Source organism: Pipistrellus hanaki (assembly GCF_964339955.1).
Source record: "Pipistrellus hanaki genome assembly, chromosome: 11".
Classification (NCBI taxonomy): Eukaryota; Metazoa; Chordata; class Mammalia; order Chiroptera; family Vespertilionidae; genus Pipistrellus; species Pipistrellus hanaki.
This window is the reverse complement of record NC_140513.1, coordinates 37,665,729-37,809,907: the sequence shown is the minus strand read 5'-3', so window position 1 is coordinate 37,809,907 and position 144,179 is coordinate 37,665,729. Positions and strand designations below refer to the sequence as shown.

Sequence of the window (144,179 nt, the reverse complement as noted above, 5' to 3'; positions counted from 1 at the left end):
TCATTAAAAAAAAACTAATTTTTTTAATAAAGTGTTGTATCTTACACACTTTACAACAACATTTTAAAGAGAATTTTTCTTTAAGCACAATCCTTTTCCTCCTTACTTATGCAATAAATGGAACTATGCAACAGGGGCTACTGGTTTAAAAATACATGGCAACATAAATGGGCTTTGGTTCTTCCTTGCTTTGAGGAAATTCAATATCGTGTTTTAGCAAAGTTGGCAGGGGTGCCAATGGAGAAAAAAGGAGGCCCTCCTTGCCCCAGTTTCAAGTGTTTGAAACTGAACTTGCATTATTCTAGGCCATCTTCTATGTGTGGCAGTTGGGCCCTTGCCTTGGAATATTTTGCATGGATATAGAGTGCCTTTTCAAAAAGTAGTCCTTTAATTTATTTTTAAAAGGAGTGTTTCATAATAGGTAGGGGAAGTCAAAACAAAATAGAAGCAACTCATACCACAGTGTGATGTTGGGTGGCTTTGCCAAATTCTTCATGTCCTCAGACACAGTGGTCCCCAGCAGTGGGCTGTCAGGTGATCATCCCAGACCTGTCCTTGGCAATGGCACCATGGAAGGAAAATACAAAGTTAGTATCGTCATTTTGCTGCATTCTCTATTAATAAATGTCATGCCAACTGCCTCTCCAAAGCTAGTTCACTGTCAAATAACTCATCATGGGTGACTTTATGCTAATACATGTCTATACAGCACAAAAGAGCTAGGAAGTCATGATGATTCAAAACAGCAAATAGTTTAACTTTTTTTGTATAGATAATTTTTATTATAAACAGTAAAATGTATGTTATGTCTCAGTTACAAACCTTTCGTGTTGAAAGGGCATCTAACATGAATTGTTTTAATATGAATGATGAAGCTTTAATAATAATTATTTAATATTAATTATTAAGACCCTCACCATGGAAACAATCCAACACCTACAAATTCTTGTGATCAAAAACACCCTCTTTTAAAAAAAATGTTTATTGATTGATTTTTAGAGAGAGAAAGGCAGAGGAGAGAGAGAGAGAGAGATCAATGTACCATGACTGGGGATTGAACTCTCAATCTTGGTGTACCAGATCAGCACTCTAACCAACTGAGCTACCAAGCCAGGGAGATACTCTCTCTCTTTTGTTTAAATCTTCACCTGAGGATATGTTTTTACTGGCTTTAGGGAGAGAGAGAAACATTGATGTGACAGAGAAACTTTGAGCAGTGCCTCCCACATGTGTCCCAAGACCTAGGTATGTGTCCTGAATGGGAATTGAACCCACAACCTTTTGGTGTATTAACAACACTCCAACCCACACGCCACCAGCCAGGGCTTCTGTTTATTACTGTAAATGGCAATAAATGAAATAAATACTATTCAGTATGGACAACAAATAGGACAACATTTCTACAAAAAGGAAGGGTGGGGGGGGGGCTTGAAGAGTATGACGCTGTACATGCTTGTATGACCAGTTTCACTGAGCATCCTCAGGGGTAAAATTTTAGCACCAACTGCTTTGCTCTACTTAATCTTTAGAAATTAAACACAACGTTTAACATAGAACACTTGAACAATAAAGATTATAGCCCTATGTATCAATACTGCTACTATATAAATTGAAGGTGGGTAGTTTAGTCCTGAGTTGACCGCCCTGACATCAATCCATGGCACCTAAAAGTAATTGTCGTCACATCTGTAACGAGACAGTTATTATTCTCAGCAGCAAGCAATGATGAAAGATCCCGTTATCTGCAATAACTTTTTGCAAGAACTCGGCAAGGGAAAGGTGGCAGGAAGTGAGCATGCAGACAGCCCAGCTGGGCTTCCTGATGTCGGCTCATTTCCCCCGCACCGTCCATGTCCTCGCGAACAGAGGCTGATACCAAGAAAACCTGCCCACCTTTATTCATCTCTTCCAGGAAACGGGACAGCAATGCCTGTAGTCGTCAAAGAAATGACACATGCTGTGTCCCCAATTCCCCAATCCCACCCCAAATTTCCAGCAGGAGAGAACTCATTCTGGAAAGCCACACCATCCCCACATAAACTTTAAAAAATAAACCAAAACATTGCGTCCACCAGGTTGACCTCCAACCCACTTCAGAAGTTCTCTCAGCCTGTTATTGAAAATCAGTGTATTCACCTTAGCGTCTTTTCTCCCAACTTTCCACTCTTCCTGTGAATGCTTTCAGTAGAGCCTCTGTGACAGTGTTTCCAAATCATCTTCCAAGCCCTCAACTTCTGTGAACTTTGCCATCAAATGAGTGAAGAATGGGCAAGAGGAAGAGAAACTCGCTGACAGCTCTTTAGAGTCAGCAACAACGGGAAAGGGAAATACACCACATGAAAACCTGAATGACCCACAATCAAATGAACTATTTGGAACCCTGACCCAAATGGGGTGAAGATTTCCAACATATTAGGCAAGATAACAACTCACCAGGTTTAATTACACAGATTTGTTCTTTAAAAAAAAAAAAAAAAAAAAAAAGTTTTATATTGATTTTTTAGACAAACACACACACACACACACACACACCCCGATCTTTTCCTCCCTAAAGATAGCATCTAGGCTTCAATTGTATTTCAGCTCCAGGCCAAGAAAATCAGAAAAATCAGACAAGTGACACTGTGGCTGTCTCAGGACACGCTGCTTTGACTAATGACCTCCTGCCCTGGCCCCAATCAGCGGGGACTAGGACCCTGAAAGAGCACACCTGGAAAGCTGATGCATATTCTATTGAGACCCTCCTGGTGACTTCCCTAAAATTTCCACCTATAAGAGAGAAATAAATACATTCAGCATTAAGGACCCAGCAGCCACTCCCTCAGGGATGCTCACCAGCACCATTTCCTTTCTTCTTCTTCCCTCTCAGGGACCCTGGGAGACTTGTAACCAGAGGAGCAATGGGCAGCAGCAGCTCGTCCCAGGCTAACGCCCTGAACCTTTCCTTTGACTTCTCAGTGAGCCAAAGCAGCCCAGCCTGTGACGTCTTCTATGCCCTTCCTTATTTCACTGCCCTGAGCGTGTGTTTGCTACAGCCAACAAATTCTTGTTTGCTTTGCTGCACTTTGTCTCTTGATTGAAATCTTTCCTTCAAGACAAGAACCGAGGTCTCGTCATCTCACCGGTAACATTAACAGCATATCACAAGAATGGAGGATTTCTTTTAAATATGTGAAGACATGTAACATGGAGGAATATGTAGGCTTTCCCAGAAATTGTCCTGAAAGCTACCATTTTTATGTGTGGAATTACCTTTTTAAGCATATTGATATAGATTCTAAGAATGCACATATCTACAGTGGGAATGCTGCAGGTTTACAAACAGGATGTGATGCGTTTGAAAAGAAAAAAGCTGGAGCAATAGATCGGTTTGTGGAAGGCCATGGTCCCCAGAAGAGGCACACACAAGGTATGCACCTGGTCCAAAGCAGTAGAGGGAGGAGCCACCCACTGCGCGCTGTTTCACCTTCCCAGCAGCAGCCGGAACTATTTTTGTGCACAATGAAGATGTTACTGGTACTGTAGGAGTAAGAGTTCAAACTGTGAGCTACTTCAAGATTTAATGCATTCACACCATAAGCTTGTGGATCCACTGCACAGGATGACGGGGAGAAATGGAAGGAGACTGGAGCAAAATTCTGCTTGAGTGAACAGAAACTTTTCATAAGAAATAGATGAATTTTAGCCACCCAGTATGATGAGACACGGGGAATTTTTAAAAGTGCCATTTTTTTAAAAAGGTCCAATATCTATAGGTGAAACATTTCTTATTTAGAATCTGTCTATTTTACTCTAGGGTTTAGTAGTCATTAGCTCTCACAAATGATCACCTGGTTATTATAAGTAAGCATCTTCTGTATAAATAGACTTCTATCCATAGCCAGCCTATAAAACAGCACAGACATGAGGGGGAGTAGGTGGAGATGGGCAAAGGAGGGGGGAGAAAGAGGGCCCTTGCAATAATGTCAACATTAAAAAATATTTAATAAAAAATAAATAATAAAATAAAGCTAACTCTAACTTAACAAAAACAACAAGCAGCACAGAAATGAAATCTGCCTGTGTAGAAATTTGTAAGAGTCGTTAAGGGTGGAGATTCTGCACATCAAGTACCACTCAAGACCTGACTCCAGTGGCATGATACTCGGAGCCTTCCGGTTATCAATCAGGTGTGTGTTGCAGAATATTTAGTTGAATTTCCAAAACCATCAGAAATCATTCCCCAGCCCTTTCTGGCAATGCTCCACTCTGCCAGTAGAGGGCGCCATGTGCATACTGGGCAGAGAGAGCCAAGGGTTTATTACTAAGTAGCCTGCCTCTTGCTCTAGGTTTCCTTCTCAGCCAGTATGAGTGAGTGGAGAGCAGAGCTGGAGGTTAGATGCCACAGTACTTCTGTGGAACAGCAGGCTTTTCTGTGATGCCTCTTATTTCAGCCCCAGAAGAGCCTGAGTTCAGCCTCAAGTCCTGTTGGGAACACAGAGTGTGCTGTGATTGAAGGATTGTTTTTAGAGGCAAATTGGACAGAGTGAAAGGTGAAGAGAGTCTTTTGTGTTGGAGGCAGTCGATGTAACAAAAGTCAGACCAAGCCTGGAGGTCAGGAGACAATAGCGAAAGCCAAAGAAGTATTAATAACTTTCCTTCCACCTTCTGAGCTCTTTTAGGCTCTGCTAATCGTCAAATCAGCAGAGAAATCAAAGTTATAATACATGCACATGGGGAATTCTCACAGGCATGAAAATCCCAAAGACAGTGAAGCAACCTTGGGTATATAAGACTTTTTTGGACAAAGGAGTCAGGGGGAGAGGGGCTGGGGGCTTCAGAAGTGCGAATGGGAGATTAACAAATAGTTGAGCGAGAGGGGAATGTATGAGGCAGAAAATTCTTGCCAGGCAACTCAGAAACAGTGGGACAGGGGCTATCTAGCTAACAGGCTTGGAATCTTGCTTGAAGGCCTCCGTTTGCCATACTTAATTTAAATTTGGCTAAGGGCAACATCCTAAAATCTTTCAGAAGCTGGGTTCTCTCTCTGAATCTGTTGGGCAGGAAAGGCAGGAGGGTCAAAGGTCCTTTCCGAGTCCTTTGTTTTTTTTATAATCAGCTTAATATCAATATGCTAAAGCGCAGCTGCAGGGTGGCAAGACTTGGTTCCCTTCACCGGGTTCCATTCTCAGTTATTCCAATTCCTGAGTGACTTCCCGCAAACCAAGAGGGGGAGCCAAGTTCCATATATACGTTTCCAAGCTTTGCTTTGGCTTTTGTTACGCATGTTCCATTTAAGAAGGATTTGTATTTCTTTCATTTCACTGTATAATTATGAAAAATTGCACTTTATCCTTTAAATATTCATTAAGTATTTGGTTGGAAGAATACATTCAATACATTTTTATTTAATTATTTTAATATATTTTTTAAAATTAATTTCAGAGAGGAAAGGCGAGAGCTAGAAACATCAATGATGACAGAAAGTCACTGATTGGCTGCCTCCTGCATGCCCCCCACTAAGGATTTAGGTCGCACCCTGGACATGTGTCCTTGACTAAAATCAAATCCAGAACCCTTCAGTCCACAGGCTGACACTCTATCCACTGAGCCAAACCGATTAGGGCACATTCATACTTTTAAAATATATATATATATATATTTTTATTAATTTCAGAAAGGAAGGGAGAAGGAGAGAGAGAGAAACATCAATGATGAGAATCATTGACCGGCTGCCTCCTGAATGCCCCTCACTGGGGATCAAGCCCAAAACCCAGGCATGTGCCCTGACCAAGAATTGAACCATTTGAACCACTTTGAAGGGAGAGAGATAGAGTTAGAAACATCGATGAGAGAGGATCATTGATCAGCTGCCTCTTGCACACACCCCACCGGGGATGTGCCTGCAACCAAGGTACATGCCCTTGACTGGAATCGAACCCGGGACCCTTCGTCCGCAGGTCGACGCTCTATCCACTGGGCCAAACCGGTTTCGGCAAACCATTAACTTCTTGTTCATAGGTCAACCTTCAACCACTGAGCCACACAGCCGAGCTACATTTATACTTTTTACACATAGTATGTGTAGAGATTTAAGTCCATTAGTATTTAACAATGCAATGTTAACATAATTCAGATGTATCCATTTTTAATCTAGCAAATTACAACAATGGCTAAGCTTACTGTAGAAATTTGCAAAGTTTTGCACATTTGATTTAATATTTTTTTCAGGTTTTTTTTTTGTTTGTTTTGTTTTAAAGCAGGCCTGTATTGTCTCAAGTTAAAAATGCCAACCTTACCAGAGGCAGAATTTTATTTGGGGGGTGGAGAGAAATCTACTGAACAATTGCTGAATTATTCAAAATGCCAGGGAAAACATATGTGAATGGGCAGATACATACTAAATGATCGCTTTTTAATAACATTATCTTATAAACGATGGCTGCCGTTGAAGTAGCTCTCTCTAGCTCCTTAAGCTGAAAACAAGAGGGCCATCTCATGTCCACGTTCATTACATTGTCATGTCTCTAAGGAAGACAAACCCTGCTCCAAAAAGCAGGAAAGAGTTACAAGGATCTTAACTCAGAATCTACGGAGGCGGCGGCAAAGAGGACTTGCACTGTAAACACAGCGACACAGTAAACCTTCCTAAGCATCTTCCTTTCCTTTCCTTTTCTCCGAGGCCAGCTGCTCTGCTCTAGGCGTTTCCTTAAAGTAGGGGTATCGAACTCAATCAGAGAAGGGGCCAAAATCTAAAATCCAGCCTAAATCGCGGGCCGAATGGTTTACTGAACAGTCATAAATTGTCAATGTCATAAACTGACAGCGGAGTGCAGTGATGACAGCGAGGTGCGGGCCACATTGCAAGGCCTGGCGGGCTGGATTTGGCCCGCGGGCCTTGTGTTTGACACATGTGCCTTAAAGCATTCATCATTCTGGCCTCCTTCTCACTTCTCCTGCTCCTCACATATTCTTACCTCGGGTAGCTCCTAAGGACACTGAAATGTGCTAATACATCATTAGTGGGTGTTAGGTGGAGGCAGGGGGGAAGGCCAGAGCCGATGCAAGCATCTGCAAGGTGGATGGTGACAAAGATAGCTGGCTAGCTGGCGTCTTCCTAGGGCCTTCCTAGACCCCTGGCCCGAGGCAGAAATTCCACACCTCTCACACCCTCCGCCCTCCCCTCACTAAACAGCTGTATAAAAGAAGCACCTATGCTGCTTTTTGGCGCAAACTTCCCTGGCCCACCCTCGGACCAGCGAGCTTCGTCCGGGAGCGCAGATTTTTTTAATTACCTGAACTCCATGTCTTTTTTTTTTTTTTTTTTAATATATTTTATTGATTTTTCTTACGGAGAGGAAGGGAGAGAGATAGAGAGCTAGAAACGTTGATGAGAGAGAAACATCGACCAGCTGCCTCTTGCACACCCCCTACCGAGGATGTACCCACAACGAATGTACATGCCCTTGACCGGAATCGAACCTGGGACCTTTCAGTCCTCAGACTGATGCTCTACCGCTGAGCCAAACCGGTTTCGGCTGGACTCTGTGTCTTGCTTCTGCATCTGCAAACCTCTCAGCTGGGACCTTACAGTGGGAATGTAAATTGGCCTCAACTTGCTGGAAGGCAATTTTGCAGTGGATATCATCGAAGGCTCAAAACTAGAGACTAGTCATGACTTGGACGCAACAATTTGCTTTGAAGAACCTGATTGTGAAAACAATCAGTTAGGCAAAAAGGAGGTTTCTCATCCCATTACTTAAAAAAAAAAAAAATGCTGAAGATCACTTAAATATTCAACAAGAGGGCTATAAACACAAGTATGGTGTAAGCATAGAATGGAATACTATGCAGCTGCTTAAGATAAGGTTAAGTAAGATTTAACAATATATAAAAATGTTTATGATGTATTTTAAGAAAAAATGCAGAAGTCATATACCTATGTTTTAAAAGCTGTATAAAGAGCCCAGCCGGTATGGATCAGTGGTTAGACCGTCCACCCAAGCACTAAGAGGTCACCGGTTGGTTCAGTTCCCAGTAAGAACACATGCTTAGGTTGCAGACTCGATCTCTGGTAAGCGGCATGCAGGAGACAACCAATCGATGTTCTCATCAATCTCTCTCTCTCTCTCTCTCTCTCTCTCTCTCTCTTCCTTTTGCTTCTCTCTCTTTTAAAAAAGAAAAATCTGTAAAGACTATATAAAAAAAACTTCTTGATGATTTCCCCAGAATGGTATTCTAATCGATGGCATTTATTTTCTTCTCTGTTTCTAAATTATCTACAATAAACATGTAGTACTTTTGTTAATTAAAAAAAAAAAATTCTTTCTTTCTTTCTTTTTTTTTTTTTTTTGAAGCCAGACATTTCTCAAGTCACTATCCAAATGTGATGACAAGTATTTAGGAGAAAGTTTGATGCATAATGAAATCTTTTTAGGAGAAAAATTGCAACAATATTGCACTTGTGTTCAGATCACACTTGCTGCTGCAGATGTGAGCGAGCTATTTGTCATCCTTGGCTTTGGGGCTCAGCCGGGTCTCCTTTCCTTCAGCAGCTTGCAATCCAAGGAGGAGCTCCTCAGCAGCTGGCCCCGAGCCACCCCGCTGTCTAAAACCCTGTTAGAGGAGCAGAAAGGGCAATTCCTCACTAGCAGGCAGATGGTGAAACATCCTCTTGGCTCTTGTAAATCAAACCATATTGGTGCAGACACAACTGAAAAAAGGCAAGCGAGTTCTGCAAAGTCAGGCAAAAAACGAGTCCTCTTACACGAGAGTGCTGTGCCCTGCCAGCTGGCATTTCCTGAATGCCCTCCGCCGGTCTCAAGAGAGCCGAGGCCGTAAACTGGAGACCCGGAGGTGGGCTTTGAGCCCTGTGCATACGGTGTCAGGAAGCAAAGCATTCCCTGTGACAGCAAAGCGGAAAGAGATCTGGCTTGTGAATTAGCAGCCCTGGGTGCTACTTATGTCTCTCCCATCTTTGAATTTCAGTTCCTTCTCTGTAAAATAGTGGGGTGGGAGGTAGATAGATTCAATGAGCTATAAAGTTGCTTCTAGCGTCCAAAACCTTTACAATAATGTATGATGACGTCATACAATATACATTTCATTAAAAAAAAATTATTCAGCCGAAACCGGTTTGGCTCAATGGATAGAGCGTCAGCTTGGGGACTGAAAGGTCCCAGGTTCGATTCTGGTCAAGAGCATTTACCTTGGTTGCGGGCATATCCCCAGTAGGGGATGTGCAAGAGGCAACTGATCGATGACTTTCTCTCATCGATGTTTCTAACTCTCTATCTCTCTCCCTTCTTCTCTGTAAAAAATCAATAAGATATATTTAAAAAAACAAACAAACAAACAAACAAAACACCACTTGCCCACCCTTAGGATTCACAGTCCAAAGCATTAGCAGATTTCCTAGTTCTGATGTATATAATAGTTACTAGAGGCCTGGTGCATGACATTCACCAGGGGGTGGGTGGGTTCAGCCCAGCCTGTGCCCTCTCGCAGCTGAGAACCCCTCGGGGGATGTCCACCTGCCGGAGAGTGGGCCTCAGCTCACTAACATACCTTCCTCCAGCGATCGGAATGTTAAATGCAGGTTTTGACAAAGCTGTATAAATGGCATACCTATATTATCGAGCCTTCCCTTTCCCTCTTTCCTGTTAAATAATAACCAGGTTATTACAATGCCATCACAGTCACATGTTTGGAGAAAAGCAATCCATGATGCGACTCACTGAAAGTGTGTTGGATGTCTAGAAGTTGCTATCAAGGTATTGCATTTCAATCGCAGAGACTCATCCCACATACTGCAGCCCATCCTAACAAGATTTCCCTGTTGTGTGTATTATGATTCTTGCATCATAAGAGATAGAAAATTAATGGATTAAGACAAAGAACGTTCATATTTTGATGATTTAGAGAGTACATCTTCAGGCCTCTCTCGCCCACTGCCCCAACATACATTTTATTATTTATATATATATATAATATATATATATAAAAAAAAAAAACTTTTACCTAAACTCAATCTCCTTTTAATGGATCGAATCATTTTTGTGGCCTTTTTGAGGGTTCTTGTTCTTCACCTCCCTCCTCTGGCTGTTTTTCAAAGCGTTTTTCCAGTCCACTTACAGTGTATCACAGATGTAGCTGCTGGCTGGCTCCCAGAATCTTGTTGCTAAATCATGACTCCTCCACTCCCCCTGGACGGAGTGATGCCAAAGAAGAAAATGACTTCAACCCACAGCAGAGTCTGTGCTGCTGCCAGCCCGAGTTAAGCCCAAGGGAATCAAGTCTATTTGCCAAGCAGGTAGAGCACACCGCATTCTCACGATTTATAGCGTACCTCTGAAGGCCTCTCTCCCGCCTACTGCCCAAACACTGTTATTTGTCAATTCCCCTGCCTGGAAGAGCAGAAGAAAGAGCAAAGTCTTCAGAAAATCTGAAGCAAGCAGACCAACAGGAACTCGACGAGAAAATAAAGTGGTTCTTTAAGAAAATAACTGCAAGTCATGTAAAATGTGAATAAGTCAGAGTATATGACCCGGAAGATTAAGACAATGTAACTCGGGGTTACTCACTGTTCTAATGTCAGCTGAATCATTTTCCCATCACCAATAAGTCCAGGAAACTGTACTGTGTTGATGAAGAGCAGATGGTCAAGGGAAGGGCTGTCAGTAAGTCAGTCCTTGATGACGGCATAACTATTCCAGAAAACATAGGTTCAAAAACCTGTATCCTGCAACAAACAGCAGGAACTCAAACATTGCTACCACCTTCAATTCCAGAAACATCTGGAGAAAATCCACCAGGGCAAGGCCTCGGCAAGGTGCAGCTGACATCACTACAGACCACGCAGAGGCACCAAGTACTAGTCTGATGGCAAGTCCGGGCCTCAAAGAGCTTGTCTCTTTGGGGTCCTCTTTCCCACTTCCTTCAATATATTTAGACACCAGCTTGCCCCTCAAAAGGGCTTGTGGACCTCATTCATTTAATTATTCACGAACTTCTACTAGGAACAGGCACTGGAATCCATACTGAATAAGAAAGACAAGACCCCTGTGTTCATTCCAGAGTGTCCCCAACAGGCATAATTTTAACCATGTGATCTACTGTATTTTCCGGCATATAAGACGACTTTTGAAACGAAAAAAAGCCTGCTCAGATTGGCCAGAGGCAGAGAGGCGGTCTATTATAAAAAGAACTGGTGTTGCCTCGGAAAGGGGGGGGGGGGGGGGAGGGGTAGTCTTATACAGTGAATATAGGCCTAAACCTATGTTTTAACTGTAAAATTAGGGGGTCGACTTATACACCGGAAAATACGGTATTTCATCAGTGAAGAAAATACTCAGCCCTCACAAATGGTATTTCAAAGCAATTGTATATTACTGCCAACGCCAAGATTTTTCTCTTCCGAGGGGCCCCTCCCTTTTTTTTTTTAGCCACAAAATGTACTGTTTTGAATGGTAGTAAAAACAAGCCATGAGCCCTGGCTGGTTTGGCTCAGTGGATAGAGCTTCGCCCTCCAGACTGAAGGATCTCAGGTTCAATTCCGGTCAAGGGCACATGCTTGGTGGCAGGCTCAATCCCAGTAGAGGGAGCAGCTAAATCAATGATTCTCTCTCATCATTGATTTCTCTCTCTCCTTCTCCCTTCCTCTCTGAAATCAATAAAAACATTTTTTTGTTAAAAAGGCAATGAAAACTTGGAACTTTTAGAAGGATCATTTATTGCTCTCAAATGTGCTGAGCTTGCCCTACCCTAAAAATCCACATAGAATGAAAACATAACTCAAAGGGGACACACATTCACTAGGGGGCACGTTGGTCTTTTGCTTACATACATCTCAAAAAATAACTTGTTTGTTTCTATTAACATCTGATAAATTTTGACAAATAAACGTGAAGAATTAAATGAAACGAACAGTCTTAACAGGAAACCCAAGCAAATGGAACAGAAAATACAATGTACCTCAAGAGGAACAGAATTTGCCCTCCCAAAACAGACCTCTGTGGCATACGGACTACCTTGGTCTGATTCAGTTTCAGAAGCTGCAGACACAGGAGAAGTCTGAGAACAGAGTAAAGGCTCCTTTTTAAGGGAGTTTACAAGAGAAATCTCCACATACAAAGGTGTCTCCCTCTCTCCAGCAGCTTTTCCTCCAGAAGCCATCACTTTGGAGAAGGTTGGACTAAATCTGCATCACAACCTTACCTTCTTTACCTGCTTTTCCTGACAACCTCCCATAGCTGCACCCACCCCAATGTGTCTCCCTCCCTTCCTCCTTCCTCCTTCCTTCCTTCCTTCCTTCCTTCCTTCCTTCCTTCCTTCCTTTTCTTCCTTTTTCCCTTCCTTCTTTCCTTCCTTCCTTCCTTCCTTCCTTCCTTCCTTCCTTCCTTCCTTCCTTCCTTCTCTCTCTCTGTCATTAGCTAAAGACAGTATTTAAAGGGGTAGCTGGGCCATTTCAGGGAGTTCTCGCTTTTCCTGTGTGTCTACACCATGTATATAGGAGGTATACATGCTATTCAATTTCTGAGTTGTTGTTTTTTTGTGTTAATCTGTTTGTTTGTTTTTTATTACAGGTGGGTGTGAGGAAAGAAAGTAATTTTACTTTTTACATTCTAGATTCTTAGCTGAAACCCCCACCTTAAACACCATCTTTAAGCTAATGATAAAAAAAAAAAAAAAAAGTTGGGGGTGTGGGCAGTTATGGAAGGCTACCAGGAAAAGCATGGCAAACAAGCATGGTGGCCTTTCCGATTTAAACCAGACCTTCTCCAATGATAGAGTTTCAGGAGATTTAGTCTCTTCCTGCTAGAGAAACGCCCTTAAAACTGGAAATTTCTGGTACAGCTATACAATGGAATACTATGCTGCTGTAAAAAAGAAGGAAGTCTTACCATTTGCAACAGCATGGATGGAAATAGAGAGCATTATGCTAAGTGAAATAAGCCAGTCAGAGAAAGATAAATATCACATGATCTCACTCATTTGTGGAATTTAATGAAGAACATGAACTGATGAACAAAAATAGAACCAGAGTCATATAAGCATGGGACAGACTGTCCAACCTATGAGGAAAGGTATGGGTGAGGGGGTAAGAAATCAATCAAAGGACTTGTATGCATGCATATGAGCACAACTAATGGACACAGATGGGGTTGGGGGTGGGTATACAGGGGTGAATGGGAGAGGGTGCGGGCATGTGCTGGGAAAATAAGGGCAGCCAGGGAGAGGTCAATGGGGGTGGGGAAAGGAGCCTTATGTAATACTTTAAATAATAAAGAATTTAAACTTTTTTTAAAATGGAGATTTCCCTATAGATGTAAATGCCTCTTACAAAATAGTAACTTCTCTTTCCAGAGTTTCTCCTGTGTCTGCTGTTTCTTAAAAATAAGCAGCTCAAGATAATCCTTATTCCAAAGGCATATTTGGAGTGGCAAATTCTGCTTCAGGAGTCTCAGGCAAAAGCATAGAAGAGCAGAGGGAAAATTGTTTTTCTTCCTCTACTTCACTGACTTACAAGGGATGCTGGACTGGAGTGGACCCTTTTTATAGGGGAGGAAATGGAAACTTCCGAGAGGATAAGTGACTGGCTTTACAACACAGACTTGGCGTGAAGAAAGGAGGTCACCGGGTTGGAGGGAACTCTGTAAGTAACAATGATGATCACCAGACTTCAGTCCCTCCCCCCCTTCAGGAAAGGCTCACTTCCTCCTCGTGGGGAGATACTTTTTAAAAACAAATCAGGAAGAGTGGCCAGGAGCCAAGCTTCAGCTGGGAGCAACAGGAAGCAGCAGCACATAAAGAGTCATTGTGGCCACTTCAAATGGCAAAAGGTGACAAACCGGCATGACCTGGCAAATAAAGATGTCTATGGGCACAAGAGGACAGAAATCGGGACCTCAGGCCCCGGGATGCAATAATAAATAAGAAATGGGGAACTGTTCTCCAAGAACTCTGAGTTTATTACAGAAAACAGTCTAATTATACTACATGAGAAAAGGACACGGGAGTCAAAATGAGAAACACAATCAGCCCAGGGGAGTCTGGTGATTAAGTATGTCAAATAGCACAGGCATTGCACAGGAGGGATTATATCCTGGGTATCCTATATAATAAAAGCCTAATATGCAATGGTGAATGGTGGAATGACTAGTTGCTGTAATGCACACTGACTACCAGGGGGCAGATGCTCAGTTCAGGAGCTACCCCCAGCCTGCAGGCACTAGGCCAGCCAAGGTGGGTGCCAGCCAGGGGTTGGGGGAGGAGGGAGGGAGAAAGGGGCCTTCAACCACCCCACCAGTCACCTGCAGAGGGAGGTGATTGGGTGGTGATAGGGAGCAGGGCCAGCAAGCAAGTGGTGCCAGTGAATCTCCAAATCACCCCATAGATTGGCCCTGATTGCAAGCAAGGCCTAGGGACCCTTCCTGTACATGAATTTCACGCACCAGGCCTCTATTTGAAGTATAAATAGTTTTCCAGGTAGACAGTGGGTGGAGCAGCAAGTGCAATGATACTGAACTACAATCACATATCATGGCTGAAGCTTAAACACCAAGGGGGAAAACAGTAGGAGATGAGTCTGAAGAAGGAGGCAAGGGTGTTGGACATTACACTGAGGAAGTCAGTGAAGTGTTTTTGTAACTATGTCTTTACCAGGACTCCTTCTCCTTTCTGTCTGTCCACTTCCTTTTTTAATCCCTAAGCCCTTAGGACATCAGATTCTGGTCAGTACCAAACTGTCTTAAGAACGAAGCCTCAGCCCCTGCCAGGTGGTGCAGTTGGCTGGTTGGAATGTCGTCCTGTGCACCAAAGGGTCAAGGGTTCAATTCAATTCATGCTGGGGGCATATACCTACATTGCTGGTTCAATCAATATTCATCTTTTTCTCTCTAAAAGTCAATGTGGGCGGGTGAAGAGGGGCGGGGAAGGGAGTGAATGAAGTGGCTTTAGCCGGTTTGGCTCAGTGGATAGAGTGTCAGCCTGTGGACTGAAAGGTCTGGGTTTGATTCCAGTCAAGGGCATGTGCCCAGATTATAGGCTTAATCCCCAGTAGGGAGCGTGCAGGAGTCAGCAAATCAACAATTCTCCATCATTAATGTTTCTACCTCTCTCTCCCTCTTTCTCCTTCTGAAGAAAGAAAGAAAAAGAGAGAGAGAGAGAGAGAGAGAGAGAGAGAGAGAGAGAGAGAGAGAGAGAGAGAGAAGGGGGAAGGAAGGAAGGAAGGAAGGAAGGAAGGAAGGAAGGAAGGAAGGAAGGAAGGAAGGAAGAAAAAGTCAAAGGGTGTCCTCAGATGAGTATTTAAAAAAAAAAAAAAAAAAAAAAAAAAAGAGCAAAAGATATCATCTTATCTTAAGTTGTGTTTCTACCCCAGGCCCATGAACAACCTTCCCCTTCCGACCATGCCCTAAGGAAACCAGACAGAACAGCACCTTGTATATGACTCTCTTTCACGGCCCGCGTAGAAAGAGTTCCAATTCAGGGTTCAGGTTCTGGAGAAGGGCCGCACACAAATGAAAAGATACTTGAAGAAATTCAATTTGGCGATTTGGGGGGCCAGGCGGTAGTCCAACTCTAGTGGGAGAACTACCACTGCTCTGGCCCTGCCATCCCCTTTTATTGAGGCTTTGGGGAACACATCTTAAGCAACATAAACAGAAATTTACATGTAGCCCTTAGGCAGGAAATAACAGAAACTTGTAGATTCTGCTTCAGCTAACAAAATCTCAACTAAAGGTTAGAGCAATTAAGGTTTTTGACCAGCCTTCCTGGCTTCCTGTCAACATCTCTTTTTCAGTGAAACTGATTTGGTTTCCAGCACCTTGGCTGACATGGGACCTGATGCAGTGATCACCCGCTCCCTCGCCTGGTCCCAACCAGTCAGCAGAGCCCATGACCCAACTCTGTTAGCCACGACTGGTAATGATTCCCCCTGTTCAGCTCAGTCCCTGGAAGCAGCGGGGAGCCAAGTCTGTGAGCGTGAGTTTACCTGTGACTGAGCTTGGCACCATTTCCCCAAATAAGTAAACCTTTTCTTTCTTGGCTGCAAACGCCTGTTCAAGTTTGATCGGGCTTTAAAACACATGGGCAAAGGAGCCCTGTTAGTCCAGTAAATGTTCTGTTTGTTTAACTTCACTTCTTTCAGAAAAGTTGCAACAATGAAAAGAGTACAAAGAATCCCTTGCCTATCATTTACCCGAATTCACCCATTGTTGACATTTTGTCCCATTTACTTTACCATTTTATCTCTCTCTGAGGGACAAGGAAGCCAATGGAATCTGGGTTTGGGGACAGGGTCACTGAGAGGTAGAGGCCCTGCCAAGACAAAGTAATGATAACAGCACGAGTAATTTACGTATTTTATAAACTCATCATATGCTAGGCACTGTCCCAAATGCTAGATGCATTAACTTACTAAATCTTCACAACAACCCTATAAGATTAGTAGTCCTTATTAACTTCATTTCACAGATGAAGAAAATACCTTGAAAGAAAAGATGATGGAGTCCGTTTCTGGGTAGTAACATAATGCCAAGAGAGCAGTGTTTCTAGAAGTGTCCAAGGAAAAGGCAAGAGAAATGTCAAGGCCAGGGGCCAAGGGATTGTCTTAGAAACTTTGGAAAATTACATTCACTTCAGGAAATGGCTTGCCAATCTCCAAACCCCCAACCTTAACCTGAATGCCGAAAATCCCATTAATTTTCTGTGTGTGTAACGCCAGAAATGACATACATATTGCTACGGGAGGAAGTGGGGGGTGGGGTGGGATTCTTGTGATAGCCTGAGAAAAGGAGTTTTCTGAGACAGGGGAGGATGTGATATTGCGGCAAACTTTACTTCTGTGAAATTATACCCCTGAGTTTCCAAAGTTTAGTTTCCCTAGTCCCACCAAAGAAGTCCCATTTGGCCTTTAGCAGGGCTAAAATCAGAGCCGGTGTTCAGAATTTCCATTCCATATTTGCACACGCCAGTCCAGAGTCAGGCTCTCTTAGCTTGTGTTCCCAGCTTCAGTCCTTTTGTCCATTGCATGTGGGGTCTGTGTGGCTGTGGGCCACGTGGGCCGATGCAAGGAAGTAGGACTAAGAGAGCCCCACAAGCCAAGAGGAACCAAAAGTCATAAGAGAGAGAGTTACCTTGTTTAGGAGGTTATGGGGCCCCACATTGTTGTGCGCTTGCAGTGGCCACGCCCTCTCTGGTGTGGCTGACAGACAGGTACCTTCCCTGTGTCACCCCCCACGTCACTGGGCACGCCTCTGGATCCCCTTTGTTGGATCCCTTCTCCCAGGGTTCTATGGGGAATTGGTTGGCAGATCCCCCTGGGGAGTGCAAAGTCTCAGCTTCCAGGGAAGCTGCCCAAATGACATGCCTTCCCTTTGCTCTTTCCTATCCTATATAACAGAGTAATATGCAAATTGACTGTCACTCCAACACACAGATGGCCAGCAGGGGAGGGCAGTTGGGGAGGGAGTAGGCCTGCAAGAGAGGACGGTTGGGGAGGACCTAGGCCTGCAGGGGAGGGCAGTTGGCAGGAGACCAGGCCTGCAGGGGAGGGCAGTTAGGGACAAACATGCTGGCAGGGGAGTGGTTAGGGAGTAGTCAGGCTGGCAGGCAGAAGTGGCTAGGGGCAATCAGGAAGGCAGGCAGGTGAGCAGTTGGGAGCCAGCAGTCATACTGGGATCAGGCCTAAATGGGCAGTCGGATATCTCTCAAGAGTTCCCAGATTGGAGATGGTGCAGGCTGGGCTGAGGGACACACACCCCTGTGCATGAATTTCATGCACTGGGCCTCTAGTTATTAATAACTACTTAATTACAATGATGTCAATATCACATCAACATAGTTTTAGCTCACAGAAAAGAAAATTAAACCCAAAATATCAAAGAGTAAGAGGTGCTTCTAACCAGAAATTCACTTCAAGTTATATAAAGTAAAATTAAGTACAGAAACAGTAAGTCAATTTTATTTTTATGCTAATATTCAAAATGGGTTTATTTCACTGAGCTGGAAATCAGCATCTCCTAGGCGCCCCCTTGTGGCGCAGTTCATTGATCCCCAAATCTATCGGATGGACACATTTCACCTGGAGAGCTTTCCCAGGCTGCGTCTGCAAACCATTCGAACAGGGGAGGAGGAGGTTTTTAAAAAAGCTCTCCCAAATGATCCCGATGACAGCCATTGTAAATACCAGCAACGTGAATGTTCTTTCTGGTTGTTGTTCACCTGAAACGACTTCCAAGACCAAATTTGTAGAACCAGGAGGAAATTTAAAGACGATTTTGTCCCGTTGTTTCATTGAAAAACAAAGACCATGGAAAGGCCCAAACCAAAGATGTGAGACAGCTTACTCGAGGCCACAGCGAGTGTTAAGTGGCAAAACCCAGAGCCGAACCCAACGTCTCCCAGCTCTGAATTCGGCGTGATTAATGGGAATAATTCTGTCTAAGCCAATCCATCCCCACAGGTTTATCCCTCAACTCACAGAGTCCTACAGGGTCCCTAAGCTCCACGTCGCTTCTAAGGAGAGCACAGCCAGAGTTACCAACAGATACTCTTAGCAGAGAGAGAGAGAAACTCTCCTTTTTAACATTTGACACATCTTAAAGATCTGTTTCCAAAAAGCCCCAGGCATTAAGCAGGATGAAGTAGTCCCCACAGAATAAGCCACTTGAATGGGCAGGCTCTGCGCATCACCAGGGTTTGTCTCTGTCTGATACTAAGCAGGGACCCTCCCCACAAATTCCGCCTGTTAATCCACATTAACGTTTTCCTTCTTTGGGCCTTAAAATGTGAAGGTGAAGTTGAAAAATGCAGCTTCCCGGGAAGGGGAACAAGAAAACCCACCTTCCAGTCTGCCCCTAGGGAAGGACGAGCTAGTTAATCTGCAGAGGCAAAGCCCTGAATGAGGAAGGGAATTTGGGGGGAAGAGTGTGTGTGAGGGGGTGCTGACAAAGTTTGTTTGCCTCATCAAACTTTGATTCTGTTCATCCCCAACATAATGCCATTTCTGGGTCTGTTGGCTCTGATCTCTCTCAGGGCCCACAGCCACTCGGAAAGGTTCTGGGCTTATCTAAAACCTGGCTTTTTTTGAAAGCCAGACTCGCAGCCTGGACATCCCCTGGGAGCTAAAATGCAGAACCTTAGGTCACACCCAAATCTCCTGAAGCAGAAATGACATTTTAACTAAAACCCCAAGTGACTCATGTGCACATTAAGGTGTGAGAACTGTTGCTCTAAAAAATAAATTGCACCAAAGCTGGATTGGGAGCCCAGGGGGGGAGGAGGGATGTGGGGGAGGGAGGAGGTGCGGGGAGACAGGGGGTGGGTAGTGGAGTGGAGTGGAGAAAAGGCAGAACTGAGCACAGAGGCAGCAGAGGCAGCTGCTCTCATATACTACTACCCAGCGTCTTTCTCACACACCGCTGTTTTCCCCTATTGAGCATTGTCAGCAAAAAAAATCAAATAATAACAATAAAATAAATGGGGGAGACAAAAAAGAAAAAGAAAAAAAGATTGCAGGATCCTGTGGCTGTGAGAGAAACAAAAGGTTACTGAGGCCAGCTCAGACTTTTCTCCACTGCATTGCAAGCTAGGGTTTTATGGAAAGTTTCCATGGTTACAAGAAGCTTAATTATGTTTTGCTAACATTGTTGAATATATAAATGTTTTAAGCTTGAGGACTAACGCAGAACTCAGTTTCTTTCTCTCGCCTTTACATTGCATTCTTTAACTTCCCCTGTGGTTGGGGCACTTGTTTCTAAATGCGACCAAAGAGAACTATCTCAAGCATTGTCCTTCGAAGCAGAAAACATAAGCTGCCAACAGCCCTGTCTGTAATGAAATATGTGGGCTGCTGCAAATGACTGGGTTTTCTTTATCACCATATCAGTAACATGAAGACACTACTCCCAAGACCAGTAAAGAAGCAAAAGCTTGGCCAGTCTCTGGAAGCAGCGCTGCTGATTACCTAGTGAATCCAAACAAGTGTGGGAGCCACCCTAGACCTTTCTCACCGCAGTTTCCTTCCAGGCTTACCTCAGAACCTCCCCTTTCTTTTATCCTCGCTGCCACAATTCTGGACCAAACCGCCTGAACCAGTGACCCCGGCTCTCCTACCCTTCGGATCATCACATACCCTGAAACTAGAGGGCGTTCTGTTAAAAGGCACATTTTGAGCCCTGGTTCAGTTGATTGAGCCTTATCCCAGGTCTCAGGTTCAATTCCTGGTTTATGGGCTCGATCCCAAATTGGGGAGGGGGGGGGGGGGAGGGCGGCATTCCGGAGGCAGCTGATTGATGTTTCTCTCTCTCTTTTAAACCATAAAAACATTTTTTTTTTTTTAAAAAGGCACAATTTCAATCACAAAATTCCCCTACCTAGAACTCTTCAACGACTTTCAAGGGCCATTAGGGGAAAGTTTCAAATACTCACAGGACTCATTCTGCCTTCAGGTCTGGCCCTTGCCACCTTCTCTCTGACCTCTTTGAGGCAGGCTAGTAAGAAGCTGGGGAAATTCCTTGGCAAGTGGCACAGGGAAACTGAGACAGAGAACTGAACAAACTGGCCGAGCAATTTACAGCCAAAGACAGAAGGTCACCTCCCTAGAGATGACATCTAGGAGGCCTCTGTTGTGGCCAGGACTGCTGTATTGATTCATGAATCCTGCCCTGGCCCTGACCAATCAGGGGAGACCATGACCCTGAAAGGACCCTGCTGGGAAGCTGATGACTATTCTACTGAGACCCTCCCCTGAGACCTCCTCTGAGATTTCCACCCTTAAAAGGGCCCTGAGCTCTTCCCACCCTGGAAGCACACCCTCCCTTTCCCCCTCATCTTCCCTCTTGTCTTTCCCCGCAGGCATCCTAAACTCTAAGGGACCCCATGTGGCTTGCAAACCTGCAGCAATCGGCAGCAGCAGTCCATTCAGGCAAACCCCTTGTGTCTGTCCCCAAGGCTCCCCTTTCCTCTGACGTTTTGAGGAGCCAAAGCAGCCAGCCTTGGCTCGTTTCCCCAGCCCTTCCTCATTTCATTGTCCCCAGCTTTCATAAACATCCTCAAAAATGCACCTGGATGCCGAAGCCGGTTTGGCTCAGCGGTAGAGCGTCGGCCTGCGGACTGAAAGGTCCCAGGTTCGATTCAGGTCAAGGGCATGCACATCAGTTGCGGGCACATCCCCAGTGGGGGATGTGCAAGAGGCAGCTGATAGATGATTCTCTCTCACCAATGTTTCTAACTCTCTATCCCTCTCTCTTCCTCTCTGTAAAAAATCAATAAAATATATTTTTTAAAAATGCACCTGGACTCCTGTTGCAAAATTTTTCTTGCAAAAAGTCAAGAACCAACATTACCTGCCTCTGAGACTCCTTAGGGCCAGGTCCCCTTTCTGGTAACCCTCTCTGCCTGGGGCGGGGGGCAGGGGCAGGCTAGAAGGGGTCCATGGGGGGAAATGGGGGACATATGTAACACTTTCAACAATAAAGATTTTTTTGAACCTTTGAAAAGATTTTTTAAAAATAAATTTTAAAAATACAATAAAACTCAGTACTTATAGAACATCATCAGGAAACATCTGTCTCCTGATGATGTTCTATAAGTACTGAGTTTTATTGTATTTAACCTTTCATGTGACTGTCTCTGCTCTCATCCTTGGGTGAAAATGCCAACAGTTTTAATAACTTTTTGGTTGCCTGTCAGGTAATTGAAAATATTTTTTTTTAATATTTTTATTGATTTTGTACAGAGAGGAAGGGAGAGAGATAGAGAGCTAGAAACATCGATGAGAGAGAGAGTCATCGACCAGCTGCCTCTTGCACACCCCCTACTGGGGATATGCCCGCAACCAAGGTACATGCCCTTGACCGGAATCGAACCCGGGACCTTTCAGTCCCCAAGCCGACGCTCTATCCATTGAGCCAAACCAGTCTTGGCAAGGGTAATTGAAAATATTATGGTCGCTTTCAGTGCCCAGCACATTATCAGTTCAAATTTTCAAAACATCTAGTCTCATACCACAGCACACTTGATTTAAAATTAAATGCCCCTCCGCCTGCTAGAGCTCAATGTGTGCGGGACACTTATGGAGGAAGGGGATGGGATGTGGTCCCGTCTTGTCATTTTCTACCTCGCGGAAGCAGTGCAAACCGGGCCGAACTCTTTAGAAAGCGATTTGCATTCCTTTATCACGGGGAACACGTGCATCCCCTACCACTCAGCAACTCACTTCTAGGCAGCATTTACCTCAAGAAGCGTACAGACAGGATGGTCAATGGAAGACGATACGCTCTTACAGTGGGATCCTGTATAGCAGTGAGAATGAATGAACCATAGCTCTCTGCAACGAAATGGATAAATCTCACAATCTAAGCAAGTTGAATTGTAGAATACATATAAAGCTTGAAAACAAAATTAATAATATATTTTCCTTTGTATATTACATATACAAAGATGTAATAAAACCATAAAGAAAAGGAAGGATAATCAAAACTCAGGTTAATGGTTATTTGATATATGTGTTTTTATTGATTTGAGAGAGGGGGGAGAGGAGAGAGAAAGAGAAACAGCGATGTGCTGCCTCCTAAATGTTCCATACTAGGGATTGAGCCTGCAACCTGGGATTGAACCTTGACTGGGAATTAAACGAGGGACTTTTGGTTCATGGGTTGAAGCTCAACCACTGAGCTGCACTGGCCATGCTTAGTGGTTACTTCTGGGTCAAAGATACAGTGAAGGCCCTGCATGGTGTGGCTCAGTTGATTGGGCATTGTCTTATGAACCAAAAGGTTGCAAGTTCAATTCCTAGTCAGGGCACATGCCCAGATTGTGGGATGAATTCCCAGTAAGGAGTGGGCTGAATCCCCAGTAGGGGACAGTCTCCATCCCCGGTAAGGACATGCAGGAGGAAACCATTATTTTTCTCTCTCTTTCTCTCCCTTTCTCTCTCTCTCAAATCAATAAAAACTTTTTTTTTTTTAAGAAAAAGAGAGATACAATGAAGAAACAATACACATAGCTAGGTGATAAGCATATGTGTTTATTATATTCTTTAAATTTATCTAAATTCTGTCTATCTATCTATCTATCTATCTATCTATCTATCTATCTATCTATAAAAGCCTAAATGACCAGATAACTGGATGACCTGACAACCTGCTGATAGCTATGACATGCACTAACCACTAGGGGGCAGATGCTCAATGCAGGAGCTGTGCCCTGGTGGTCAGTGCACTTCCACAGCAGGAGTGCTGCTCAGCTGACAGACGAGCACCGGATGCAGGGCTCATGGCTGGCAGCTGCAAGCCTCTCCTGTGGACACTCCCCCTGTGCACCCCAGCAGTGGCAGTGGCAGAGGCAGGCGCAGCGGGGTTGGGATGAACAGGATCGAGGTGCATAGCAATCTAGAGCCAGACAAGCTGGCGGGTAAAGCCAGGCTGTGGCAGTGGCAGGAAGGCCCATTGATCCCTGCAGGCCAGGCCAAGGGACTCCACCGGTGCAGGAATCCATGCACCAGGCCTCTAGTATAGATATAAATGACATATCTATCAATGATTTTATACGTACAAAATATTGGATAAAACAAACAAAAAGTACAAGGTACTTATTTCTCCCTTTATTTGCCATAACCAGTTGTCTTTATTATTTCAAGGTAGATCCTAGATTTCTTGAACATCAACCTGTTTCAAGGCCACAGTCTCAGCTCAATTCCGAGGAGCCATTTTTCCTACAAACTAAATCAGACAGCAGGGAACACATAAGAATGAGAAGTATGTTCTTATTCTGGCCCCGCCATTTATCAGCTGTATAATTTTTGGAATTTCAGCCTCCGTTTTCTTGCCCACAAAATGGGACTGACCACTCCCTCATCGGATTAAATGAGACAAAGATGCACCAAGTACTAGGTGCAGAGTAAGTGTTCAGTTCCTTTCCCAGCATCAAAGAAATAGGTAAAGAGTGTGTGTGTTCAAAATGGTGTATGACTATCATTGCTGTGTACAAGCTAAGTTTAAGCCTGGGCATTACTGGAGTCAATTCATTATTTCACGCAACAGCCTTGTATTCAATGGTTGCTGTGCACCAGCCATTCTGATGATGGATCTGCAGTTTCAACCTTCCCAGTGAAAAATGGCATCCTTTCTAACCTCAGGGGTCGACCTAATGAAGAGATTTCTAACCCAAGCCTTGCATAACATAAGGATGGAGTTAAAGAGACTTCGGTTGCGGGCAAGTAGAATGTTTAATAAGTAATGAAAATATGACCCTTGGCGCCAGTGTGGTACTTAAGGCCATTCATACTCCCTGCCACCGGCTGAGTCACTGTGAAGCCGGGGAAACATGAGTTCCTGAAGCCACCTGAAAGGCTGGTTATGTCATCTCTGGTTGAAATGGATCCCGAAATGTATGTCATCTCCTGGGGGGTGGGGGTGGGGAGAGGTTTTAACTCCTGGAAGTGAGCTCTTATTTTGTTCCAGCTTGCAAAAAACAACAACAACACACACACAAAAAAAACAACCTATTAGACTCCATTCCCAGAAACTGTCTCCTGAATGACTTAAAGCAGGGATGAGGAAACAATGCGTATTTTTTAATTGATTCTGTCTTTCTCAGAGCAGAGCTTCAAGTAGCCAAATAAAATTTTAAGTTCCCAAAGAGATGGTTGCATTCAGAGTGACTCCAGAAGACATGTTCTCATTTGGGGTGTCGCTGCCATAAATCATCACAAACAACACTGCTGCCCGGGCTAACGGGGGGCCTGAGGAAAGGCTGTCCTCCCGTCCTTCTCCGCCTCCTCCTTCTTCCCTTTCCTGGGTATCAGTTCTCAAAATTAGGGATATGAATCTGATCTCTCCTTCTATTAATAATTCAGATGTCAGGTCAGAGAAGGCCCACAGGATTTCAGAGCCGGAAGCTGGAGCTCGGAGCTCCTGCATCCATTACCAAGGTCATGATCCTAGTGCGGGGCTTCTCAGACTGCAGTGTGTGATGGAGTCGCCGGGAAGGCTTGCTACATGACAGGTTGCTGGCCCCTATGCTCCGCGTGTCTGATTCAGAATGTGTGGGATGTGGCCTGAGGATACAAATCTCCGGCAAGTTGTTAGGTGTTACTGATGCTTCTGGCCCAGGGACCACAGTATGAAAAGCCCTGTCTTATTTGTACCCTGTTTCCCCAAAAATAAGACAGTGTCTTATATTAATTTTTTTCTCCCAAAGTTGCGCTACGTCTAATTTTCAGGGGATGTCTTATCTTTCCACGCACTAGGTCTTATTTTCGGAGGATGTCTTATTTTCAAGGAAACACGGGTAGTTCATTGAAGGACAAGGTAGAGAGATCCAACCTCAAGCAGTCTAAGGTGGCTCTTCAACAGGACACAGGTTTATGCTAAAGTTACGGAAGCCGCCGAGACCAGTTTGGCTCAATGGATAGAGTGTTGGCTTGGGGACTGAAGGGTCCTGGGTTCGATTCCGCTCAAGGGTATGTACCTTGGTTGCAGGCATATCCCCAGTAGGGGGTGTGCAAGAGGCAGCTGATAGATGACTCTCTCTCATCGATGTTTCTAACTCTCTATCTCTCTCCCTTCGTCTCTGTACAAAATCAATAAAAAAAAATATTAATAAATAAATAAATAAAGTAAGTAAGTAAGTTCCGGAAGCCACAGCTTCCTCCTGAAAGGGGAGAGTGCTTTGGAGGTAGAGCTAAACTTGTGAGCTTTGGAGTCAGACAGTTGAGCTTTGTGACGTTGAACAGTTCGTTAGCTTATTTGAATCCCAGCATCTTCATCTGTAAACTAGGAATCATTAGTTCTAACGATTTGAGGCTTCCAAAGAGAAGTTCAAGAACTGACAAGGTTTGAGGACTGTGAGCCATTAATAAGCATCTAGGTTAGCTTCTTCATTTTTTTGATACGGAAACACACACACTCGCAGGAAAAGTGTCTTATCTGAGATCGCACAGCACGTGGCAGAAAGAGGAACGGAATCCTGGCCTCTCAATGCGCTTTGTTTTGTTTAAAGCCTTCACACTGGATGAATACTTCCAAACCACACACTTTAAAAACACTTTTATAGCGGAAGACCATTCAAATGGCCAGATGTGGACTCAGGACAAGCACTTTAGTGAAACCATATTCGCCAAGTTCTGTGATTTAATCTACTTTTTAAAATACTGTTTTTTTGTACAACGTCCCACATTCCACTTATGCAGTGGAACTCAAAATATGGGAAGGTAGTAAAGAGTTTCATCTGCTCACCCTTAACTATTAAAAGAAAAGCATATAACAAGTGTCCCACATTGATTTTTATTTTTCCTTACCGGGGATTTTCAAAAAGAGATTTCTTTGTGGCCTAATAGTGTTTTGCAAAAAAGGGTTGTGACTATTTATAGATTTATTGTCTTTGCTGTTAAAAATGAGTACATTTGGAAAAGGAGAGTTCAGTAGCTAGGAAGTCAGTTTCCGAATAAAGGAGGTAAAGATTTTAAGTGCATTAAGAAAATTATAGTAAGCGTTTAAAAGGAAAAAAAAAAATGCAACTAAAAGGGCATTACTCACTCAAGCCGTGCTTGTTGACCAGTGTGCTGGAATTAGCTAACACTCATCCTCCAGGACACATTCCTGGGTGCAGTGGTGCTGAGATTTGCTGAACTGAATCAATGGCATTAGCGAAGCCAGTGCTTTGGCCCTGTGACCAGCTCATCATCATTTTTCACTTTTAAAAAAATATATATATATTTTATTGATTTTTTACAGAGAGGAAGGGAGAGGGATAGAGAGCTAGGAATATCGATGAGAGAAACATTGACCAGCTGCCTTCTGCACATCCCCCACTGGGGACGTGCCCGCAACCATTGTGCATGCCCTTGACCAGAATAGAACCTAGGACATTTCAGTCCCCAGACCGACACTCTACCACTGAGCCAAACCGGTTTTGGCAACATTTTCACTTTTAAAAATATTATTATTTTCCAAAACATTAGTTAACATTTTAATGAAGCCAAGAATAATGGGTCAGTGTTGTGAATTAAGAAGCCCTCATAGGCCCTAGCCGATTTAGCTCAGTGGAAAATCGACCTGTGGATGGAAGGGTTCTGGGTTTGATTCCAGTCAAGGGCACTTGCTTGAGTTGCAAGCTCGGTCCCCAAAAGGGGCATGTAGGAGGCAACCAATCAATGATTCTCTCTCATCATTGATGTTTTTATCTCTTTCTCCCTCTCCCTTCCTCCCTAAAATCAATAAAAATATTTTTTTTAAAAAGAAACCAGCATTGAATTCCCAACTTGTGTGACTTAGTGGTTGAGTATTGACCCATGAAATAAGAGGTCATTGATTCGATTCCCAGTTGGGGCACATTCCTATTGGGGGATGTAGGGAAGAGCTGATCAATGTTCTTCTCTCATCCATGTTTCTGTCTCTCTATCCCTCTCCCTCTCTCTCTCAATAATAATAATAATAATAATAATAAGAAGAAGAAGAAGAAGAAGAAATATATAAAAAATAAAACAAAACAAAACAAAACAAAACAAAAAACCAGCATAGGTTTTGGTTCTCCCTGTTATTTGTCTTGATGATCATCACTTGGTTTATCTAAAGCTAATGGTATATTTTATAACATTTACTTGATCCAATGAATTTATTTATTTTTTAAATGTGTGTGTGCAGTACCTAATTATTTTTTAAAATAAATATATTTTATTGATTTTTTTACAGAGAGGAAGGGAGAGAGATAGAGAGCTAGAAACATCAATGAGAGAGATACATCAATCAGCTGCCTCCTACACACTCCCCACTGGGGATGTGCCTGCAACCAAGGTACAATACATGCCCTTGACCAGAATCGAACCTGGGACCCTTGAGACTGCAGGCTGATGCTCTATCCATTGAGCCAAACTGGTTTCAGCCTAATCATTTTTTTTTTTAATTTGTTGATTGACCTGAGAAAGAGAGAGAGAGAGAGAGAGAGATCGAGATCTGCTGCTCCACCCACTCATACGCTCATTGGCTGATTCCTGTACGTGCCACTGCTGGAAATCAAACCTGAAACCTTGGCTTATGGGGATCATACTCCAACCAACTGTGCTACCCATCCAGGGCTGATCCATACAAGTTAAGACTCTTATTCTGAGAAGAGATATATTCACTAAGTGTGCACTATCTGGTTAAGCAGACAAGTATTAGTCCTCTTCTCCCAACTCTTTAGTTACCTGTTTCAACTTCAGGACCCAGATTTAATCAGCGAAGCAGCCATTCCAAGACAGCAGGGATTTTCAACGGCCACAAACAGGCATCCTGGTGTCACAGATAGATCTGTAGGGGAGAGAAGAGGGCTTTGTTCACAGCCGAGGGACAGGAAACCTATCTTATCTGCTCACCTGATAATACCCTAATGGAAAGGTGCAGTCCCAGGGAGATAATGAAAAATCCCCATAAAAAGCCAATTTGAGACCCCAGCCAAAATGTGCCACGTGTCCTCCCTTCGATGATTGGGAACTCATGGTAATAGGCCTGGGTCTCTGAAAAGAAATTATTTTGAAGTGATGACATAAATTATGTATGAGTATCAATCGAGTATTCAAGCATAATGGGTTTATGGAATATACAAGAGGACATTTCTTTTGAGAGGCTGCAATACTGCCATTGTTGGGTTCCGAGCCCAGCTGATGGCTCACAGGAAGCCTTTGTGCCAATGTGAGAGAGGCACTCCCTCTGGGCGATGCGGCCCTGTGGGGACATGGCTTGGCAGGCAGAGCCTGGCCTGCCGCTTAGCTCCCTTCTGTAACGCACACACGGCACCTCCTAAAGTGGTGGCCGCAGTTGCTATTGGAGATGTGTGCCAGCAGAAAGGGTTTTAAGGCCCGATGTGCCTGGCTTGGTTGTTAATGCGAGAGTATGAACTGTCACAGAAACATGACCGTTCCTTCTCTGACCTCAACTCGGAGGTTATCCTTAGAAGATAGTGAGTTAAGCTCTAACAGGCCCTGAAAGCAGATGGAGCCTGTGTGATAGAGAACAGAGGTCTTATCTGGCAGGTATGTTTCCTGAAGAAGCTAAGCTTGCCAAAGCAGAAGCAAATAGCCCAACACCTGGGACATTTGGATTTCTAGCACCAGAGCTGTCTTTTTTTTTTTTTTTTTTTTTAATATGTTTTATTGGTTTTTCACAGAGAGGAAGGGAGAGGGATAGAGAGCCAGAAACATCGATGAGAGAGGAACATCGACCAGCTGCCTCTTGGACACCCCCCACTGGGGATGTGCCCGCAACCAAGGTACATGCCCTTGACAGGAATCGAACCCAGAACCTTTTAGTCCGCAGACCGATGCTCTATCCACTGAGCCAAACCAGTTTCGGCCAGAGCTGTCTTTTTTGCCACCTGCTATAATGTCCCGGGAAGGGGGAAAGTGTGTTGTGATGGGTGTGAAGCTAAAACCCTTTTTTTGTTGTTGTAAATTTTAAAGAAATATATATATATATTTCAGAGAAGAAGGGAAAGGAAGAGAGAGATAGAGACATCAATGATGAGAGGGGATCATCAGTTGGCTGACTCCTGCACACTCCCTACTGGGGACCGAGTCTGCAACCTAGGCAAGTGCCCTTGATTGAAATCAAACCCAGGACGTTTTGAGTCCGCAGGCTGACGTTCTATCCACTGAGCCAAACTGGACAGGGTGGAGCTAAAACCCTTTATATCCACCAAGATGGACTGGAACTTGGGAGTGGTGGTGGGGTGGGGAAGAGAATCTTGAGGTTGGAACTCTTTTTTTAAATATATTTTATTGATTTTTTTTTTTTTTTTTTTTTTTTTTTACAGAGAGGAAGGGAGAGGGATAGAGAGCCAGAAACAACCAATGTACATGCCCTTGACCAGAATTGAACCTGGGACCCTTCAGTCCGCAGACCGAAGCTCTATCCACTGAGCCAAACCGGTTTCGGCTGAGATTGGAACTCTTATTCCCACCTGGCAGTAATGAGAGCACCCCATCCTTTGTCCCAGGTTGTCAGTAACGATCTTATTGGGAGTCAGCACTTCAGCCCCCTCTAGGTGGTAAAGAGGCACCCCTCCCAGCCCAGGGGGTATAAGAGGGGGCTGAGCGGGAGGCTGGGACTTTTACCACCTTCCAGCAGTAACTATGCTTTCCAGCTCCAACAGTGGGAGCCTAGAGGCCTAGAGTGGGGAGCCCTAACTCCCACCCCCACCCAGCAAGGACGAGATGTTCTTCTGCTTCCCAGGGCTCAATGGAGGCCCAGTGGGGATTCTGGGTTCCACATGTGACAGTAATATAACCAGACATCACGACCTTTCCTCCCCGGTTTGATGCTAAAAGAGGTTTAAATGTGATCCAGAATCACGTAACAGAATGGCAGAAATGTCCAAGATGCAACTGAAAATCATCATGATTTTCAGTTGCATCTTGGACATTTCTGCCGTTGGAATGGGAAAACCTCAACTTAAATGAGAAGGGACAATGAATAGATACTAATGCCAAGATTATGTAGATGCTGGAATTCTCTACCAAGGATTTTAAAGCAGCCATCATAAAAACCAAAATGCTTCAGCAAGGAATTCCAACCATACTTAAAACAAATAAAAAAATTAAAAACGTCATCAAAGAAATAGAAAATATAAAGAATCAAATAAGAATTTTAGAACTGAAAAATGCAATAAATAAGAAAAAAAAACCAAAAAAAAACACCAAAAACCACACAACTGGATTAATAGAATGGAGAGATCAGAGGAATGGATCAATGAACCTGAAGAGAGAACAACAGAAAGGACCCAATCTGAACAACAGAAAGAAAACAGAATGGAAAAAAAGAAAAAAAAAATGAGTAGAGCCTTAGGGACCTGTGGGACTATAACAAAAGATAACATATTTGTGTCTTCGGAGTCCCAGAGGACAGGAGAAAGTGCAGGGGTGAAAAAGTATTCAAAGAAATAAATTCGGCCAAAAAAAGAGACAAACTTATAGACTTAAGGAATTTGGCAATTCCCCAAAAGGAGAATCTAGTGCCAAGCCTTGTCTTTGGAAGGAGCCCTAAAACAGAAGTCAACTACACAGTTAGGAGGGTCACAATAGGAAGAAAAAAAGAGAAAGAGGAAGAGAAAGAGAGAGGGAGGAAAGGGAGAGAGGGAGGGAAGAAGGGAGGGAGGGAAGAAGGGAGGGAGGGAAGGGCATGCTTGGCCAGTGTGGCTCAGTTGGTTGAGCACCGTCCAGCGCACCAGGTCTCTGGTTTGAATCCAGATCAGGGCACATGCCAGGGTCATGGACTTGATCCCCAGTAGGAAGCATGCAGAAGACAGTTGATCCACATGTCTCTCTCATTTATGTTTTTCTCTCTCCCTCCCTGTCTCTAAAATCAAACATACAAAAAACTTAAAAATTAAAAAAACAGAAAGGTTGTGAACATTATAGCAATACTGTCATAGCATTAGGCACAGTACATCTCTATAATAATAAAATGGTAATGTGCTAATTCGACCATTAGACTGAACGTCCTTCCGGGCAGCATTCCAGATGTCCTTCCGGACGAAGCTGGGGCCCCAGTGAAGCCACCCAGGTCCCAGGTGTCTGGCAGCAGCAGCCGGAGGGAAGCAGCCTGGGTCCAGGGTGTCAGAGGGAAGCCAGTGCTGGCAGCCAGAGGAAGGAAGACCTAGTCTTGCATGAATTTTCGTGCATCAGGCCTCTAGTTAAAAATAAAAACTTGAGGATCAAGTGGCTTAGTTTAGAGAAGAGTGCATCTGCTAAGGAAACATACAGTAATGCAATTCATTCAACTTGGTGAACCACTGCAGCGGTTTGGGAATATTTGAGGCAAGACTGGTTTTCATAAGCCACTAGTATGACTCTGTTTACAACTTTCATATTTATTTATTTCCTATCTTCTTAGATTGAGAGTAAAATCAGGATGTGAGCATTTAAAAAGTAAATTGTTATTTATTCAATGTATTTAATATTAAGTATTGTCTAAATTTGACATTTGAGTGAAAATACCATTCAGAATGGTGTGCGTTTTGTTTGCTTGATTTTAACTAAACACAATAGCCACAAATATTATTCATTCCATCTGGAAGTAAGCCCATTCTTTTTGCCAGCTTTTATAATCAAATGACCCATAAGATCCCTCTGATAAATTGTTTGAATATTTATTTTTCAATGAATATTACAGCATATAGCTAATATTCTCATGCAAATGACCTGAAAAGTGCATGTATATATATATATATTGCCTTAATATGCAAATAGAATGAACAGCAGAACAACCAGTTGCTAGGCGAGGCACCGGTCACTATCATCGGGGTGAGCCTCCAGTGGTTATTGAAAATTCTTTGCTGCCATGCATCGTGGTCCTGCCTGGCACTCAAAACTGTTGAGGGAACCAGCCCCACTCCCACCCACTGCTGGCACCAGCCCCAATAGCTCCACACTGTCAGTAGGTGCGAGCGGGGCTGGCACTGCCAGCATGTGGAAGTAGGAACAGCTGGGCAGAGGCAGAAGGATGGTCTGAGATCCGGCCCTGTGCCCACATCAGCCTTGTGGCCCACAATTCCTTTCAAGGTACAAAAATTCGTGCACTGGGCCCCTTGTTGGTTAATAAAAGTCTTTATTCAAACATTATTTCCTTTAGTCCTTACAGCAAGCCAGCAGGAAGAACAAAGAGATTCAGAAGATTAAGGTTGGTGCTGGATCCCTCCCTTACTAGTGACTAGTGACGCAAATGACACGAATCTGATATCCTTTCCACTTCAATAAGAGGCCCAAAACCTGACTCTCTCATCTCTTGGGGAGTTCGGAGAGATTGTGTTCATCCACCCATAGTTTCACGAGCCTTGTGAGGATTAGAGGGCAACTAATGTTATATTGAGTATTTATAATACTATATGCCACGTATGTCCATTCTGTGGATTGCTAGAGCCAGCCTGTGCCAGCTCTTATGGGCTTGTGAGAGGCAACTGTTAAATTTTCAGGAATTTTGCCAGCCATTTTTTAAATTGTTGGGAGCTTGAAATTGACAGCAGAAGAAATAGGTATACCATGGAAATAATCAAATGCTACAAACCATGGCTCTTCTATCAGCTCCAAGAGCTGATTGTTTACCACTTACTAGCCCATCACTGCAATCACTTTTTTCCATTATGTTTTGTTATTCTCCAAACAACTCTGTAAGGTATTTGTTAGAAGGTGAAGCTTAAAGATGGAAAACAGACTCATGTTGCATAAGGAACATGTCCAGATTTTCCCAGAGCACAGAAACAAAAGACCAATTCTGTAACTCGGTGTTCTTTCTACTGATATTGCTACACCTTTGAGCCAGGAAATGTAAACAGACTTGGTGCCTTAACACTGACTGACTGTAACCTTGGATTAATAATAATTTGCCACTGTGAATCACCATTTTTTCATCTGTAAAATTGGGAGCTCTGAATGGCTTAATATCCAAGGTCTCTTTTGGGTATAACTGTCTCTGTTGTTCACTAATTTTACCTCTATCCTACTATGGCAGAAATGCTAATAACAAGCCCCTACTAAATGGCTGTTAGAACAATGGATTTGTACTACTATGGGCTTAAAAAATTATGTTTTTAGGAATATACTCTGAGATGTTGCTTTGGGGTAGAAAGTGAGATCCTGAGACCTGAGGAATTTGTGGACATGATTCAAGAATAAAAGAGAGGACTTGTATACATGCATATAAGTACAACCAATGGACACAAAACTCTGGGGAGGGAGGGCATGTATGGGAGGGGGTGGGCAATGATATATGTACAAAGATAATAATTTAATTAAAAAAATAAAAAAAATAAAAAAAGAACATGATAACAATAACAATGAAAAAAGAAAAAGAATAAAAGAGAGTGCTGTATGCCTGAGACTAATTACAAGATAGTATTGAATGCAAACTGTCATTGAAAAGTAAAATAAAAATTAAAAGAATAAAGGAGAGGCAGGCTGAACAACATGAAATGGCTAAGGGAATTCTTACAGATATAGGGGTTTCTAAGAGTTAAAATTACAAATCCCGCCGTAGCCGGTTTGTCTCAGTGGATAGAGCATCAGCCTGCGGACTGATGGGTCCCAGATTCTACTCTGGTCAAGGGCACATGCCGGGCTTTCAGGCTCCATCCCCAGTAGGGAGCATGCAGTAGGAAGCTGATCAATGATTCACTCTCATCATTGATATCTCTACCTCTCTTTCCTGCTCGCTTCCTCTCTCTGAAATCAATAAAAAGATATCCTTTAAAAAATTACAAATCCCCTCTGGCTTTCCAAACCTTCAGTAAAATCTGACATTTGTAAACACCTCAGGGGAGTGTGTGTGTGTGTGTGTGTGTGTGTGTGTGTGTGTGTGTGGTATGTGTGCTGGGTAAAGAGGAAATGTAAATCAGGGGAGAAAAGGCAAGTTCTATTTTGAGTCAATAAGATACAAAATAGGAACTTAGTACACAGAAAAGAAAGGAAATCCTTAGTTAATTCTGTAGAAATAGAGTTCAGGCCCAGGATTGTCACTAGAGAGCCTGATCTAGGAATTCACAGAAACCTTGGGGAGAGTATTGGAAACTCCACAGGTTTACAAGGGGAGCCTTGGATCGGTCTTACCAAGCTCTGCTGGGGTCCATAAAGATTGACAGCACCTGCGAGGCCTTCGCGCTTATAGCCACTGCCAACCCACAAGCAGTGTATGGAGATGTGAGATGGTGGTAAGAACAGAGAAGAGAAACCAGAATTTTTTTAAAAAATATATATTTTATTGATTTTTTACAGAGAGGAAGGGAGAGAGATAGAGAGCTAGAAACATTGATGAGAAAGAAACATCGACCAGCTGCCTCTTGCATACCCCCTACTGGGGATGTGCTCGCAACCAATGTACATGCCCTTAACCGGAATCGAACCTGGGACCCTTCAGTCTGCAGACCGACACTCTACCACTGAGCCAAACCGGTTTCGGCAGAAACCAGAAAATTTATTTCTTGCCAAGATTTCTCTACCTCACACTGGGCCCTCTGTCTAGTGTAATTTTGTTAATTTCTCTTTTCTCCTTCTGTATGCCTTTTCTACAGCATATCATGGTTTCTATGGTCTATTTCATAGAAACTCCTCTTCGGCCTGGGAAGAAATTGTATAATCTCTAAAGTTCTATTCACTTTTTTTTTTTCTGGCAAATTCTTTGTTTTCAATCTAATTGGCATATTAGCTCTGCTCCTATAACCAATCACCTGCCTCAGACATAGAGTGCTATCTTTCTTCACTGACTACAATTGCAACTAGTGTCTTGAAGCTTTTCTCCATTAATAATTACAACAATAATTTCTGTATGCCTTTTCTTCCTATAGAGCTACTTATCTATCTATCATCTATCTATCTATCTATCTATCTATCTATCTATCTATCTATCTCACGTGGATTATATTAGACTAGAGGCCCAGTGCACAAAATTCCTGCACTGGTGGTGGTGCTGGGGGGGGAGGTCCCTCAGCCCAGCCTATGCCCTCTCGCAGAGAGGCTTCTGTTACTGTCGCTGCGCTTGCCAGCTGTGAGCCCAGCATCTGGCTGAGAGGCACTCCCCATTTGGAAGCACACTGACCACCCAGGGGAAGCTCCTACATTGAGTGTCTGGCCCCTGGTGGTCAGTGCGCATTATAGCGACCAGTCATTCTGGCTGTTCCGCTGTAACGGCCACTTAGGCTTTTATTATATACACTAGGGGCCCAGTGCACCTTGAAAGGAACTGTGAGCCATGAGGCTGCGGTGGGCACAGGGGCAGGTCTTGGCCCATTCTCCATGCCCCTGCCAGGCCCCTCTCACCAAAGCCCCCAGACCCCTGTCTACAGACAACCCTACTCCTGCTGCCACCACTCCCACGTGATGATGGCGCTGGCCCTACTCGCACCTGCTGACAGTGCAGAGTGATTGGGGCAGGGGCGATCAGTGGGTGCAAGGGCAGCTGCTGCTCCAATCGCCTCTCATGAGCAGGGGGAGTTGGAGAAGTCCTGAAGTGCTATCAGGGCTGGCAGTAGGCACCGGCAGCAGATGTGAGCGGGGCCGGCATTGGCAACAGGTGCAAGTTCTGGGCAGGACTGCAACTCATGGGAGCAAAGAATTTTCAGTAGCCACTAGAGACAGCAACCCAATGACAGCAATCGGCACCCTGCCCTGGTCAGGCATCCCTGCCACCTGCTCCACCACCTTTCCATGGTCAATGCCTGTGCACACCCCATGGTGGTCAGTGCACATCATAGTGACCAGTTGACCAGCCGTTTGGTCTATTTGCATATTAGGGTTTTATATATGTAGATTTTTTTTTTTTAAAAGACCCAGTAAAGTAGGCTGAATAGGTGTCATGCTGCAACCACTTATAGATGAGGACACTGAGGTTTAGACAGGACTGCATAAGGTCACACAGCTAGTAAGACAATTGTTTGGTTTTTAGAATTTTAAGAATTGGGTCTGAGTGTACTCAAGTAGCAATAGTGAGGGAATATAAGTAAGGCAACAACAGCATCTTATTGGAATCATGAATAGAATATTTTATACAAAGTTATCATGCTCATTTTTTTGTATAATAATAACAATCATTAGAATTGAATATAGCATTGCAATTTTAAGTGCTCTTTCACATATACCATCTCATAGGATTATCATATATCCTTTGATGTCAGCAGCATTGTGCAGATGGAAAAGCCAACTATAACAAGTAACTTGGTCAATTATATTATGAGGCCAGGTGCACAAAATTTGTGCATGGGGATGTGTGTCCCCCAGCCCAGCATGCACCCTCTCCAATCTGGAATCCCTCTCACAATCCAGGACTGCTGGCTCCCAACTGCTTGCCTGCTTGCCTTTCTGATTGCCCCTAACCGCTTCTGCCTGCCAGTCTGATCACCCCCTAATCACTTTCCTGACAGCCTGATAGATGCCTAACAGCCTGGTCACCCCTAACTGCCCTCCCCTGCAGGCCTGATCACCCACATCTTGTGGCAGCCATCTTGTGTGTTGGAGTGATGGTCAATTTGCATATTACTCTTTTATTAGATAGGATCAAACACTTAAGGATGAACAAATTTTATCTCCTCCATGAAGGTTTCTCATACATTTAAATATACTTCTTTCCTTATATTGAGTTTATTATTCCAACTTCCAGTTTTTCTTATTTTGGGAATTAGCAGAGCTTTTATGATGGGGCAGGCATGGAAGTAGGAAAATTTAAGTGTGGGTGATGGAGAACATTTAGTCAGTCTGGAGTAGATGGAACCAAACTCTGGAAATACCCAAATGCTTGAGTTTAGGACTGATTGGAAGAAACTATGGGAGGGAAGGAATTAGCTGGATTGTTCAACCTATAAACGTTTTTCTCAGAACTGTAACAAACTAAGATAGAATTTTAGAACCTCATTAAACACAAACAGGTAAACCACTTGATGGGATTGGGAAATACAAACCATGTACAGATGAAGTTGAAATCAAATTAAATTTGTTAACTTATGCATTTTGTCACATTAGGGAGAAGAAATATTTTCTTCATGGAGTAGTTTCAATCAAAGTGTGCCTCCTTCCCCTTTCTCCAAGTTCTGGCAAAATGAGTTTGTTTAATTATTTATTTTTATTTATTTCAGAGAGAGGGGAGAGAAAAACACATCAATTCATTGTTTCACTTATTACTGTATTCATTGGTTCATTCTTGTCTGTTCCCTGACAGGGGATCGAAGTGACCACTGAGAAGTACTGTGAGAACTCCAGGACAGTTGGAAGAAGATTTTGTATTTATTAGCTTGTGTTTCAGGGTAGCTCAACGAATGGTAACTCAACCTGGACAATCTTTTTAATGGGATTGTCCCTCTGGGTTGAACTGCTGATTTAAAAAAATTCCTCCATCTTAATCCTTTGGTTCTTGGATAAAGCAAAGTAGTGACCCTGTGATCAACACATTATAATAAAAGACAGATTATAAGAATTTGGTCAAGGTATAATTTCTTATAGGTTGTATTTTTAAAATATGAAGAAAATAAAGTAAAATACATTATAATAAAAACTTGATCAAGATAGTTTATTGTGGATCATTTTTGTTTATTTCTTATAAAGGAAAATACATTAAGAAATAAAAGGGTTTAATTTTAAAGTCCTCCATAAGAGATGAAATCTTGTTAGTATTTGCTGGTAATTTATTAATATTTAAAAGTTAAACATAAAACCTCTAACAAATTAAATTTGAATAATTAATTCTTATAATAGTGGTGAAATGTAATTGAAAAAAATGTATTCAGAATTCCCCCTCTCCTCCCTGACCCCACCCGGGAAATATGCGCACTCAGTATTTGCGAATACCGATGAAATCTTTTGTGAAGCCATGGGAATTTCATGTCAGCTGTCCCCTCATCATTTGTCTTTCCTCCAGCATTTCTAGTTTCACTCTCAAAACTCAGAACACAAAGGCAGTATGTGTGGGGAATATAGTACATATTTGGGGCCAAACTGTCAGAACAGGATTGGACGGGACAAAAGGCACATTTGCTGTGGCACTTTCAGCTGTTGCCACTTTCCCGGGAAGGACCATCATGTTTAAGGCTTAGATTCTACCAGTCACACAAATACGGCTAAAGTAAGAAATGGGCCAGTTTTCATCATAGACTTAAGAATGTTCTCTGCAAATTTGTTAGTAAATTGGCACATTATCAAGAATAAAAAAACTCCCTCCAAATTATCTTCAATTCATGACCTGATCCTCTTAATTTCTAAACATAGGTCAATCTTTAGAACATAAACAACCCCTTAATTTTTATATTTTTTGAAAGCACTGAGAGAACTCCCATTTAGGATTATAATTTAATTTTCATAGTATACCTCCGAGGTCGACAAAACGGATATTATCAGTATCCTCTTTAATTGGTAATAATACTGTGGCTCCAAGAGATCAGTTAGTATGGCTAAACTTCCAAACACGACCTACCTTTCATCCCGCGTTGTACTGTAAATTTTGCTCTGTTCTTCTCTAACGTAATTTAAAAATACAAAAGGAAAATATAAAGTCACAGCTTCAAATTACAAAGCTATCCTATTGACTTAAAACTTTGAAATAACAAGAATGAAGTCTTACCTCTCTCGAACATTTTCTTCTCACACAGTACGAATTCAGTTGCAAAGAAGCTTTCAGTTGTTAAGGGAAAGGTACACACACAATCGACCCTCGAACAACAGAGATTTGAACTGCCTGGGTCCTCTTAAATCTGGTTGTGTTTTTAAAATAAATACAGTCAGCCCTCCCTATCCCGGATTTCCCACCTGCAGATTCAACCAATTGTGGATAGAAAACAGTATCTTCACATTCCCAACTGTAGATTCCAAACCCTGTTGTTTCTGTCTGTGGATTGTATAGTTGTTTTGGGGAGTTAAATATAGTTGGCAAAGGGCCAACCATAGTTAAATTTTGGGGAGTTAAGTTGGGTATAGCATTGGCCCATACATGGAAGGGTCTTGGGTTTAATCCCCAGTCAAGGGCAACTGCTTGGGTTGCAGGTTTGATGGCCCTGATTGGGGTGTGTGAGGTAGGAAACTAATTGATGTATCTTACATCCATGTTTCACTCTCTCTCCCGCTTCTTCCCTCCCTCCCTCTTTTCTACTCAGGGAAAAAAAAAGTGGGAACTTTTGACTGAGCAGGGGGTCAGATTTAAAAAAGCATTTTTATAAAAGAACTAGAGGCCCGATGCACAAAATTCGTGCAAGGGTCTCTGCCCTCATAGCCCCATGGCACCTGCCCCGTTTATTCTGGAAGGTTGTTCCGATGTCTGGTCTAATTAGCATATTAGCTCTTTATTATATAGGATATGTATGTACCTTATTGTTGGGCCTATACATATAGAAATGTAATATATGCGTAATATAATTGCCAATTAACAGCACAAATGAGATGAATGTGAGCAAAATTATATTAGCCTGAAGAAATTACTGCAGATGGTAAACAGTTGCAACAATGCATTGTTGGATTTGTAACATGAATAGTTGTAATATGTAGGCACTGCCTAGAAAATACTTTCATTACTTGTAGTACTATATGAGAGTAAGTTTAGATATTATATGGTACAATTCTTTCTACTCCTTGCCAAAACAAAAAACACTAAAAACAATCCTCAAAACTACCCAAATATAAGGAATTATGGTACTTCTTTTGGCTACTTTTATTTGCTGCTCTGATAGCCAGGATAAAAATATGTCCGCAAGCTACTTCTCCTTGGTTTATACTGGGGTCCTGATTTCAGAGGCCTAAAATTTTAGTTTTCCCCCCTTCTTTTAAAATCATAAAAAAAATAACATAGCAACTTAAAAGGTAATTTATGAAACTGGATCTCCCCCTCCCCGCCAGTTGGCCTATTATATACACATGAGGGAGAAGATAGCTATGTGCATCTGTGAGCTGCAAGTGTAACATGGAAAAGGGAGGGCAGGGTCTACAGTCTGGCCTTCAGAGCTCAAAGTCTGATAACAAGATGGCTAATCTATATGTTACAAACGATTCAGCCTGTTCCTGGGATCGGAGAATGGTCAGTGTTCCCGAGGCAAACTCCTGGAGGGTCCGGGCACAGCAACCAAATCAAAGCGTGTCCTGTCCTTGGTCTGTTCTCAATACATATACTTTTTTTCTGAGCAATGGACGAATCGAGGCATCTTATCTTTTAAAACTGTTTCATCCTTGTTTTCCAGGGTAAGAATAATTATCTATAGTTAGTAGGTGAATAATTATTAAACTGTGGCTCTATTCTTATTACATGCCCTTCCCCACTATCACTTTGACAAAAAACTTGATTGTATTTATTCCCTTCTGGTTTTATACCATAGGCATTCACATTTTATGGAGATATAACCACTTACCTATATTTTTGTATTTGGTATTACATTGGATATTAGCAAACTTCATTATCATTCTTGACAGCATTATATATATATTCAGGGATTTATAGTATTTTCTGTGTCCATCCCACGTGCACATTCTTTTTGTAGTGGTGGAAGTAGGAGACTTGGAGCCTAGACTTCCAGTCTCAAAGACAAACTGGAATATACCAGAAAAAAACACCATACACCAAAACCTTGAACTTTGGTGAATATAAATGGTCTGACTTGACCAAAGTTTTAAACTTGTATTTACATAATTTGAAATTAAGTATTTAAATACAAACATTTATAAGTATCACCTGAAAAGGTTTATAATGTAAAAGTCTAATTTAGGGGTGTTGAACTCAATCAGAGAAGGGGCCAAAATCTAAAATCCAGCCTAAATCGCGGGCCGAATGGTTTACTGAACAGTCATAAACTGACAATGTCATAAACTGACAGCGGAGTGCAGTGATGACAGCACGGTGCGGGCCACATTGCAAGGCCTGGCGGGCTGGATTTGGCCCGCGGGCCTTGTGTTTGACACATGTGGTCTAATTAGAAGTTTTGATTTAAAGTCTATAAATCCACCATGTTGTCAGGTACATTTAAAATTTTTCAACTACCAGCTATCCTTCTTACCTTTTTAATTAGCTGCCTTACACAGTAATTTTAGAAATAATAACTCTAGATTCATTTAGTACAATAGCTGAAATTTACATTTTATCACTAGATACAAAATATCAGATTTAAAACTGCTTTTCTTCCACTTTTCTAATGTACATGGCCTACAGGAGGAAATAGATGGTATAAAATAATTTTAAGTCTTACCTGGCTCTAATGAAAAAAAACAAAAAACACAAAAAACAGTTCAGTAGCTTTTAGCTCATTGACATTCAAAAATTATGCTTTACTTCCTTTTTTCAAATAGGATTGCTTTTCTTTTTTAATATATTTTATTGATTTTGTACAGAGAGGAAGGGAGAGAGATAGTAGAGAGTTAGAAACATCGATGAGAGAGAGTCATCGATCAGCTGCCTCTTGCACACCCCCTACTGGGGATATGCCTGCAACCAAGGTACATCCCCTTGACCGGAATGGAACCCGGGTCCCTTCAGTCCCCAAGCCGACGCTCTATCCATTGAGCCAAATTGGTTTTGGCTCTTTTCTTTTTTAAAAAAATATATTTTATTTCAGAGAGGAAGAGGGAGAAAGAGAAACATCAATGATGAGAATCATTAATTGGCTATCTCCTGCATGTCCCACATTGGGGATGTGCTCTGACCTGGAGTTGAACCATGATCTCTTAATTCACAGGTCGACTCTCAACCACTGAGCTATACTGGCCAGGCCCATAATTACTTTTTATACTTAGCTCTCATCTGCCATTTTCACTTTGTTCTACTCTGTCAAAAAGAATAAATCAGTTTCTGAAGTTGGCTTCCGTATTATTTCTAGTTAAGCTATAATCTCTAGGTTCTGTCTGCGAACTTTTGACAAATGTAGTTCATATTTCTATCAATGGCTATTGTTTCAAGGACAGTAATCAGGGTCCATGATACTATGTATATGATGGTGCCCCTAACTAGCTTGCCACCCTCATGCCATCCTTTCCATTTCACCTCTGGCCAATCTTAATTTCAAATGCATCATTCTTCTCCCAGGCTTCCACACACTATTCCCTTCAGCCAGTAATGTTTCACCTGGGCCACAGAGGTTTAGTCATTTTTTAAAGCTCAGTTGAAAAACTACTTCATGGGACTCTCCCTTGTCCTTTATACCCTCCCCTTCCAAGAGTACCTTTTACCTATTATAATACTCTACTAATCGTCTTCAGCCTTTATCCAAATAGTAGTACTTGTGTAATGAGGTATGTTGCCTCAGCTATACTGTGAAGTCTATGAGGACATGACCAATGTCTATCTTTAGCAGGCAAAAAAGTTTTGCAAGCTTTAAACAGGCAATAAATATTCACTGCATGAATACGGAATTAATCAAAGAAAACACTCAGCTAAACTTGGGTGTATGTTGTACAAAGAAGGAATTGTATAAGCTCCAAGACAATCTTGAGAAAGAAAAACCTCTCCCAAGGAAAGAATAAAATTTAGAAAACTATAGAACTATTAAGATGAACAGTAACTTTTCTTCACCCTTTATAGGAGGTAGAGAACATGGAAAAGGAAAACAAGCACAGCTGAGTGGTATATTTGTTGTTTTACTGTTAATTTGACACATCTGATCCAAAGCATTCACAATACTTGATATACTTTGAAAGAATCATATACTATAGCCTTAGACATAACCGTAGAACAAGCAGAACAATTAGAACTACATAAGGCCTTAAAAATATCCACAGTGTGTATTGTTTCAATATCATTCATTTACAAGTAGACTACATACCATTAATTTATTTTTTATTTTTCTTTCATTTTTTAAATTCAGGAATGATTCATTCAAGGAAAGGCAACTTAGTTTTTGTTTGTGAGTTTTATTTTTTACTACATTGGTTAATATAAAAGTTATGAATTAAATGTCTTCTGATATCCTACATCAGAAGTGAATCCATGAAATTCTTAGATAATAATCCAAACCAATAAATCCTATTGTTAAAAATAGCCAAAGTGAAAAGGGACCAAAGCCAGCCTGTGGTCTTGAAGAACATCCAATAGACTTTCAGGTTTTCTTATAATGAAGAATCTGCAAAATTTAAAACAACATTGCATACAAAAGTCATTCTTGAAGCTCTAAATGCCTTTTAAATAACTAAAATAAAAATTTTAAGTAGTTGCCTCACAGTACCAAACTTATAAATCAAAAACTAGTTAAAATTCAGTGCTATCATGATTTCTCATTTACAAGGTAACTAGTTGGTAAATTAACAGATGGCATAAAAATTAAGACTTAAATCATTATTATTTTTTTATTTTTTAGAGGAGAAAATGTATAATAACCAGGGAATACAGAAAATCCAATGTACTTTACAATAGCATAACTGTTTACACCTCTATTCTGGTACAACAGGGTTTAGGTAATCTCTAGTGAATTTGTGGTTTTTTTTTAGTACTTGAATTGTTTCAGATACACAGCTTTTCATTGAAAGAATATTACATTTGTATACCAGGATACGATTTGGTACATTGAGATGTTTTAAAAATATTTATAAATTTGTTTCTCATATGCAAAAGCATTTGGCAATACTTTTACAGCATTTGATTTCATAGAATTAAAATTTCATACAGTACTTATATCTTGATGTTAAAAAAAATTCACAGAAAAAAATATAAATTACACAGCCTGACTGCATGATACTTTTATTTCCAGTTATAGTTCTGGTAATTAAAACCTTCATTAAGTCTGTTAACAAATCATTACCTGTACATTTATGAAGGCAACTGACATGATTTGCAAACAAAACCTTCAGGTTTTATGTTCTTTACCAAAGAGTGCAGTTCAGCAAAAGAAAACCCGGTATGCAAATTTACAGAATATTTTACAAATTTACCAATTCCTGTGACACAAACTGTTTCAACCTTTCAAGGTACTGTCCATAAAGTTCCACATCATTGTGACCTGCCCCTTCAACCCACAGAGGCTCCACAGGTCTTTGGCAACGCTCAAACAATGCGAGGCCATGTGAAAAGTCAATGACTTCATCTTCAGTCCCATGAATTATTAATACTGGAGAGGTTATTTTAGAGATTTTGTCAATACTGTAGAGAAAAAGGAGGGAGGGAAGTCAATGAATTAATAATGAAAAGGAATGTAAAACAAACTTTCTTGTGCTATATCAGAGAGATAATTCAAAAACTAGAATCTATCCAGAAGAAATTTAAAATCTGATTCAAACCCTACAGCAGCTTTACATACAATACAATGTTAATGTCTTGCACAGAAAACCTAAGATTGCAAGGAAACTAAGGACCATTTCATTAAGTGTTAATTTCATACCTTTCTGCACTCATATATGGTAGGATTTTTGTTTTACGTTATTAACTCACAAACATAGAGCAAATATAATTAAATAAAAATTTTTGGAGTTGAATAGTAGATAGGAGAAAACAATTTTTAAGAGGATAGAAGGTAAAGTTAAGAACCAACCCAATTTATACCATGGAATACAGGAGAAAACTAGGAAATGACAGGGGGATGAAGGTGGGTAATTGAAATATTTACATTTGTTCAAAGAAATAATTTAGGTCCTTCTCTGTCAGCATCTTTCCCCTACTTTTTGCAGCAGGGTAACTGCACTCCACCCAAAACTGTGGGGTTTATAGACTAAGGGATTGCCAGACACAGTTTAGGGCAGAGGTATCAGAGGCCAAGCGAGCATATACATACTGACTGCTGTGAACCCTTTCTCCCTACTGGGCTTCCAGAACTGGCATCCAGGACTTCATCCACCAAGGGGGAGATTTAGAAAATCTTCTTTGGAGACTATACCCACTTTAAAAGGAAAAATATATAAATATTGGTATGGGGGTTCAGGTGGGGATCCCCAATTAATTGGCTTGACCACATCACTCTACAGTGAAACTCACAGTCAATAAGTCTTAATCACCCGATTCAGATCAGCACTTTAGTTCCTCTGCCTTACTATGAGCAGACAACCAAGAATTACCAAACATCAGAGGATTATACTAACATAAGACAGAGATCAAAATAATCAGAATTTAAAAGGCAATGCAAAGGAGACATAAATTACAGAGATTACACATTAAAAAAAAAAAAACCAACACAAAAAAAACCCTTAAAAAATCCAGAGAGAGAGAGGGAGAGGGAAGGAGACATGGGGGAATTGTAATCATAAAATGAGGATAGAATCATAAAAAGTAAAAACATTATCAATGAAATTATTCAAGGCAGCATTTGGTTAAGGAAAGAATGTTTGGGTATATTATTTGCTGTCAGATATTTAATCTTAAAGGTCCTTTTCTAACAGTTAACTATTAGTGCTGTCCTCTCTGTTGATGCAATAATGAAAGAGGGAGGTAGACAAGAGATATACGTTTTATGGCAACAGCATTACCTCAAATACCTTCCTATCATCACTATGATTCAGCTAAACAGAAGCAATGCAATGCACATACCTTCCAACCTACCAATATCTAAAACAAAAACAAACGGAAAATAAAAATCAAATTTCCCTCCAATAGTTTGTTCTGGTGATAAGATCACATGTACCATAAGCATCCCTTCAAAAGTGACTCCTGACTTGCTAATGATGAAAAAAAAAATTTATTTTTAAAGACCATTGATGTTCTTATAAAGAATCAAGTGATGCCCTAGCCCAGTGGTCGGCAAACTAAGGCTCGTGAGCCACATGCGGCTCTTTGGCCCTTTGAGTTTTCTAATGCCACTTCAAAATAGACTCACCCAGGCTGAAAACCGACTTCTGTGCATGGGCCACAAAGTTCCAATTGCACTGTACGTGCGTGCCCGCATGTGGTATTTTGTGGAAGAGCCACACTCAAGGGGCCAAAGAGCTGCATGTGGCTCGCGAGTTGTGGTTTGTCGACCACTGCCCTAGCCAGTTTGGCTCAGTGGAGAGAGTGTCGGCCTGCAGACTGAAGGGCCCCAGTTTCGATTCCAGTCAAGGGCAACATGCCCAGGTTGCAGGCTTGATCCCTAGTAGGGGCCATGAAGGAGAGGCAGCCTATCAATGATTCTTATCACTTGTGTATGCGTGTGTGTGTGTGTGTGTGTGTGTGTGTGTGTGTGTTTCCCTCTCTCTCTCCCTTCCCCTCTGAAATCAATAAAATAAATAAATAAAAATAAAAGAACTAATTTGCCAGCTTCTCACTTCTTGAGTTGGTGGGAACTACCATCTTGTCTCAAGAAGCAGTAGAAGTAACCCTTTCAGGTTTGTCAAACACCTTATGTTTGTAGACTTTGTGGAGGCAATACTTACCCTAATTCATTTAAGAGTCAACTTTTTTTGCAATTCGCTACTTTTGTGAATCATGTCATTTTTATGACATGTGCTTCATTTTCCCTCTACTTCTTCCTTTCCTCCAATATTGTGTCTCAATGAATGGTACCACCACCCAGAGAATTATGTTCAAGTTCTTTACTTAGTGCTGTCCTCTCCTATATCCTGCCTGACATTTAGTTCTATCAGTTTTGTTCTCAAAATCATTTTGTCTCTAATATTAATGCCATTGTCTTGTTAAAAGACCCTCAGTACTTTACGCCTGGATCACTACTGCTCAAACATTTCAGTTTCCTGACTGGTGTCTATTACTACCTGCTTAAGTTAATTTTTCACAATTTCTGTAAGATATGAAAAATAGTAGCTTATGGATGAGTGATTTGTATCATGAATATCTTAAGTGATGGAATAAAATTCCCCCTAAAAGTTTCTTTGAATTCAAGTATTTTGAATATTGATACTTACTTTGGGAATGCATCAAAACAGTAGGTTTTCTTGGTATCAGGAAAAGCAACTCGCATTCCTGAGGTCAAAGGAGAATGAAGAATAACAGCAGCACTCTCGTACCGAGCAGCAAGATCCACAGATGGTACTGTCCCTATACTTTGGCCATATATAATCACATTTTCAGGGCGAATGCCATATCTACAAAGTTCAGAAATTGGGAGGGGAAAAAAGTTGGACTGGTATGGAAATGTTCAATCATCCCTAACAACTTAACTTTGTAACCAAATGACTTAGACAATGCCAACAAATACATAGCTAAACTTTAAGTTTCTTAGTCATCACTATTATATTTAATGCTATAGTAAAATCTATTGTCTTAGCTTATTTCATTTTTCAATTTCATCTTTTGGAAAAATTGCTGAGGTCTTTTTAAATTTTAATCTTAAAATTTTATTTATTAAACCATTTATATAATTCAACATATTATTGACTAAATTTGAAACATATTATTACTAATATTTTAATGATTGATATTTAATAGATAGTATTTATTTTCCATTAAATGTAAGAAACATTATTTCTCTAGACATCAAAAATAGATCGTTTCCTTTTCTGAAGTTGATCGTATTGGTGAAAATGTGACATATAAGTTGAATGTACACATTATTTTAGCCAAGAGCAAATTACTATATTTGTTGAAATATGCCATTACTTACCATAGAAATGGATTAGTGATTGAAAAGATAAGACAAATGAAAATTCCAATGACATACAATTCAGTTAATTAAGAATAAACTTCATGCTAAAACCTTTAGATTATTGCTTTACTCCCTTTAAAAAGGGGTTGGATTTAAATACGTAAACTCACTGAACTCAGTAATATTGGGCACACACTATGTTCCAGGCACTATTACCTGTCTTCAGTATAACTGTCCCAACTATAAACTAATGCAACTGCAAGTGAGATGCTACAGGAGCTAATGAATGTGGGAGTAAGGGTTAAGTGACATCAAATATGCCTTTCCCCTTCAGTAATCACTTCTGCTGCTAAGGGCCATTTGATCAACAGCTTCTAATCTTTTGAAAAGATACTAGAGCTTTCCAGATTGTCTGAGCATTCACCAGGAAAGAACAAGACAAGCCCTGTATGCTCCCTATGGCCTTCCCAGGAGCACACACCTATTTGAACTATCCGGCTAATGACATCCCCTTCCATAGTTTCTTCCAATCAGTCCTACACTCAAGCATTTGGATATTTCCAGGGTTTGGGTTCCATCTACTCCAGATTGATTCTAAATGTAAGTAAACTCAGAAAAGTTTTCTTTACAATAGACCTGGCTGTGAATACTTTATAGGAATGAAAATTGGGAAAATGAACATTTTCAGCATCAGCATAACTCCTAAGGCTGCACAGCTGCTGTTAGCTGAGTAGCAGCATTGTTGGTGGCAACTATGGGTTTTAGGTTAAAGTTAGTGATGGGCAGGGTTCCAGAGCAGCAGAGGCAGCTGCCAATGTCACATCAGGACTCCAAGCAATAACAGAATTTCAGAATAAAAGTTAGAAAAGACTTTAGAGACTATCTACTCTGGTTCAGCTGCTTACTGAGCAGATGGTCAAAGTCAGAGTAAGTTAGTGACAGACCTATAATTTGAACACAGGAATCCTGACTCCCAGTCCAGTGTTTTTTCTATTACAAAACAAAGATAGTGATTTCAAAATTTGTAGCTGAAGGACCCATAGTGAATATTAGTCCCTTATTTTCTCTTGATAGATCAGAAGTTCAGTAACTTTTTATCAATTATCTTAAAAAGAAGACCAGACCATTCAAGTAATAACCACTTAAGTTCATTATTAACTTTTCCCTTTCTGATTACTTAAGAAGCACTAACAATAAAGGCTGTTTGCTCTAACTTAGCATCTTTAAGAAACATACTAATCCACTGGAGTTACCTTTTAAAATAGTGAATTATGGTATACAAATTATATCTCAATAAATCTGTTATTAAAGAATACATATTACTGCTCTGGCCAGTGTGGTTCAATTGGTTGGGCATCATCCTGTGCAGTAGAGGTTAGTTGTTCAATTAGGGCACTCAATCCCTAGTGGGGGACATACAGAGGCAGCTGATCGATGTTGCCCTCTCACATTAATGTTTCTCTCTTCTCCCTTACACTCTCTCTAAAAACCAATTTTGTCATTAAAGGTGGTTTTTAACATTCTGTTCTTCTAACCAACCCTGAACTCCTTTCTTGCTACTTATATTCCTTACCATTTATTTTTTTCTTATTCATCAAATACATTTTCATATCATTTCAACTGATTTAAGAATCCCCTTTATATAGAACTTTGCTATGAGAGTTGAGTTTTATTACATATCTTGGAGGGGTAAATGGTTCTAAAAACATTTTCCAAAAAAGGCTATGCCTACTAACAAAATTGAAGTGGTTCTTAACTAAGGGAAATCATTCATATTTAAACATTAAATTAGAAACATTAAGTTTTCTTTTTCTTTATATTCTTTCATATCTCTCTAGTTCTTTCTTTAAAATTTAATTTTGATTGTCAATACTATTACAGATGTCCCCATTAACCTCCTCCTCCCTACTGCCCTTGCCTACCTCTACCCAGTACCCACCAGCTCCTTCTCTCTGGCCATCATCAAACTGTTGATCTGTGTTCATGGGTTATGATATATGATCTTTTTCTTTTCTTTATGTCCGTAGCTTCTAACTGAAATACTGTGGAAGTCAGGCAGCTTATCAATGTCTAATAGGAAGAATAACTTATACTAAGATATCTACTTACTGTATGCTAAATGATGAGATAATACACCGATATTTTAAAAATTGTGTTATTTTGCTGGCACCGGTTTGGCTCAGTGGATAGAGCGTCGGCCTGCGGACTGAAAGGTCCCAGGTTCGATTCCGGTCAAGGGCATTTCCTTGGTTGCGGGCACATCCCCAGTAGGGGGTGTGCAAGAGGCAGCTGGTCGATGATTCTCTCTCATCGACGTTTCTAACTCTCTATCCCTCTCTCTTCCTTTCTGTGAAAAAATCAATAAAATATATTTTAAAAAAATAAATAAAATAAAAATTTGTGTTATTTTTTAAAAAGATTTGTAAGTATCCTGGTGACTAGATAAGACTAACACAATTTCTAGTTTCCAAAAAAATGTAGTTATAAACAAAAAATAACTGACAGAGTAACAGAAATTATGTAAATGACTTATCATAGCATTAACTTTTCTTCACTTGAGAGCCTCTCCAAATTTTGTGTCCAGAATGAAAGTAAAATCCGTTTTATAAAATGAAAACTTTAAAAATAGTTCCATTAAGAGATTTTTAAGCCACATCTTCTACGAAATAATTATATAAAATAATGCAAACCATGGCTAAGGATTTTGACAAAAAACAATGCATCCTCTTATACTGTTAATGACAGGTCAAGTCAATGAGTAATTAGCTAAATCACATTTTCTCTCAATCTCGTGAAATGCTGCAATTTTGAAAATACATTTTTTATATTACACTTTAATAAGTTAAACTACAATCTAATTTTAACTCTTCATAGGTATATAATGGTAAATATAGTTTCTATTTAGCACTTTAAAATGTGTTATAAAAAGTCTTTATTCTATTCTAATACAAGACAATTTTCCAAAGTATGGAAAATAATTCCCATTCACCATTTACCTTGTCCTAAGAGCAAGCCAAGCAGCTTCTATGTCTGCATAGAGGTTCTTCTCCGATGGTTTCCCAGAACTTGCACCATATCCAGAATAATCATATGAGAATATATTACAGTTAATCCGTGATCCCAATCCTATGTAAAAGCTGCTCATCTGACCAAGATCAACAGCATTTCCATGTGAGAAGAGTAAGGTGTATTTGGCAGTGGGTGAGCAACGCACAAACATGCAGGCAATTCTGTTGCCTTTACTGGTTCTAGTCATGAAACACTCCATAGCATCTTTTTCTCTAGAAGAGTACTGCCAGTCAGCTCGTTCTGATAGGTGTAAGGTCCAGTGGCTTCCACTTTCATCACACATTAGTGTGTAAGTTGGATCAGGTGGCAAAAATGCTAATTTTGAAGCAATTTTCCCTGGACAAGGTGGACAGCAGAAGAGGCAACATAGCTCACTAAATGAAAGGTTATTCATCTTCTGAAAAAGAAAAGAAGATAGCAAATGTTTTAATCGCTGAACTGTGCATTCTGCATTCTCATACAATAGAAGGTTAAAACAAAGACACCAGTAGTCAGTGTCTACTACTATTATTTCAAGTATCTTCAACCAAAACAGATTTTGGGGATCTTTCTAGAAATACTGTAATTCCTGGATGAGGCAAATGTTCCTTATCAGGAGAGAGACTATATGTTTCAAATAGTAATGATTATATTTTAAAGTATTTACCCAAAATATAAAAAATACAAGAGTAAAAGTAATGTTTATTTCCCTACAAATATCAACTCAGTGAGTATAAAATCAATATCTTTAGTATAGTTTGTAAGTTCTGCGAAAAATCTCAGAACCTCATGGAGAAGCTAGAGATTTAACATAATATAGTAAGTACATAATAGAGTTATGAAACATTTACTATTTGTTAGTATTGTGATAGGTGTTCTATGCATATTTCCATGTTGAATTCTCGAAACAACCTTGTATGTTGGTCTCTCACAACGTGAGGCAGTGGTGGAATCAGGATTTGACACCTGGTTCAATCACTGTTTATCACTGGGCTACACTGTCAAGGGCTCTTGACACTATTACACCAGAATCTTATCATTTTAGCCACAGTGCCAGAGGCCCAAATAACTTATAAAACTTTAAATGTATGCATGCACGTAATCACTGCCCATATTAAAAAGGCTGTGATATAAAGTCTATATGGAAAAAGGTAAAATCCTGTAAGAGTAAAATTTCTTAAATGGTTAGGTGGGAAAGAACAAAAATATTTGTACCCAGAGATGGGGGTGGAATCCCAACTCTATCACTCACTAGCTGTGTGTCTTTGGGCAAATTATTTACCTTTTTCACTCTCCTTGTTTTTATAAGTGAGGCCAATACTATACTGAACAGAGTGGTGTGAAGAACAAGTACAATAATATAGTTTAGGCGCACAATAGAATAATGGCCAGATAGTTGGCTCACTTAGGAATGCTCCACTTTCTTCTGTCTTTTTTATTAATATTTTTAAAATATTCACCTCATATTAATTCAGGAACAAAAATAAATGCTTGTTTGCCCTACCAGCATTTCCTTCTCTATGTTGTCTTTTCTCAAATTCCTATGTTATTTTTATCAATAAAAGACCTTTGCTTAGTTCCTGGTACCTAATTTTCACCAAAAAAAATCTAAATACAAGGATAGGAAAAAATGTACATTATATGAAAAATGAGAAATTACCTCAGAAGTGACTAAAGAGGTGAAAATATTTGGAAAGAAAAGGATGCCCTTTTCAAAACTGAATTAAAATCTAGTTTGTATTGCTCAATACAAGTGTGTTTATTTCCTACTTTGAGCTAATTAGGTAGAAAGAAGCAGAAACAACACAGATAGAAACAAGAGTTGGAGAGACATAAATGGCTTTAAAAGAAAGTGTCTCTTGGAGATTGGGAAACAATTTTACTTGTTATTTTTCCTTTATTCCTCTTCAGCCTTCAAAGTGAATATAGCCTGAATATGTTAATGTCTTAGTCTGATTGGAACAAGAGATAAAACAAAAATGACAACTGGGTATTGTCTCTAGTGGCAAACTCCCTGAAGTATTACGTGCTAAAAAGGATTCTGAGGGCATATCCAGGGCTTGGCAGGCAAAGAATGTGTGATAAATTAGTCATGTTTATGACAGAATCTGGTCAGGAAGATAAAAGACCTGGTGAAGAAAATGGAAGTAAAGGGAGGGAGTTCAAAGGGTCAGTTCCAGAGAAAGGGGTGACCTGGAAAAAAGTTGAGGTGGAAGGTACAATATAGCAATGCTGTGTTATTTCTTGCCCCCACTGTCTTACTAGTATATGCCATCAACTGCTGACCCACAATAGCTTATTAAAAGCTTGATTAATAAGTAAAATGTACATAGCTCGACTATGGTCCTATAATTTACCTCTTGAACATGAATACTTTTATATGAATTAAACATGGCTGGCTGAACATATACAATGCTTCAGAGATGCCTCTGGGGATGACCACCACATAGGAAAGCTGTGGAGCTCGGGCCTGGTTTAATGGAAAGCCAACCTGCCCTTCTTCAGGGTGGCAGAAGGAAGGATTCCCATCACCACTGCCTCAAATCCAGATAATTGATGTCCACTTAGTAACAAAAACTTGCAAATTAGCACCTTCCTAATAATAGTAAGCCTGGTATAGAGTAGCAACATGGATTTGCCTAAAAGTTATTTTCTCCTCTTCTGTGTGAAAAATTTCACAACAGAATTATAAATAAATCAAATAATCAAAGTTGAGTAGTTTCTGAGGAAAAACATTTTATTCTTAATAAAAAATTTTAAGAATCATTAAAATATCTTGTTAAATTTAGATGATTTTAAGTCTTGTTTGTTTCATATAAAACACATTTGAATAAAAATGCCATTTACTAGTCATTTCATGGCAACAAAAACTTGAAGAGATGTGGCAGTGAATAATCAGAGGGGGAAAGTATTAGACAACTCAGAGTACACAAAAGCTATAAAGGGGGGCAACTTCTCATGGTGGCAGCTGCTGGTGGGGTGTAGTGGGGCGGTGACTGGTGCCTGGCCTCCGCGCACTCCCGGGCTCTGCACCCCTGATGCTGCTCGGGTGCTGACCCTACCTGGCCACAGCCTGTTCCGGAGTTCCCAGGACCAAGTGTTTGCTGCCTTCTGGCAGCAGTACACGAATCGCTATAGCACACGCTATGACAAGCGACATAGTGCATCAGGAGGTGACCCCTAACCAAGACCAACAGGATGCCCCCTGGGCCGAGTGACTATTTCCTGCCGATGTTGCTCACTAGGTGTACATCCTGGAGATTTCTATTGTGGACCCACAGAACCAGACCATGACCATCTTCATTGGAACATCAACCATGTCTGGTTGATGGTGGTGGAGAAACGATGTGTTTACTGTTAACAGCGCTGGACCAAAATCCACCAGGAAGCTCGGGTCTCCTCCAGCTTATTTGGGATCTCCAGAGCTGTCCAGGAATTTGGTAGTTTCAAAAGCAATGTGACCAAGTCAGTGAAGGGTTTTGAATACACCTTGGCCAAGCTGCAAGGTGAGGCCTCTTCAAAAAAAACAAAACAAAACCCTTGTTGAGACAGCCAAGGAAGCCAAGAAGAAGGCAAAGGAGATGGCACTGGCAGCTACAGAGAAGCCAAGGACCTTGTCAGCCAGGCAGCCACCAAGAAGCAGCAGCAGTAGTTTGTGAAGCCAGCGCAGACCCTGGTGCAGCAGCACACCACCCCACCTGCTGCACTCCCTCTGCCCTCCACCTGTATTTTATTATTAAAAGTCAACTTCCAGCCTGAGCTACTCCCTGGGTAGTGGGTTGGAGGTGATATCTGTTTGGTACCTACAGTACATCAGACATGTTATCCATGTCCGGGCCAGGCCTGCTTCTTCCTGCATTGGATAGCTGAGGAGAAATTTGCCCAGGGTCAGGGCCAGCATTCAGCAAAGTGTCATAAACACTAGACTGTAAGCTCCATGAGGGCAGGGACCTTTGTTTTGTTCTCTGCTGTGTCTCAAGTATCTGGAATAATACCTAGTTCATAATAAATATTGGTTGAATTAAAAAAAAAAAAAGCCATAAAGAACAGAGAACAAATTGAATGACTTATAGAATTTGGGAGCCAGACAAACAAGGATTTAAAATAAGCTATAATAGCCGAAACCGGTTTGGCTCAATGGATAGAGCGTCGGCTTGGGGACTGAAGGGACTCGGGTTCGATTCTGGTCAAGGGCATGTACCTTGGTTGCGGGCATATCCCCAGCAGGGGTTGTGCAGGAGGCAGCTGATCGATGACTCTCTCTCATCGATGTTTCTATCTCTCTATCTCTCTCCCTTCCTCTCTGTACAAAATCAATAAAAAAATAAAAAATAAAAAAAATCAATAAAATAAGCTATAATAAAGTTGTGTGTGTGTGTGTGTGTGTGTGTGTGTGTGTGTGTGAGAGAGAGAGAGAGAGAGAGAGAGAGAGAGAGAGAGAGAGAGAGAGAACACTACTTAAGGATGAAGTAAAAAAGTGTGCCAGAAAAATCCATCCAGCTGGAATCCCTGATATAGCAAAACAAAAAAAATCAGTATCTGAAATTTAACAGATTGGTTGGGTATGAGAATTGATAACACTTGAACATATTAGTAGGTTGAAAGATCAGATTGAGGAATTCCCAAATATGCTATTTTTCAGGGGAAGAGAGATGAAAAGATAGAAAATATAAAAGAAAATTTAAGGAGGATAGAAATAGAAATAGCATTATTAATACTATAGAAGTTCTAGGAAAATAGGTGAAAATAGAGATAAGCTAAATTATTAGAATTAAAGTAAATTCAGATTGAAATAACTCAGTGCCAAACAGGTAGGAACAGATGACCTACAAAGGAATAAGAATCAGATGAACATCTGACTTTTCAATAGTATTGTAACATCAGAAACCAGAAGACAGTGGAGGGATAGTATTAAAGAAAAAAAAAAAAGTCAAACCTAGAATTTGACCATTTTAGTGAGGATAAAATAAAAATATCTGCAGACATGTAGAAGCTTAGAAGATACCAAGATACTCTTTAAAAACCAAGATACTCTTTAAAACCAAGATACTCTTTAAAAACTCCAGCAAGGAGGAAAATAAATCTAAGAGACTTTATTTATTGTATATAAATGCTAACATATATAAATACAGCACTATAATTCATAATAGCTAAAATAACCATAAAATGTCCATCAACCAATGAATATACAATGAGGTATTATTCAGCCATAAAAAGAGCAAGTATTGATGCATGCTCCAAATTGGATGAATCTTGAAAAATTATGCTAAGTTAAAGAAGCTAGTCACAAAAGATTGTTTATTATATTATTTTATTTGTATGCAATGTCTAGAATATGCAAATCTATACAGACAGAAATAGATTACTGGCTCTATGGCTATGCAGCTAGAAGAGTTGGGGGAATAATGGCCAAAGAGTATGAGGTTTCTTATGGAGATAAGAAAAATGTTCTAAAATTAATTTGGGTAGTGGTTGCACAACTCTATTAATAGTATATTAAAAACCAACCAACTATGTATTTTAAATGAACAGATTGTAGAGTATATGAATTATATCTTAATACAGCTGTTAGGAAAAAAAAAAAAAAAAAAGGAAAAGTGTTTGGAAAACTAAGTTAACTTGCAAAGAAAGAGCAAAAATACCCATGCATTTGTTGGGTGGCTGGGAATTTTTCTTTTATGTATTAAGACAGACTACACAAAAATAAATAAAGACAAATTGGTGCTGGCACAGAAACAAATAGACTTAATGACAGCATTGTAATTAACTAGTTATTACTGGAAAGGAGCAAAGGGAAGGCCAGATATTGTAGGCATGTCATTTGGGCAGCTTCACCTGGAGGCTACAACTTTACACTCCCAGGGGCCCAGAGCAAAGAGAAGATGGATACATTTCCAGTAAAGTTGTGGGGGGGTGGGGGGGGAAGGGGAAGGGATGCGCACGCACACACCTGGGGACAGGGACAGTTGGTGCAGAATGGGTGAGGCCGTTGCATGGTCATGAAGAAGATTTGGGATACAAAACAAAGTTCACTTTCTTGACAGATCTCTTGGGACTTGAGTGACTCTGGGCATGTGGGGCTCTTTTGCTCCAGCTTCCCTGCATTTGCCCACATGGCACATGGCCATGTGAAACCCATACACAATGGACTAATGGGCTGTAACTGACCCCGTTCCAACATGGAAAGGAAACTCTGGAGCTGGCTTTGCTTTTAGCTTTACTGAAACCCCAGTTATACTTCTTTTATCACTGGACTAAGGGAAATGGGACTTACAAACCCAGGGATGTAACTCCATGGAAATAAAGCTTTCTACCGATATCTCATCCTCCTGTGGGATTCTCCAGAAATGCTTCTTCCAGCAGCACCCCAAGAACCTCACTCCCATTAGCAAGGGGGAAGTCTAGGCATGGTTTTCTCTAATAACACCAGTAACCGAAGACATTGCCTATAAACAGAGCTGTGTATAAATGAGAATGTTCTATGACAGTGGTTCCCAAACTTTTGACATATGTATACCCCTTTTATAATTTTCGTAACGCTGAGTACCCCTCGTACTCATGAGAACGTAGAATTAGGCGCAGCTAAGCATGGTGCAGTGCATATCCCCACCAAACTCTTCCCGTACCCCTGGGGGTACGCGTACCACACTTTGGGAAACACTGTTCTATGACACAGCTGGTTTCTCAAAGCTAAAGGAAAGGATGGATCCTTGAGAAGTTGGTTCAGGAAAAATTTACCAGATAGGCAAAAGTAGTTGGATCCCTACCTCTCAGTTATGTAGAACATAAACCAAAGAGAGATTACAGGCCTAAAAGGAAAAACTAATATAACTTAAAAAAATCTATAAACAATAAAACATTGGTTGATTCAGATCCATTTAAATAAAGGATTTTCATGCAGTGAAAAATGCTTTGGAAAAGATGATTTCTTCATCCCAAACTGTCAGAGGGTTAATATTAAAATATAAGGAATTTCTGCAAAAACTAGGGAAAAAAACCACAAGTAACTCAAGAGAACAAATGGACAAAATATATGAATGGCGAATTTACAGAGGGATAAACATGGCTAACAAGTGTATGAAGAAAGGTCACTCTCACCCAACTGTCAAAGATATGTAAGAAATTTTGACACTATAAGAAAGATAAAAATTGCTGAAACTGGTTTGGCTCAGTGGATAGAGCGTCAGCCTGTGGACTGAAAGGTCCCAGGTTCGATTCCTGGTCAAGGGCACGTACCTTGGTTGCAGACACATCCCAAGTAGGGGGCGTGCAGGAAACAGCTGATTGATGTTTCTCACTCTCTATCTCTCTCCCTTCCTCTCTGGAAAAAAAAAAAAAAAAAAAAAAAAAAAAAAAAAAAAAAAGAGAGAGAAAGAAAGAAAGAAAGATGAAATTTAAAAAACTAAGTAATATCAAGTATTGGTGAGAATAGGAAAGAAGAGGAACCTTTGTGAACTTCTTGGTAAGCCATTTTGTTTGCCTATGACCCAGTAACCCAAAGAATTACTCCAAAGAAATACTTGCACAGGCCTTAATTACGGTAACATGTACAAAGGCGCTCACTGCAGCATTACTTGTATTAGGTGTAGGAAGCAACACAGATTCCATTATGGGGCAAATGAATATAAAAATGTTGGATACAGACTATGGAATATTTTGCAGAATAAGAAATATAGTACTTTGTTTTGATGGGTAAAAATTAAAAATATAGTACTAGGTGAAAAAAAGGAATGAACAGATCTATGCGATCATTAATGTAAATTAAAAATACTTAAATGTTATATATCTTCAAGGACAAATTATCTAAAGACATGCATACTTAAGTAAATATTTATGGAGGAAGAAAGAGATTGAAGGGGAAAAAATAAAAATTAAGTAAAACAAGAGCAGGACCCATGTTCATTGATGATGAAAATGTGCCACACAGGGGACAAAATCATATCTGCTTGTGTACCACTGTACACCTAGTGCCAAACAGAGTACTGACAAATAGGGTCCCTAAAATTTTTTGAGCAAATGAGTTAGTAAATGAGTAAGATTAATTTAACACTCGGCATCTAAGAAGCCCCCACAAAAGGAAAAAGTTACCAAATCACACTAACAAAGAAAGCAAATATGTTTTGTGATAACTACTTATGTTTCTTGTACGGGGATAAAATAGAAGCAGTCAAATAAAAACTATGAACATAAATCTGGAGGGTGGATGTCTGTGGTGAAAAACTGGTAGGCACTAAAATCATTAAGTGGGTTATGAAGCTCAGAATAGGAGTCTTCCCCCAGAGAAGGAAATGTTGCCTCTCTCAAAATCAATTCACAAAACGAAAGGTCAACTCAATGTTAAACAGATGGCCCATTGTGAAAATTAAAGTTTTTCTTTTGGCAGGGGACTCGGAGTTACTTCACTTACAGCAGGAAGAATTTCCTAAAATTGTGAATTAATTTAACCCCTGTTAATTTTTTCAGCTCAATGACACACAAACACACACACAAAGACAAACATCTGAATTCTTTCTCAGCAAAACAGGAAGACTAGCACTAAAAAAAAAAAAAAAAAATCCCCAAATAGAATGACCTACTATATCTCCTTCCTCTCTTCTGATAGAAAAAATTACTGAAATGACTTCTATCAATTCCTAAAGAAAGAACAATTTACTGGAAAAAAGAAAAAAAAAAATCTCCTATCAATATCCTTTTTAACAGTTTCTTGGTAATGTAGGTAGACTCAAATTACTACATCTACAAAGGACAAGTGATTTTTTTAAGGTTCAGGATGTTGTTGTATTGACCGAGCACTGAAGAGGTTTCAGAGAAAACATTTTAAAATGCTTATATCTTTTCTTCAGTTTGGTGATATTTTGACAACTAATATGTGTCAAACACAAGGCCCGCGGGCCAAATCCAGCCCGCCAGGCCTTGCAATGTGGCCCGCACCGCGCTGTCATCACTGCACTCCGCTGTCAGTTTATGACACTGTCAGTTTATGACTGTTCAGTAAACCATTCGGCCCGCGATTTAGGCTGGATTTTAGATTTTGGCCCCTTCTCTGATTGAGTTCGACACCCCTACATCCAATCTAAGGTGTAGATAGTATGTGATAAGCCATTTAAATTGTGATATACTAAATTTCATGTTATGAACGACATTTTAAAGTCCCATGGGATTATTCTGAATTTGACTTCATTCATGAATAAATCTGGAAAAATAATTTTAAATATTCTATTCTGTAGATACACATGTGTCAAACACAAGGCCCGCGGGCCAAATCCAGCCCGCCAGGCCTTGCAATGTGGCCCGCACCGCACTGTCATCACTGCACTCCGCTGTCAGTTTATGACATTGTCAGTTTATGACTGTTCAGTAAACCATTCGGCCCGCTATTTAGGCTGGATTTTAGATTTTGGCCCCTTCTCTGATTGAGTTCGACAACCCTACTGTAGAATATCAGAGTTTATCATGTCACCTAGAGAATCTGCATCTACTTCCAGTTAGTTATAGGCCCATTTATTTAGAAATCAGACTTCTAGAGGTCCCAAATGATTCAACATTTCCCGCACATTATCTTCTAAAGTTATAAAGAAACAAGTCTCTGAGCATTTATACACAAAAAATAATTTAAAATGGAAAAGTTGAATAAAAATGTAAAGACTGGTCCATTTGCTACCATGTTTCTCTCTCACATCGATCTTTCTCTCCTTCCTATTTCTCTAGAAGCAATGAAAATATGTCCTCGGGTGAGGATTAAAAATAAATAAATAGATAGATAGATAGATAGTTACATAGACAGACAGACAGATAGGTAGATAGATAGATAGATATAAATTTATAAAAGAGCCTCACACCAGAAATAGGAAAATGAGGTGGATGTTTGAATATTAACAGCAAGAGATAGCAAAGATCAGAAGGGACTAAAGTCAGAAGTGACAGTAAAGATACATATTCAATTTGAAAAAGAAACAGATTTTAGGTGAGTTCTGCACAAGGGGGCCAGGAGCCCAACACATCCAATAGACTGACCCAAAGAAATCACCATAATATATTATATAAAGGTAGTCAATTATGTAACAGCCCAGTAGCTTAAAGTACCAAAATGAATAAAAATTAAACTAACTTCAGTATTTTTTGAGAGGTCCAAGCAAGTTAGACACTGCCGCCCTAAGATTCACTATATAATCTGTAGCAACATTTACCAAAGTACAGTGATTAAGTAGAAATGATAAATGTTATAATCTTTAGAGATCCTTATACATTAGAGTTTAGAGTATACAGAGAAGTTGAATATTCACCTCATAATAAGTTTAATAATATGCTTTTTAAGTCAAGATGGAGCATCCAAAAGATTTAAAATGATCAAGTGTAATTTAGAAACTAGGTGTTTAGTACAATGTGTTTTTGTGTGTGTGTTTTGTTTTTTTTTATACACATTTTCTATCTTATTTGTGTATGCATTATATAGAAATACTAGAGGCCTAATGCATGAAATCCAGCTTTGTCCGGAAGGTCATCCAGAAGGTCTTTCGGCTGTTAGGTCTAATTAGCACATTATACTTTTATTATTATAGATAGCTTGTAAAACACTTAGGTCTCTTTGAGGTAGGCTGTATTTCTTTCCTTTCCTAGAACATTATAGGAATCAGCAGCAGAGGCACTCTGCTGTTTGAGAGATCACAGGTCATAACTGAGTGACTACTAGAATTAAAATTCTAATGACACAGACCACATTATCTGTGCTACATGGGAATACCAACTTAAAAACTTAAGTTTTACATAAGTCAATGTAGCCATTTTTATACTCCTGTTTTCCCTCAGTTTCTTTTTAAAAAATATGCTCTTATTGAGTTTTTAGAGATAGAGAAAGTGAGAGGGAGAGAAACATTGGTGAGAAACATTGATCATCTGCCTCCTGCATGCCCCTTACTGGTGATAGTCCAAAACCTGGGCATGTGCTCTGACTGGGAATCGAATTGGCAAACCTCTTGGTGCATGGGATTACACTCAACCAACTGAACCACACTAGCTGGGCACCCTCAGTTTCTTTCTTTCTTTTTTTATTTTATTAATCCTCACCAGAGGATATTTGTTCCATCGATTTTTTTTTAGAGTGGACGGGAGTGGGAGAGACAGAGAGAGAAACATTGATGTGAGAGACACATCATTCTGCAGGAGCCCCAACCTGACCTGGGGATGGAGCCTACAACTGAGGTATGTGCCCTTGATGCGAACTGAACCCGTGCCCTTTCAGTCCATGGCCGATAGTCTAACCACAGAGCCAAACTAGCTAGGGTCTACCTCAGTTTCTTTATTCTCACTGCACTGTCCAATACAGGAGCCACTAACTACACATTGACATTTAAATTTAATGAATATTACATATTTAGTTCCTCAGTCACCTAGCCATGTGGGTATGTCTAGTGGATACTAAATTGCTAAGTGCAGAATGAACACGCCATCATTGCAGAAAGTCCTATTAGGCAGTATTGAACTAGATCATTAAAACAGAGGCAACCCAGGACCAGAGCTTACATGTTTCAAATCCATACTACCTTGAAATGTTGGAGCCTTACTGATCTTCCCATCAAAATTCATGTATGCAATTTTTATAGATCCTATTGAACACTGTAAACCACATAAAATGAAATGAGATACCCATACTATACTGTTTTAGAAGAATGTTACCTTGACAATAATATTACAACAGTTAACCCAATTCTAACGTAAAAGCCATTTTTTTAAAATGAGGAATTCAAATCAATTAGGCTATCTATACATTTTAATGCATAGTCATAGGATTCACATTCTTGAATGGTCCCCTGTAAGCTAGAGTTATAAGTAAACCATAGAAAATATAACATTTGAGACTATTAGGCAACTAATTTCTTTTTTTTTTTTTTTTTTTTTTTATATTTTATTGATTTTGTAGAGAGGAAGGGAGAGAGATAGAGAGTTAGAAACATCGATGAGAGCGAGTCATCGATCAGCTGCCTCTTGCACACCCCCTACTGGGGATATGCCCGCAACCAAGGTACATGCCCTTGACCGGAATCGAACCCAGGACCCTTCAGTCCCCAAGCCGACGCTCTATCCTTTGAGCCAAACCGGTCTCGGCTAGGCAACTAATTTCTGAACATAGCCCATACAGTATTCTAAACACTTAACAATCCTGATTATCCACGTAACCAATGCTCTAAAAAGTGAATCAAGTATTCTATATTAAGCGGGACAAGTCGTCAACTTGCATTTGCTAATACCACAGATTCCTGTCAAGCTTTTGGTGCCTGGAAAGTGCAATTAGCTCATCATTCAAAGTCACACCTCTATATATGCCAAGCATAGCTAAACCATGGACTCATATCTCACCCTGTTTCATTAGTTTTTGGCACCTCTATGGAAAGGTTTTCCTACACAGGCTTATCCTCAAAGTTCACAGAAGAGCTATCACAGTACATTCGTAAAGACATTCCACAAACACACATTATTCTCTCCTCATCTATACTATATATATAAAAGGTTACGTGACCGTCCAACCATCAGGGAGGTATGATGCGCACTGACCACCAGGGGGCAGACACTCAACGCAGAAGTTGCAGAGCTGGCACGCTTTGGCAGGGGCAGTTCTTGGGTGATGCACCCCAGAACCAGAGAGGAGGGAGCTCTCACACTCCGGGATCCCTCGGGATGTTGGAGAGCTAGTTTCAGCTTGATCCCCGCAAACCAGGCTGAGGGCCCCAATCTGTCAGAGAGACCCCACACACTCTGCAGACACTCTTTGAGCCACAGTGCCACCCCAGGTGCAGCTGGCCAGAAAGGGACCGCAGGAGGTTGGCTCCAGGGTGTGACCAGCCTGTCTCGCCCAGTCCTGCTCCTCTGGCCACCTTTTAATTAATTTCCTTTCAAAGTGCATGAATCCATGTACTGGGTCACTAGTTTATAAGTAAATCTGTTTCTGGGAAGCTTTTCAGGTGAATACTTATTCAATATATTCCACAATACATATAGTAACTCTTCATACCTGAGGGGGGATTGGTTCCAGGACCCCCAAGGATACCAAAATCTGCCCACACTCAAGTCTCTTATATAAAACTAGAGGCCCAGAGCACGAAATTTGTGCACTAGGGGAGGGAGGGGCTGTTACTCAACCCAGCCTACACTCTCTCCAATCCGGATCATCCCTCTCACAATCTGGGATTACTGGCTCCCAACCACTCGCCTGCATGCCTGCCTGATTGCCCCTAACCACATCTGCCTGCCAGCCTGATCACCCCTTCCTTAACCACTCCCCTGTCATCCTGATTGATACCTAACTGCTCCCTACTGGCCTGAATGCCCCCAATTGCCCTCCCCTGTTGACCTGATCGCCCACAACTGCTCTCCCCTGCCGGCTATCTTGTGACCACACGGGGGCAGCCATCTTGTGTGAGGGTGTGATGGTCAATTTGCATATTACTTCTTTATTATATAGGATAGCACAATATTTGCATATAACATGCATATCCTTTTGTATATTTTAAGTTATCTCTACTTACTATATAGTACCTAATACAATATGAATGCCATCTAAATAGTTGTTATATTGTATTGTTAAGGAAATAATGACAGGGAAAACAAACTCTGTTCATGTTCAGTGCAGATGCAACTATTGTAGGCATAACCATATAGTGTACCTAACAACAATGTAACATTTCTGTGAATATTTTCAATTCCTGGTTGGTTGACTCCATGAATGCAGAACCAGTCTCTAGCACAATATAATTCAGTGATTTTAACTGATGTGCAGTGGCAATGGTGTGCCACAGGAATTTTAAAAACATGCAATACATATCTGTAGCCAACACAACAATAGTCTGGAGTGAATGAATCAAAATGATACCTTTTTTTCCCTATATTGGCAAAAAAATTTTTTTGGTGTGCTGCAAAATTTTAGTAATTATTTTATGTGTTCCATGAAATGAAAAAGCTGGGGGGGAAAAAAATCACTGATATAATCTAATCAAAGTAGCCATAACTTTTTAAAGATTTAAGGATTCTTATAAGCTAGAGGCCCCACAAATTTCGTGCACAGGTAATGGTCCCTAGGCATGGGCTGTGTTCAGGGCCATCTTCCCCAGCTGCCCACAGCTGGCCCCACTCCCCGTCACCACCAACCCCCAGTTCCCCATTTGCCATCAGGTGATCCGGGCCTGATGGACAAGGGCAGGGACCGAGAGGTCGGCTGTTCTACCCACTCACTGGTCCCACCCCTGCCCATACAATATGAATGCCATCTAAATAGTTGTTATATTGTATTGTTAAGGAAATAATGACAGGGAAAACAAACTCTGTTCATGTTCAGTGCAGATGCAACTATTGTAGGCATAACCATATAGTGTACCTAACAACAATGTAACATTTCTGTGAATATTTTCAATTCCCATCAGGCTATCGGAGCCTGCCAGCTGGGGAAAAGGACCAAGAGGTGGTCAGTGCACCTCATAGTGACTGGTCCAGCGGTCATTCTGCTATTAGGGTCAATTTGCATATACCCTTTTATTATATAGGATGATGATTTTTAAAAATAGGGCTCATATTTCTGGTATCCTGGTTTGACTTTCTATGAGTTATAAACAAGATTATAAAACCATGTACAGTCAACACTGATATGAACAATTTTCCAATCAGCCATTCTTTAACAAGTAGTAAATAAAATAATCTGTTCCAATAAAATAAAAACTATCAAACAAAAGCTGCTTTTTTTTCAGGCAATAAAAATTGCTGTAAGATAAACTGGAGCCAGTCAAAAGACAAATGTAAATGGTGATAACACTACTACATTCAAATAATTATTAAACAAGCTGCATTTTTAAGATTTTATATATATTAACTATTTAACAAGCTGCATTTTTAAGATTTTATATATATTAACTAGTGGCCCAATTCATGCACATTGAAAGGCAATTAATTAGAAGAAATATTTTAATATCGCTATTCGCCCTTTCTCTATATAGAAGTGTCAGAGATGAAAGAAAATTATTAAAATGTATATGAAAATAATATATAAATTGAATAATAAACAACATGATTCAACAACAAAGACATGATATAAAACAAAAAACATTATATAAAAACAGCATTGATAAAAACAATGACTGATAAATTGATTAAACTTATTCTACTATCTCCCTGTATACCACATTAAGAGTAAAAGAACTTTCAGAGTGCTTCACTAATTTATTTTGTGATGCGGTATTTACAACTTTAATGTCACATGCTCTTCAAACTCGAGAGAAAGCAACATATAACTGACCATGTCCGTAAATGGGTTCAGGTAGGAATATTCCTACTCTGTCTAGTCTGTCCTTGTGATTTATTAATGGTCATTGCAAATACTAGCTTCACGGCCAGCACCGGTTTGGCTCAGTGGATAGAGCGTCGGCTTGTAGACTGAAAGGTCCGGGGTTCGATTCCGGTCAAGGGCATGTACCTTGGTTGCGGGCACATCCCCAGTAGGGGGTGTGCAAGAGGCAGCTGGTCGATGACTCTCTCTCATCTAACTCTCTATCCCTCTCTCTTCCTCTCTATGAAAAATCAATAAAATATATTTAAAAAAAAAAATACTAGCATCACGGAAAACTGTCTTCGAATTAATTTAAATGGAAGCTTTAACTTTTGATACTGAAGAATCTATATTTGCAAGTTGGAAATTTTCCTTGGTTATAAAAACCAGGGTAATGTTTATTTATCAAAATATACTTTTTATATAGCTAGGTATTATTGTAAAAACTCCATAAATATTAACCTTTTAAAATCCTCATTACAACCCTATTATATACCATATGCCCCCCACCCCATTTACAGGTAAGAAAACAGAACTTAAATTCCCTAAGAATACAATGAAGCCAGGCTTCAGAGCCCATGCTTTGCTACAGTTTGAACAATAGAGAATGTAATGAGTCCAGTGGAGAAAGAAAAATGAAGATAAAAGAACTTCCCATTCCACACTAAAACAAATGCAACATGTATATATGTGTGTGTGTGTGTGTGTGTGTGTGTGTGTGTGTGTGTGTGTGTATATATATATATATATATATATATATATATATATATATATAAAAAACAGAAAGGTGAGGTAGTTGTTCAGAATGTGAAAATATCTATCTGGGGAAAGAGGAAGGAAATGGTCTTGGCCACCAGATGGCAAAAGAAAAAAAAAGTAAACCTGGAATGGTATCTATACTAATAAATTCACAACTTTGTTGTTTTCTTCTGAGATTCTGAAGTTACTTTTAAAAAAGGCAAATTTTACTAGTTAAATATTAGAAAGTGATATATTTTAGTGTCTTTCAATATTGTAAAAATTCTATTTCATAAAAGGTATCTTTGAGAGCAGGCAGCATCAGTTGGCAGTAACACCTACAAAACCACCCCAGGTGGATTTGTCATTTGAATTAACTGACATCTTAATACTTTTAAGTGACACTCTGTTAGGATGCTAATGAGTAGCACTGAATCTAGAAATCAATTTGGGAAGAACTAAAATCTTTTGAGTGTTAGTAGTATTCCTGACAACGTATCTCTATTTTTTACATCTTTTAAAATATCTCATTTTCTAATTGTTTGCTGATGTATAGAAATGCAATACATTTTTGTGCGCTGATTTAATATACAATAAGTTTACAAATTGTTATTCTCTCATTTCTGCTTTTTGCTTTACTGCACTGGCTGGGATTCCAGTACACTATCGAGAAAACGCCTGGTCTTCAATGGTGACAATGATGGTAGAATAACATTTCCTATAGAATTTTTATAGCTATCCTTCAGGGATTAAGAAAGTTTCCTTGGCTTGGCAGATGTGGCTTAGTGTCGACTTATGAACCAGAAGGTCATGGTCTGATTCCCAGACATGGTACATGTGTGTGTTGCAGGCTTGATCCCTAGTAGGGGGCATGCAGGAGGCAGCCAGCCAATCAATGATTCTCTCTCATCATTGATGTTTCTCTCTCTCTTTCCTTTTCCCTTCCTCTCTGAAATTAATTTTTAAAAACATCTTTTTAAGTTTCCTTTTTTAAAAAGTTTTAATGGGATAAATTCCACAAAAAACACTTGGCATTCTTGGAATAATCCTAGTTTGATGGTAATGTATACTTTCTGTACATTGGTAGATTCACTTTGCTAATATTTTGCACAGAATATTTTATGTTCGCCAGTGAGAATGGTCTTTAATTGTCCCCTTTCGTATGTCTCAGCTCGCGACCTGGGCATGTGCCCTTCACTGGAATTGAACCTGGGATCCCTCAGTCCACAGGTAGATGCTCTATCCATTGAGCCAAACCAGCAAGGGCAATATAATGAATATTAACTGAACAATGCCTGATATTCAGTGACTTTTAGAGTTTATAAATTTAACATTCGGTGTCAACTACTGGAAGACAAATGAAGAGGCCTGTCCTTGCAAAAAAGTATAAATGGACTACTACCCTTCTCTCAGAGCAGCTTTGAAAAATTAGTGAAATAAGAAGACCTAACACAAACCTAAAATTCAAACTGAGTTTGTTTGTTGCAAAAATGAGTAAGAGGTGCTATTATTAGTAACAGATTCTACCTTCAAGCTTTAAATCTGGCTTTGAATTAGTTTCTGTGAAAACTTGGCAGGCTCCCTGTTAGCATGAACAAGGGGATGGCAGTGGTGCTGGTGGTACAGAAACCACTTGGAATATGAGCAGCTTAGAGCCCTTGAACAGCCCCTTCCCCACCTGGGGGCATAAAGGAACTTACAGCCAATGTGGCTGCATCTCAGGAATTTAAATTTCACCCTTCTTTTTGAACGCTCTTATTGAAGCCTGATTTTTCTGTGTCTTGCTCTATTACCTTCTATCTGATTTTTTTTTAGTTTCTGTCTATCTACCTGATATATAGGTTCTCTCTTCAATCTTGAGGGCTTTGGTTAAGTTTTATTTCACTTTCAAATCACCCTCAGCCCAGTGCTTAGAAGCACATAAATCAGCCACCTGATCTCCTATAGTAAAGCTTCTACTTGGATAGAGAAAAAAGAGTGATACAACGAGGGCACTGAATAGAGCTAGGCAAACTGGTTATTGTGTACTTTGTTAGAGGGGAGATTAGTTACTAGTCTGAGAGCCCCTGGGTCCACTGGGGACCCTAGGTGGCCTATAATTGAAAAATAAAAATAACTGAAATCAAATAAATATATGCTTATTGGGCTTACTGAAGTAAGAAAAATCATAATTCTGCTTCAGGGAGACAGGCCATTTAAACAAGGACAGGCCATCTAAAAAACCTCTATTCTGTAAGAAACATGCCTCTGATCTACATAGAAAAGAAACAGCATGTGGCCAGACAGTTGCTGAATTTCCCCAGAGAAACAGGATGTGGGGAGAAGGTTATGAGAGCTGTGCAAGTGGCTGACACAGCATATTTTCCAGAAAGATTCCCCTAAACAAAGGGGAGGTGGAGATAGCTCGGAAGGTCTCAGCCCAATATCTTAAACTAGATATTGTGTGTCCCTCAGCCCAGTCTGCACCCTCTCCAATCTGGACATCCCTCTTACAATCCAGGACTGCTGGCTCCCAACTGCTCACTGGCCTATCTGCCTGATTGCTAACAGCTTCTTCCTGCCAGCCTGATCACTCCCTAACCACACGCCTGCCAGCCTGATCGATGCCTAACTGCTCCCCTGCCGGCCCAATTGCCACTAACTGCCCTCCCCTGCTGGCCTGGTCAAATCTAACTGCCCTCCCCTGCAGGCCTAGTTTTTCCCAACTGCCCTCCCCTGATGGCCATCTTGTGTCCACATGGGGTCAGCCATCTTTGACTACATGGGGGCAACCATCTTGTGTGTTGGAGTGATGGTCAATTTGCCTATTACTCTTTTATTATTATATATAGGATGGCCCAATGGGAGATAGCAAGACCTAGGCAATGTATTAGAAAACAGGTGGCCAAATAGTACTTAGCCCATGAGGAACTGGAGGAGGGACTTAATAAATAGGCTATGTTCCCTGCCCCAGGTGTGTGCTGTACAATGGACACCAGCTCTGGAGAATGTTATTAAGAGTCTCATTTTTGCCATGTTCCTGTTTCCTAGTCCATTATTTGATATTTGGACAGGTGAGCCATTTCACACAATTCTAACCAGGAAATAAGCCAGGATGGCTGGCTCCAAGTCCATCCCTCTTTTTCTGTTTCATTCTAGGCTTTTCACATTCCTAAGAAGTTTCCCTCTGAATTGTCAGGAGGCATGGACAAAATAAATTCCTGAGCACTGGGAAGCTCTGTATAGCTTATAATGCAGTGGTTCTCAACCTTTCTAATGCCGAGATGCTTAATACAGTTCCTCATGTTGTGGTGACCCCCCAACTATAAAATTATTTTTGTCACAACCCACAGGTTGAGAACTGCTAGCAGGTTGTAATGGAAACTAAACCTTACCGCTATCCAAAAAGCTACTATTACGGATGGGTAGTCAGAAGATAAGTGCATAAGGTTGTTACAAAGACTATCTGCCCTAGAGGTCTGAGAGGTACTTTGAGCAGCATTATATATTTATGCTAATTCTTTACTATTTTTCAGTGCTGGGGCTCAGTAGAAATAATCAATCCCATTGATTGGAATTTCTATCCTCCATCTCCCCACCATGTCAACAGTATATTCTTATTTATGAGTTTTAGGGGTTTCCATCAATGAGATGTTCTTAGATCTGGAAGCCAAGAAGTACTAACCCCACAAGAATTGACTAGACCAAATACTGTCTAAGGCCTATATCCTGGCCAAATGGGTATATATACTTATCTCTCAGAATCAAATGACCCTATATAATAAAAGGATAATATGCAAATTGACCCTAAAGGCAGAATGACTGGGAATGACTGGTTGCTATGATGCACACTGACCACCAGGGGCCAAACGCTCAATGCAGGAGCTGACCCTTAGTGGCCAGTGTGCTTCCAAAGGGGAAGCGCTGTCGGCAGGAGCTTCTCCCGCCTCCGCGGCAGCGTTAAGGATGTTGACTAATGGCTTAGGCCTGCTCCCCACAGAGCTCCTGGGCTGCCAGAGGGATGTCTGACTGCCATCTTAGGACCGATTCTCTGGGGAGCAGGCCTAAGCCAGCAGGTGGACATCCCCAAGGGCTCCTAGACTGCAAGAGGGTACAGACCAGGCTGAGGTACCCCCTGATACACAAATTTTTGTGCACCGAGTCTCTAGTGTTTTTATATCATTCTCTCAAGATTCTTCTTACTTTTGTAGCATACGAGTGTGGAGAATCTGAGCTCTGCCAACCATAATCTGTGATAAATTAGGAATTATGCTTGCTGCTGCTCCTTCTGCCCTCTTATATTAAATTTGACTAAACCTAAGGAACGGTGAAGGTCATAAAGCAATAAAGATCTGTGAGGTAGAGAGGTCTAAGCAATTTGAAGAATGTATCACGCCCTTCTCAGCCTTATGAGTTGTTTCTTACTAACATCCTTAATGCTTAATGAGTTGTTTCTTACTAATATCCTTTACCACCAAAAATAATGTATCAGAATAACAATGCAGTATTATTGCTCTCAGACTTGACAGAATGGTTCTGAGATAGAAACTATTTAATAAATTCCATGTAAAATCAGTTAATGTGATACCAGCTTGGGGTCAAACCTGGAAATTACCTTATTTAGATAGCAACAGCACTACTAAGGGAATATGTGGTTCTATGATCCCTGAAACCAAATGCAAAGGACCTAAAACAGCCAATATTAATGACCTGAAAACTCTTTTATATATATATATATATATATATATATATATATATATATATATATATATAGTTATGATTTAAGATTTGTTACATAGTCTTTTATGTTTCTCAAATGTTACTACATACACAATCTAGAATAGCAGCAGTATCTTAATTTCTTCAGAGGTATTTGGAAAGAAAAAAGAATGCTTCCATTTTGCACTTCATTTGTGGTTAAGATGAATGTCTCCAATGTTGCACTGAAGCATTTCTATCACAAAAGGAATGAATCTGAATCTTAACCCCTACCTATACCTGATTCTCTAATTCTCGTTCTGTTCCTAACTTCTATATAATTAATATTCTAGACTCTAGACAGGAATTTCCACTTTGTTCTCCAAATTTCAATTTATTTTTTTTCCTTTGGGCACAATCCAGATTACAATTCTGGTAGCAGATTTATTACTGGCCTGGGGATATGCCTGGACTGCACATTAAGGATTATTTCTAGCTTTGTTACCTACCCAGTGGAGGTTTCAGAGAACTCAGTCAAGACACATCATAAATTTTAAAAAGCACCTTAAATCTTTATTGAAGAAAGACTTGCAGATACTGGGGAATTTTCATCTGTGAATATAATGAGATACTGGATTTTTGGTAAGTCTGTCAGCTTTTCCTAGTAGATGACCTATAAAAAAGGTACTTATCTAGCTATCCTAATATATAAAAACCCAGGGTCCAGAACAACTGATTGAAGGTTCAACTGAACACTGGAAGTCAGTCCTGCAGTCAGTGCTGGGTTGCCGTGGTGACCCAGTACTGATTGCTGCCAGTGCGGAAGAAGAGACCCAGTACTGTGGGTCAGGCCTGGAGAGAGAGGCAGGGTCTGATCCACAGCCTCCTTGGCAGCTGTTGATTAGCTGTTATCTCTCTTTTTCTCCATGCATTGCCAGCTGCCACGCCTCTGTTTCTCTCCAGGCCTCCTTAGGACTGCTGATCAGCCCTGCCTCTGTGATCAGGCCTGGAGATGCTGACTGGCATAGAAACTGACCAATCAGAACCAAAGCTGGGTGAACTGTGAGGAGCCAATGGATGCCTAGGAGATGGAGCTTTTGATGCTGACTGGCATAGAAATCGACCAATCAGAACCAAATTGGCTGGCAGTTGGGGGCCGAGATCAGGCTGGCAGGCAGGTGAGTGGTTAGGAGCCAGCGGTCCCAGATTGCAAGATGGATATCTGACTGCTGATTTAGGCCCAATCCTACTGGCAGTCGGACATCCCCCAAGGAGTCCCTGATTGGAGAGGGTGCAGGCTGGGCTGAGGGAATGCCCCCTACGTGCACAAATTTTGTGCACCAGGCCACTAATATATATATAGTATATAAACAGCTTAAGGAACTGAAGAACTGGGATGACCAGAAAAACCAGGCAACTGGCCGATAGTTATGATGCGCACTGACCCAGACCTTGCTGCTGGGGCCCTGACAGCCCCAAATCTGATTCACCTGCACTCTGGACCCAAACAGGAGGGAGGTGAGAGGTTGATTCCTTGAGGAATCAGCCATTGGTTACCTTGCTGCTGGGCCAACCTCCTGTGGTCCCTCTCCCCAGCTGGCCAGGCCCCGATTGGCCCCAATTGCCGGACAGGCTGAGGGACACCACCTGTGCATGAATTAGTGCACCAGGCCTCTAGTCCTATATAATAAAAGCCTTATATGCAAATTATCTCATTGGGTAGTCGTTTGACCAGGAGTTTGACAGCTCACTATGACACGCGTTGACTGCAGGGGCAAGTCAGGCTCCCTGTGGGTCTGTGCAGGAGCCAGTCTGCAAGGTCAGCGGGAGCAAGCGCGCTGCCTGCCCAGCTTCTGTGCAGTGCTGCTGGGAGGCCCAGAGGCCCACGCTGAGCCCTGGCCTGTGGTAGCCGACGCTCCCTACATCTCAGCATGGGGATTCAAGTGCCATGACTTAGGCGGAGGGGGGTATGGGGTGCGGGGTCCTGGGGGCCTAGGTGCTGCCCAGGGCCTAGAGGGCAGCTCGAACCTGTCCTTCCATGCCAGATGTTTGCACTTTGATCACTGGCCAGGATTACAGAACACACCTGTGAATGAATTTCATGCACTGGGCCTCTAGTAAATTAATAATAGTTGGTTTAGAGGGGCTTCAACCACTCTATTTTATTATCTTCTTGCAACACTGTTATACATGAGATATGAAGTCACCCAGCAAGGAATAAATTATTTCCTAAGCTATAAAACGAAGGCTGTAACAATATCAAGGGCTAGAGAAAACCAGGTGCCCCTTGTCACGAGTGAGGAAGAAATGTCAACTATCATTTATTTTAAAAATCAGAACTGCCGAAACCGGTTTGGCTCAGTAGATAGAACGTCGGCCTGCGGACTGAAGGGTCCCAGGTTCGATTCTGGTCAAGGGGATGTACCTTGGTTGCAGGCACATCCCCAGTGGCGGGTGTACAAGAGGCAGCTGATCGATGATTCTCTCTCATCAATGTTTCTAACTCTCTATCCCTCTCTCTTCCTCTATGTAAAAAATCAATAAAATATATTATTTAAAAAAAAATCAGAAGTACTGTCTAAATTTAACAATGTATAAGATTTGTTCCTCCCTACTAACCCCCCCTCCCCAATTTTTAATAATTACCCTGTGGTATAGTATGAAGAACCCCAGTCCATAAATCAGGAAGGCTGGATTTTAGTCCACACTCTAACACTAACTAGGTCTGAGGCATTAGGGAAATTACTTTCCTTCCTTCCTTCAACTTGTTTCTTTATTTCTTATATTAGGTTTGAGTTCAACAGCCTTAAATTACATTCTAGCATATAGGCTTCTTAATTTTGAATATTAGTATAAAGTAGTAAATAACCAAGAGTGAGTGTCTAAATAGAATGAAACAAAGTAATAATTTATTCCTTTTAAAATGTTCTTTGGATTCTTAGGCTTTCTTCTCTTGTTTATATATTTTTTATTTTTATTGATTTTTTACAGAGAGGAAGGGAGAGAGATAGAGAGCTAGAAATGTGGATGAGAGAGAAACATCGATCAGCTGCCTCTTGCACACCCCCCACCGGGGATGTGCCCGCAACCAATGTACATGCCCTTGACCGGAATCGAACCTGGAACTCCTCAGTCCGCAGACCGACACTCTACCACTGAGCCAAACTGGTTTCGGCGGCTTTCTTCTCTTGTTACCAGAAAGGGCAGTTGGCCTGGAAAGGGTCTGGAAGGGCTGGGGAAATAAATGAGCCTTGGGTTGCTGCTTTGGTCACTAAGAAGTCAGAGAAAAGGAGGCCTTGGAGACAGGTTCAGGGGGGTTGCCACAGGTGAACTGCAGCTGTCCTGGTTGCAAGCACTGTGGAGTCCCTTCATGTTTAGGAGATGCATGTCTGTGGGGAAAGAAGTGAAGGGAGAGGTTCAGGTGTACTCCTGGGAGGGACCCTCATTTTAGTAAGGATGCAGTTGTGACATTTATGTAACATCAGTATAACAAGGATCATTACCTTTCTTTACATAGATTGTACTTATGACTAGTTTATCTATCAACAGTGTAACTATCTACATAAACTGCCAGTTCTACCACTTCCTTTTCCTCTGCTTGCCAATTGCCTCCCTTTAGTTATTTATACTCATCTGCAAGTCAAGGTTTGAAGAAAAGCAGTACGTACTTTTAAAAAAATGTGTAACAAACACTAGTTACTCTAAGTTGTGCTTAATTCCTTTCCTGGACTCAACAAACCAATATTTGCCAAGGTTTCTTAGAATACTGAAATTTTCATGGTACATAACAATAGAAAAATTATTTCAAAGAAAGTCTAAATAACTAAGAAAATAAAAACAGCATATTTAACAGAGTTGAGTCAGTTTTAATTCTTTAAGACTTGGGGTAAATCACTTATTTAACTGCTGAGTCTCTGTTTCTTTAATTAAAAAACATAAGGTAACTGACCTAATGTTTGTTAAAGTCTTTTTTTTTAAGTTCTAAATTCATGAGCTCTTTGTAAATTGGTACTCAATATTTTAAATGTATTATAGTGAATGAATATATAATTTATTATTAATAAGTTAATGCTCTAAAAGGGTTTTTTTCAACTTATAAAAAATTGTTATGTAATGTGGAGTAAATTTTAAGCTTCAGATTATCCGACAAAAGTAGGTATCAATAATTAGGAAAGACTTTGGAAAGAATTTAGAACTTTAGAGTTAAATATAATTTTAAAAATCCTCACCCCTATTAACTTTACTGCCCTAAATCTTTATTAATAAAAGGGACACTGAGGTTTTTTAAAATAAAAAAGAAGAACAAAATGTAATCTGTTGTGTTTTAGATATAACTTGCCAAATCAAGTTACTGATCAGCATTCTTTTCCTGCTGATAATTGATGTGCAGAGAAGAATTTTTATATTTGGGGGTGGGAATGGTCAAGCTAGGGAGTAAAAAATTATCAGTACACTAAGCAGGATACTAATCAGAAACAAAATATCTAGGCCACAGGTCTATGGATGGCATTTCTGGGAAAAGTATTATAGGAATTATTTCAACTGATTTTAATTTTTAAAATGCATTTCAAAATCAATCTTCTAAATTCAGAAATCAAACAAGTTTACTGAATTTTATAAAATATATTTTTATTGATTTCAGAGAAGGGAGAGGGAGGAAGAGATAGAAACATCAATGATGAGAGAGAAACATTGATAAGCTGCCCCCTGACACCCCCCACTTGAATCGAGCTTGAAACCCTGGCAGGTGACCGGAATTGAATCTGTGACCCCTCAGTCCATAGGCAGATGCTCTATCCACTAAGCCAAACCTGCTAGGGCAAGTTTATTGAAATTGATAAACTGGTGATGTCTTCTACTTTTATTCTTGGAGACAATGGGACTGGAACGGAGAATTGCCTACACCAAGCTAATGAGGTTATTTCAACCCCTTTCTTATTCATCCTGACCTATATTAAGCATATATTTATTTTCTTAACCCTGTGTGACTACATCCTAAAAATAACTCTTAAATACTCCAAGATAGCCATAGTGAAAAGAATTTCTTTAGCACTACGTATTTTCAAGGGTAAAGACCTCTAACTATTGCCAATCCTAGTCACCTCCTGAGACAATGTGAGAAACTTAATGAGGGAAAACTGAAAAGAAAAGTCATAACTTAAACATTGTTTTCTGAAATGATTTTCCAAAGGCCATGATCTAACAATATAACATAAGCCACATAGTTTCGCTTTTATAATTTAGTCAAATTTAGCAATAGTGCAGAAAGAAAAAAAAAGGGGAACAAAGTGAAAATATAGCCAAATGTAATCAGATTTGATCCAAATTCTACTTGACTTTCTGTGTCACCTTTATGTTATTTTTTTAGCTTCAATTTCTTCAAGTGCAAGATGATACATATACACTGTCTCCATCACAAAAATGATGTGTGGTGATTAATGAGTTAATGCCTATAATAATATAATGTGGAGTTCTAGCATAAAGACTATAAATTAAAAACCTTTTCTCAACACATCTGCATGAGATGATTCTCAAATAAAAACAGATGTGAAGGTAGTTTATAAATTACTGTGTTAATGAAACATTACCACACTGACTGGCTCTTCTCATTAATATTTGTAAATGGGTGGGATAAAATTTACAACTAGACACAGATTATTATACAGGACGATAAATGCTATGAAAATATAGAGTGCTACATGAGAACTAGGTGGGGGTGGGAGGTAGATGCTTTCACTTATCATCTCCTTTATCTTAATAATACTTTCCTGAGCTTATCATCCTTTTACACATGAGGAAATCAAGGCTTCAGGTTGTTAAGTCAATTAATTTGTCTAAGTTCACACAACTTAAGTGGGAGAGCCAGGAACACAGGTTTAACTTAAAGACTACATTCTCTCCACTCTTTCAAGATTTTGCGGTCTTCTTCAAGTATAGCTAATGCCCTCAATGCACATCTCAGTTAATTCTCCCTTTCTCAATGAGACCTACCCTAATCATCCTATATAATAATTCCCTGTACCATTCTCTCCTTTTTCTTTATAAGTGTTTATAACTTTCTAATAAAAATATTTTAATTTAATATTATTTATTTATTTTTAAATATATTTTATTGATTTTTTACAGAGAGGAAGGGAGAGGGATAGAGTTAGAAACATCGATGAGAGAAACATCGATCAGCTGCTCCTATACACCCGCTACTGGGGACGTGCCCGCAACCAAGGTACATGCCCTTGACCAGAACCGAACCCGGGACCTTTCAGTCTGTAGGCTGATGCTCTATCCACTGAGCCAAACTGGTTTTGGCTATATTATTTTATTTACTGTGCATATTCCCTGTGGCCCTCTGCTAGGTAATAAGTTCTAGGAAGTTAGGAACTTTTGCTTCTTGTGTGTGTGTGTGTGTGTGTGTGTGTGTGTGTGTGTGTGTGTGTATATATATATATTTTTTTTTTTCTTTTTTTTTTTTTCCCCCAAACCTAGAATAGTGATCAATTCACAGTAGTCTGGCCCATTATTTCCTTTCCACTTTTCATCTTTACCTGTATGCAAGAACTTGTTAACCATCCTTGCTTTTAATTCTTGGGGTGGGGAGATCAGGGCCTATATCTGAGCCAAATTAACATTAAAATATTATTTACATTTACTCTGAAATTATGTTTTAAAAGTTGGGTCATAAGAATCATTTAAAAAAATTCTAGCCGGAATTAAAAAGTTATGAAAAGACATGTAAAATAAACTGTGGAATGTTGAGGATACAAATGATAGATCAGTACTTAAGAGTGCCTGCTCACTTTCTATGATGTTTTAGAGACTGACTGTGAGTCACAGATGAAACACAGGAATCAGAGTATTTTGAAGCAGTGGTTCTCAAACCTTACGGATTTCAAATACCAGTTAAATTAAAAAGAAAAGTTGGAATGACAGAGATAGAGACATCCGTGAGAGAGAAACATTATTAATTGGCTGCTTCCTGCACATCCCTAACCAGGAACCAAGCCCTAAACCAGGAATCTAATTATGACCTCCTGGTTCATAGGTCAATGCTCAACCACTGTATCACACCTGCTGGGCTAAAGGTTAGTCATTTTTATTAAGCAAATTTAGATTCATAAATACATCGTTTACATAAAAATAGTTCTATGTAAATTTAAGATCTAAATGTGAAAAAGTAAAACTTTTAAAACAAGTTATAAGAGAACCTATAACCACAGGATATAGAAAACCTTTAAAGAGAAAAAGCACAATCATAAAAGAATAAACTTGACATTAACATTAACAAAATATTCAAAATGAAAAGGCATGCTAAAAACTAGACAGATATTTGTAAAGCCTACCAAGTATTTTTACCAGAGTATATAAAAAGCATTTACAAATCATTTAAAATGAGCAATTCCATAAAAAAAAAAATAATAATGTATAGGAAAAGGAATGTGAATGGCTAATAAGAGTTCTCAATTGCAGGTCATCTAATTGGGGAGATGTAAATGAAAACTACAATGAAGTACTATTTCATACTCAAAATGAAGAAACTTGGGAAGTCTAAAGTACTTGGAAGGTGGGAAAATAGACTTTTGCCATTATGGAAACAAACACCTGGGAGAGAAAACTGGTAGTTTAAAGTTGAAGCAGTAGCATCTACCCTGTGTTCTAGAATCTAGACTTGTACCCAGGGCAATCTTGCTCAATATTGGCTTTTAGTTGTTATAATGAATGGTGGGCACTACTGAACAGATGTCCTGGTGCCAAGCATTCTTGGTGCGTGGAGATAATGCTGCACCACATCCCATATCTCTGGAACATTCTGCTGGACATTAAGGTCAGATATTTATAAACAGGACTTAACAAAAAATATAGATTTGTTTTAATATAATGTAGATTATAAAGAATGCAACCACTATTTAAAGAGATAAGACTGGCCGAAACCGGTTTGGCTCAATGGATAGAGCGTTGGCTTGGGGACTGAAAGGTCCCGGGTTCTATTCCGGTCAAGGGCATGTACCTTGGTTGCGGGCATATCCCCAGTGCGGGATGTGCAAGAGGCAGCTTATCAATGACTCTTTCTCATCGATGTTTTTAACTCTCTATCCCTCTCCTTTCCTCTCTGTACAAAATCAATAAAATATATTAAAAAAAAGAGATAAGACTGCACTTTTATTTTTGTTCATACTTTACTGAAAATAGTTCGTTATTTCAGAAACTTATTTTTCATCATTAGTACCACCACTGGTGTTTGAATGGCCAATTCAACACCTGTTTTAATCTGCATTAGTAGCCGTCCTATTTATTCATGGGGATACTACTCATTGGTGCAAAGCAACTGACAACTACATTTCTTCTAGCAGTGCTTCTTATACTTTAATGTGCACACAAATCACTTGGGAATCTTGTTCAAATTCAGCATCTGAGTTGGTAGAGCAGGGTCTGAACTTTTGATTTCTAACAGGCTCCCAGAATTCTGATGGTACTGGTCTACTATCACACTTGGTAGAAAGATTTAGAGCAGGGGTCTTCAAACTACGGCCCGCGGGCCACATGCGGCCCGCAGAGGAGTCTGATCCAGCCCGCCAGGTTTTTTGGGCAGTGAGCACAGCCGAGGTGTTACAGTAGGAATTAGTAGTTCATATAGTCCGGCACTCCAGCTCTCTGAGGGACCGTGATCTGGCCCCCACTTTAAAAAGTTTGAGGACCCCTGATTTAGAGTGTGGTTGAACCCCAGCATTTACAGAACAAAATATATTACTTTGTTATATGTTACTTTTTATATTTTAGTAAGGGCATTACTTTCCTTAAAATATGAATGCAAGTTTATTGTTTTCAATTTCTTTTTAGGACAGTATTGGGGAAGTTGCAAAACATGTCTATAAAAATGAGATACAGGGTCAAGAGCCACTGCCCTAAGTAAACACATAAAAGAATATTCCCCACAAGACTGTTTAATAAGCAAACAAGTAGAAAAACTAAAATAAATAAAAAAAACTTGATATAGTCACATAATGGAACACATACCATATTGCAGAAAAATAAAGTAACTAGAACTACCTGACTAAACACAAATAAATTTTAGCAAATTGAGTGAAGAAAGCTACAGATACAATCATCATATTTAAATAATCTTAAAACAAAGAAAAATTATATAATGTCCATGAGTGTAAAGGTAGGAAGTAAAGTACAAATATGGGTAGGATGGGTGCGTATCAATTTTGGGTCAGTGGTGAGGAATGAAGAGAAGGGTATAGAGGGGTAGGTAAAGTACCATGAGAAAGCTTCATTTTGTTTTGTAGTTTTATTTCTTTAAGTTGGTAATGGATACATGGATATTCATTATATTGTGTGTTGCCAATACTTATATTGCTATATTATTTGTCATTTCACCTGAATTGGCAAAAACTGTTGGGTCTAGTCAAGTGTTAGAAAAACACTTCTCCCGAGGAAAGGATTTAGGAATAGATGTCAGAAAAATCAGCTTCAAGTGTCAATTCTGCATCTTACAAATTGTGTAGCTTTAGGCAATTTGAATAATTAAGCACTCTGGGTTTTATTCCACCTGTATATGATATCACTTTTCCCCTCTGACTCACAAAGCTGGTTGAGAGGCATACAGAGCAATATATGTGAAAATTTTTTAACAGGGTAGGAAAGGCAGGCGTAATTTTTGAGCAGTAAGAGCAAATCTTACTGCTTTATATTATAAATAAAATCTATCAGTAAATAAACCAACCAAGTTCATCTGTCATCACTGATTCTAAAGATATAACCAATCTTATCATGGAAGAAACTTTATGCCTACTAGTATAAATTCCTAAATGCACAGAGATAGGCATTCTCCCTATTATAACTACTTTATGCTAATTCTTCACCAAGAAATTTAAGTTCATAACATCAAAACAAAATAAGAGAACAATTTGTACTTATTTAACTGAAACAGTCTCTGTCACATACCAGAGTAACTGTTGATTCTTATTGCCCTTACTATAGAGTGAGCAGGTGGCACGTTTTATTAGCCCTATATTACAAATGAAGAAACTGACTCAGACATGGGGGAGCTGGCCGGTAGACCAAGTCAGTGACAGAACATGGAACAGACCCTAATGGCCTAGTTCTTCTGTGTCCATTAAGCAGCAAAAACATTATTTTGTCACAGGGATACAGAAAATCCTTTGTCAGATGTCATTTCACACTCATTTCAAAATGGGTAAAAATACTCAAGAAAACAAGCCACTTACCTACAGTACCATACAGTGAGGGACAAAATTAAAACTGCCTTGCCTGGTAAAAATCGAATCCCATCCTTGCCAATTAACCTTATTAATACTATGGTAAGACAAAAGAGGTGTCAAAATATGGATGAGGGTGCTATTCATTTCCCCCTGGATCTCAAAAAAAAAAAAAAAAAAAAAAATAGCGATTCTTTGCACACCAGGGATTTTATTTTATTTTTTATTAGTGGAAACGTGGCTATCTCCACTGTTCAAGTAACCCACTACCACTACTCCCAAAATAGAAATTTACCAACAAGCCAAGAGTTGGCAGTACCTAATTAGAACACTGCAATTATGATAACTATCAAAACACTGGTAATTATTAGATATTAGACAATGTCACCCAAGTGATTTATGCTATAAATACATAAAGAGACAAAACTCTTTATGGAGAAGAGTTCATTTTCTTTTAAGGCTTCCTGTTAATGTACTAGTAGTAAATAGAAGCATACTATCCCAACAGGTACCTGACTTACTCAGACCCACTAGGTGGCTTCAAATGCTGGCAGAAGACAGCCAACCTTCATTTTATTAATTGGAGCCTTAAAAAAAAAAATCAATGACTCATCTCTTTGTGGATCAAATATTAAACAGCAATATCTTCTCATAAACACCCCAAATTTAAACATCACCCTGTCTTGTATTCCGTTATTCACCCCTCTGCGTTACCAAATCCACCTCGTACTGACTGATTTAAAACAAAGCATCGTGTAAAACAAACCATGCTCTGGCACTGCCAGGCATTTCACCATAAGATCACCACGAACGTTTTTGTCTTAAACGAGACGCTGGGTTGCATTCCCTTTACAAAAATAAAGCCCTTCACAACAATACAATCTAACTGGAAAGAACTCTCGTTTCAGGATAAAACACACACACACACACACACACACACACACACAGAACACACCCAAACATAAAACTCCCCATTTTCCGGTGCACAATCCCTCACCACGCTACCCTGGAGTTGGAGAATAGGTAAGACTGCAGCTCGCCCACCCAGAGAGAAAAGGAACCCTACGGGCGGCCCGGCCGGCATTCGAAAATCCCCGGGGCCCCGGTAGATTCGATCTCACACCGGGGCCGGCGCACGAGGGCGTTCGGGAGGCAGCGTGCAGGCTCCGCGATCTCCCCGTGAACCTGACCTCCCCGCCCCTCCCCGCCCGCGGCCAGGAAAGCAGAGGAAGGGAAAGCAGACCTTCTCGGTAAGGAGGACCCAAGGAAGACCTTTCCCCACCGACCGCCAGTCTCCCCCAGGCCCCCCGATTCCCGCCGCCTCGCCCACCGCACTGACCCTCCTCCACCTCCACCTCTCCCTCCCCCGCCCCCCATCCCAATCCCAATCCTCTCCAAAACCGGGAGGGGCTCCCCGCCTTTCCCCCCCGCGCTCGGTGGGATCCCGGTCTCCAACAACAAAGACGCATCGCGCTCCCCTCCCCCTGCCGGGCTGCGGCTCGCCTCGCCCGCGCTGCGGCTCCGGGCCTAGCAGCGCCCCCTCCTCAGCCCGCCGCCCGCCGCCCGCCGCCCGGCCCCCGCCGCCCGCCGCCGCCTCACGCACCTGCACCGGCGGGGCCGCAGTCACGGTGCCGGGCGGAAAGGGCTGGAAGAGAACCTCCGCCGCCGCGCTGTCGTCCTCGGGGCGCGCTCCGCGATGCCGCCGCCGGACTCCCCCGGCCTGCGGGCGGGACCGGCCGAGCCGAAGGGGAAGGGACGCGGGCTGCGGTGCGGGCGACGGGACGGAGAAAGGCGGCAGCGCCCGAGCGGGCCCACTCGCGCTCCCTCCTCGCCTCCTCGCGCCGGCCCTGCGCCTCCCCCCGGGCTCGCGTTCTGCTGAGTAACGGCCCCGGCTCCGCCGCCGGTGGCTCTCGGTCGGCCCTCAGGTCCCGAGCAGCCGTGGTCGCAGCTGCCGCTGCCGCTGCCGCTGCCGCCGCCGCCGCCGCCGCCCTTTACGGCACTGCAGACACCACCCAGCCCCAGCCAGGTGTTTCTCCGCTCGAACCCTCCTCCCTTCGGGCTCCGGTTCTGCCTGCCAGGCGCGGGGCTCGCGGTCGTGGCGGGAGGGAGGCTGGAAGGGAACCGAAGTGGGGGGGGCCGGGGGGCAGCGAAGGACTCGCTCAGCCAGGACTTGGTCACTGACTGGATGGAGATGCCAACACTGACCCGGGCTCCAGCCTCCGAGCAGGCAGGGGGCGGGGCGCAGTCCGGTTTAACCCGATTTCCACCAATCGCGAGCCGAGCCCTGGAGCCCGGCGCCAGGAGAGGCTGAGCTGAGTCGGCAGGAGGCGGGGACTGCGGAAAAGAAGGGCCAATGGAAGCGAAGATTCCCCGCCCCTTTCGCCTTGATAGACATCAGTGTTTGGACCAATGGGGGGGGGGGGATTCTCTCCGAAGAAAGCGGGATTGGGATGCGGAGTCTGAGTTAGGGGGAGCGGAGGGATGGAGTCTTGGCCTCGAGGGAAAGCCTTCCAGCGAGCTGAGGGACCGACCGAGGGTGTCCTTTGACCTCCGCCAGGCGGCGTCACGTGGACTGAAGGGGGCGGGGCTAGAAAGCTAGATCAGTTTCTTCCGGGTCAGTGACAGGCGTCTTCTCCATGAGGTCTTGAGTCTTCCTAGTTTCCAGCGTCTGGTGCTTGTGATTTCGGCGATGAGCTCCCAGAGAGGGAACGTGGCCCGTTCCAGGCCTCAGAGACATCAGAATACGTTTAGCTTCAAAAATGACAAGTTTGATAAGACCGTTCAGACCAAGGTAGGAACCTGCCTTGCAGCATCCACTCTGACTTCTCCAGGAAGGAATGAATGGTTCAGTGGAGGGGAAGGAGGAAATGAGAAGGAGCTGGCGAGGGCGAGTGTGTGTGGAGCGCAGCCCAGAGTTGGTTTTGGCTGCAGCGCAACCCTTTCCGAAATGATATTCCCACACCCTCTCTGGTGACCTGGATGTGCTGTCTCCCCGTGAATGGATTTGGCAGTCAACCCTTAACACTAATTGCCCAGAGAGTGAATGGGTCCCTCATCAAACCTAAAATGCAAATGGTGAGTTGGGTGAGTTGAGTTTGTTGGACGCTCCTATCTGGATCACATATTTACAGTAGAGAAAAGTGCGGATGATGTGGCACGAGTGACTCTAAAATTTTGTGCCAACTTTATGCAGCAACTGTTTGTTTGTTTTTTGGAAAACCCCACGTCCATATGTTTGTAGTGGGGAATGGGAAGGATTAAACGTTCTCAGGCCCAGTGCTATCACTAATAATCATGGGTATTTTGAGAATGGAGTTGTTTGATAAATGTAAAAATGCTTGTTTTTTTTTGTTTGTTTTTTTTTTTTTATAACTCATTTACTTCGTTAGCAGGATTTCTGCCACCTGAAAGAAAATTAAGACTGTCTACTTAGGCACAGGTCTTGGGTTTTATAAAGCTACTAATCCGCTGTAGGTTTCTGCCCCTCCAACTTCTCCACAGCTGTATGGAGAGGAGATAATTGGAGACAAGGGCATGTTGGGGCCACCTTCACATCGGGTAAACCTGATATTCACATAATCTGGAGTTCAGATTTCCTGATTGTGCAGCTTAAGTAAATCATTTTAATATTTAGTTTCTCTGAGCCTTACTTTAGTTTCAGACGAGAAATCTGGCAGGATTGTTGTGATGCTAAGTTAAATGATGTAAATAAAAAAGTCTAGATCATAATAAGTGTCCAACAAGTGATTAATTTCTCAACATTGAAATTACTGGTTATAGTAACTTGGGGTCCCCTTTTCTTTTTCTCTTTCTGTCTTCACTAACTACAAATATATATATATATTTTAATATATATTTTATTGATATTTTACAGAGAGGAAGGGAGAGAAATAGAGAGCTAGAAACATCAGTGAGAGAGAAACATCAACCAGCTGCCTCTTGCACACCCCGTTCCGGGCATGTGCCTGCAACCAATGTACATGCCCTTGACTGGAATCGAACCCTGGACCTTTCAGTCCGCAGACCGACGCTCTACCACTGAGCCAAACCAGCTTCGGCACTAACTACAAATATTTAATGAGTACATTCCATGTACAAGGCCCTATGCTTCAGTGCATACAAAAAGAGTTGATTTTGCTTATAGTTTCCTGGGTCATTGGACAATAAGCAAGCACAAAGATATATAGTTATGAATTATAATACATTCTGATGAGGGGGAAAGACAGTTCAGTAAAGAAGAATAAAGAGGGCCGAAACCGGTTTGGCTCAGTTAGAGCATCAGCCAGCAGACTGAAAGGTCCCAGGTTCAATTCCGGTCAAGGGCATGTACCTTGGTTGAGGGCATATTCCCAGTTGCAGGAGGCAGCTGATCAATGTTTTTCTCTCATTGATGTTTCTAGTTCTCTATCCCTCTTCCTTCCTCTCTGTAAAAAAAAACAATAAAATATATTTTTAAAAAAGAATAAAGAGGGATATTTTCAATTAGATGCTCTAGGGACCTCTTCTTTTCCTTAGATTCAGAAGGGGGGAAAAAGCTGAAGCAACATTTGGGAAGATTTTCTCAAGTGTGTGTCTTATCATGAGGTAAACCTAAATAAAAGGCTGTGTTATTCCTAATAAATGACTGTCTGGTCCTGTATTCTTATTGTAAATTTTGGCACAAGCAATTCTAATTGTTTTCATCAGATGATAATGCAGTTTTAATAATCATTTAGCCACAATGTACCATACTGTGCTTCTTGTTCTTATAAGTACAAGACTTCTTGAACTTGTACTTCTCATGCTGTCAGTTCTTTGTAGACTTCTTATACTTCTCATTGTCCGTTTTCTTGGTGTTATCTAACAGCTGTGGCATTATGGTCTTAAACCTTATTTGTCCATTGGTAGAAACACCAGGTGTTTCGTTATTGGAGATACTGGCAAAAACAGCAAGAAATATTTTACTGAGGCAAGATCATTCGGTTGATTGTTCATCCATCTGTCTAATGGAGGACTAATAATTGGCTGCATTTATAGCAAATTCTTGAGCCAGTTAGATGCCACTATCTAAAGCCAAAATTTTGTCAGAAGCATCTGACCCTGCTTCATTCGTGTGCTTTATTTCAGAAAGCTATTGGATTCAGTGACATCTAACAAAGAAAGAGTAATTGTATGATCTTCTGTAACTCTCCTTAAAGGATTATAGTTACAATTGATTACTTGTGCCTCATTATTTTGTAGGAGATCTACATTAATTCCTTTTTCCTTCTCTGCCAAGCAATTTGTCAGGACTTGACTAAAATTAGAAGATGGATAATGACAGACGTTTTATTGGGAAACTTATATAGGTGAAGCACCCATTCCCAAAATACTCTGACTTCGTATACTTGAATATTTTCTAGAAGAATAGAGAAACTTGTTCTGTGGCATTCTATGTAAGCAAACTTAGACCAATGGCTCAAACTAACAGAGGTAGGTTTTAGCTTAGTATAAGGAAGTTGTCTAATAATGAAGAGCATGCATAGGATTTTTAAACTTCCCCTTGTCTTGCCATTGGCCGGTAGTGCTGTTCTTGGGACTTGAAGAGGTGGGATTGAGGTGGAAATAGGATTAAATCTCTTGTAGTCATTTGGTACTAAAATATAGATATCATTAAGACAGTCTTGTGAGCCCTAGCCACTTTGGCTCAAAGGATGGAGTGTCAGTCTGTGGACTGAAGAGTCCTAGGTTCAATTCCGGTCAAGGGCATATGCCCAGGTTGCCAGCTTGATCCCCAGTAGGGAGCATGCAGGAGGCAGCCAGTCAATGATTCTCTCTCATCATTGATGTTTCTATCTCTTTCTCCCTCTCCCTTCCTTTCTGAAACAAATATATACATACATACAAACACACATACATATACATATGTATGTATGTAAATATAAAGGCAATATGCAAATTATCAAGGATGCTGTAACATCACAACCAATCATGAGGAGGCTGCACGTGCAGGTGGGCGGGAGGGAACTGCGTGTGTGGTGAGCAAGCCACTGATGGCACAGGCCCGGAGAGAGCTGCGGCATGCCGGCAGTCTGCCTCTGTGCATGAGCTGCAGAGGAAACACCTTTTCTGACCACTCATTGGCTAAACTCCTGGTACACCACTGGCAGTGTTCTTGGTAACTTGGGTAATAAGAATCCAAGAAGATGATCTAGTGTTTTTCCACCTCACTCCTGAAGGGGAAAATGAAGGTCCGCTGCTGGATCGGCTAAGAAATGTCATATCCTGCCCTAGCCGGTTTGGCTCAGTCGATAGAGCCTCGGCCTGCGGACCACAGGGTCCGGGTTTGATTCTGGTCAAGGGCTCAGGTTAGGGCTCATGCAGGAGGCAACCAATTGAAATGTCCATCTAACATTGATGTTTCTCTCTGTCTTTCTCTCTCTCTTCCACGTTCTCTAAAAATCAATGGAAAAATATCCTCAGGTGAGGATAAGGAAGGAAGGAAGGAAGGAAGGAAGATCATATCCTATGAAAGAGACATCTTGAACATGTCTAAAGAAAGTTTGTCATTTTTTTGTGGTGAAGGGACTAGACTCTGTGTTGATGAAAACACCTTGGCGGCTGCAGTGGCCAGCAGTGGCAGCAGCAACAGCGTGAAGGGGGCGGCGCCTTCCCCTGATCAGCCCAGTCACCTACCACAGAGGGAGGCTAGACGGCAGGGAGTGGGCCTATCTGTCAGTAGGACATCCCCTGAGGGCTCCTGGACTGTGAGAGGGGGCAGGCTGGCCTGAGGGAAACCCCTCCCCGCCAGTACAGGAATTTTTGTGCACTGGGCCTCTAGTACATTATAAAAAAAAAGAAATGCATACTTGTTGAAGAATATTTGAAATAATAGAGAAGTGAATAAAGTATTAAAGTGAAATATCCTTTCCCAGCACAATTCCTCTTCAGGTACACTTTTTATTTATTCATGCAAGGCTGTCTACCTGAAGGTAATTATCATTAGAATTTCTTAATTGCTAACTTAAGCAGAAAGGGAAATTATTGGAAAGATACTGCACTGATCTCATGAAGCTTATACAAGGTGTTTGCTTATTTGTTTTTTTATTCAAAATTACCAGATTGGCATTACTGCTGGGAAATTTTATTCTCATTTCACTTGGTGTATATTCAACTTCATGCAATCTTCCAAACTTTCAATGCCGCCTGCTGTAACCCTGGAGTTGATACTTTATTAGCATCAAATAGAATCAGAGTGTTGAAAATAAAATTTCGCTCACTTTCTTGCTCTACCCGACTACTCCTTATAGTCCTTAAGTAATGATGTTTGTTCAACCCCTCCAGTTAGAACCCTTTCTCCCGTTTGCTGCTTCAGTCCATTTCTTCCTCACTCAAAACCCCAGCTCTTCTGAAATATATACCATCAGATTGTTATCCCCTCCCAATCTGTCCTTACCTTCTAGTTATACCTCCTCATTTGTACCTGGCTCACTGCTTTTCCATAATTCCTATCATCGTATTTAGGATATTCGCATGGATAATCCAACATTTGATCCTTCAGCTTTTAGACCCACTCCCCGCCCCCCTCCCCCAAACATTGAGAATCTCCTTGCATAGTCAAACCTTAAACTCTCTTATGCATATAATTGCTCCACTTACAATGTTTTTTTTATTTGTATATACTGGCTACTATCTGCTTACCTGGTTTTCTTATTCCTCAAAATATATATATATTTTTTTTACTCCATTGGCTCCTCTTGTCTATTAATCCTTCCACTTTTCACTGTACTCACTTCTGTCCTTTCCTCCCTTCCTTTTCTAGCTTTGAGTCCATGCTTCTTGAATACAATATATGCTTTTTTACATATATCTCAGCTTTTTTATCTTCTTTCCCTCTGTGGCACTTGCCTGACAGAATTCTAACCTTAGATCTGGCTTTCTACTGTTCCATCATCACATCTACCAAACTACCCATATGTGTTGTCTTTCTATTACAGAGGCTGAAAGGCCTGTTTTTCCACTTGATCCTTGACCTGTTTCCCTAAATGACTTAAGGGCTTAAGGCTTCTTATTTGTGGTCCATGTTCTCTTGCATCATGTCTTTCCATCACTAATGGCTTATTTCAGACAGAATCCATGTTCTTTTAAAGCTCCACCCTATTTTCTTTTCCTCTCTTCCTTCCTCCCTCCCTCCCTCCCTTCCTCTCCTCTTCCTTCCTTCCTTCCTTCCTTCCTTCCTTCCTTCCTTCCTTCCTTCCTTCCTTCCTTCCTTCCTTCCTTCCTTTATAGAAAAGCTCCTGGTTCTCTACTTTTTTTACTTCTCATTGTTTCTATCCCTATCCAAATAGTTTTGTACCTATCATTTCACCAAAACCACTCTTTTCAAGGTTATTGATTTGTTTCCAAATCCCTGATTAATAATGCTCAGTCCTCATCTCACTCAATTGCTCAGTAGCATTTGCCTTTCAGTCTCCTGAAATAATTTCTTCATTCACGGTTTTAAGTACCTTTGAGGCTAACCTTGCTCCTGAACTGCAGGGTTGTTTAACTACCTACTTGGCATCTATTCTAGAATATCAGAAAGTCTTCTTTACATGGAAAAAAAAGAACTCTTCATTTTTCTCTCTCAAACCTTTCTTCCTCTAATGTTCTCCAACTCTGTAAACAATCCCACCATTTACTCAGTTTCTCAAATCAAAAATTTAGAAATCACCCTTGATTCTTGGCCTTTTCTCACATCCTGTTTCAATTTATCAAAACTGTGAGTTTTTACTTTATTTTTATTTTCATAACCTCATTACTTTTTGGCATATTGTTTGTCTTATTTATAGCCCACTCGTAGAATGCCAAAGATTTCCTTCACATTCTCAAAACCTAGATCAGGGGTTGATGATTGAATAAAGTAAATAAATAATTATAACAGTGTGGGGTTTTTTTGTTGTTTTTTTAATATATTTTATTGATTTTGTACAGAGAGGAAGGGAGAGAGATAGAGAGTTAGAAACATCGATGAGAGAGAGTCATCGATCAGCTGCCTCTTGCACACCCCCTACTGGGGATATGCCCGCAACCAAGGTACATGCCCTTGACCGGAATCGAACCCGGGACCTTTCAGTCCCCAAGCCGACGCTCTATCCATTGAGCCAAACCGGTTTCGGCTATAACAGTGTTTTAAATGCTGTGATGAAGGTAGTACATGGGAGTACCACAATCATTCAGGAATAAAGGGACAGAGGGATAATTAATATAATATTATCCTCAAAGAGATAGTACATCTTGGGGATGAAAGGGTCAAGGAAAAGTTTAATGGAATCAGATGAATAAGGCAGAAAGAAGACTGAGTGCTGGTGAGTTTGTAGGTTATGAAAAGGATCAGGTAAAATTGTTGCACTGGGGAATCTTTTGTAAACAAGACTCTTCGTTTATTTATTTTTAAGGGAAGATTTTGTGATACACTAAAGTCTCCTCTGTAGTGTTTGAATGAATAAAGATCATCTTAAAAAAGAGGCCAAAAAGGCTAAGAGTCAATGAAGGCTCTTTTCCAAAACAAGATTACAAATAGATATTTATGCTTATTTTCCAAATGAACATATTATGTTAATATGATTACAAAAGCGTAGACTGAAAGCCTCTCTTATGTACTGGTTAGAAGAGTGTAGTTGACTAAGACCTTTTTGCCAAATGGATTGATCTTAAGCTGTGAATTAAAATTCTGTTACTGACAGCCCTGGCTAGTGTGGCTCAGTTGGTTGGAGTGTCATCCGGTACACCGGAAGGTTCAGTTCCCAATCAGGGCATTTACCCAAGTTGCAAGTTCAATCCTTAGTTGGGGTGCACGCAGGAGATTACCAGGCTACTGATCAATGTTTCTCACATCGGTCTTTTCTCTAAGTAGGTGTAGTGTGTTCTATTTTGGTTTTGGTCAGGTTACTTTAAAGAGTAAAAATATTTCAAAGTGTATACATTGGTTAGGAAAATTCCTTGCCACTTGTTAGATTTCAGATGTTTTTTGGATTTTTGGCTAAAGGTAACAAGCTCTTGTTTAAAACAGTGGCGGCATGGCGTGGTACAAAGAAATTGATCTTGGAATAAAAGGATTTAGGTCCAATTCTCTGTTATATTTTGGCTGTATGATCTTCAAGTTTCTTAACTTGTCAGGGTCTCAGTGGGCTTAGCTGTATTGTGAGAGTTTAATAAGGTTTATGAAAATGCTTACATGGTACCTGGTATTAAGTATGCTATAAATGCCAGCCCATTCCTTCATCCTAAGATGTTCATCATGCTCACATGCTACTCCCACAGGTAGTGATTACCTGATGAATCCTGTTGGAATGTCTCTCCTTCCCAATGGCATTTAATGCCCTCCCTGCACATATGGTACATGTGATATTAGTTTGTAGTTTATGTGTCTTGGCTTTTCTCTCTCACATATACATACACAAATATCGTCTATCTTTTAGGGGAGGGGGACTCAAGCAATTTTGAACTACTCATGGAGTATAATATGCACCTGTAGTAGCAGTTCTGTCCTGTGGGATAAAGAAATGGTAATCAAGTAGTTCTTATTGCCATTGTACAATAGATTACTGATCTATGTTAATCCTCCTGCCTTTATTGGGTCCCAAGCACTGAAATGATACAAATCCTTTATTCAGGAATCTTAAGATTAGTAACTACTTCAAAAAGTGGAAAAAAGATAAATGTGTAATGTTTTCATTTATTAAACTTTTGTTGAGGTATAACATAAACATAGAAAAGTGCCAAAGTCATAATAAGAGTTCAGTGAATTTTCACAAAGTGGACACAGTCATGTAACCAATACCTAGTTCAAGAGACTGTCACTGGCCTCTCCTAGTCACTACCATTCTCCTCCTCATAGGTAACCATGGTCTTGATGAATATGAAGTATTTAAAAATAACTTGAAAATCACAGCTTTTGAGGGCAAAGACTAGAGAGTTACAGGTACCCGGGTGACCTGTTGTTTCTCTCCTCAGAAATGGTATTAGTGGGTGTAGAAAAGCATCCTAATGCTTCATGTAATACTTCTTTGGCTGAAAGAAATTGATTTGATTTGATTCCCCAACAGTGATTAATTTGGCACCTGTAGGATTTTTGGCTTCTAAAAGTATCAAGCGTAAATTTGGATTTCCCCATAGCTTCGGAGCTGATTATTTCAACCTCGGACTTAATTATTTTTCACTTTATCTGCTTATCCATAAGGTTGAGTGACATTTTTTAAGAACTTTATGGTAGACATTTTCTTGGATATCTTATAAAGTTTATTTCTAGTTGGAATAGTTGGCTTTCTATCCTAAAGTTAATATAAGTATTCAAATTGGTTTTTTTTGAACTAAGTTATATATATTTTTCTTTTTGGTTTTTGTTCTGTTTCCTTTTTGTTTGTTTTTGCTTTGGCAGATGCAAATTCAAACATATACCATTAACAAGGAAGTATTCTTGTAGGTGATGAAACTATATATGTATAATAATTTCTAGTAAATTTATACTGTTAGTAGTAAGAATTCTGTGGTGACTTTATATTAATCAGATCTGGTTTTGAAGGTCATTTGGTGATGAGGGCCATTTACAAAATCATGGATATGAAATGCCAAACTAAGTTAGGGATTATTTTAAATGCTCTTTGGTTCTGTGAAGAACTATATGTTACTAAATATCAGCCTTCTATTACCAGGTGGCTGACTTGTTTGTTTTGAAATTACTCATGTCACTGAAGTCATCAATTTGAGTAATATATTGTATTTGACATCAGAGTATATACTTACATATGTCAATGTTCTATATTCCATCATTAGCCTTTATCAGAAGACATTATAGTAATTTGATTCTTGTGTTTCTTGTAAACTTGAAAGCTTATAGGACATGATGCTAGATCTAGTTTTTTTTTTAAAAAAAAAAAAATATGTTTTTATTGGTTTTAGAGAGGAAGGGAAAGGGAGAAATAGAAACATCAATGATGAAAGAAAGTCATTGTTCTACTGCCTTCTACTGGGGATTAAGCCAGGAATTCGGGCACGTGTTCTGACCAGTATCCAACTGTGACCTTCTGGTTCATGGGTTAATGCCCAACCACTGAGCCACACTGGTGGGTTTAAATCTAGTCTTTAATAAAGTTAAAATAGTCATGTGGGATAAGTTATTATCATTTATATTAAAATATTGTTATTGCTTTTACACATGTGATGCTGTTGCTTTAATTTAAACTATTACTGAACCATGGACAGTTCTTTGACCCTCATATAATGACTGCAAGGTCAACTATTCCCTCGTAAATTTAAATTAAAAACTCCCTGTTTTACAGTGGCAATTAACTCTAATCTTAAGGCTTCTCTAGGGACACATTTATTAAGGCCTTCTTTGAGCTACCTTGTAAGAAAAATAAGTCCAATGTTACTAAGGCTTCTAATTCAAAATGGCTGACTAAAAACATGTACTTATCTTTAAGTTTTCCCCAAATTTCAATGAAATGACACAAGAAAAAATAAAACTGCAATATTAAAAAACTGAAAAAAGCAGAAAAGAACATTAAGTAAATTTAAGATATAAAATAGGATTCAGGTAAACAGCTTAAGAATCTGTTATACAATACTAGAGGCCCAGTGCACAAAATTTGTGTACTGGGTGGTGGGGGGCTCATCCTGGCCTGCACCCTCTTGCAGTCCAGGACCCCTTGCTCCATACCACCTGCCTGCTCGCTGCTCCTTACTGCTTGACTCACTGCTTCTTAGCGCTGCCATGGAGGCGGCAGGAGAGGCTCCCTCCACCCCCACTGCACTCGCCAGCCTTGAGCCCAGCTTCTAGCTCAGCAGTGCTCCCCCTGTGGGAGCGCACTGACCACCAGGGGGCAGCTCCTTCATTGAGCGTCTGGACCCTGGTGGTCAGTGTGCATCATAGTGACTGGTCGTTCTGGTCATTCCACTGTAACAGCTGCTTAGGCTTTTATTATATAGATTGTTGGAAGTTAAGATTTTTTTAGTAAAACTCTAAAATAATGCCAAAATCAGAAGTAATGAGCTCTGTATCACTCCAATGGTTATCTAACAGTTGCCCTCAAGATAAAGTCAGAAGAACAGCTCTCTAAAGTGGGGAAATGACATGAACGGCAAATGCAGAGCAATATTCCTGATCATTGTTGGCCTCAGAGCTCAACAAGGAATCTTCTATACATGGAAGTGTTCAACATGCTTCCTATGCCTGCTAAAGTAAAAGCTATCAAACTATTATTTTTTATCTTTTCAACCAGAGATAAGGATTATATAATTAGTATCTGAATTCACTTCCAAAGCAGTAGTGATTCTTAATTCTGCTTTAGTAATTCATTCTATATTGAATATGGCTTATTTTATACCAGTACTATCCAGAGTAATTTTCTGTGATGATGGAAATATGTCGTATTATTTCTATCCAGTATGGTAGCCACTAGCCACATGTACCAGCTGAGTATTTGAAATGTGGCTTATGAAACTAAAGAACTGAATTTTAATTTAATGTATTTCAACTTAAATAGGCACATGTGGCTACCATGAGAACTAAGCTCTCATTTATATCATATATATTAGCAGACTAAGATGCACTACACTTTTTAGGAAAACCAAAACCATGAGATGTGAGACTGACTGGAAACCCTACCTCCTATGCTATTTAACAGAGGTAATATAAAATAAAGAAAACTTTTAGAAGGTATAATTGATATCCATCAGTAATTCAAAAAACTTTCAATATCCATAAAACAAGATAGGCTGCTGTTTTGTTGTGTTTTTTTTTTTTTTTTTTAAAGAAATCTATGGCATTTCTTAAAAACTGCAACTGTGGCTGTAGAAATGTAAAGTAAACATCTCAGTAGGATAAATGGCAGGATGGAAAAGAATAGACTGAATTAGTAATTTGGAAGATCCAGCCAATGGATTGGTCTAAAAGGCCAAAGTGATAAAAGTGATGAAATGAAATTTGAGATATGGAAGACTGAGCTAGGAAATTCCAGAAGGCTAGGAGAGTTCAGAAGAAATGATGAAAAGTAAAGGAGAAAAAAGCTTAGTTTCATAAAGTTTAAGAAAATCTTAGTCTTTCAGATAGAAGGATATTAGACATATGGTAATATTTTTTAGCTCCAATGATAGAAATTCCTACCAACTTTCAGATAAAGGGAAAAAAGAGGTTAGCCATAAAGCAACTATAATGCTGTAGATATCTGACTTCTCATCTGCCACTTGTAAAAAATAGAGCAAGTTCTTTATGTGCTGTGAGGGAAGTACTTTTATTTATTTATTTATTTATTTAATATACTTTATTGATTTTGTACAGAGAGGAAGGGAGAGAGATAGAGAGTTAGAAACATTGATGAGAGAGAGTCATCGATCAGCTGCCTACTGCACACCCCCTACTGGGGATATGCCCGCAACCAAGGCACATGCCCTTGACCGGAATCGAACCCGGGACCTTTCAGTCCCCAAGCCGACGCTCTATCCATTGAGCCAAACCGGTTTCGGCGAGGGAAGTACTTTTAATTTAGAGTTCTTGATAGAGCAAAAGAATCATCCTTACTAAAAGTTTATTTAAAAAAATACAGGGGTGGGCAAAGGTAGGGAAAAAGACATATAAGTTTTGATTATTACAATAACTTTATTAACCCTCTTTCACATACTCACAACTGTAAACCTATTTTTGCCTATCCCTGTACTTAGGGATATATTCCCAAATATAAGAAGATAAGTGGTAGAAGAAACATTGGTGAAAAAGAACCTAGTTAATCTGAGTTAACTTTAAATAATCACTGATAATATGGTGGTAAAAGGTAATGCTGTTGTTATATGCCAATTATCAAATAGAAGAGGTAAACTTTTTAGAAGATAAAATCTATACCCACAGTTCCAGATTTCAGCCAAACCTGGAAACTAAAACTAATTTTTTGTTTTTGTTTTTTGTTATCATCAGAAGAGACAGTAAAAGTGAAGCTGGAACATTAAAAAAAAAAGTACACACACAAAAAATAAGAGCAAGCTAAAGATCCTGTCTTGTTTGGGTGCTGGAAAAGCCATAGGGAAAAAAAATCGGTGTCATTGTCAGTTTTAAAGGCTTTGAGTTCTTAGTGTTTGCTTGGTATCTGTGGTAGGCCATACTGAGATGAAAATAAGACCTTGTACTAGCCTCTATGTGTTGATAGGCTAGCTGGGGAGATGAGGCCAGTATACAAGAAGTAACAGTGAGCAAATTAGTACTTTTATCAAGACCTTATAATATAAAAAGGCTTTTGATTTAAAATAGCTGAATTAAAGCTTTGAAATGTAGTTTTAGTTCAATTAGTAAAGTTAAAAGTTGAACTACATACAATACTACTCATACAATAATCTAACATTAAAAACATGGTATTTCTCCTTTCTGTAGAAGTGGTTATCTAAGTCATCTTGCTCTCTGTTCATTATCAAGTTATAGACATTTCAAGAAAGGCTGAAACACAGTGTTCTGTGTGAATAGCGAACATAATCTCACCTGCTTCTGTTTGTGGGTAAACCCAGTGTCTAATTTTCATATGTGACCGGAAGTGGTACCAGGAATGTATGAAGGAAGATGAGTTGCTGATGTTCTAAATTAAACGTGTGTATCACTTTAGGCTTTGACCTTTTGAGGACCTGTTTGCTTAAGATTTAGCAATGGTCTTTGAAAACATAAAATGCCTTTCCCATTCTGAGATACCTTTGCAAATTTGCCGTAAGTATCCTGTTTCCCCGAAAATAAGACAGTGTCTTATATTAATTTTTGCTCCCAAAGTTGCGGTAGGTCTTATTTTCAGGGGATGTCTTATTTTTCCATGAAGATGAATATGGTTCACATTTATTGTTAAATTAAAATAAAGGAAATTTATTACCTGTATACGGTACAGTAGTATGGTAGCTGTCAACACAAACCAGACAAACTGTGAATCCTACAGTATCAAGCATTTACTCATTTATTCAATGACAATCATGTCATCATCTTCTGGAACATCATCATAACAATCCAATTCCTGAATTTTCTGGTGAATTTTTTGTGACTCCATGTCTTTCAGAATCAGTGGACCAAATCTCTCATGTTTAGCCTAGGGGGGCCTTATTTTCGGAGGATGTCTTATTTTCGGGGAAACATGGTAGTAGAGATACGTGACTCCCTCACTTTATCCCATTGGAGTGGGGCTGAATGAAAAGACAGTTTTTACATCTGTAAGGCTGCCAGTCAGCCCTGGATCTCTGGTGACTCCCTTTCAATCCAAATACTTCCGAAAGCCCAGTTTGAAAAAGCCAGCCAGTTAATCTCTTATTTTAAACACTATTTAAATTCCAGCAAATATTGCTTGCTTTCCAATTTTACTTCATGGCCATTACTTTCATCTCTCCAGCGAAAGCACATAAATCTTTTGAATTCTTGAGATGCCTAGGATAGTGCTGAGTACATGCTAACTCATACTTGTTCCTATAGACAGCAGATAGATAGCCATGCTATGTACTGTATTTAAGTCTAACCTATGACACATTGTATAATTTGACATGTTGGAAGGAGCCCTAAGCTTGGGGTCAGGGCAGCATCAGGAGTAGACTCTTCAGACTCCTGGTGTGGCTACTGACTCACTCTCTATAACCATGGGTAAGTTATATAAACTCTACAAGTTAGAATAAAAATAAATAACAAGAACTCTTTCTTTCTTCCACACAGGGATGATGTGAGAATAAAGTGAGGAGCATTATAGGACAAAATAATATTTTTTAAAAAAACACTATAAAAATAAAATGTAGTAATATTTTGTTATAGGCGACTTGCATTTGTCATTCAAAATATACCTTGATTTTATCCCTTAGCTCTTTGTATTCTTGTCATCAAAAACATCTTTGTTTTCCTTTGAAGAATGAGGAAATGCTGTCAACTGAAGTTAAGGAAGTCACATGTGAATACTGAGCTTTAGACTAAATGAATCATGGCACAGCCTAATTTTTTCCTGATGTGACTGGACTCCTGAATCAGTTGTCAGCATACATAGTTTATTGGTATGACATATTAATACGACCAAAACAAGGCAACTATCTTTGAAGAAGTTAACTAGCTTCAGTATGGTAATTATTCCATATGGCTGTCCCAAGCAAATGACTTACAATATAGATTTACTTTAAAAGGTAAAATCACCCCAATAAATTCAATAAAAAATAAAGGGTAAAATCATTTGATTTGTGTACATTACCAGTTATTCTGCTTGAAAGAGTTAAATCCATAAATTCCTCATATTCTATTAGCAGGAAACTAATATTATTGTTATTTTTAACATTGTGAAACAATGGCCAGTCAGTTATTTTTGTCTCTTTTAAGATCAATAACTTGGGGCATACCATTCTGGTTGGACAAGATCTCACAATGTGACTAACTTTTAATGAGTGCTAATAAAAACATGTGTGTTGCCTCATGATACTACACAATTGCTGCTTGAGCCTTTTGCATTCCGGTTGAATTGTACATAGTTAGCATATGTGGCTTACCACCTAGCTATCCTTTATTGTTTAGGTCTCTGTATTGAAAAATCTCTGAGGAACATGATAAAAAAAGTAAATCCTCCTCTTTTAGAACATTGCTTAGCAAACGTAATTTTTCTTTCCTGAGTGAATTTTTCTAATTTTGGAATTTTGTCTTGTGCTTTTAAAACTAATGGATAATACTGCAACGTTTCCTTAGAAACAAGCTAGCAGCTTTTGCCCTCTATGCAAAACAATATACCAGTGTCAGAATTTAAGTTAAAAACACAGTACGAATTGAAATGTGTACTCTGCAAAATGTCAGCTGTTTTTTCTTTCACTATTTAGAAAACCTTGAAAACTGTGGGAAAACACTTTCTACTTGTCACTTTAATAGAATGCCCTAAACTAAAAGGCATCTTTTTATGGGTCCTGCCTCTGCTGCTCCTGATTAATTCTGTGACCTCAAGCAAATCTCTTAATTCTCTGAACCCCAGGTTTCTCGTCTGGAAAATGAAGATAATTATGCCTGCCCCTCAGCCACAGGAATGTTCTAAGAATAGCAGCAGAGAGAATTTTTATAAAGGATTAGGCATGTGGTTTATAGATTTATGATAGTAGTATTTTGGGTAAAAATTATTTGGTTTGTTTTAGTTTTATATTAAAACCAAAAAGACCTGTTTTTTAAATAAACCATTTAAACAAATCTTTCCTATGCATGCTTTTGTCTAGACACCTGGCCAAAGTATAGACATGTCCCATGTATGTGAAATCACTCAGAGACATGAGTAAGCAAAAGAACATTGACCAGAAACTATAAACAACCAAGCAGGGAGTTAAATGATAAGGATAGTAGAAGATCTCTTGACTTGAGAAGATAGAAGCACACACATTATTTACCTCTATCTCCCTTAGTTTTTTGTGTTGTTGTTGTTGTTTTTTTATAAGGAGTGTGTCTTTAAAATATATATATATATATATATATATATATATATATATATATATATATATATATATATATATTTAGAGAGAGGAAGGGGGAGAGAGAGAGAGTTAGAAACATCAATGAGAGAGAAACATTGATCAGCTGCCTCCTGTACACACCTCACTGGGGATGTGACCACAACCAAGGTACATGTCTTTGACCGGAATCAAACCTGGGACCTTTCAGTCCGCAGGCTGATGCTCTATCCAATGAGCCAAACCGGTTTCAGCTCCCTTAGTTTTGATAGAGGCAATCTCTGTTGAGAGAGAATGTATTAGGATCTCTCTTCTCTGTCCTTCCCCAAAATACTTATTACTCTCCTGTTAATTCAGATGTATTATTTTCTATATTTGATAAGAGTAACATGGGAATGTGAACAGTAGAAGCAATAACAAAGGTTGGGAATTACTGATCTAGAAACTACCCAGATTTCTGAGCATGTTTCTAATTTTAGATTGCCTAGGTAATTGAGATTTGGTCTGACATTTTTTCCCCAATTTTTTTTTATTATTATTGATTTAAGTATTACATATGTGTCCATATCTCCAATTGCCCCCCACCTCACTCCCATACATGCCCTTACCTCCCCCCACTGCTGTCTCTGTCCATTGGTTATGCTTACATGCATGCATACAAGTCTTTTGGTTGTGGTCTGACATTTGATCTTATAACTAAGGCAGATTTAAAACATAGGAAAAAGCAAAGAAGAAATAACTTTTCAGCTTTCCCATGTGTTTAGGTTTGGCTTAAATTCCAGGAAAAGGAATAAAGACCAGAAACTGACCATGAGGAAGTGAGAGTAGAAAGCAGATGGTTTCCAGACTGTGTCTACCATGTCTGAATTAAGGGATTTGGGAAGTACAGAGTAAAAAATTAGGGGAAGTTAAATTTTGGGGTGATGTTTCTTGATATAAAAATTTGGAAAAGCTTCCTAAATTACCATGCAAATCATCTAATTTTCCTGAAGAAATAATGCTCTGAATGGTGAAACTAGAAATCAGACTAAGATTTGTTTCTAAAATTGAGGCAATATGGAATAGTGGGGCAGAATAGTGAAATTTGGAGTCAGAGGGCATGGTCTTGAGCCCTGGTTGTATTTCTTTGTAAATGTGTAATCATAGGGAGATTATTAAAATTGTCTGGATTTATTTTTTCATCTGTGAAAAAGGAAAAATATTATCTCCCAAGGTAGTTGTGAGGAACTGATATAATCAACTGGGAATATTAATTTTTAAACAGAAAACTAATTTTTATTTTATAATTACAGTTGATGTACAAACCCTTTCTGTCTTCTTCTGGTACCTCTATGATGCAGATGCTGTTATGCTTGATGTTGTTCCAAAAGTCCTTTAGACTTTCCTCATTTTTAATTCTTTTTTTTATGCTGCTCTGATTAGGTATTTTCCGCTACCATGTTTTCCAAATCATTGATTTGATCCTCTGCTTCATGTAATCTGTTGATTCCTTCTAGTGTATTCTTCATTTCAATTATTATATTCTTTACTTCTGACTGGTTATTTGTTGTGGTTTCTGTGTCATTTTTTTATGCTATTGAAGTTCTCATTTAAGTTCCTAGAGCATGTTTCAAGGATTTTCTTTAGGGGGGAAATGGGTATCCCACATGCTTTTAAGAGAGACGTTAGGACTGGGGACATAGTTTTGGATGTAATCCTAATTGAGCTCATTACTGAGGCTATATAACCAAGAGTAAAAAGTAATCTAAAAAGGAGTACTGAGACGGAGACAAAGAGTACGTAAGTGAGTGAAGTGAATTGATGATTAAATACATATTAGGAAATGGCCCAGCTGGTGTGGCTCAGGAGTAAGCACTGATTCAGGAACCAAGAGATCACCAGTTCTATCCCTGGTTGGCATATGCCCAGGTTGCGGGCTCCCTCCCCAGTAGGGGAATGTGCCAGAGGCAGCAGATGGATGATGTTTCTCTCTCATAGATATTTATATTATCTCTATCCTTCTCCCTTCTTCCCACTCCCCACCCAAAAATAATTTACGAAACAAAAATATTGGGAAATGGATATTTTTAAGGGTTAAACAGAGGAAGAAGTATTAGCAAAGGCTCTTGGAAACGATCAGATGGAGTTGGGGTTACAAACCTACTTTTTAATGTCAGTCTTTTTTGAGGAAAGAAAAAGAATATTCCTTGATAAAACCATTAACATTTTGGTCATTTACAGCAGAATTCTGGGGAAGAAAAGGCTTCCTTCCCATAGAATTGCTCTGATGATAAAACTGTTTATGTCCAGTTAGGGAAGTTGTTCTTGAGTTATTCATTTACTAAAAATATAGTGCCTGGCTGATATGGCTAAGTTGGTTGAGCATTGTCCCATTCACAGAGAGCTCTTCAGTTGGATTCCCTGTCATGGGCACGTGATTGGATTGTGGGCTTGATCCCCTATAGGGGGCATTAGTGTTTTTCTCCCTCTCTCTTCCTCTCTCTCTCTCTCAAATCAAAAACATTTTTTTAAAAAATAAATAAGTTAAAATGTCCTATAGTTAATAATGAAGATGGTTCAAAAGTATTGTAATTGAAGGCACATTATCTTAAAATCTAAGTACCACCAAAACCGGTTTGGCTCAGTGGATAGAGAATCGGCTTGCAGACTGAAAGGTCCTGGGTTCGATTCCAGTCAAGGGCATGTACCTTGGTTGCAGGCACATCTCCAGTAGGGGATGTGCAAGAGGCAGCTGATCGATGACTCTCTCATCGATGTTTCTAACTCTCTTTTCCCCTCTCTTCCTCTCTGTAAAAAATAAATAAAATATATATATATATATTTTAAAAATCTAAGTATCCATGTTTTAATTGTTGAAAGGCAAAATTTCCTTGTCAGGAGATTATTCCTTCCATATTCTGCTTATAATATGTTTTTAGCATTTTCTCTGTGGTTCCTTCCATAAAAATATTCTTGAACATTCATAATATACCTTTTGAATTGTACCTTGTAGAACAAAATGAGGAGAATTAAAAATCTTTATATCAGAATACTCTTTATTTCAACTGCCCACAGTTTTTATATATGCACTAGAGGCCTGGTGCACAATATTCATGCATTGGGGGGCAGGGGCTCCCTCAGCCCAGCTTGTGCCCTTTTGTAATCCAGGACATCCCTCTCACAGTTCCGGGGCTCTAGCAGTCTGGGATCCCTTACTCCCTACCACCCACCTGCAACGGAAGGCATTGCTCCCCCTATGGGAGCGCACTGTGACCACCATGGGGCAGCTCCTGCGTTGAGCGTCTGTTCCCTGGTGGTCAGTGCGCATCATAGCGACCTGTCATAATGATGGTCATTCCACCATTTGGTCGATGTGCATATTAGGTTTTTATTATATAGGATTCATTCATTCATTGAGAGAGAAACATCAATGTGTGAATGAATGCCCTAGTTGAACCTGCAACCTAGATATGTGCCCTGACTGGAAATTGAACCTGCGACCGACCTTCCAGTGAGCATGGATGATGCTCCAACCATCTGAATCATACGGCCAGGGCTGTCCATACCTTTTAAAGGTATGATTAGTTTATCAAAACATTGTTTCAGTTATTAGAACACTACAGAATGTACACAGCACCAACTTATTTTAACTTTTCCTTAAAAATAAATGAGTGAGCCGAAACCAGTTTGGCTCAGTGGTAGAGCATCGGTCTGTGGACTGAAAGGTCCCAGGTTCGATTCCGGTCAAGGGCATGTGCATTGACTGCGGGCGCATCCCTGGTAGGAGATGTGTAGGAGGCGGCTGGTCGATGTTTCTCTCTCATCGACGTTTCTGGCTCTCTATCTCTCTTCCTTCCTCTCTGTGAAAAATCAATAAAATATATTTTTTAAAAAATAAATAAATGAGTGAAATCGAATATTAGGAAAAAGAATTTAATTTCTTAATAGGTTTCTCTACTGCCAGAAGAAGATATTGCAGCACTGTCCGTTTTGCATTATTTACCAGTGAAAATCTAAGTAGTTTGCTTGGCTGCTGAAACAAATCAGTAGGTACTTTGGGTAGATTCTACATAAACCCTCTCTGTATAATTGCAACTAACAATAGCTCTACCCTCTTATTGAAAGAATAGTCCTCTGTGTGGGATGATCAGAACTCATTTTATATTCAGTCTTTAGATAAAAATGCAATTGTTTATTTTTTGCAGATGTTGCTTGTTAAAGATTCCAGCAATAACAAAAAAAGTGGGAGAGGGAACCAAATATTATTTCTTGACTAGAAAAAAGCTTACATTGCATGTGTGTTGAACAAGAAGAACATTTTGAGTATTTCTAGTATGTATTTTCCCTTCTCTCAGTTTGATATTGGTGTTTTATGGACAGAGTGAATGGGAAGAAGAAAAACTAGACTTCAAGGAAGAAAATTAATTATTTTAGCTTATAGTAGAAATATATCTCATTCTTAATGTCTTGGGTATCTTTTTATTAAACTTTTGCATAGCAAAAATCAAATATTGATAAAATGTATGTATATATCAAGCATTTTAGAAAACTAGGATAATATTTTACTTAAAGGAGAATGGGCTGAAATTTTTTGTAAAAAAAAAAAAATCTTATAATCTCTAATTAGCTACACTGAACAGATATACTTTCCTAAAAAGAAATAAGCCTATATTAACTTTAGCTTTGTATTTTTCCTTAAATGACAATAAAGCTAACTTTACTACTAGAACTCACTCCAAAAGTATTTCTGAGCTATTAATATTGCTAGCTCTTTTAGTGAAATAATAAAATACTTAAAAATAGTCAGACTCAGTAACTTATCCAAATAAGGTATTTCTTATATGAGTAACTAGTAGATATTCAAGCTATTACTTTTTATCATAGTTTAAGAAAAAAAGTAAGAGTTTGTAGATTTGAAAGTTTTAAGTGAATAGAATTCAGTATTGATATTCTAGATCAGGGGTCTTCAAACTACGGCCCGCGGGCCACATGCGGCCCGCAGAGGAGTCTGATCCGGCCCGCCAGGTTTTTTGGGCAGTGAGCGCAGCCGAGGTGTTACAGTAGGAATTAGTAGTTCATATAGTCCGGCCCTCCAGCTCTCTGAGGGACCGTGATCTGGCCCCCACTTTAAAAAGTTTGAGGACCCCTGTTCTAGATTATATAATAGTAGTAGTATTCTATCTGTAGTAAATGTGATATTAAGTTGATTATAGCAATAATGTTTTTTTAATTCCACTTTTAAAAAGGGAAATGGCAATGTCTTCTATTTTAATATTTTAACTGCCTGGATAAAAAAAGCAAATTTTTATAAACAATATTAGAAAACAGGTGCTTTTTCAATATCCAAATAATTGATTAAAGAATGGGACAATTAGCCCCAGCTGGTTTGGCTTAGTAGATAGAATGTTGGTCTGCAGACTGAAGGGTCCTGGGTTTGATTCTGGTTAAGGGCACATGCCTGGGTTGTGGGCTTGATCCCCGTGTGCAAGAGGCAGCCAATCAATGATTCTTTCTCATCATTGATATTTCTATCGCTCCCTCTCTCTTCCTCTCTGAAATCAATAAAAATATTTTTTAAAAGGGAATGGGACAATTATTATTTGCCTCTGATAAATTCCTGTTATTTTTACTATTTTGTTGAAATAGGATCAGAACGTTTTATGTGCAAATATGTGATGAAAATTTACAGGCTCATTAGAAGTTTTCTGATGCTTATAACATAATACGTTTTAAAAATATATTCAGTTGGAAATTGGAAACCACAAAACTGACCAGTAATAGGGAATAGGTTAAGTAAATTACAGTTTTACTCTTGGAGAATATAATGCAGCCAATAAAAACATAATGTAAAAGTGTATATATTAGTATAAAAAAATTAAGAACAAAAGTTATAAAAATGCATTTAATACAAAAAAATGCAAGTTTCTGTTATATATGTGCTTGAAATGCTAGAAAGTATAGAATCTCAGTGATGAAATGTAATTTTTATAAAATTTCTATAATATAAACATTTATATGTAAACACTCATATTTAAAAAAAATATGGATATGAGCTTACTCTACAAGATTTTTAATATTCTAGTGTTCTTCTAAAATATATAAAATTTTTGTTTCTGTTTTAAGTCCTTTTAAAGCATGCACATGAATTTTCTTATTTTTAAAATATGATTTTATTGATTTCAGAGAAGAAAGGAAAAGGGAGAGATAGAGAGAAATATCAATGATGAGAGAGAATAATTGATGGGCTGTCTCCTGTACATCCGCTACTGGGGATCATGCCTGCAACCTTTCTTATGCCCTAATCAGGAATCGAACCATAACCTCCTGGTAAATAGGTCGATGCTCAATCACTGAGCCTCTCCAATTGGGTGAATCTTTAGCAACTGAGCTAGACACCAAAACCAGGCAAAGACATGAGAATAAAAGCCAATACAACTATAGAACAATATTCCTCATTGGACTTAGACACAAAAATCATCAACATTATATTCACTAATAAATATAAAGGACAATACATAACAGACAAGTGGAGTTCATCACAGGAATGCAGTGTTCATGGATTGGAATACTCAATATTGTTAAGATGTCAATTCTCCCCCAAACTTATTTATAGTTTTAATATAATCCAAATCACAATCGTAGTAGGCTTTTTGTTGTTGTTGAAATCAACAAACTGATTCCAAAATATGTATGGAAAAGTAAAGTAATTAGAAGAACTATTGATAAAATTTTTAAAAAGAACAGAGTTGGAAGATGCTCAGTACTGATTTCAAAACATAAAAGCTACAATCATCTAGACGAGGTGGTACTAGTAAAAGAATAGATGTATAGATTAATGTGATAGAATATTGCAGTAAGCCCAGGCTGGGTGGTTCAGTTGGTTGTATTGTCATCCCAAACACCAAAAAGGTTGTTGGTTTGATTCCCCATCAGGGCACATACCTGTGTTGCAGATTTAGTCTCGTTGGGGCATATATGGGAGGTAGCTGATCAGTGATGTTTCTCTTTCACATCGATGGAGAGAAATTATAGCAGTAGAAACCAATCAGATAAAACCATAATGTGGTATATTCTTGAAGACAACTTGCCTAGTGTTTTCAAAAACAGTGTAATAGAGGAAACCCTTCTAGGTCAAAAGAGAGATAAACAAGTTGGGGCAGTTGAGGAAATGTCAGTCTAGATGGCTACATTCAATAACATGGAGTTATTTTTCATTTTTCTGAAGTATGGGTAACGGTATTGTGGTTAAGCAGGAGAAAATATTTCTAAGATATAATGATTAACAGGTGAAGTGAGTTGATATCTGCACCTTATTTTAAATGTACACACACATAAGAAGCAAATAGGTAAAATGCCAATAATTGTCTCTATACAGGGTATATATGGCTATGTATCAGTATTACTTTTTTAACTTTTCTGCATGTTTTGAAATTTTCATAATAGAGAAGAATGTTTTTAGATTCAATTGAGTACTATTCATGATGTCATTATGCTATGCAGTGCATAGCTATAGATCCTCTGAATATCAGGCAGCTGTACCTGCATTGCATCCTTGAGAATAATATTTTTTTTTCCCCATAATGTGCTTAGCATGATGTGTATTTTGAGAACTGGAGTAGAAAGCAGCTCTGTGAAATGCTTTGTATTGTAAGGATGTTTTAGAGACCATTGCTTACTATAGTTTATGGTGTGTGTTCTCTTTGGGAAAGATAAAACTTTGGGTTTGAATAACAAGATTAGTTATGCTGTTTGTGAGAATTTTGGCGTGTTACAGACATTGAGTTAGGTAGGAGTAGAGCTTATGTCTTACTGGCTGCTAGAAAGTTCAGATCCCCCTTATTGTTCATTGCTAGCAGGTGCACTTCCCAGCAGCACTTCTGACTGCTTCCTAATTTTCCCTTCCTACCCTCATTTCCCCCCCAATTTGACTCCCTCATCTATTTTTTTTTTTTGCTTGTATTTATTTTATAAGGTACTTGATACCCCACAATGTGCTAGCTATATTAAAAGGATTTAAAATGTAGCTTATGATTTGAAAGCCAAAGCCTAAAAGACAGTGATATAGTAGTACAGTACTAGTAAGTTATTGCTCCCAAATCCAGAGATATTTTATCCTCTAATTAAATTTAGACTAAGGGACTGTTACCAGAAAACTTAAAAATAATATATATTTAAATATGATTGAGTAAGATATAAAATGCCCTATTTTGTGGGGAGGTTTAATGCAGGAGATTCCATGGGAATGGATTTTCAACAGCAGTTAGAACTGGAATTTTCCTTAAAATTTCATTTTTTAAAGCCTATTTTCCCCCAATTAATGAAGGAAGTGAAATATGCCATTGTCACATTAGCTTTGACCTTTTAAAGAAATGAATTAATTTAGAAAGAATGATAAAATTAACATTTAAAAGCATTTCTGAATTATGATGTACAAAAAAAAACATAATGAAATATTATATTATCCTTGAATGGTATTCAAATCTCTTCTCTTCCCCCCCGCCCCCCAAAAAAAAACACACACATAGTTTCATCCTTCCGTTAAAGAATACTTTATATTTTGTAAAATATTTTTCAGCATCAGCATGTTGATACAGATGTTATATTTACAATTTATTTTTTATTTTATTTTATTTTTTTTGGTCCCCTATACCCATTTTATTATTATTTTTTATTATTTTTTTTAATGAATCTTTATTGTTCATATTATTACAAATGTTCTTCATTCCCCCCCTTCCCATCCTCCATTGCTCTCCTTCACCAGGTTCCCACCCCACCCTCTGCCCTTTCTCCATCCCCATTGTCCTCATCCATAGGTGCACAGTTTATGTTCAGTCTCTTCCCACATCCCCCTCTCCCGTTTTTCCCAAGAATCGTCAGTTCACTCCCCTACCATACCTCTGATTCTATTATATTCACCAGTTAATATTGTTCATCAGATTTTTTTTTAATTCCCTTGGTTTTTAGATTCACTTGTTGATAGATACGTATTTGTTGTTCATAGTTTTTATCTTTATTTACTTTCTCTTCCGAAAGAACCCCCTTCAGCAATTCATATAATTCTGGTTTGGTGGTGATGAACTCCTTTAGCTTTTTTTTATTAGTGAAGCTCTTTATCTGGCCTTCGATTCTGAGTGATAGCTTTACTGGGTAGATTATTTTTGGCTGTAGGTTCTTGCTATTCATCACCTTGAATATTTATTGCCATTCCCGTCTGGCCTGCATGGTTTCTGTTGAGAAATCAGCTGATAATAGTATGGGTGCTCCTTTATAGGTAACTACCTGCTTTGCTCTTGCTGCTTTTAATATTCTCTCTTTGTCTTTTGCTCTTGGAATTTTAATTATGATGTGTCTTGGTGTGGTCTTCTCTGGATTCCTTTTGTTTGGAGTTCTGTGCGCTTCCTGGACTTGTAAGTCTAATTCCTTCACCAGGTGGGGGAAGTTTTCTGTCACTATTTCTTTCAGTATGTTTTCAATATATTGCTCTCTCTCATTTCTGGGACCCCCATAATTCTGATGTTGGTTCACTTGAAGTTGTCCCAGAGGTTTCTTACATCATCTTCAACTTTCTGGATTCTCTTGCCTTCTTGCTTCTGCGGAGGAGTGTCTTCTGGCTCTTTATGTTCCAAATCTTTGACTTGATTCTTGCGATCTTCCATTCTGTTTTTAGGACTCTGTATAATATTTTTTATTTCAGACAATATATTCTTTATTTCTTGTTGATCCCTTATTAGTTCTTGTTGATCCCTTATTAGTTCTTGTTGATCCCTTTTCATCTCCTCATAGGTCTTGTCGACCTTTTCTAGGAAATTCTTGAAAAACCTTATAAGCGTGGTTTTGAACTCTATATCCAGTCTCTTCTTTTCCTCCATTTCTTTTGTTTGTGCTCTATTTCTTTTGTTTGTTTGTTTGTTTTGTTTGTGCTCTATTTCCTTGTCTTGGCATTTTCACAGCTTCCCTTAGTTGGTAGGGTGGCTTTGTGTGTTAACGTGTCCTATATGTTTCAGTGAGTCAGCCTCTCAGTTACCTGAGGTGGACAGTCTTGGTGTAGCCCTTTGTGGGCTGTGTGTGCAGTCTTGTTGTTAAGCCTTGCTTGTTGTTGGTATCACTGGGAAGCTTTGATCTCCAAGCCAATTGGCTATGAGGATCAGAGGTGCCTCAGCTAGGAGGGTTTCTATATTCTGCTTGGATGGGTGGAGTCTCGGGGTGGCACAGCCAAGCTTTGTTGAATCTGGCATAATTAGTTGCAGGCGCGCACACCTCTTTGGTATAGGCGCAGACAAGCTTTAGATTCCTGTCTGCCCCTCCCTAGGAGAGTCCTATTGGCAGCGAATGAGGAAGCTAGCCACTGGAAGGGCTTCTGTGCTCGGCTTGGATGGGGCGTAGTCTCGGGTGGTGCAGACAAGCTTTATTCAGCCCCTCCCTATGAGGGTCTGGTTTCTGAGTCCCACAGTAATGGCTGCTGGCTTCACACACCTCTGAGAGATCCCTGCCCACTGCCTGACAGTCTGGCCTCTCCCTATCTGGGGCCGTCTATCAGCGCAATAGGGTGGTTTTGGTTTCCTCCTGAACAAGAAAGCCAGCCGCGCATTAGCTGTCCGCCCTCTCCGGGCTCAGGGAGTAAGCCGGCAGCGAACTCTGCGGCCGCCTTTTCGCGCGCACAGTTTTCCGTACCTTCACAGTTCCTGAGGTTCAGTGCGCCTTCTCTCTCCTTCCCAGATGGTAGAGCCTCCCCTCAGCCAGCCATCCAGCGCCTCAGGGTGATGTTCCCCCTGTTTTTCAGTTCTAAATTCAAACTTGTTGTGGTAGGCTGCATTCAGGTGTCTGCCCTATGCCGCCATCTTGTTGAGTCTATATTTATAATTTATTCTTGCTATCTTCTTGGGTTTTGAAGTCCTCACCCAATTTTATTTGGGGGTTGCTGTCTTATATTAACAAAATGCATTGTCTGACAGCAGAATATTTAGAGCAAGGATAACATTTACTATAAAATATGCTGTATGAATTAGTAATGGCTAAGACTTTATGTAGTATTAAATAGTAGTGTCTTTTGATACACCTCAAGTTTATTCTGTTCTTTTTTTAAAAAAAGTATTCACTTGATTAATAAGGTTTCTTCTTTAACTAAGATTCCTAAATTCAGTGGAATCTCCCACAGAAGGTCGTTTTTCCTTTAAAGATCTTGAAAGTAGCCTTGTTAAATTAAATGATATTTCAAGGCTTTTGCACTTTGAAAATAAATTTTTTACTTTATATTTCGATTTTATAGATATACTAGAGGCCTGGTGCATAAAAATTTGTGCACTGGAGTGGGGGGGAAGTTTCCTCAGCCCAGTTTGCCTCATCTGACAGTCCCGGAGCCCTCAGGAGATGTCCTACTGGTGGCTTAGGCCCCCTTCCCCCCAGGGAGCCTCCCTCTGCAGGAGGCAACTGGGCTGATTAGGGGAAAGCACCATCCCTAACACCCCACTGCTGCTGCCACTGCTGGCCACGGCAGCTGCAAGGCCTGAGCCCCGTGCCTCGCAGCCACTGGGGCTCACAACTGCCCGAGCCCACGGCTGCTGTGAGCCCACGGTTGCTATGAGCCCCGGGCCTCACAGCTGCTGTGGCTTTGTCCAGATGGACATCCAGATGGATGCCTGGAAGATGTCCACCCTAATTAGCATATTACCTTTTAATTAGTATAGATGCTTAAATCTTAACCTTAATAACCTTAATATAAAGTGTCCCTTGGAGAGAAACCAAGATGGAGGCATGGGTAAACACCTGAACTTGCCACCTCGCACTACAGCTTCAAAACTACAACTGAAAGACAAAACGGACATCATCCAGAACCACAGGAAGGCTGGCTAAGTGGAAATTCTAAAACTAGAAGGAAAGAGAAAAGCACACTGAGACCCAGAGGAGGTGAGGAAGGCAGAGGTACAGAGGCGCGAATGTGGAAAGAGCTGGCAACTGAGTACGCAGCTGTCTTTCTCAATCGGGAAGGGGACACAAGCTCCCGACTGAACTCCAGTTTCAGGCAAAACTCTGGGGACCCATACTCATATGGGGAGAAACTGGACTGACTGGCAGCGGATGGAACTCTAGGGCGGCTTTCTTTCAGAGGTGCTTGCAGTGATTACCAAAGGGCACTGAAACCCGGGGCCCTCTTTGGTCAGGGATGACGGGAATCCATTTTGTTTGTTCCACTCTGAGACCCCACCCCACCCAAGCTGTGCACAAAAGCATTTGCATATGAATGGCCTGGTCCTTTGAAATCTGAAATTACCTAACAAACTGCAACTGAGTCAAAGAGACCCAGAACATCTAAAAGAAGGCCCACGGCCCCACAGCAGCCTGCGTTGCTTCACAGCTGGGCTTCATCTGGGCACCTCCAAAACCCAAACAAAGAAGAGGAATCTGCAGATCTCTCTGTAGCTCCTCCTGGGTGGCCTCAGGCAGAAGCTAAATTAGCACCACCTTGGAGATCCAAGAGCCAGTGTACCCAGTGGTAAGAGTGGGACCATCCAAACTACAACTCCTCAGATTCTTAAGGCAAACTCAGTGAGCACCAAAGCCCCACTGAAGCAAGTCTTATCCTCATAAAGGTGTCTCTAGCACAGTTCTCCCATTATAGACACAGCTGATCCTCACAGCCAATTGGCCTGGAGGACAATTCCTCGCAGTGATACCAACATCAAGTCTTAACTACAATAAGACTGTGCACTAAGCCCAAAAAGGGGTGCACCAAGAGAGTCCAACTCAGGTAACTGGGGATACTGAGCCACTAGGCCCTATAGGACATCTAGCACACAAAGCCACTCTATCAACTCAGGGAAGCAGCCAAAATGCAGAGACAAAGAAACAGGTCACAAATGACAGAAATGGAGGAAAGCAAACTACTGGATATAGAGTTCAAAACCATGATTATAAGGTTTTTCAAGAATTTTCTAGAAAAAGTTGGTAAATTTAGTGAGACCTTGAGGATATGAAAAAGGACCAACTAGAGATTAAGCATACACTGACTAAAATTAAAAAAAATAATAATATACAGAGATCCAATAGCAGACTAGAGGATCTCAAGAATCAAGTCAAAGATTTGAAATACAAAGAAGCAAAAAACACCCAACCAGAAAAGAAAAAAGAAAAAAAGAATCCAAAATTATGAAGATAGTGTAAGGAGCCTCTGGGACAACTTCACACATACCAACATCTGAATTATGGGGGTGCCTGAAGAAGAGATAGGGCAAGATACTGAAAACCTATTTGAAAAAATAATGACCAAAAACTTCCCCCACCTGGTGAAAGCAATAGACTTCCAAGTACATGAAGAGCAAAGAACCCAAAACAAAAGGAATCCAAAGAGGACCACAACAAAACACATCATAATTAAAATGCCAATAGCAAAACACAAAGAATATTAAAAGCAGCAAGAGAAAAACAGTTAGTTACATACAAGGGAACACCCATATGACTGTCAGCTGATTTCTCAACAGAAACTATGCAGGCCAGACTAGAGTGGCAAGAAATATTCAAAGTGATGAATAGCAAGAATCTACAACCAAGATTACTCTACCCAGCAAAACTATCATTCAGAATTGAAGGTCAGATAAAGAGCTTCACAGATAAAAAGCTAAAGGAGTTCATCACCACCAAACCAGTATTATATGAAATTCTGAAAGGTATTTTGTAAGAAGAAGAAGAAAAAGATAAAGATAAAATTTATGAACAACAAATACATATCTATCAACAAGTGAATCTAAAAATCAAGTGAATAAAAAATCTGATGAACAGAATAATCTGGTGACTATAATAGAATCAGGGGCATAGAAAAGGAGTGGCTGACAATCCTCTAGGGGGAAAGGAGGGGTGGAGGTTGTGAGAAGAGACTGGACAAAAATCATACACCTATGGATGAGGACAGTGGGAGGAGGGGGGTAAGGGTATAGGGTAGGGTGGGAACCAGATAGAGAGGAGCTATGGGGGGGGGGGGGGAACAACTGTAATAATCTGAATAATAAAGATTTTTTAAAAAATAAAGTGTCCTTTAACAGAAAGATGATACTATTATGGGGGGAAATTTTTTTAATATCATTCAAGAGTAACTAATATAATTGTTCATTAAGATTTTTTTTTTTGTACACTTCAATTCTTTCAGCAATGCTAAAACAGTGGCATATTATACCTCCCTTCATTAATTAAAAGTACAGGGTTACAAATGAAATTCTTAAGAAAAATTTCGATTCTAATGGCTGTTGAAAATCCATTTTCAGTGAATCTTCTACCATGAGGGATATGCTAAAATTAATCACCCTACCAGGGTTAGCTGTAAACATCACAGGTGTGAGTACGATTTGCTCCAGGCAGAATGATTCCTAAAGCTAAGACTTAGCTTTCATTGCCAACATCTCTGGAATTAACTTTCTCTAGATTGCCAAAATTCAGGAAACAAGGTGTTCAGTTCTCTCTCTTTCTGCAGCTATTTTTAAGTGAAAGTACTATTCTCATTCTTACTTCCATTCATTTCTTAACCCATGGAAATCAAATTTAATTTTGTAGCGGTGCCTGTTAGCTATGTGAGCTCTGTGCAGCCTCTCCATTTATACTGCTTCACACATCACTCACAGGACAAGTTCCCACAAAGACCTGTTTTGTTCCACTGTCAATCCACCTAAAGAAACCAGTTTAAAACTATGCGCAGCTTTGTAAATCAAGATGAACTAGTCAGAAATTGGATACGGAAACAAACAAGAAACCAAGTAATGCTTCCTAGTTAACAAGCAGAGTGCTATGTATAATCAAATTTCAGGTAATGAATCACTCTGCATTCTAAGCATATTCTAATTAGAAAGTTTATACCTTATTCATATTGTAATCATAGTCAAGTCATTATCTTGTTCCCATTGCTAGAGTTATGAAAATATAATTAAAGTTTTTAGTAGGATACTGTAGGCAACAGAAGGCATGGAGAATAAATGATAAAATGTGAACGTTGGTTCTGGAGACTCCTTAGCAAGCCTTGTAGGAGATAACTAAGTATCAAGGTTGCTCAGAAGAGGAATTTGATATCAAGCACAGATTTCCTTCTTTTGGGCAGTAATTAGCAGACCACAGTAAGAAGAAATATAATGGCATGCAGAATTTATTTCCTCAGGGACTCTCCATCTAGGTCAGGAAGAAAGGAATACTCATACACAATTCATAAGTAACAGAATTACGCTTTTCAACATAGAGTTAAATTGAAACAATATATTCAGACCTTAATTTATGGTGTTTGAAAATATCCTATGAAATATTTTCTCTTTGAGTAAATCTTTTGTAAAATTATTTTGCCTTCTTGTTTAGAACTTTGAAGAATAGCAAGCCTTGTTCAGAAGTTTTGTTTCAGATGATCACTAAATGTTGTACTTTTAACTCAGTATCAAATAAAAATAACCTTCCAGCCCTGACCGATTTGGCTTAGTGGATATGAGAAGTCTAAAAAGAGCTAATTCCAATGTAATCCTGATATTTGGGGCTAGAGATCTGAATTCAAGCCAGCAAGCTCAGTGTACATTCCTGATAACCTATAATTAAGTCCCTCTCCCCTTCCCAGATACTGGTCTTGCAGAACCTGCTATTGTGAACAGTGCACTGCCCCGGAGGGAGGGTTATTAACACTAGTGCCAGGCCAGACCATCAGCTATGGCCTGGAGATCCCCAACACCTGGGGGCCTTCTTGCAAGGCCCTGGAAAAGGACCAGAAGCATAATCCATGTTTGTGGGACAAAGACCACAGGGAGGGAGGTATAAAGGAAAGCCCCATGTGTGTTCCTTCACTCAGATTTGGAAGGCTGTTCCCTGAGTCCGCCGGCGTATTAGACAGTGTCCCTCCTTTTTCTTAGAAGCGTCTTTGGTTTTCTTTGGTCTTCTGCAACAAATAGAGCGTCAGATTGCGGACTGAAGGGTCCCAGGTTCGATTCCGGTTAAGGGCATGTGCCTTGGTTGTGGGCACATCCCCAGTGGGGAGTGTGCAGGAGGCAGCTGATCGATGTTTCTCTCTCATCGATTTTTCCCTTCCTCTCTGTAAAAAATAAAAAAAATATATTTAAAAAAATAGCCTTCCAGAAATCTGCTTTTTTTGGTGATGCTTTGCTTTTTCCTCTTGAGAAATACAAAAAAGGGCATAAAAGCAAAGAAAACATAAAATGTTCTCCACTCATTATTCCAACATAGGCAAAAACCAGGCTTCCACCACAAGCAAATTAGAGAATTCTCAGAGTACTTAGTGAAAATATATAATGTAGTTTCTGAATCAGATGAACATGTTATCAAATATAAACTTATGGAGACCACAACACATTAAAAAAATTTCCATCCTCCTTAATTCCCAAATATACTTTGTAAAGAAAGTTATAATAAAAATGGGGTTTTCCCCCTCCTAAAGCCCTTTTCCCACCACTGATATTTACTGCACATGAGTATTTATTTTCTGTCTTGAAGAAATAAGATTAGCAAGGTAACTTTTCTTTTAAAAATATATATTTTACTGATTTTTTACAGAGAGGAAGGGAGAGGGATAGAGAGTTAGAAACATCGATGAGAGAGAAACATCAATCAGCTGCCTCCTGCACACTCCCTACCGGGTATGTGCCCACAACCAAAGTACATGCCCTTTACCGGAATCGAACTTGGGACCCCTGAGTCCACAGGCCGATGTTCTGTTCACTGAGCCAAACCGGTCAGGGCAAGCAAGGTAACTTTTCTAAAACATGAGAATACGAAAGGATTTGTATTCTTTACATGAGAATACAAAAGGATTCAATTGAGTAATTAAATGTCTTCTTGCTTGCAACTGCTTCTCCCTGGCACTCCTTTCTCAAGTTTCATAGTCTCCGCTATAGACTGACAATTTAGAATGATCTCATTTCTAAATCTAATTTCTCATTTTTCAGTGGTAAAGTGTGAATTGTCAAGAGTCTTAAAATGTGAATTAGGTTTCTTTATTATTACATTTTTATTGAGCTATAGCTTACATACAATAAAATGCACATAACTAACTGTACAGTTTGAGTTGTACACATCAGAATCAATGGTGAGGACTTGCTCAAAATACTCCTGCAGATTAAAAAGTTTCTTAGATGATTCTGAGGAACACCAGTTAAGAATCTTTGCTTTTGTAAAGAAACAAATTGAGGAATAGACATAAAAATACATATAAGGCATTAACACAGATTACAGTTACATTGCTATTTTTAAAAATATTTTATTGATTTTTTTTACAGAGAGGAAGAGATTGGGATTGAGGTTAGAAACATCCATGAGAGAGAATCATAGATCAGCTGCCTCTTGCACACCCCCTACTGGAAATGTGCCCGTGACCAAAGTACATGCTTCTGGACCGGAATCGAACCTGGGACCTTTCAGTCAGCAGGCCGACTCTCTATCCACTGAGCCAAACTGGTTTTGGCATACGTTGCTGTTTTTAAAAATCTTAACTTTCTTGTGTGCCTTGATCATGGAGTTTGCAATGCTACTCACAGATGAAATTCTCAATTTGCTTTTCTCTTTGTTTTTTTAGAAAATTAATACAAAACTTCATGATGGAGTATGTCAACGCTGTAAAGAAGTTCTTGAATGGCGTGTAAAATACAGCAAATACAAACCATTGTCAAAGCCTAAAAAATGGTGAGTTAAGTTTATTAATTACCTTGCCAGTATCATATAGTTTATTATTTTATTCCCTAATTTTCAAAATTGTATTCAAATAAATATTAAGGTAAATAGAAAATAATTCCATTCTCCCATGTAAAATTTTATCTTATATGCTGAATCCTGCTTTGTGAAGGCAAATAGATTGAAAAACTGGGTTGATCATTCCCTGATCCATTCTTTCCTACGTAATAATGTACCATTTTTATAGACTCTTGTACATAAAAGGAGGGTTAGGGCAGAGAGGGGAATATTTGTTTTGCAAGTCTGCTTCTGACTGATGAGGTAACAATATTTACTATGGATCATGTTTACCAAGGGGGCCTTAAAACAGCTCTGACTTTTTAATGCAACCCATGAAGATTATTGAAATGGCTGAGCTGGAGTATCATAAGTAAACTGCTAAACTGATAACTTATAATTTCATTCCTTTGAATAATTGGGTTTAAATGAAAAGATACTGGACTTTGTTTCTCATTCTTCTATCCCTAAGTCTTTTTTTTTTTTTTTTTTTTGGATTTTGTTTTATCAGCCTTATGTGCATCCTAGTGTGATACCTTATATCCTTTAGCTCAGCTGATTAAGGGCCACATTGGAGGGTAATTTCTGCCTAAAAGAGAAAAGTGATTATTTGAAATATAAACGTTAGCATTAATGTATCGATCATGTTTTTGCATTCTGAGTTTATGTAGTAGCTATTTAGAACACAGTTATGCATTGTTGTTTTATTTTCCTTTTGGTTTTTTAGTGGTAGTGGCAACTTCCCTAAATGTATTCTCTCTTCCTTCATGGGAGGAAGTTGTACTTAAAGTTTGGAAGGTTAGTTTAAAAAATAAACATGACATAACCTTTGCTGTTTATTTTTATTAAAAAATTATGTCAGACGTTTTGTGAATCTTTAACTTGGGAGTCAGGGAAGTTCATGGTGATGTTGCTACTGCCTGGGCAGTGTGTGTAACCCAGAGGCCTTGAGAGACCTCGGCTAGGTCCAGGAGATGAGGACCTCAGGAGCAGCTCCACCCTGAGGCAGCTGAGGTTAGCCATAGAATAGCTGGTGGTGAGTGAGAAATGAGGAAATAAAAAGTACCAAAAGCAGAGAACATGACATTAAGGCCTAAAGGAAGATCTCTAGAAATAAAGAAGCCTTAGGTATTGCAAAACAAATGATGGCTAATGAGAAACTAAGAAACTACTAGTCCAAACATGGTCCAAACGTGTTACTTAAGAGGTCACCTGTCTGGCCTAGAACGTTATGAATTTCAGATTACACTGAATACGTGACACATGAGGCATTTTAGAAAGCCCTGCTTTCAAACTCTAATCTAGATTGAGAGTCTTGTAGAAAGGATAACTCATCTCTATCCACCTTGCTTTCTCTGCATATTAAGACTTGACGAACACTGTAAGGCATTTAAATGCAATGATGAAAGGTACTTGATGGGACGTGAAGGGGTCAAAATCCTGCCACCCTGAAGCTGCTTTTTGGGATGTTGATTTTTTAAACTGTTTACTAAGAAACAAAAGATCGGGAAAGATTCTTTGACCCTCCCCCCTTCCCTGCCCAAGAGTTTCAGACAAAGAACCCAGCTTCTGGAAGGAGATCTTATGATACTCCCCTTAGCCCAACTTGAATTAAGTAGGGTAAACAAGAGGACTTCAGGCAGGTGCCTGTCAGCTAGATACCCACTGTGCCCCATTGTGTCTGAGTCACCTCCACGGATTTTCCTGCCAGGCATGTTTTGTCATCCTCAACTACCTGTAAATTGCCCATTCTCACTTCTGAAATCTATTATCTCCTTGTCCAGAAATGTCTTACATACCCAATGTTGCCTCACTTGTCTTTGGAATTTTTATGGATCTATCATGTCTATGTGAATTCCCCATGTGCATGTATGAAACTTTATTTTTTCCTGTTAATCTCTATGTTTTTAATTTGGTGATTAGTCAAACCAGAAGAATTTAGAAAGTGGGAGGAAAAGTATTGTATGTATATGTATTTTAGACTCCCACTGAAGCTTTGATCAAGCATAATCACTTACACATTAAATTTTTCTATTGTTAGGATTTATACTTATTAAATCCTATCTTTAAAGAAACAAACATGTAGTTAGAGAAACAATTTTACATTCAGATACTAACATGCCTACAGACTTTTACAAATTTTACATTCAGATGCTGGTACCTACAGACTTCTGCTTTGTATTTCAGGTAACTAAGCAATCCTTTTCTCCTATTAATTTACAAGTATGGTAGGCAAATACCCAAACCTGTGTTAAAATCTCTAGCTGCTGCTTTTCTCTTCCTACCCATAAGTTAAAAAAAAAAATAAGGTGCTAGCTAATGTTTAACATGGCCATAGTAGTGGAAAAGAAAGGAGAAGTTGGAATAACACTGCAGCAGGCCCAAAACAGATTGGGGTCTGAGTTTAGACTTGGACCCGTAAGTCCTCTGTATCAGTAGTTCTCAAAAGGAAAAGGGGATTTTGACCCCAGGGATATTTGGGAATGTCTGGAGAAATTTTTTGTTGTCATGACTATAGAATCTGGGAGGGGTGCTACTGGCATATAGTAGTGGGTAGAGGCCAGGGATGCTACCAAACATCCTACACCACACAGGACAGCCCCCACAACAAAGACCTATCCAATCCAACATGTCAATAGTGTCTTGTTGAGAAACTGCTATGTACAAAACCAATGGGTACTCACAGGGCCAAGCCACTGAAGCGTCATATACTAGTATACTGTGGGGGCTAAAGAATATTAATACTCTCCGAAGCCAGCTTGGCTCAGTGGTCGAGCGTCGGTCTGCGGACTGAGGGGTCCCAGGTTCGATTCCAGTCAAGGGCATGTACATTGGTTGCTGGCACATCCCCAGTAGGGGCTGTGCAAGAGGCAGCTGGTCGATGTTTCTCTCTCATCGATGTTTCTAGCTCTCTATCTCTCTCTCCTTTCCTCTCTGTAAAAAATCAATAAAATATATTAAAAAAAAATATTAATACTCTTCAACTCCTAAGTTTTTCTAGGCTGGACTAATAAAATTAACAGGGACAGATTAACAGGAGAAAAATCAAGGTTTTAATACATGTTCATGGGGAATTCACATTGTCATGAAAATTCCAAAGAGAGTGAGGCAACATTGGGTATATAAGATGTTTTGGGACAAAGGAGAAAAGGCAGGGGTGGGGGAAGGGAAGGGAGGTAGGAATGGAGTCTTAGATTTCAGGAGTGAGAATGGGCAATTTACAGATTGTTGAGGGAGAGCAGAACATCAGTGGCAGGACTATTCTTGCTATCTAGCTGGGTTCTTCCTGACCAGTGCCAGGGTGAAGATTCTTAAGGCGATTTAGCCAAGGTTCCCTTCTCAAAGCAGGTTCCTGTCTGCATCTCTTGGGCAGGAAAAGGGGGAGGGCCAAAGGTTCTTTCCAAGTCTTTTGTTTCTTAATAAACAGTTTAAAATCAATATGCCAAAAAGGCAGCTTCAGGGTGGCAAAACTTTTGTCCCTTCAATATCTTAGGTTAATGTTTTTCAGACTTTGCATCTATAGAATTCTTTTCTTCTTTTTTTTAAATATATTTTATTGATTTTACACAGAGAGGAATTGAGAGGAACAGAGAGTTAGAAACGTCGATAAGAGAGAAACATCTACCAGCTACCTCTTGCACACCCCTCACTGGGGATGTGCCCGCAACCAAGGTACATGCCCTTGACCGGAATCGAACCCGTGACTCTTCACTCCGCAAGCCGATGCTCTATCCACTGAGCCAAACCGGTCCCGGCATATAGCATTCTTGAATAAAACAAAAGCTTGCCAGGAAGTTCATCAAATACAGCAGGCTAAAACAGAACTGTCCTGAATGGGGAGAAGGGAGCTTAAATGCCACAAGAAGAATGTGGTTGAAAGTAGATTTCATCCTGAAAGTAATTCAGGTGAAGAAGGAAAGAACATGCCTTGGAACCAGCATTGCTCTAGGGATGTCTAGCCCACCATTTTCACAACATGTAGGTGCTTTCTGCCTAACACACTGCTTTTGATTACATCTTTTCATCAAACAAAGATACTCCTCCAGGTGTTTAGCCCTTTTTTTAGCCCTTCACATCCAGGTGTTTAGCCCTTTTTAACTAATAGTTTTTTAATGTATTGCCTTTTAGTTTTTATTCCCATTGACTGCCCAAGGCAGCCCTGATCTCCTCATACTTCATTGTATTAAATAAATAAATAAATAATCTTCTATTCTCAGTTATACTCAAACTAGAAGCCCGGTGCATGAGTTTGCGTACGAAATTTGTGCACTCAGGGGACCGGGGGGTGTGGTACTTCAGCCTGGCCTGTGCTCTCTTGCAGTCATGGAGCCCCTTGATTTATCGCCCTATAGAGGAAGGCCTCACTGTAGCACCACCAGCTGAGTAGCCTGGGCCTCCTTCTGCAGGGCAATTGTGGAGTCTCCCCCTCCACACACACACACACCCACCCCCCCACCCCCCCCACCCCCCCGATTGATTGTCCTGTTGGCCAATGTCCTGGGCCTCCCTATGCAGGGCAATCCTGGAGCGATGGCATCCCACCCCCCAACCAATTGCATTGCATCTGCCTTGGCTGGCCTGGCGTCAGTACATGTCATAGCGTTGTCATCTGGACAGTGGTTCTGCTGTTTGGCTGTTTGGTCGATTTGCATATTATATATTATGCTTTTATTATTATAGATACCCCCATTGGTCCGGAGTTTGAGCAAATGAATGTTGTTAAAAGGCTTGTAGCACATAAATGTTTTAAGGCCTCCTATGGGGAAGAGTTGGGTTTCTAGCAGCAGGAGGGGAGCTTTGTTCCCAGAGAAGTCCTGCTTTCATGTCTACTGTAGTTGAGCCTGGGAAAACAGAAAATAATTCTATTGGGGAGAAAATGAGAGAGAGGGGATGAGATGTTGCTAACAAGTCATGCCACTCTGTGATTTACCTCGCTAACAATATGCTGGTTCCCTCTTTACTACAGAAGTTTCTCAATCAAATTAGCCAAACTCTGACCTTCAAGATAATCATTTTTAGATTAGCCCTGTTCTTTTTAAAGTTAACTACTTATCTACTTTTCTGGAAGTATAATAGTAAAAAATATACAACATAAAATTTACTATCTTAATGATTTTTAAGTGTAGATAGTTCAGTAATGTTAAGAATATTCATGTTGCCAAAGCTGGTTTGGCTCAGTGGATAGATAGAGCCTCAGTCTGCGGCCTGAGGGTTCCAAGTTCGATTCTGGTCAGGGGCATGTACTTTGGTTGTGGGCACATCCCCAGTGGAGGGTGTGCAGGAGGCAACTGGTCGATGTTTCTCTCTCATCGATGTCCCTGGCTCTCCATCCCTCTCCCTTCCTCTCTGTAAAAAATTAATAAAATATATATTTTTTTAAAAAAAGAATATTTACATTGCTGTGCAACACATCTCCAGGACTTTTTCATCTTGCAAGTTTGAAACTATTCACATTAAACCACAACTCCCCAGTCCGCTCCTTCCACCGCCTGATAATCACCATTCTACTTTGTATTGCTGTGAATTTAACTACTTTAAAGACCTCATATAAATGAAAGTTATACAGTATTTGTCCTTCTGTGTTCAGTGTATTTTACTAAGCATACAGTCTTAAAGGCTCTTTTGGGTTGTAGCATGTAATAGAATTCCCTTACTTTTTAAGGATGAATAATATTTCTGTGTGTGTGTGTGTGTGTGTGTGTGTGTGTGTGTGTTTATGTGTGTGTGTATGTGTACAGCACAGTTTGTTTATTCATCCCCTGATGGACATTTGTGTTGCTTTCACAATTATGTTTTCAGAGGATACTTTAACCAACTCAGCTGCCTAGACAGGGCGTGAATTATAACTTTTTTTTTTTTTTTTTTTTTTACTAAATCTATCTCTCTATTTTCATTTTATCATTCGTCTGTTACCTATTGTGAATATTGCTATGAACATTTTGTAAATATCTCTTTAAGACTCTTGCTGAATCATACAGTAGTTCTATTTTTAAGTTTTTGAGGACTCTCCATACTTTTTCCGTAGTGATTGCACCATTTTACAATCCCACCCACAGTGTACAAGGATTCCAATTTCTCCACATCCTTGCCAGCATTCTTTAACCCATTATTTTTAAAGGAAAGAAGCTTGTACTCCTAAAATTCTGCTTCATAAAGAGAACCACTGCACTCATTTATCAGTGAGAGCAAATTAATACACAGAGAGCACCAGATATACTCACCAGCTTGAGGTCATATTTATGGCAGTACCTTATATTCATTCTTTGGCACTAGAGTCTTTGCCCATCAATTGGCATTAATTACTTGTTTTTAGGACACAAGGTAAGAGTGCATACTAATGATGAAGTGAAAACAGGAGAGAGAGATTTAGAAAAGTTATAAATTAGGCCCTGGCTGGGCAACTAAGTTGATTAGAATGACCTCAAGATACACCAAGGTTATGGGTTCAGGGCACATTCAGGAATCAACCAAAGAATGCATAAATAAATACGACAACAAAAATCACTATTTCTCTCTGTGTGTTTCTCTCTCTTTCTCTCTCTCCCTTCCTCTCTCTCTCCCCTTTCTGTTTCTAAAATCATTTTTTTAAAGTTATAAATTAAAAGTAGAAGAGCACTTCCTATAAATAATGTTTATAGAAAACATTTTGAGGAAGGCAACAGAGAATGGAAGAAAAAATAATCAAGAACCCTGTTATCTTTAACAGACAATGCAGTTAATCTCGAGCTGTCCTTGTATATCTTTTGGGGGTTCCACATAAATTGTCATTTACTCATTTATATTTCCTCTTATTATGTAACTAGAGGCTTGATGCAGGAAATTCGTCCCTCAGCCCAGTGTGCACCCTCTTGCAGTCTGGGAGCCCTCAGGGGATGTCTGACTGATGGCTTAGGCCCACTCCCCAGGGGACATTCTTAGCACTACTGTGGAAGCAGGAGAGGCTCCCACCACCGCCACTGTGCTTTCCAGGGCTTCTTGCTAAGTGGCACTCCCCCTGTGGGAGCGCACTGACCACCAGGGGGGGAGCTCCTGCATTGAGCATCTGTCCTCTGGTGGTCAGTGCGCATATAGTGACCAGTCGTTCTGCCGTTGGGCCAAAACCAACTCTCTGACATTCCCTAAGGGATCCTGGATTGCGAGAGGGTGCAGGCCAGGCCAAGGGACCGCACCAGTGCACGATTGGGGCCGGGGGTGGGGGTGGGGATCATGGGAGGTTTGCCAGACCTAATCGGCCAGACTGCAGCAGCAAGCTAACCTACCAGTTGGAGCATCTTCCCCTGGTGGTCAGTGTATGTCATAGCAATTAGTCGTCCAGTTAACTGTCTGCCCCCTGATTGTCAGTGCACATCATAGCAAGCGGTTGAGCAGTCTTAGCACATTATTACCATATTACCCTTTGATTGGTTGAACGGCCAACCAGATGACCAGACACTTAGCATATTAGGCTTTTATTATATAGGATGTTGATCCATGAACATTAATCAGTGCTGTCTGTCACAAAAAAGATTTTCTATCTGCTTTGAATATATTAATTAAAGGTAAAAGTATTGTTTTCATTACTGTCATGAATCGCTCACCTGTGTATGAAGCCTACTTTTTGACATTAATAATGATACAGCAAGGTTTGATTTAAAATTGCCTGACCTAAAGTATAATGATTTTGATTTTCTCTTTTTTCCTAAACTACTCTTGGTCAGAGGTGAATTATTATGTACTCTTAAGAATTATTCTAATCACATGTACTGCAACAGTTGGTCCAGCCCTGGCCAATGTGGCCCAGTTGGTTGAGTGGCCTGTGCACCAAAAGGTCACCAGTTCCATTCCTGGTCAGGGCACATGCCCAGGTTGTGGGTTTGGTCTCCAGTAGGTGTGAACAGGAGACAACTGATTAATGTCTCACTCTCACATTGACATCTCTCTCCCTCCCTCTTCCTTTGTCTCTCAAATCAATTGAAAGAAAGAAAGAAAGAGGAAGGAAGGGAGGGAAGGGAAAGTTAGTTTGATCTTTCTACTTATTTTCAAACACCTCATTTAGGGACACAGGAAAGTGAATTATAACTTCTCAAAGTTCTTGAAATTTGGGGATATTGTTTTCTTAAAAACATTTTCTAAGTATCATATGATGTAATTCCTTAGTATAGTTTTAGAATCTTTCTCTGTTAGCACAGATTACTTAGAGCCCTTGGAGGAAATGTGCTGTGGAATTCTGTCAATGTTAGGTTTCTATTATTTGCACAGTAAGGGTGGAGTAGCACAGCTCACTGTTTACGAAAGCACTTAGTCATCGAATATGTGAGAGTATGCAAGTGGAGCTTAATTAGGATAAAGGTTAAAGTGCAATAATATAACCAAGAACTGGAGGCAGTGCTAGAAATGTTGTGGCAGAGTAAAGGAAGCCTTTTATTTCTAGTAAGTACTAGAAATATAAGATCAATTCTTTTCCCCATTGGTATTTATTGTATACTAGAGGCCCAGTGCACAAAATTCATGCATAGCTAGGGTCCCTAGCGGCTGCCAGCTATCAGCCAGGGCCTCCCTTCCTTGTCTCCCTTCCCTGGCTGCCAGTGTTAGCCAGGGCCTTCCTTTGATCTACATCGCACCCTGGTGGTCAGCACACATCATAGTGAACTCAGTTGGTCTAACTCCCGCCTGGGGGAACACTTTGCATATTAGGCTTTTGTACACTGTGTTCTTAGAACCATTTTGTATTCTTTTTTTTTTTTTTTTTTTTTTTTAATATATTTGATTTGTTTTTTACAGAGGGATAGAGAGCCAGAAAAATTGATGAGAGAGAAACATCGACCAGCTGCCTTCTGCACACCCCCTACTGGGAATGTACCCATAACCAAGGTACATGCTCTTGACCGGAATCGAACCTGGGACCTTTCAGTCCGCAGGCTCTATCCACTGAGCCAAACCGGTTAGGCCCCATTTTATATTCTTAAAAATGACTGAGACCACAGAGAACTTGGTTCATATATGTATATGGGTTTTATGTATATTGATATTTATATTAGATATGAGTCAGACATTTAAAAATAATTATTTAATAAATAATATGAATATAAATAATGTGCTCATAAAGTATTAATATTAATAACTTTCAAATGAAAAATAACTTTTAAAATAAAAATATTAGTGAGACAAGTGGTCCATTGAAAACTTCAAATTTTGTCACTGTTTTCATCCTTAAATATGTAATGAACATTTTTTAACTTAATTACTTTTTTTGTGTGTTTTTCATTATAAAAAGGTAAATGTCTTTTTACTTTTAAAATAACATTCTAAAAAAGTGTATTACTACCTCCTTTGTTAGTAAACATGGCTTATAGGAATGACCTGTGTTTTTATTTGACCACAGTTTTCATTAAAATAATTACTTGTGGTATATGAATGTTCAAGATTGTTTGATTATACCTAGGAGTTGTATGCTATGGAGAAATGGAGGGGGGGGAAAAAAAGGCAAAACCATCATTATTTTAATATCTGAAGTTCTCTTTGCAATGTACTCATAAAATTTTCTAAATATAGCTATTTTTTAAGGAAAATTAGGTAAAACTTACATTAGGTGATTTTAAAGTCTCTCCTTACTATGTATTTTATATGAAAAACACACTCTTAGGAGTGATTAAATAATTTGCAATTATTTTAAAGATGTTTCAGTGTGTTTCATGAGTTTTATGACAATTTGGAATTTATATCATGTATCATTAAAATAATACCTAAACAATTTAATTATTAAGATCAAGATTCTATGGCTAGGCAAATATACTATTTTGGTAAAAAAAAAAAAAAAAAAAAAAAAAAAATCCAGAAACTTACTTTCAGACTTTTCTCACTCTACTTCCAGTGAGGATGTCAAGCATGGATTAAGAGTTTTGAAAGAGAAGGCATATCAAGGTCCCACTTCTGTGACAGAAACTGGGAAGATGGTAAACATCTAAAAATGTATATAATTTACATTTTCACAAACATGAGGAAACATGTCAGTTACAAAATATGTGTGCATTTTCTTATAAATGGGTATATTTATAGTCCTAGAAGTGCTATAACCTAACCGGTTTTCGGAATGAATTTAAATGTGAAAAGAGAATAATCTACTTCAGCAATAGAATTCCAGTCTCAGCCAGCAGTGGAAACAGTAGAAAGCCCCCCATCGAGGAAGTATTTCTTTGATCCAGTCAGGGGTTTACAAGTGGTGATGTGCATAAGAATGTCTTAAAAAAGAGTTTAACTGACAGATTGGGACCCATTCCCAAGATTCTCATTATGTAAATAATGGGTGTAGCCAGTAATCTGCATTTGAATAAACTATGCAGGTGATTGAGCCAGTGTTTTGAGGCACAGTTTTGGGAATTAGTTGGGCTAGAATGTAGAATCTGTGATCTTTTTTGACTTCAGGTTTCAAAACAGGAGATCCCATTTTTACGCGTAGTTTACATGTAAATTTTAACTTTGACAATTCAGTAAATAGTTTTATCCCTGAATTAGCTATTTGGATACTTTTAAGGATTGGTTTACCCGTGAAGTCCCTGGTGTGAAACAACATAGAGAAATGAAAACATTGTAATTTTCTTAAACCCTGAAATGAACCTAGCCACAATAGATTTTTGTTAAAATTATTTTAAAACTTTAAAAAAAATTAAAGCAAAAAACAAACAAACAATTCAACACTGAAAATTTTCCTAATTCAGACTTATTTTTCCACTGATTCGACCACCAATTGTTCATTCATTCTACCAGTTGATGGACATTTAGATTTTGCTAGCTGTTGGTAGTTATGAATTACACTGCCATAAACATTTATGTATAGGTTTTGTGTGAACATATGTTTTCATTTGGGGGGGAGAGTAAATATATAGTAGTGAGATTGCTGGATTGTATGTTAAGGTTGTTTTTATATTAAACTGTCTAACTTTTCCAAGAGTGGCTATGCCATTTACATTCCCATCAATAGTTTGAGAGTCCCAGATGTTTTAGCCATAAGCTGAATCTCATTGTGATTAAAATTTGCATCTCTCTGATGACCTCTGGTGCTAAGCATCTTTTCATGTGCTCATTTGGCATCTCTATTTCTTCTTTGGGGTAGTTCTTTCTGTTCATTAGCTAATTTTTTATTGAGTTGTTTTGTTTACTTATTACTGAGTTTTGAAAGTTTTTTTTATATCCTGAGTATAACTATTTTATCAGATATGTGTTTTGCAAATATTTTCTACTTTTTTATTTGGGTTTATAACTCATTTCCTGTTGATTTTATGGCTCTTCAATTATTCCAGCATCATTTGTTGAAAAAGCTACCCTTTCTTCCTTGAATTCCCCGTGTCTTATGTTGGAAATTAGTTGATATATGTATGGGTTTATTTTTGGATTCCAATCTATTGTATCTCATTGATCAGTGTGTTAGTCACCAACCACACTATCTTGATTACTGGGGCTTTATGGTAAGTCTTGAAATCCAATCAAGAGAATCTTCCAACCTTTTTTTCTCTTTGAAAGAGGTTTTGACTATTATAGTTCCTTAGCTTTTTAAAAAAAAATAACTTTTAGAATCAGGTTGTCAATTTTTACAGAAAATCACTGGCCATTGCTACAATGTAGAAATACAGTTTATTTTTGTTTACTGACTATATATTGTGACTTTAATAAACTCACATTTTATTTCTAATGCTTTTAAAAATAGATTCTTTGGGATTTTCTACATGAACACAGTTTTATTTCTTGCTTTCCAATCTGTATGGCTTTTATTTCATTTGATTTTGTGCTGTCTGGGAGTGATGAGGGCAGATACTCTTGCCTTGCTTCTGATTTTAGGGGGAAGGTATTCAGTCTTTTATCATTAAGTATGATATTGGTTATAGATTCTTTGTAGTTGCTCTTTATGAGGTTGAAGAATTTTCCTCCAATTCATACTTTACTGAGGCTTTTTATTCTGAATAGTTATTAAATTTTGTCATGCTTTTTCTGCATCTATTGAGATTATCATATGGTTTGTCTTTCTTACAACCCTGATTTGGTGAATTAAATTTATTGATATTAACATTGAATTAGTCTTGTGTGCCCTGTGTAAACCCCACTTAGTCATTATATGTATCCTTTTTACTAATATTTTGTCATAGATTTTTATATCTATGTTTATTAGAATTACTAATCTGTAATTTTATGTTTGCTTTGTTTTGCTATTAGGGCCTCATCAAATAAATTGGGAAGTGTTTCTTCCTTTTTTTTTTGTGGAAGGTTTTTGTATAAAATCAGTATTATTTCTTAAACTAGTGGCCCGGTGCATGAAATTTGTGCAGGGGGTAGGGTGCGGGGGGGAGGTGGGGGGTGTCCCTCAGCCCGGCCTGTACCCTCTCCAATCTGGGACCCCTGGAAGGATATCTTACTCTGGTTTACAGGGAACAGGCCTAAACCAGCAGTCAGACATCCCTCCTGCAATCTGGAACTGCTGGCTCCTAACTGCTCACTTGCCTGTCTGCCTAATTGCCCCTAACCACTCTGCCTGTTGACCTGCTCACCCCCAAATGCCCCCCACCTGCCAACCTGATCACCCCCAACTGCCCGCCCCATGCCAGTGTGCTCACTCCCAACTGCCCCCCTGCTGGCCTGCTTGCCCCCAACTGCCCCACCTATGGTCTTATCACCCCCAACGCCTCCCTTCTCCACTGGGTTGTGCCCGCAACCAACATATATGCCCGACCGGAATCAAACCTGGGGCCTTTCAGTCCGCAGACCGACACTCTACCACTGAGCCAAACCGGTTTCGGCTACTGATTTTATTTTTTTATTTTTTTGTCTATTCACCCAGTTAGTTAGAGAGAGAAGTGATGAAGTCCCTATTTGTAATTATGAACTTGTCTATTTCTCTTTTTATTTCATAGTTTCCCCCTCACTTATTTTAACAGCCTATTGTTGCGTACATAAACATTCAGGAATATTGTGCGTTTTTTGGAAAATGTATCCCTTCATTGTCATGGTACTATACTTTCTTTAACTATATGTTCATGTTTAAAGTGGATCTTTAAAAATAGATTTTTATTGATTTCAGAAAGTGAGAGAGACAGAGAGACATCAGTGATGAGAGAAGACCATTGGTTGGCTTCCTACTGAGGATTGAGCCTGCTACCCAAGCATGTGCCCTGTCAGGAAATCGAACTATGACCTCCTTGTTCATAGGTCGATATTAAGCCATTTCTTGTCTTTTATACATAATGGTGCAATGAACGTGGGTGTATATATGTCTTTTTGAGTTAGTGATTTCATTTTCTTCAAATAAATAGCCAGAAGTAGATTGCTGAATCATGTGGTAGTTCTATTTTTTTTAAAATATGTTTTATTGATTTTTTACAGAGAGGAAGGGAGAGGGATAGAGAGTTAGAAACATCGATGAGAGAGATACATCGACCAGCTGCCTCCTGCACACTCCTTACTGGTGATGTGCCCGCAACCAATGTACATGCCCTTGACTGGAATCGAACCTGGGATCTTTCAGTCTGCAGACCAATGCTCTATCTGTGCCAAACCGGTTTCAGCGGTAGTTCCATTTTTTAATTTTTTTATGAACCTCTATACTTTTTCCATAGCACTAACTATACCAATTTACATTTTCACCAACAGTGCACAAGGGTTCTCTTTTCTTTATGTCTTCACCAACACTTGTTATTTCTAGTCTTTTTGATAATAGCTTTTTGAAGGAATAATCTCATTGTGGTTTTGATTTTCATTTTCCTGAGAACTAGTGACGCTGAACATCTTTTCATATACATGTTGACCATCTGTTTATTATTTTTGGGAAAATGTCTATTCAGATTCTCTGCCCAATTTTTAATCAGATTGATTGTTTTTCTATTGATTTGTATGAGTTCTTTATATATTTTGGATATTCACCTCTTACAGATATATGTTTTACTTATATTTTCCCTATTTAGTAGGTTGCCTTTTTATTTTGTTGATGGTTTCCTTTGTTATACTGAGCTTTTTAGTTTGATTTAGACCCAATTGCTTATTTTTGTTTGGTTGTTTTTGTTCCCTTTAATTTTGGTGTCAAATTTAAATAATTAGAGCCTATGTTTTCTTTTAGAAGTTTTATGGTTTCAGGTCTTACATTTAAGTCTTTAATCCAGTTTTAGTTAGTTTTGGGGTATGATGTATAATTGTGATTCATTCTCTTTTCCTTTGTATGAGGCTGTCCAGTTTTCCCAGCAATTATTGAAGAGTCTGTTAATATATTTTTGTCTGCTTTATTGCAAATTAATTGACTATATATGAGTGAGTTTAATTATGGGGTCTCTAATCTCTTTGATCTGTGTGTCTCTTTAAGCTAATATCATACCATTTTGATCATTATAGCTTTGTAATATAGTTTGAAATCAGGGAGCATGATGCCTCCAACTTTGTTCATTTTTCTCAATATTGCTTTGACTAAATGGGGTTTTTTATGCATATAAATTTCAGAATTATTTGTTTCATTTCTGTGAAAAATGTCATCAAGATTTTATAGGATTGCATTGAATCTGTATATTGCTTTAAGTAGTATGGGCATTTTTAACAATATTATACAAATACTAGAGGCCCGATTCACGAAATTCATGCAAGGGGCTCGGCCCTTGTAGCCATGACAGCTTGCCTCAGTCCTCGCAGCCCCAGCTTCATTGGGAAGGTCTTTCAGCTTTCCGGTCTAATTAGCATATTACACTTTTGTTATTATAGATATGCAGAACATTCTATCCTAAAGCAATGGAATATACATTATTCTCAAATGCACATTGAATGTTGTTGAGGATAAATCATATGTCAGTCCTCAAAACAAGTGGTAAAAATTTAAGAAGATTAAAATTATATCAAGCATCTTTTGTAACCACAATAGTATGAAACTAGAAATCAACTTACAAGAAGAAAACCATAAAATTTGCTAATTTGTGGAGAATAAGCAACATGCTGTTAAACAATCAATGGGTCAAAGAAGAAATCCGAGAAAATTTTTTAAAAAATACCCCGAGATAAGTGAAAATGGAAATATTACATACCAAAACATTGGGATGCAACAGTAACTGTAGTAAGAGAGAAGTTCACAGAAATAACTGCTTACAAAAAGAAACAAACAACCTAACTTTACACCTTAAGGACTTAGAGAAAGAAGAAAAAAGTACAAAGCATTTAGAAATAAGGAATTAACATAGATCAGAGCTAAAATAAATGAAACGAAAACTGAAAAGACAATAGGAAATATTAATGAGTTGATTAGTTAAAAACATAAACAAAATTGACAAATCTTTAGCTAGAGAGGACTCAAATAAAATCTAGAATGAAAGAGCTGTTATAACTGATACCACAAAAATAGATTCACAACAGACTACTATGAACAATTGTACACCAATAAATTTGACAACCTAGAAAAAACAGATAAATTCCTAGTCATACAATCTGCCAAGACTGAATCATTAAGGAAGAGAAAATCTGAATAGATTACTAGTAAAAAGATTGAATCAATAATAAAAAATTCCCAACAAACAAAAGGGCAAGATCAGATAGCTTCACTGCTAATTTCTAACATTCTAAGAAAATTAATACCAACTCTTCTTAACTTTTCCAAAAAATAGAAGAGGAGGAAACACTTCCAAACCCATTTTATGAGGCCTGCATCACTGATACTAAAACTAGACAGGGTATCACAAGAAAATTACAGGCCAATATTCCCTTCTACTATATAAGCAAAAATCCTCAACAGAATAGTAGCAGATCAAATTCAACAGTACATTAAAAGGATCATATACCATAATCAAGTGGGATTTGTTCCAGGAATGCAAAGATACCAGTAGTTTATCATCTACAAATCAATCAATGTGATACATCATATTAACAGAATGAAAGATAAAAATTATATGATCATCTTAATAGATATAGCCAACAGCTGACATCATATTCATCAGGAGAAAGCTAAAAGCTTTTCCTGTTTAGATCAGAGCAAGACAGAGTGCCCACTCTTACCACTTTTATTCAGCTTTTGTAAGTCCTGGCCAGAGTATTAGGCAAGAAAAAGAAATAAAGGGCATCCAAGTTGGAAAGGGAGAAATAAAACTGTCACTGTTTGCAGATGACATTTTTTAAGGCATTATGAAAGCAGATATATCTCAAGTACATCTGTAACCTGTTATCTAGAAATGCTTATTTAATTGTAAAGTTATATTAGATAAATACCTGAGATTGGATTTTTTTATTATTATTATTATCGTCTAAAGTTTTATATATGCCTCTTTTTTCTGAGATTGGAATTTAGGAGTTTTGAGTTTCGGGCTTTTTATCTAGAACATTTACCTTTACTTCCTCATTTTATCAAATATCATACATCTTAGGTAATTAGTAAAAATTAATGTTTGATTTCATTTTCTACTTGTAGTGTAAAATGTTTACAAAAGACCGTGAAAGACTCTTATCACATAATGTGTAGACCATGTGCCTGTGAACTTGAAGTTTGCGCAAAATGTGGAAAGAAAGAAGACATTGTTACTCCGTGAGTATTTCTTTTATGTTTAAGTTTTACTGTTTTAGTAATTGGCAAGCCAATTTTATTTAAGGAAATGTTCATTAGCTCTGAAGCTTTGAAACTTACTTTTGGTAAGTTTCAGTGTATCACACTAATGTAGACTTTTTCTGCCTAATAGGAAAAAAGTCTTAATTTATCATTACAGGTTGAAGTGAAACTATAAGTAAAACTTCATATTTTTAGGAAATTAAAATATTTATCTGTGATGTTCATATTCATTACTCATTATTGAAAAGTTCCTTATTATGTGACTACTTTTCTTTACTGGACATCATGCATTATTTTTTTTGAGCCTACTTCGACAACAGTCAATAACTATATGTTGAAAAATACATTAAAGAATTATAATAATATAATTTGATGGGTTTTAACATAGTCTTCAAGGATTTTTTTTTTCTCTTTACTTATTTTATTAGGCTTCTGTTAATCAGGAAATGTAGTGGAAAGTTATCGATATTTTCAATCTACATATGTCTATAGTGAAAGCCTGGGAAATAAAAAGGTTTTTCTTTCCATCTTTAGGTTTAATAAAGAACCAGAAAAGACAGAAAACAATGAAAATAATCCACATTCCAATTGTAGAAGAAGCTGCAGAAGAAATAAAGAAGAAAGTGATGATTTAGATTTTAATATTGATTTAGATGACTCAGAAGAAGATGACAATCAAATAGATTAATATATTAAAAATCAGTGTGAAAACATGAAATTCTGAACAATTTTAGACTTTGAGTGTTTTATAGAAAAATACTGTGAAATCCTAATAAAGAATTTAGAACGACCTATAGAAAATGATGACATTTATACTAGGACAATATAAATTGTGTATAATATTTGAACAAATATAAAGCTTTTGCAGAGTTTTCTTACAATAGATTTCCAAGTAACATGAGCTAAAAGATCTGCCAAGTGAGCATTGGGGTATCATAATGCAGTTCATGGGAATTAATGTAGAAGAATGTCAAAGTAACAAGATTCAGAATTGATGGTTTTGTAAGAACTATCTCATAGAAAAAATTAGATGACATTGTTAGCCTCAAAAATTGGTACTCAGGTATGTACTTTTTGATAAATTTACCTCAAGTAAAGTACCCATAAACAAAAGCCTCCTTCCTTAATGTTTGGCTGCTTTATAAAGCAAAAAGTTAATTTTAAAAATAATAATGTTTAACAAGTATGTAGCAGTTTTTTAAAATGTATTTTTATCATCACATTTTAACCTTTTTTCTTTTATAAAATATACATACAGAAAACTGCATAAAATATATATGTATAGTTTAGTAAATACTTATAAAGGAAACTCATACATCTATCACACAGATGAAGAAACTACTAAAAAATGTAAATTAACTTTATCTGATTTTTTGAACTTTTTTCTTTTTATTATGAAAAATCTCAAACCTAAAGAAAGTAGCAAAATAATGCAATGAACCTTTTTATAATCCTACCTAGATTCATATTTGTTAACAGTTTGCCCCTTTTGTCTGAATAGGTGGATATGGATATATATTTTATTTGCTGAACCATTTAAAAATAAGTGGCAGGCATTAGTTTTGAGTGCACTTTTGCACATTATTTTGTACCTCTTTTATTAATATGAAATTTGTGAGATTGATTCAGGTTGTTGCAAAAGCTGTTACTAGTTCATTTAGATGTCTCTGTTTTATTCTATTATATTTATGCACCACAATTTATATTCTATTCTATAATGTTGACAGACATTTGAGTTATCTCAATTTTCCTCTATTATAAGCAATACTGCTTAGAGCATTGTTACATGTGTTTTCAGTACACGTTTTATTTCTTGGTACACATTTTTGTATATATGAATCTAGCCGTGGTCGAGGGCATCAGTAATGCTTAGTGCCAGCTGTCTTTCCAGAAGGACTGCCATCTCCCTTCCCCACAGCAGTGTATCAGAGTTCCAGTGTTCTGCATTGTTTCCAACATTTGGTATCAGATTGTTGAATTTCTGTCAGTTTGGTAAGTGTGCAGTATACATTTTGCCTCATTAAGAGTGTAATGTCAGTTTTAAATATTTCAACATAGTCCCTGCCTGAATAGCTCAGTTAGTCAGAGTGTTGTCCTGATACACCAAGATTGTGAGTTCTATCCCCGGTCAGGGCACATACAAAAAGTAACCAATGAATGCATCAATAAGTGGAACAACAAATCAATGTTTTCCTCTCTCTGTCTCTGTCTCCCTCTCTGAAAAATCAATCAGTAAAAAAAAAAGTTTTGAAAATTTTTAACATAAAAAAGTAAAGACAGATAACATTACAGTGGCATCAAAGATTTGTTTACCAGAAATAAATTTTAAAAATACTCAAGAACTCTGTCAACAAAATCTTATCAAGACATTAAAGAAAATGGAGACAAAAATAGAGAAAGATGAAATAAGTAGAGAGAGATACCATGTTCATCATGTGGAAGTCTCAATACTCTAACCTTACAGTCTTACTAAAAATTTCTTTGGGTGGCTTACCTGTTTGCATATAAATTTATTTTCTGGACTGTATAACTTTTGTGGCTAAAGAGACTACTGAATTTTTATTAGGCCTAGAATAAGTTCTTTCCCATCTGAGTAAGTAATAAGTCCTCAGATTACCAGGAGGGAAATTTAACAAACAGCATCACCTAGTGACACCTACTAATATCTGCATTTCGTTCGTTAGTGCTAACAAATACTGTGTTTTCTTTTAACAGACTTCAATTTAATTGTTATATGTAGGTCATTTTAAAAAAATTACTTTTATTGATTTTTAGAGAGAAAGAAAGGGAGAGAGAATAAACATCAATGTGAGAGTGGCTGGCTACCTCCTGAATGCCCTCTCCCAGGGATTGACCCCACAACCTGTGCCCTGACTGGGAATCGAACTGGCAACCCTTCTGTGCATGGGATGACACCCAATCAATGAACCACACCAGCTAGGGCTATTTTGATAGTTTATTTTCATTTATTTATTTAGGAATTATCCTTTCTAATCCAAAAAGGTGTGTGTGTGTGTGTGTGTGTTTGTGTGTGTGTGTGTGTATGTTTAATTGAAGCCCAACATGGATCTAAATCTTGGCTCAGTCAATAGCTATAGAACTTGATACAAATTAATTTTTCTGTGCCTTGATTTCTAAGAGGTTGTTAGAAGGATTAAATGCATTAATATGTAAAATACTTAGAACCTGTAAAACCACTACACAAGTGTTATTATTGCTACTATTGAGTGTATATGTATAAATTAATTAGTAACGAGCATCAATTTGATTGTTTGCCTATATTCTACAAAAGAAGACATATGTATCTGGAATGCAGAAAAAATATATATACATACATACATACATATGTGTGTGTGTGTGTGTGTGTGTGTGTGTGTGTGTGTGTGTGTGTATATATATATTCCTGTTGATGCCAGAGGAATTCAAGGACCAGACTTGGTTTTTCAGGTGCCACTGAAAGAAGCATTTTCAGAATCCCCCACTGGAGACTGGGATGTGGAAACAGGCTTTATTGGCATGGAGTTACATTTCTTGGGTTCCAAAGTCCCCTGTTTCTTAAGCCAGTCTGGAAAAGGTGTAGCTGGGAGTCCAGCAAAGTGAGAAACAAGGGCAGTGTCCACAGCTCCTGTTCCATGTTGTAGCTGGGTGTGGTTCAGCATTCAGGCTAATTAAAGTTTATTATTCCATGAATGGAGCCCAACATGGCTATGTGCCATGCAGGTGCAGGAGACTCAGCCCCCTGCAGCAGGAGTTCCAGGAACCAGAGACCTAGGGCCTTCTTTGTCTAGAAATATATATATTTAGATTTCATGCACATGTAATGGCCATGTCCATGCTGGCCAATTTCCTGTTTCCAGGTGTGATTGACAGGCAAGCGTTTTCTCATGTTACGCAGGTCTTGTTGGGCATGCATCTGATCAGCAGAGAATAGACTTGGAGGGTGCTAAATGCATTTTTTCCCCGCAAAATTGTAGAAATGGCCTGTCTGTATCTAGCTTCCCGTTTACTCCTTTCCTGCTAAATAACAATCTGGTTTCAGAGTCTGTGTTTTTTTTTTGTTTTTTTTTTAATTTAACTACTGCCCCATAGTACCACTGTGTTCACATGTCAAAAGCATTTCTAGGTAAATAGAGAAAGCTATATTATAGGTAGGATATGGCACAAGCAAGTTATTAGGTGGCTAAGAAGGCTTGGATTAATAATGGTAACAATATAATGATTAACATTCATTCATTCAACAAATCATCTTTGAGCACCTATGTGTTCAAAATGCTTGGGGTACAGCAATCAACAAAACAAATGTCCTTTCAGTGGGTAAAGACAGACAATGAGTAGTAAACATAATAAGTAAATTATATATTAGAAGGTGAAAGGTTCTATGAGAAAAAATAAGGTATGGTGGTGTGATTGAAAGTCTAAGGGCATGGATGGGTGGAGAGGAGGGTGCACAGGTGGGTGGGAAGTAGGCTATGATCTTCATATATAAAAGCCAAGCATCAAGAATGACTGGAATGGCTGGTTGCTATGATGCACACTGCAGCGGCCAACCAGCCCAACTGGGCCCCAATTGCCCCCTCCCCCCAATTGCCCACGGTCCCTCCCCCTGGCTGGCCCCACTCCCAATCGGGGGTGGGACCAGCCTTGGCCCCAGTTGGTCCTCCCCTCAGGGGTGGGGCCAGCTGACCTCCCACATCCCCTCCCCTCTACCAGCCCAGCCCAATTGCCCCCATTGAGGCAGGCTGGCCAGACCCCACCTATACATGAATTCATGCACCAGGCCTCTAGTTTTTAAATAAAGTGTCTGGAGAGACATTTTTGGGGAGAATGTTCCAGGCCAAGGAAACAGCCACTACAAGGACTCTAACCCAAGATTTGCCAAGAGTGATTAAGGAAGAGAGTCCTATGAGGTAAGATCACATGCTTGTAATATGTTTTTTATCTTTGATTTTCATGCATTTGACTATAATTTCTAAGTTGTGAATTTCTTATTTATGCCACCTAAGGTTTTCTGACCTCTATTGGTCAATGTCCTTACACCAACTTGGAAAATGGTTGGTCATTATATCTTCAAATACTGCTTTTTCTTGTTATTGCCTCTGCTTCCAGCACGCCAGTTAGATTTACTGTTGGAACTTTTTTATTCCTGTCTTTCTCGTGCTCTTTTTTTTTTTTTTACATTTTTTTTCTGTGCTTCAATTTATATATTTTCTATTGTTTGGTCTGACTTATTACTTTTATAATAGGATTAATGTGTTCAGTCTGCTTTTAAACTCATCTAATAAATTCTTAACTTCAGATACTGAATTTTGCAGTTCTAAAATGTCCATCTGAATCTTTTTATAGATTTTAATTGTGTTAAAAGATTGCATGTTACCTTTCTTGTCCATATTTTTCTCTATTTTCTTGACATTAATGTAGCTATATTGAAGTCCTTGTTCACTTTTGTTTGCTTTTAATAGATTATTTTATCTCTTGATTTTCAGTCACTATCCCCAACTTTGCATGTCTAATGATTTTTATTGTATGCTAGAAATTATAGAGGCTCCCTCTAAAAAATGAATTACTATAGATCACCTTGCTCCTGTCAGAACTTGGGCTTAAAATTTGTTAGGGGTGGTCTATTTCAGTTTCATACTTCTTTCTAGATGTCCTCATTTCTTTCTCTTACTCCTCGTGTGTTGTCTTTATTCCTAAGCATGTATTCTCTGGGGTCTTAATGCCAAGAATATTCATTAAGGTCTCACCACCCCGGTAAGCCCAGACTCAAGCGCGGGGACCTCGGAAGTCTCTGCCCAGCTCTGAGCCTCTGGCAGCTGTTCTCTGCGAGGACTGCTGGAGTTTTGCCTGGCATGTATGCAGCTTAAAAGGCTGTGGAGTGACCAGAGTAGAAAGAAAATCAAGAAAGGTGTCCTAGAAGGCCAGGGGCACATGCATTGAGTGCTTAATGTATCCTGGCACTGCACTAAACTACGCCCTTTACATGAGAAGCTCATTGAATATTTATTATTGCCTTGCGTAGCAATAACTAACATGATTTACCAGTTCATGTATAGATAAGAAACTGAGGTTAAGTGATTTGGCATACAGCTAAACACTGTATAGGTTTTGAACCTATACGATCATCTGATCCCAGAACCTGTTCTGCACATTAGGGCTAGTGTGCATACGAATATGTGAGTTGCTAAATGGATAACACCACTATTTTCTTTTTTTAAAAAAAATATTGTATTGATTATTTTTACAGAGGAAGGGAGAGAGAGAGAGAGTTAGAAACATCGTTCAGCTTCCTCCTGCACACCTACTGTGGATGTGCCCACAACCAAGGTACATGCCCTTGACCTGAATCGAACCTGGGACCCTTCAGTCTGCAGGCCAACTGAGCCAAACCATTAGGGCTCCATTGTTTTCAATACTGCTATTTCAGGACTCTGCTGATAGGGGAGCAGAGTCCTGAAATAGCAGTATTGAAAACAGTATTGAAAACAGTCACGATCTCATTTCTGTTAGACAATTTAGCAGTGTTTCCCAAAGTGTGGTACGCATACCCCCAGGAGTATGGGAAGAGTTTGGTGGGGGTACGCATTGCACTGGAGTTTGGTGGAAATATGCACTGCACCGTGCTTAGTTGCACCTAATTCTACCTTCTCATGAATATGAGGGGTACTAAGCATTACGAAAATTATAGAAGGAGTACACATACTTCAAAAATTTGGGAAACACTGATTTAGAGCTTTCTCTCTCCCTTTTTTTTTTTTTTTTTTTTTTTGTGTGTGTGTGTCTGTGTGTGTGTGTGTGTGTGTGTGTGTGTGTGTGTGTGTGAAGAACTGTTGGTTCCCAGGCATCATTAGAGAATGCTTAGGTTTTTAGCTGTTGCTGATACAACTGAATTCACTTTTTTTTATTCTTCCCTAATGACTATTGATTTCCACATATTAATCATAACACCTGTAATCTTTCTAATTAGGTGATGTCACTTTATTGTAAGACCTACTTGAGTAATAGAAGGAATATAGGTGTTTGTAACAATTCTGGATATGTCTGTAGCTGTACTGACTATGTTCTGAGTAAGTATTTTTCATCTTTCAGGTGACTAAACTAAGGCTCAGAGATTTAATAATTTGCCAAAGTAAAAAAGATAATGCTGAGATTCATACCAAGTCTTTGTGGCTCCAAAGCCTATATTATTTCAACTACAAATAACATTTTATGTTCCTAAACATTTTGGGATTTTTCTTAAGTGAAATTTGTAATATCATTAATTCAAACACACCTCTGTCCCTTCCTTACATCCTTTCTAAGTCTTTTCCTTCCCTGGTAACATTAGTCTTCTACTGAATGGTTGTCCAGTTAAGAAGTTACATTAAAAAGAAAAAAAAATATTATAGCCATCCTCTATGTAACTGTGGTATAGATTTTTGTCACTCATTTTGTTCAGATTTGTTAATAATATTGAGTGTTGCAAGTCTACTTTCCACAATTTTACTGACAACCCTTATGAAGTCAGGGGGATATGCTGGGATTACTTGCTCAACTCTATCCAAGGGATCCCACATTTTTGTCAGTAATTATACATATGGAAAAAATTACAGTTTTCCCAAATCTCATCTACAAGACTTTTTAAAGAATTGAAGCACCAGGCTTTCAAAAGATAGTACTACATAAAATTACACATGAATTTTCACCTTTTATTTCTATATTATCTTTTAATATTTTTTATAAACTTAAAATTGTGTTTTATTTTAAAGAAAATAATTTGTATTATCATAAAATATATAGTTGATAGTTGGTATTAATGTGGAGGGTTTAAAAAAAATATTAGATATGAAAATACAGTTTGTATCTAAGTGTTAAGTTGACTAAGCGATTTTTTTCACCAAAATCCAGTTTAGAAGTTTCTGAAACCTCGAACAACATTAATTTAAAGTATATAAATTAACTTCTCCATTTTGAGGCAAGGGAAAATTAACTTTTCCATTTTGTACATTGTGTACATTGATGAACCTCACAAATAAGATGAGCAAAAGAATCCACATACAAGAGATTATACACTTTATGATCTCATATGAAGTTCAAAAATATTCAAAACTAACTTATGGGATAGACATCAGAATAGTGGTTTCCTTTGGGATTGTGGACTGACCAGGCAGGGGCATGAGGGAACCTCTGGAGTGCTGGATTCACCTGTGTCTTCATCAAGGATCTAGAGTCCAGGTGATGGTTACACAAGTGCCTAGAAATATAAAGTGTAACACTTAGAATTTGTTCACTTCATTGTGTGTAAATGTCACCTGAATTCAAAAGTAATTATAAGCCCTAGCTAGTTTGTCTCAGTGGCTAAAATATCAATCCACGGACTAAAGGGTCCTGGCTCTGATTCCAGTCAAGGGCATGTATCTCGGTTGCAGGCTCCATCCCCCAGCTCTGGTTGGGACATGTGCAGGAGGTGTTTCTCTCTCTGTCTCTTCCTCTCCTTCCACTCTCTCTAAAAATTAATGGGAAAATATCCTCAGATGAGGATAAAGGATAAATAAATAAATAAATAAATAAATAGTGGGGTTTTTTTTCAGTAATTATAATATTTCATTTTAAAAATTAATAGTACACTGCGGTCAAATCCATGCCTTGAGATAAAGTCACATAAATCTTGACTTCAGGAAGAGTAGGAGATGGAGGCACTCCAGGAGTGTAGGAGGCACATTTGTTTGAATCCTAACCCTGCTTCTTACTGGTCAGGTGACCCTGGCTCAATGTCCTTACCCATGTGAGGTTACCTTATGTGTACCTTAAGTATCTTGAAAACAAGGACAGTGATTTTTATAGTAGAAGATTGCTGTGAGTATTAAATATAGTACCCATATAGCTCCTGGCCCATAGGAGGTGCTCCATTTATGGTGCTTATTATCTTTCATCTGTAAGAGGTTTTTTTCTCTTACCATCATGAAGAAAAATGATGGCAACATGGGGAACAGCAACCTGAATGTCTGAGAGAGGAAATGAATGGGCCCCCGGGGAAATTGCCAGGACCAGCTGCAGTCAGGAAAGATGGTCTCCTGCGGCCCAGAGCTGACGTCCCTCAGCAGAGGATATGACAGCACGTCCGCAGAGGCAGGAAACAGCAGGTAGCCTGACTTTTAAACCATTTATACTGTGGATAGTATACACCGTATGTTTTCTGGTGAAGTGCTCTAAATGAAAAGCTATAGGTGTCCAAATGTTATTCTGGGAAAATATTTAATTAATATATTAAGAAGGTCTAGAACATCTGGAAACACTGGGAGAATCGTGTATTTACTACACTTTACCCCAAAGCATACTGAACATGCTATTTGGAAATGCACCGAACAGTTACACACCGTTTCAAAATAGATTTCCACTATGTTTCTCACCTTCACAGCACTAATGGCCAGTGACAAAAACAAGGCTTACTGAAAGAAGCAAGAATTTCTTATAAATGATTTGGAAACAGTTTTGGAATCCATTTCTTGGCAATGGAAATAGTACATTTCGAATCCTATTAGGTGATGGATTTACATATGGGAAGCACTCAATTGGTCGTTCTGGAAACACTTAGTGATGCCGCGCCACTGTTGATAAAGTTGAGAGGATATCCTACGGAAAGTGAAAATCCCAGAGGGAGGAAGCCACGTGGGTGTCTGTTGTCTGCCTGGCACGATCACTTAATACACATTTG

The 144,179-nt window shown here is 39.4% G+C and overlaps 2 protein-coding genes and 1 pseudogene across 4 annotated transcripts; 2 read left to right on the top strand and 1 right to left on the bottom strand.

Moving 5' to 3' along the window:
- Nucleotides 1–43,019: 43,019 nt before the first annotated feature.
- ABHD17B (abhydrolase domain containing 17B, depalmitoylase) lies at nt 43,020–84,109 on the bottom strand. 2 transcript variants are annotated; one of them, XM_084899552.1, is made up of 5 exons: nt 83,489–84,109; nt 50,895–51,364; nt 47,219–47,398; nt 45,163–45,267; nt 43,020–44,534 (listed from the first exon to the last, which is right to left on the bottom strand). In XM_084899552.1, the coding sequence occupies exons 2-4, from the start codon at nt 51,359–51,361 to the stop codon at nt 45,186–45,188; spliced, it is 729 nt and encodes a 242-aa protein (XP_084755678.1). In that variant the 5' UTR covers nt 51,362–51,364; nt 83,489–84,109; the 3' UTR covers nt 43,020–44,534; nt 45,163–45,185. The 2 variants fall into 2 exon arrangements, with proteins under 2 accessions (XP_084755678.1, XP_084755677.1); XM_084899551.1 differs by lacking the exon at nt 45,163–45,267 and having other exon boundaries at nt 43,020–43,521; nt 44,327–44,534; nt 83,489–84,108.
- On the top strand, nt 53,039–54,598 carry LOC311630222 (PRELI domain-containing protein 1, mitochondrial-like; annotated as a pseudogene). Its single transcript has 3 exons — nt 53,039–53,115; nt 53,824–54,452; nt 54,499–54,598. The product of its transcript is annotated as a PRELI domain-containing protein 1, mitochondrial-like (transcript).
- A 192-nt stretch (nt 84,110–84,301) lies between the features above and the next one.
- Nucleotides 84,302–137,791, top strand: LOC311630496 (uncharacterized protein C9orf85 homolog). The gene is made up of 4 exons (XM_084899571.1): nt 84,302–84,676; nt 117,809–117,915; nt 134,354–134,467; nt 135,023–137,791. The coding sequence occupies exons 1-4, from the start codon at nt 84,575–84,577 to the stop codon at nt 135,174–135,176; spliced, it is 477 nt and encodes a 158-aa protein (XP_084755697.1). The 5' UTR covers nt 84,302–84,574; the 3' UTR covers nt 135,177–137,791.
- The last annotated feature ends 6,388 nt before the right edge of the window (nt 137,792–144,179 follow it).

What these genes read in the sequence shown, in the direction of transcription:
- LOC311630496 (XM_084899571.1), top strand. Translation starts at nt 84,575, where the DNA reads ATGAGCTCCCAGAGAGGGAACGTGGCCCGTTCCAGGCCTCAGAGACAT. An exon ending in ATAAGACCGTTCAGACCAAG is followed by an intron (nt 84,677 to 117,808) that starts GTAGGAACCTGC and finishes TTGTTTTTTTAG; the next exon opens with AAAATTAATACAAAACTTCA. An exon ending in TTGTCAAAGCCTAAAAAATG is followed by an intron (nt 117,916 to 134,353) that starts GTGAGTTAAGTT and finishes TTCTACTTGTAG; the next exon opens with TGTAAAATGTTTACAAAAGA.
- ABHD17B (XM_084899551.1), bottom strand. Translation starts at nt 51,361, where the DNA reads ATGAATAACCTTTCATTTAGTGAGCTATGTTGCCTCTTCTGCTGTCCA. An exon ending in TGGCTTGCTCTTAGGACAAG is followed by an intron (nt 47,399 to 50,894) that starts GTAAATGGTGAA and finishes TGAACTTTGTAG; the next exon opens with ATATGGCATTCGCCCTGAAA. An exon ending in AGTTTGTGTCACAGGAATTG is followed by an intron (nt 43,522 to 44,326) that starts GTAAATTTGTAA and finishes TAAATTTTGCAG; the next exon opens with ATTCTTCATTATAAGAAAAC.